The 143,457-nt window shown below is 48.3% G+C and overlaps 4 protein-coding genes across 5 annotated transcripts; 1 reads left to right on the forward strand and 3 right to left on the reverse strand.

Moving 5' to 3' along the window:
* Positions 1 to 9,742: 9,742 nt before the first annotated feature.
* On the reverse strand, positions 9,743 to 63,062 carry LOC144179756 (AP-3 complex subunit mu-2-like). 2 transcript variants are annotated; one of them, XM_077708198.1, is made up of 12 exons: positions 62,875 to 63,062; positions 52,657 to 52,841; positions 44,822 to 44,934; positions 41,062 to 41,183; positions 31,300 to 31,459; positions 30,979 to 31,092; positions 29,067 to 29,140; positions 23,283 to 23,388; positions 21,416 to 21,574; positions 16,491 to 16,541; positions 11,012 to 11,080; positions 9,743 to 10,161 (listed from the first exon to the last, which is right to left on the reverse strand). In XM_077708198.1, exons 1-12 carry the CDS (start codon positions 62,907 to 62,909, stop codon positions 10,096 to 10,098), a joined length of 1,254 nt encoding a protein of 417 aa, XP_077564324.1. In that variant the 5' UTR covers positions 62,910 to 63,062; the 3' UTR covers positions 9,743 to 10,095. The 2 variants fall into 2 exon arrangements, with proteins under 2 accessions (XP_077564324.1, XP_077564331.1); XM_077708205.1 differs by lacking the exon at positions 62,875 to 63,062 and adding an exon at positions 62,789 to 62,813.
* A 140-nt stretch (positions 63,063 to 63,202) lies between these two features.
* On the forward strand, positions 63,203 to 93,997 carry LOC144179774 (DNA repair protein SWI5 homolog). The gene is made up of 6 exons (XM_077708215.1): positions 63,203 to 63,572; positions 66,735 to 66,783; positions 69,542 to 69,648; positions 70,616 to 70,710; positions 87,876 to 88,007; positions 93,831 to 93,997. The coding sequence occupies exons 1-5, from the start codon at positions 63,514 to 63,516 to the stop codon at positions 87,965 to 87,967; spliced, it is 402 nt and encodes a 133-aa protein (XP_077564341.1). The 5' UTR covers positions 63,203 to 63,513; the 3' UTR covers positions 87,968 to 88,007; positions 93,831 to 93,997.
* A 21,637-nt stretch (positions 93,998 to 115,634) lies between these two features.
* LOC144179795 (uncharacterized) lies at positions 115,635 to 117,118 on the reverse strand. Its single transcript, XM_077708233.1, has 4 exons — positions 116,995 to 117,118; positions 116,730 to 116,873; positions 116,482 to 116,616; positions 115,635 to 116,215 (listed from the first exon to the last, which is right to left on the reverse strand). The coding sequence occupies exons 1-4, from the start codon at positions 117,092 to 117,094 to the stop codon at positions 115,668 to 115,670; spliced, it is 927 nt and encodes a 308-aa protein (XP_077564359.1). The 5' UTR covers positions 117,095 to 117,118; the 3' UTR covers positions 115,635 to 115,667.
* A 14,413-nt stretch (positions 117,119 to 131,531) lies between these two features.
* Positions 131,532 to 134,834, reverse strand: LOC144179804 (sulfotransferase 1E1-like). The gene is made up of 2 exons (XM_077708240.1): positions 134,695 to 134,834; positions 131,532 to 132,575 (listed from the first exon to the last, which is right to left on the reverse strand). Exon 2 carries the CDS (start codon positions 132,525 to 132,527, stop codon positions 131,613 to 131,615), a length of 915 nt encoding a protein of 304 aa, XP_077564366.1. The 5' UTR covers positions 132,528 to 132,575; positions 134,695 to 134,834; the 3' UTR covers positions 131,532 to 131,612.
* Between the last annotated feature and the right edge of the window lie 8,623 nt (positions 134,835 to 143,457).

Below are 143,457 nucleotides of genomic sequence, written 5' to 3' on the forward strand. Positions count from 1 at the left end.
TTTCGATGGTTGAGCAGGAGGATTTGTCATTTTTCCAAGCGACGCAGTTTCCCCTCCAAAAACTGCTCCTAGTTTTCTGGGTTGTTTTCATGGAGTGGAGAAGCCGGGCGAAGGGGCGATGCAGATCGACGGTGAGGGGAAGGCGAACGGCGTCTGAAAGAGGTCGAGTTGCGCTGTTGGTCCAACGAGTCCGGCGGCGGGGAAAAGGAGCGGCGTGGAGCATACGGGAAAGACTGCTGGTAAGGGTCGTAAAATTGGCATCGGTCGTCACGAGAAAAATCAAGGTAGGCGCGGCGTTCATCCTGCTGGCATCTCCGACAAAAACAAGATATATGGCCTCGAATGCCACAGTAATAACACGAGGGACGAGGCTGATGCCAGGCCGAGAAGTAGAGGGACTGCGGAGGAGCTGTAGACAATGGAGCCACGTGTGGATGGCAAGGCTGCGGGAAGGACGGAGCAAGAGGAACCGCAGGAGCACTGGGTGGCGGGCGGCGCTGAGGCAATGTCTCGCTTCGGGGGAAGGCCGCACGTGACGGAGGCGAGCTCTTTGCGAATGACCCCACGCAACCCAGGAACGGGTGACTGAGAGTGAACACCCGCATACTCAGATGACGGCTGTCCGTAAAGTTCCTCACGGATTGTTGTATCCTGACGTTGCGAACTTGCAGGCTTGGTATCGTGACGTCAGTACCTCACGTGGTTTTTTTTCCTTTCCTTGAGCCACCGCTATAAAAAGGCGAGGCTCACAAAATAAAGCGTTCACTATCACGGCGATCTGCGTGCTGTGTTGTTATCGTCCTGAACCCTCAGTCCCCGCCGGCCCAGGCGGGACAGCACGGATGATGGACCGAATAAGCGCCCGTAGGTCGGAGTCATGGTGAGAGGTAGTGTCCAACTTGGTCTGTTGCAAACACAACGACTGTAGATCGTCAAGGCGCTGACAGGTTGTGATGATCTGACGAACACTGGAGGGGTTTTGCATGGCGAGCGCGTTGAACGCAAATGCGTTAATTCCTTTGAGGATGTGGCGAAAAAGGTCTTCCTCCGCCATGTCTTTGTTGGCGCGTCAACAGAGGGCCAAAACATCCTCAATGTATGACGTATATGGCTCGCCTGGTTGTTTAATGCGGTCTTGCAATTTCTTTTTGGCCGCTTCTGAACGTCGGGAGGCAGTCCCAAAAATCCCAGTCCGTCAAATCTGCTTTGTTCTTGTAAAACTAAGTTTCTGCCACCTTGGTCAGGGACCACGACACGTTCTGGAGCTTGGAGGAGTCGTTCCATCGATTGAAGGCACTCGCACGGTTGTAGCTGTCAAGCCAGTCTTCTACGTCGTCTCCGGGGAGTCCAGTGAAAAACGGGGGGTCACGCTGCCGGCATGTGACAGTCCAGCAAGAGGTTGGAGTGCTAGCCGTCGTCGCATTAGCCATAGTCATTGTGGCAAGTCGCCGACCCGAACGGAGCTCCAGGAAAGTACCGGAAGTGGCCTAAGTACGAGAGATCGATGTTGGCAACCTCCACCACTTGCGAGACGTCGACCAGGGGTCCTGGTGAAGCGTTTATTGCAAGGGAACGGTGCAACCGGCCTTGGTGTGAGACCAGCCAAGATGGAGCCCGAAACGAACGCCCCCGTCGGCAAGGCGATCATGGTAATGGGAGGGTTCCTGGCTGGTGCAAGTTGTGGTGAGATTGACCAGTGCAGGACACGATATCCGATAAGACTGAGAGACTGTGCTCACAATAATAATAATAATTGCACTCATTTCATCATGTGGGGCGCAAAAATATATTTGCCATGGGCGCCGTCCTATCTAGTTTTGCCACTGCTGGTTCGTCAAGGTTGAGGAGCATTTGCCAAGTGATACCATCCTCGCCTGGAGCACTGCGCACGTTTGGCAGCATGCAGGGCCAGGGTCACCTCTTGCAGAGTGAATGGTGCCTCAGCTCCCAGGTCACTGGCTGGTTTCCTTGGTTCATAAGTGCGTGGGTCTGCTGGGATGGCCGGTTGTGGGAAGAATGCCTCAGCGGCGGCCACCTCGAATTCTTCTGGCATCAGGTCTAAGGCCATTTGTATGTTGAGTGCCAAGTTTTGTGTCCTATGCTTGCCGGACATGGTTCGGTGGGTTTGTCATAACTTGCGAGTGCTGGTGTTCAAAGGTTTCGCAGTATTCAAACCACCTCGAACGGGCAAGCTGCTTGGCATATCGGCGAGCCTGAGCAGTTTTGTTGCACACTCGGAGGAGATCCCTGTATTGCCGGTCATTGGCCAAGTAGACCTTGTGAAGGCTCTCCCGTGTGGTCCATGGGTTCAGTAAGTGATTATCCGGGGTAGAACCTGACTCGTCTACCATCAGATGACGTGTGGCCTCCTGTGCTGATCTAAGGAGCTGTCGGGTTACCGGGGCCCTCTTGTCATGTTCTGCCACTGCTTTCCGGAACGCATCCCAATCTATTGCTTTGGACCGGCGAGGGTGGCCTGTGCAGCCACCCACAGACAGCTCTTGCCAGAGTGGGTTGTGGTCCGAGCCCATTGGGTCCGCCCCGCATTCCATTCCGTCACTAGGCCCTTGTCAGCCCAGGTGAGGTCTGGGGTGGTGTCCCGCTGGTCCGCTCGGGGGCTGCAGCGTGTCGGGTAATCTGTGTCATTGGCCAGTATTAAGCGTGCCGTCTTGGTTGCTTGCTTGATCTGCAGGCCCCTGGCGTCTATTTTCTGGGAACCCCACTCCTGGTGTTGCACATTAAAGTTGCCTGCTAATGTAGTCCTTTGGGTAGTGCTGCCGGAGGTGTGCCATCCATTGAAAATTCACTCTGCCATGCAGCCACGCCTGGAACAGCTGGGCTCAGGCCGTCCATAGTACGAGACCATGAGAAGTCTGCGTTCGCCAAGAGTGCAGCGGACAGCCACAACTTCCTGCACTCGGCTGTGGTAGGCCGACCTGTCGATCTGTACCTGCGGGATGTCACGCCGTATGAAAACTGAGGCCTGAGCTTCGATAACCTTCTTTTGCTGCCCCCTGTTATTCCTGGCGTGCTCAATGGTAGGCGGAAAGTACCCATTGTAGCCGGTCACGCCCGGCTCAGTGCCCCTGGTCTCCTGCAGAAGAAGTGCAGCTGGCTGCCCCGGGAGGCGGAAGAGCTCGTTGAGCTCGGTCGCGCTCTGTCGCAGCACGTGGCACTTCCACTGCAAGACGTCAGGGGGTCGCTCAGGCGGAGAAGGCAGTGTGCTGCTGTTCCGGGCCATGTTCACCGCGACTAGGAGGTCTCTCTGTGCTAGGCTGCATGGCCGTCTGCATGAGCTGCTGCATTAGTTGTTGCAGTTGAATGTGCTGTTGCAGCAGTCGCTCTTGTAGTAGCTGGTCCTGAAAGGATTCCAGCCACGTTGGCTCTTGGGTGGTGCTCTGCCGTGCTAGTGGACTTTGGGGGTCAGGGGGATGCTGTGCTGTTGGGGTTTGGTCGGGCCGTTTGCTGTGCTGTTGTGTTGAGTCTGAGGTGTGGAAGTCGTGCAGCGCTGGTTTCTTATCCTCCCTGCCGGGAGAAGGCCGTTGTCCCACACTCTGCTCCGGCAACTTGTGCCTGCTTTGTTTCATGCCAGCGATATGTTAGCACTGAGCATTTTCACACGCTCCTCGCATGCTTTTCGTTTCAGCGCGTATTTTTTCTTGGTGTCTTTTACCACTTTTTGTAGGCTGTTGATCTGCTGTTGGAGGCGCTGCATATCTTGCTTGTAAGCCTCGTGCTCCTGTTCCATTTTGCTCTGAATGCTGGTTAGCTCAGCCTCGGGTGTTATAGCAGTCACCGTGCTCACATGTCACACCCGGTGCGGCAGTGCTTGTTGGGCTGGGTGCAATTGCTTGCATGGTAGTTGTGGGCGTGCCTAGTGTCGTCTCCGCCTGCATCAGTTTCCACGGCGCCTGTGGTTATTAGATTGCAGCTGGCGTGTAGAGGTGGCACGTTTTTTGTTGGCTTTCTCTTCAAAAGCAACATGGGCAGGGCAAGTTGGTTCTATGGCCATGTGGCCATCTTGCCTGCAACGGACGCAGTATTTGCGCTCCCCATTGGGCCAATCGCCGGGCGAGTGAGCAGATCGGCTGCAAGTGCTGCACACTGGATTCTCGGCCGGGCACACGCACGTCTTATGTCTGCAGGGTTGTGGCAGCGAGGACACACCAGCGAGCGCTGCTCGTAGGACTCCACCCTTCGCAGAAAGCCCCATGTAGAGTACGTTCCTAGGCGGTTGTGGCGATGCAAAGTGTAGGAGCACCGTGCCCCGGGAGACCATGGGACGCGCCGCCAGAGTTTCCACGCCATCGGCGTAGAGGGCCTCCACGAGTTTTTGCTTCGGCTCATTCGTCCTGCAACGGTAGATGACGCCTCACGACATGCCCTCGTTGGGTACTTGGTGCACCCGTACCGGGATTGGGTTTATTGTTTGCAGCGGGAGCTCCGTTATCTTGCGAATGCGGCCCGCTTGAATCGGGTCGCACGTATAGTTGGACAGCTTACTTACTCTCAGTATCTGGTGTCGCAGTAGCGCAGCGTCCGCAGAAAACGAGCTAACCGCTCGGTTCAAGTCCTCAGGGTCGACGGTAGTCATGCCGCAGCGCACTGTGGGTTGGACGCGCAGTACGTAGGTGCCGAGCTCCGTCCGTTGTCTTTGGCTCGTGGGAGAAGCTGGTTCACCGTCGGCCTTCCTATGCTGCTCAGCGTTGTGTTCGGGAAATTGAGTTCTCCCAACTTGTCCCCCTTGTCAGACGCGCTGGGGTCGCGTGATGACCAACTCGCTTGAAGGTCGCCGGTGACCTGCTGGCGCCATCTCAATATATGGCGCCAGCAGGTCAAGCTGGGCTCTCAGTACAACCGGCTGACTGCTTTTAGTTTTTCGTCGTATTTGAGAGTCCCTTGCACCGATACCACCTGTACCTCACTCGCCGATTTGTAGACGGGCCCCATGTTGCTGCTAATACTAGTTATGTAGCCGGATCACCTTTATTTAACCTAAAAGAAGCTATCGTACATGCGTCGCTCTGTGTGTTTCGCTTGCTGCTCGAGACCGTGTTTCGCTTGCTGCTTGAGCTGTCAGAAATTAGAATCGTGTGGATTTCACTTGTTGCAACCTCATTAGAGAGTTTTAGCTAACCGTTTTCAACGGTCCGCTCCGGTATTAGCGGCACGGTCAGTGCGACCGGAGCCAATGCCGTTCGCGGCCAAGCGCGCCACGCCTGCGCAATGGCGCTTCCGCTTGCTATCGGAGCGGAGCGGAGCGTGAAAAACGGTCAGCTAAAACTCTCTATTTTTCTTAAACGATCTTATATTTGCAATCCGTTCGACTAGGCGTGAGCGAAGCGTAAGTCTACCAAACTCTTCCAAAGCGGCCGTCCGCTCTGGAACGACGAACACGGTACGTCTCGGTATGTCAGCCAAGCCGCTCCGGTTTACAGTAGGGTGTTGCGCATGCACAGTGGCGTCCAGACGGTAGACGTTACCGTACCGGAACCGTTTTTCCGATCTCCTATAACTCAGTTCAGAACGCTAGCAGTCACGCTGTCCAATAGTGCTGCCAGTTGTGCTCCCGCGCGGTCCCGAGCCGTACTTCTACGTAGGCCTAACGGTAGGTCTGTGGCGGCAGGGTCGGTCCGAGTCGTATCAGCGACAAAATTAAAGGCGGGCTGCGAAAAGCGTTGCGAAATGTTCCCGCTTTACTTGCGCTCGATTAACTCAAAACAGCACAAGTCACAGACCTAGTGAAAAGCTGACTACGATGCGCGGGGCCACGGCCGGCGAACAGCTCTCCTGCATAGAGAACTGTCATCTGTTATAATACCCTGATAGTAACAGATGGAGGACCGAAAGAAGGGCTCACTAGGGAGACGCAGCTCTTCCACCCTCGGGTCGCCACTCGTTTGGAACGGGGCCCTTGACCAGAATAGGACGTGCGGGCAGGCCCGGCCTACCTCACTGGCGGCCCACATGTAGCCTCAGCCACCGCCGCCTGTTTGAGGTTGGGCAATGAGGTAATGGCGGTGTAGGTACACTCATTTTACGGTACACTCATTTTACGTATGGTGTAGTTCTTGGTCCTGTCGTGGCAATCAATATGCACTGTACCCCTCGGACAATAAACCTACTGGTTCGTCCTGGCCCTTTGGAACCTGCCGCCTGTTTGTCAGCTAGTCGAACCCTTCGCGGCGTCTCCAAACTCGTTGGGGAATTTTGCGGGTGTAGTTTTGAAGCACTCTTATCCCACAAGTCCAGGCTAAAAAACGACAGAAGCAAAGTTTTGTGAAAATCGGTACACAGTGAATGCTCCAAACGAAGACCATGTGGCCGTGATGGTATTGCAGAGTGCTGTAAAGCTTGGGAATTCGGAGAAAAATTGTTAAGTGCCGCCGCGGGAACCTTTACTGCAAGGTAATGGGATTATAGTATATATGGTGCTGTGTGACACTTTAATGATGGCAACATAGGTAGATACAGCAGATATTCTGGGGGCAGGAGGCATCAAACCTGGCCACCAGACTCCTGTAGCATGTTGTACCAGTGACCAGTACCGCATGAAGAAGGGTAAGTGTGAATCAATGGGTGAGACAAAATATCTACACAAGGGACCAATTGACCTACCTGCTTCACAAAACTTACAAAACTTAATTTGAAACAAAATATTTGTCAATTTAGTACGTGCCAAGTGACACCTGAACGTGATGGCACGGGAGTACAATAGGTGGACAACAGCCGTGCAGAACTCTTTATTGTAGGGTGGTTGTGGTGTGTGCCAGTCTGCTTGCCGACGTAACAGACGCAAATCCGCTGTAGCAAAAAAGAAGCCAGTGGAAGCCATTCGCACAAAAAGGCAAAGAAACGAAAACAAAGAAAAAGACACATACAGCCAAACCCAGTATTAGCGAACTCACAAAAAAAAAAACACCTATCAGTTTAATTTGCAGCATAATTCAATACAAGCATGCCAAGGAATTGGACATCATAAAAGCATATACCATGTATAAAAACACTTTATTGATGAAACTGCCTTACTTTTGCATGAAATAGTCCTGTATCTTCTTCTGCTTGAACAACATCGCCGCCTGCAACAGTACGCACTTCTTCACATTGTCTAGAGTCAGAGCAGCTGAGGCCGCAACCTTTCACATTCGCGAAGAAGCACCAGACTAGCGCGAGTGCACCAATCACCTCAGAGGTTGAGGCCAAAGAATCGTCGTTACTTTCCTCATTGCGCCTGCTTTCACTTGCACTCGGTACAATGTCGGCAATGTAGTTTTACAAACTCCCCCATGGTCAAGACACCATCATCCACACACACAAACTCACCGACCGTTGATCCAGCAACGACGTCCGAAAATTCTGACAGCTCGCTCCACCCTTCGGCAACACCGGTGCTGACTTCACTGCACTCTTCAGGATTTTCAAAGTTATCACCGGCATGCACAAGCCAGCAGATTTGAAGCAATTCCAGGCGGTTTCTTGAGTGACATCTGCCCAGAACCTAGTTCGAGAAGGTTAATCTAAGCTCCCTGCTGATTGTGCTATTGGGAATCTTGTGCGCCACGAGGCCGTCTGACTTCTCACCGCGTTCCACTCATTTTACGAATGCCAGCTTAAAGACCCCTTACACACCAGGGACACGCCTTAGCAGCATGGGACGCCAGAACACTACCAGTACTTCTCGATTACCCACTCCCCATTGCACGCTGGCGGCGACCAGCACTTGACACTTCTACGCACAGCAAACCTATTGAGCGTAGTAATGCATCATTGCGACAGGGGCGAATCCGACGCCTCCAAAGGGATCGCCTTCAGAAACATTTTCACGGACACAAGCGTAAACCATCATGGCGCGGGCCTCACTTGGACATGCCCCGAGGCCGCGGTTCTCTCAGGGTACACCACCATACTTGGCAGAGAACTTTCAGCCTTGATGCGGAGCTGTATGTTATTAACCACGTACTAGTGTCAGCTATCATCTTTGATTGTGACCCACCTCTACTGCCCTCCATACGCATACTCGCAGATTCTTACGAGGCCCTCACAGCTTTGCAATCGTATGACTCCGCCCACCCTGTCTTCCACGAAATTCTGTTTCAAATTCGACTCCTCCAACGAAACAACACCAACATCTGCATCGACTGGGTACCTGGCCACGAACCATTTTCTTCCATCTGTCAGATCATCACAACCATCGACTGGGTACCTGGCCACGAACCAGGTGGCCCATGAGGCCGCTCAGGAGAGTCCCCCCCCCATCCTCCACTGGTGCCTGGGGTAAGGCCATTGCGGTCCACCTCGCCCTCCCCAGTGACGCGCATCCACCAGCACAAGAAGGATCGACGCGCCAGTCTAAAAGCGCAAACTCCAGCTGGCAACCTCAGCCTCCTAATCCCCGCTCAGGCGAAATCTTTTTTAACAAATATATTGCAAATTCAGCCTACACACCCAAAACACTTCGCAAGTGGTATACCCCTCACCTGCCCCCTCGATGTACTTACTGCCAAACCACCACTCCATCAGACCTCACACACCAAGGTTGGTGGTGCCCAGCTTTCGCCAGGCACCGTAAATTCAAATCACCCCAACCATATCCCGATCCACAACCAACTGATGCACAACTATTATATGAAATAGCAGTTTATTCAATTAAAAGCGGTCTAGCACGGGTTGCTTGAGTGGGTCCTCCCCCGAACGAACCGGCAAACCTGCACAAACTCTTGACTCTATTGCGATCCCTATTGCGATCACCATGAACTGGCCCAGTTATTGACTCTACTGAGAACGACCAGCATTTGTTTATTTTCTATTACTCTCCCTCCCCATTCCTTTCGTCCATCAAGACCAGTGGTCATCCTTTTATAATAAAGGTCTCTCTCTCTCTCTCTCTCTCTCTCTCTCTCTCTCTCTCTCTCTCTCTCTCTCTCTCTCTCTCTCTCTCTCTCTCATGGTGAAAGGCAAATTCAGCTGCTTTGCGCTAGCTGGAGCCGTCAAATAAGCCCTTACTTAGTGACAATAGCGCTGCCCCTCCCCAGCTACACTTCAGAAGAAAGCCCACAAAGTGCGAATGACACAAACACAACAAAAGAAAAAAAGCATGGCAGGTGGACCAGGATCATTTTTTTAATGGGGGGGTGCCGATGGCTCGCCCTACACGGCGCGGTGGTGCAGTCACGATAGGGGGAGCAAGGGGTGAGGGGGGGAGAGCTGCCCGCTACCCACGAGCCATGAGCAGCTAGGCTTAACCACTTCTAGGAGTTGCCGGCGGAATTTCTCCTGAGCCCTGAGGGGAAGCCAACTAGGGGGAACACTTAGGTGGCATTTGGCGTTCGAGATATCGGGAGTAGCTGGTATTTGTGTTCGATATAGGCGCAATTTTTGCTATATATTCTCATTGCAAATATACCGTGACCAGAAATAGCTCGATACATGAGATAATTTGATGTAAACGAATCTGATATAGTCGGGTAACGGCCGTACACAAGGTAGGGGGTGAAGAGTAGTTAATAAGTATTGCCAAGCTTTTGCCTTCAAAGCACCGAGGAATTTTGCCCAGGCCAAGTGCTTCCCCACAGTGCTGATGGGGGTGGGCACACAGCGGCACAGCGTGTGTGAATTGTCGGAGAAGGGTCAAGCGGTAGTGCTCGTTTGCAAAGCCTAAGCTTGCGCTTGGGAAGCTATGCCAGAAGTAGCAGCGCTTCGAGCGTTGCCAGTGAACGCTTTCGCTGGGCAAGCAGCCGCCAAGAAAACAGCCGAGCAGAACTTTATTGTTACCAGTGAGCCGAGGCATTGCACGCTCAAAGCACTGCCCCCAATATTCCTCCACACTGCCCCAATTCCACACCAGCCCGCACAAGAAGTAAGTCTGGTCCCAGGCCAGGCACACATGTGGATGCTCCCCACGGCGCCCGTCCACTCCACGTGCTGCTCTCCCAGGGAGGGGACCCCCTGCCTCGCTCGGAAGGCGCGCAGTGCACTTGGGCACCGCCTTTGCCGCAGCCAGGGGGCATCCCCGGCGGCTCCTGTTGGGCCCGAGACACAGTGGGCTCTGGGAAGAGGCTTGCCCGCACCCGACACTGGGCTCTGACGAGGCGAAGCTCACGTCCGGACTTGAAAGCGGCCAGCCTTGGTGACATACTTGACCCCCTTGAAAGGCTTGTACTTCTGCAGGGAACAGAGGCATCTGCTGCAGAGGACAGCACCGAGTCCGGCACGGTGCTCACAAGACTGGGCTTGAGGGCTCCCCCGAGGGGCCCTGCTGTTGCGACCTTTGCACCTTGCAGGTACCGCTCACAGAAAGGGTATTGTTGCCTCCCGCGCACAGCTTTTCTTTTTTGTTAGTTTTCTGCATGTGCTACCTTGCACACAGTAGACATTGTCTTCCTGTGCAAAAAGTTAGAACCTCAGTGGCTGGGCTTTTCTTTTGTTGTTGTTATTTTGACGTTGCCACAGTCTGCGCAATCTTTGAAGCTTTGCTCGCGTGAATGTGCAATTATGGGTGCTCTGCTATGTCAATACAATAAGCAACCCCTAGTACTGTTTTGGCTGGTACTGTAGTCTAATGCGCACATTTTCCGGGAAAAGGTGTGCGCAAGAATTAAGTAACTATGGTACTTTCGTACCACCAAATCAGGCACAAAAATAAGGGTAATGTAAACTGGTATTGTTTGTACACACTGGGTACAAGTTTCTGATTGAATAAAACTTCAATGTGAGAAGCCTATCTCGTAGACTGTTATATTAAGGTTCAACAATGCCTACTGAAATGGCAGACAAGCATCTTGAAAAATGTCAGTTTGAAACAATTGTCCCACATTTGGCTAATGAATATGCAAAGCATTGGATGCAACTGAAATCACTGCAGGGACAATTGCATTCAAAATGAGGTTTCACCATTTAACTTGGTCCAAATTTGGAGTGGCCATTAGAGAACAGGCCCAGCATTTGGAGCCCGTCATGGAGCCATTCATGAACAGCCCTGGCAAGCCAGGCGGGGCTAAAGAAGCCTGCTCACCTCCCCGTACATGTCCAGCCGGTTCACCTTGAGGCCAGACACCGCCAGCGGGTTGATGGTGAAGCGTACCTGCAGGGAGAATCATTTCAAGACTTATCAACTGCTGCGGTGCGGGCTCTCCAAAATTGCACATGCATCTTTAAGATTTGTCAGTGTTTGGTGCAGGAAAAACAGAAGCCACAGCAGAAAAAACTTGAACTCGTCCACAACGCAATCTTTTACACTCTTTTCTTTCGTGCGTTACCCTGATCACTGACAATGACAAAGGCACAGCATTTTGGGTGAGACAACTCGCGGTGCAGTGGCAGATACCTCCAAAGGTGCCCCAAGAGAAAGGGCAGTTATAGTCATACAAAATGTGCAAACTTAATTATTGATCAATTGATCAGCGGGGCTTCTACAAAACCACACTGTAACGGGTATTGTGCTTCAGGCACCTCAAGGGGGCGCCATGGCTCTTCGAAACATTGTTTTATATATGTTAATAAAACTACGCACCAGTGCTGAACATTTATGTTCTGATTCAAAATATGCCATTACTTTTATGGCATACCAATTACAACACAAGATGATTAGAAAATATCATGGTATCGTTTGCTGTCATCGACAAAAATACTGCTGATAAAAAAATTTTATATTAGCAAATAAAAAACTTTTATATTAGCAGATAACAGGGGTGGATGCAGGCTTGAGTCTGTTGGAGCAGCTCAGGGAGCAGGATTAATGCTGTTTTGGAGCAGCTTTGGAGCACTAAAAAGGCGTTTTTGGGGCACCTTTGGAGCACCAAAGGGCGAATTTTGGATCAGCTTAATTAAGTTTGTTGGGGAGCAGATTTCTAGAGCCAAACTTTATTTATTTGCAGTTTTTCGTTTCCGGTAAACACAAACAAAAAATTCAAAAGGCTTTTACTCAACATTCGACCAATACCGAGCAGACCACTTTTTCGACAAGTTAGAAAAATATACGCTCCCAGAACTAAAGCATCACAGCTCACAAAGCAATTACCAAGAAAAAAAACAGAGATAAGCGACGCTTTAAACAGCTGCAGCTAAGCAGACTCCAAACAAGTGAAAAATAACACCATTAGAGCCATGAGATACAACCAAGAGAAGACCAGAGCTAGGCGAAATGGTCCGTCTTGCACCTAAGATAGAAAGTTTACCTTCATTCTACACGTAACGAGACTAGAGACAAACAAAAAACCCTGAGACAGGAAGAGATTAAGAGGAAAAGAAACTAAGAGGAAACTAGAGATAATCTAAACTAAACCTGGCTACATTTTGGAGAAAGTAAAAATAATTAAATGTTCACATTCACAAAACAAAACAAAGCAAAAAAAAAAAATATCCAGTGTATTGCACTCGGGAGTGGAAAAGCTAAAGAATCCATGGTATTCTTCGCATTATTGACCAAGTAATATACATGCTTCTAACTAAGCAAAAATATTGTGTAAATGCATTGTGTTTATTTAAGTAACGAACGTACCAGTGTTTATCATCTTGCTTTTTAGAGCGCAAACAGCAAGCCTCCCAGAGGGAGAATGGGGGAGAGGATGCGCCTCCCTCCAGTAACCCCACTCCTCCCACCACCCCGCACAAGACACCTACGGAGCTGATTACGTGCAGCTAGTTGTTAGCTTAACAGAATCTCCCCTCTTGCTTATGCCAGAGCTTCTCCTGTCATCTCATCCTATTCGACACGACACGGTGGCACCTAACCTTTGAAATGGCAAGCACACTCTTGAATGAACAGTAAAAAATACTTTGATTTTTGCTTTTTCCACTAAGCGGAAAGATTGCAATGACGGCTGGTGCCAATGCATGCATCACGGCGCAGCACACTGAGCGGTGAAGTTGCATTTCAGGCAAAAGTTCGCGCCCCACTCGCACCCCAAGGTCACTCCCGAGTCCCGTGAAACCGCACCGCCATTTGGAGACCGGGAATTGTTACGAATGCCTCCAAGCTCCGAGCGTCCTTTAAGAAGTTCACCGGAGCATGCTACGTGGTGAATGACAGCTGAACGAATGAGTGCCTAAAGCTCCATGCTCAACGCAACTGGCATTGAACGTCACCTCATAGTTGCCTCACATCTTGCGGGGCCGCTTTGGAGCAGTTTCGGCGGAATTCTGACTTTTGGAGCATGATGGAGGAAGAAAAGCGGATCGGAGCAATGTGGAGCAAATAGAGCAGCACTTCCACCCCTAAGATAAGTGCAGAATACAATTTACAGTCGGCCGCAAAATTGCATTGCTGCGCCATCTGCCGCCACAGACCGCTGGGTCGAGGATCATGAAACTCGCATGCCAGGCGCGCTTTGCGCGTGCCTGTCCTTCCTTTGTTATCAGGAATCTCTGGTCACTCGCTTCCCTGTGACGTGCTTTTGATACCTGAGGCAGCCGCTTTGGCGTCGTGTGACCATCGCCGCAGGTCTGCCTTCACTGGTGCAACGCAAGGCGTAGCCCGCACCCACCTTTTGTGCGGGGATCACCGTTGTCTGAATATGTGCTATCTACCAAGTGGTGTGCTGGTCGAACATTGAAGTTATCGAGCTGCTGTAGGCTATGTTCTGACGAAAACTGCGTGCGTTGACAGTGGGTGCAGAAAAAAGTCGTGTCGACAAAATTCATTACTGCGGCAAAGCCAAGCTTCTCGTGAATGCTCTGTGGCTCTCAATTGAGTGTAGGTATCTTGGAAAAAAATTTATGCTAAAATTGGCCGCACGGGTGACTCTGTCATCACGCCGAGTTTCATCAACTTGTCATAACTTGTTGGTTCAGTGAAGTTGTAAACGTTGTAGAGTTACTCTTTGCTGTCAATGCATGGCCGTATATGGAGGGTGCATGGTTCCAGAAAATGGCTGTAACACTTGTTTTGTAGAGACTACCCAAAAACAAATGATACCACATTTATCTGCAAAAATGAATGGAACATTACGCAAAGTCTTATTTATAGTTATGTAGTTCACAGTGACAATTAACCGTTAAGACGACTCGAGCGTTCTGCCGAGTTTCATTGACTTTTTATACAACTATGCAGTTCACAGTGTAGTTGTAAACATCGTGCGATTCCCGTCTGCTGTCAATGCACGGGCTTCTCTGGAAGGGAAATAAATGGACAGCCTCATGTTTGTCTGTTAGAATAAAACTCTAGTCCATTCAAATCTTGTTCCGGTAGTCATCCAGGAAATTGCAATTGAAAAACGTGTTTGCTTTGGGCACTTCTTGGGCTGCGCCCAGCTCCGCTGGTCATCTTTTTTCACAGTGGGTAAGGGCACCGAGCTTTTTTTATTTATATTGAACTAAGCTCGAATGCGCGTTCCTCCATTTAGAACCGGTGCACCTTGTCGTCAACGGAAAAACCTTGCATCAAACTCGAATATTTGATATGCATGTAAAAGTTCCCAGTTGAGAGGCTGGCACAAGTGGTCTGCAGTGATTTGAGTCTAATTTATTGCCATTTGGTCGTCCTAGCGGCCAATTTTAGTACGATTTTTTCCCCAAGATATCTGCATTTGATTGAGAGCCACAGAGCATTTACCAGAAAGTTGGCTTTGCCGCAATGATGAATTTTCTCGACGCGACTTTTTTCTGCACACCCCGTTGATACACACAGCTTTCGTCAGAACTTAGCTTATAACAGCTCTATAACTTTTATGCTCAACCATCTCATCACTTGGTAGATAGCATATATTTTGACAACATTGATCCCCAGGCAAAGGGCGGCTGCGAGCTATGCGATGTGTTGCACCAGTGAGGGCAGACCTGAGGCGATGGTCATGTGGCACCCCAGCAGCTGCCGCGGGTATTGAAAGCACGTCACAGGGAAGCAAGTGACTAGAAATGCCTGATAACAAAGGAAGGACAGGCACGCGCAAAGCGTGCCTGGCATGCGAGTTTCGTGAGCCTCGACCCAGCGGTCTGTGGCGGCAGATGGTGCAGCAATGCAGTTTTGCGCCGCTCCGCCATGCACTGCGAAGGAGAGTTTGACATCCACCTGAATGCAGCCATACGGCTGCATACACGGCTGCACGGCTGCATCCTGGACCAGGACGAATTTTTCTTCAACTGAGAAGTTTCTGAGGAAGCTGTATAGCTTTCCTTTGTAGCCGTATGGCTGCATTCCGGTGGATGTCAAACTTTCCTTCACAGAAACTTGCTCCACCTTGGGGATTTCCCCTAAACCGGGTCGATTTCGCCATGCACTCTGCATCCTGCAAACTTTTGCAGCCGACTGTACAAGGAGTGCGATGCCAAAAAAAGATTTTAAGACACCCCAATGTTACAGACTGTAAAGCCAATTAAGTTCAGCGTCTGCACCGATGGCAACTAAGCAAAAAGAAAAAAAAAATCTTTTGGAGTAAAGGAGTACTGACATGAAATTTCAAAGCTGAGATAACTATGCAAAAAGCTCCCTTTGCATGTGGAAATAGTATCTCCCAGGAAGTTTCAACTGCAGCAATTCAGTATACCATATTTAAAATTAATTTTAATCTTTGCACGCACGAGGAAGCTCAGAACGGACACCCTTTCGACTTGGGCATCAGCACGACGCATTGAGCGGCCCGCCCCGAACTGCAGACGTCCGGGCTCCCACGACGTTGCCAAGGCGCTGGCTGCTGTTGGCACGTGCTGCTCTGCTTTGTGCCTCACCCCACAGTTTGGGGACTGACTGATACCATGCTGCCCAGACGCATGCGACCACGGCCAGTCTGGACGCAACCGCTCGACCAGCCGTGGTGCGGCAAGAACCGCGATGTCAAGAGCGCCCTCCCGTCACGGCAGCCGCCTCAGCATTTGTTTCGTCGAAACTGAAACTGACACGAATAAACGAGGCTGTGAATACTTATTTACACTGCAATCAAGAATCTAATGTGCCATCCTATGATAACTGGACTGGTAGGCACTCGTAGCAGCAAAAAACCTTCGTGTCAGTACTTCTTTAAAATAAAAAAATCTGCTCGCGGGGTTGCTCGCCTTGGACGCTGAGCTTTATTTCTCCAAAAGAAAAAAAAAAAAAAGAGTAACCCTGGTCGTCCTAGGTACCACAATAATTGCGTAGAAAACATGTAAGGTGGCCAAAATGCTGTTCTGAGAAAATGAGAAAAGCGGTTTAGGGGTGGAGGCAAAAATGATCACTTGAAGGACTTTGGATTTCGACAAGTGCGACTTTCGACCTTCAACGATATTCACGATGGGGCTGTAGCGTTTTGCAATTCTTGGGAACCTGCAGATTATAAATAAATATGCCGGTAGGTAAAAATGAACTGGTGGCCCCCAAAAGCACGCATCACATTCAGTTGGTGCCTCCTACACTGGAGAGAGGCAGGGTAGCAATAAAACTTCAAGGGATGCTCATCCTCCACCCAGGTGGAAGCTTATCGTGCCAGGCCCGACTGAACGGCCTGAGCTATGGCTGGCATCCATTCTCTCGCATCCCCGAACGTTGTTGGCCCCCCTGCGTGCAGGGGCGGCGTGCTCACCGTGATGGTGGGGTTGGCATCAGGTGGCGGGGCGCCTGCTTGCAGAGCCATCTGTGGGGGGGAGGGAGCAGAAGCAGAAGCACTTCGCTCATACACACAGCACTACGCACGTGTTCGTCAGCAGCAGCAGCAACTGAGAGCATTTCTCTGCTGAGGCCACTTGGGCGATTCCTCACGCTGCTGAAACGCAGTGAGCATGCACAGAGGCAAGCAAAGATGGGCACCAACAGCCAAGAACGAGGCTCTTTGCTTGCCTACCACTATCACGCCCTTACACAAGTGAACTCTCTCCTGCCCTCATGTTGCGTCTGAAGAGAAAAACAAAAAAATGCACTGCGCAAATAAGCTACACAAGGCTTCCTAAAAGTTTGTTTGCAGCCACAAGTGAGAGCTTGCACCTTTTTGAATAAAAAAACAAACAAACAAATGCAGCCAAGCTCATTTACCGAGTTGATTACTTGTTAGCTACTAGGCTGTCAGAAGCTCCCCTCTCGCTTCCTTAGAACGGCAAGCACGCTTGCGATTAAAATAAGGTGATGCCGTGTTCCAGTCTCAACAGTAAAACTTCCCTTTTGTACTTTGCTTTTGGCAATAAGCCGGATAGAATAGAAGAGGAAGAACATTGCATGCATCACAGCATGGTGCACTATGCAGTGAGCCTGCACTTCTGGGAAAGACCCACACCCCAATTTTACTCTCAAGATTTGTCAACTATTGGTGTGGGACTATTTTTAGGAATTTTCTTTGGAGCGGGGCTGGGCAGCATTGTGGTAAAAAGGCATCATAATAGTGTTGTAAAGGAGACAGTATTGAGTACCTGCACTTTCGTACCGCAGCACGTTTGCAAAACGCACCTCTGTCTCTGTAGTGGGATATTTTCCTAATGTATAGAATTATACTGCGATATTTTCCCAGACAAAAGCACCTCGTTACATTTACTGACTGATGGTGCATTTTTACCATGTGGATCTGATGCGCCCTACTACAGTGGGGTACTTGTGATGGGAAGGGTCTTCGGTTCTTCCCTTTTCATGCCTCGGTGGTCTTTTATCCCCTTCACCATCCGATGAAGGTATCGTCGCAATCCAGGACTTTTGAACAATGAAGGTGGCACTCGTTCGGCACAACACAAACGTACGCTCATGAACACCAGTAGGGAGAATTTGCTTGCTCATGCGCCTTGCGAGCCCAGCTGGGACCCTTTCAAGAAGGTGGTGTTGCTAAGTGCAGCTGATGTCGCTAACCGATATTGCGTTTTCACTTCTTGTTAATCGAGCCGTACTTTTTTCTGGCAACACATAACCTGTCGCTGACATTATGGAGCTGATAAATATACCATGCCCAGAGAACAAACAAGCATTTGAATATCCGTATTCTTGTACAGACAAATCACCAGGCAAAACATGCAGAAAAGGTGGAAACTAACAGAACGCTACACTCACAACTGAAGTGTAATCACTAAAAACATACACCAGTGTACAGGCAGGGACACAGTATTTCGGACCACGCGAGTGTGTGGCAAAAACCACCGCTGCACACTCAGGAGGTAAGGGTGCCTGCTGCTGAGACTAATGCAGCGTGCACGTGCATCCCTGTGTAGTCATAGGCAGGCAAGTTTTTTCGCTTTCGTAGATCACCAATCTGTGGCCAGACGGGCCAATTTGCCGGCTTTTGCTTCGATGTTATTCATTTTCTGCATAATGTCCCTTGGAGAAGCGTTTTGTTATTGTTTTGATACAGTCAGCAGGCTAAGCCCATGTTGTTTGAATGATAAAGAAAAAAAAAAACAGAAAACATCACAGAAACCACTTCGAGTAACGATAAATTGGCACGCCAAGAACACACCTGCAAACAGCTGCGTAATCGGCACGTATACTCAATGCTGCAGATGTGGTGAGCACGGAATGCTACGAAACCATTGCCCCGTGGCACTTTACCAAGGAGGAGGAGGAGGAGGTAAACCCTTTGTTGAACATGGTCAGGGTTCGCACAGGCTTCAAAAGCAAAAATTAAGGGTTTTCAAGGACTTTCAAGGACCAGAAAACACGTTTTCAAGGTTCCCATCTAATGTTTTATCTGGGATTATTTATAACCTTTCCAACACAATGCAAAAGTTTGTTATTGCACAATACCTAAGCACATTAGTGCACATTTAGATAGGTGCTAACGGGTTCGTAAATGCTCCCCCAGCTTTATTTTTTTTATTTCATGGCTGGTATTTACAGGTTTTTCTTTTTTCTTTGTGTTTTTCTGGGGCTGTTTGATTTCAAAACTTAGTTCACGTTGCCTGCATCTCCTGTTTTGTCAGCAAGAGCATCAGCTGGAGCAAGTGTTGCTTCAAGGCAGGATGAACTATGTGCACGTCCACCATTTGCACGTAAAAGCAAACGTAGATGGAGCGTATGAGGCACAGACCATAGAGTTTCATACAAATAACTAGAGGGAAAACTGGCGCTAGTGTCAACGCGAACATGGCAGCGGCGCTTACGCTTCAATGGGAATGATGGGTAGTCGTGGAACCGGATTGCGTAGGATCAAAACGGGCTTATGGCTGCGCAAATTGTGTTTTTTGACAAAAAAGCTCTTATTGCCCGGTTCTCCGTTTATAAATTACATGGCAAACAAGAAAGTTAGTGACAAAAAACTTGTTTTTTACGAAATAAAACGGCGCGTTTAAATAAAACGCAGACGCGGAGTCGAGAAGGTTTGTGGAGCAGGTTAGCCATTTTCTGCCAACTACAGCGGGACGCGGACATCTTTAAAAACTACTTGTAAATGTTTCGGTGCTGGTGGTTTGTAATAGTAAGAGAAGTTTTGTGCTCATAAGAAAAAAGAAACCGATTACCTTTGGAGAAGTTGTATAGTGCCATACATAAAGCTGCGTTCCTATCAGCTGCCGGCGCTGCTGTTTTACGCCGTAGGAGCCGGCGTTCGCACGAAAGGTGTGGCTGTTCCAAGTGATTCGCAACCGTCGTCAGCTTTGACCAGCTTTGACAATGCATTGCTCTGCCGAATGAGCAGCGCCGCAACTCCTAATTAGCAGACAACTTCGCCGCACAGAGCGCCGTCATTTGTGTTTTCATGCTCGCTGTGCGGCAATGCATTAACCCACCCAATTCGCAACTCTGGTTATAAAACATTCCACTCAGGGCGGCGTCAGTGCACGCGAGGCATGCAGTTCAAGGAGAAACGTATTTTTGATCACTCCTCCCAACACCCCGCCTAGGCAAATGCGTTCATGTAAATCCAAAACGAAAACAAAACTGCCTGCAATCCATAGTAAGTTCCGCGAGCCATCGAGCGCCAATCCGAATCCACAACTACCCATCACGCCCATTGAGGCGTACGATCGCAGCGCCAGTCTCCCCTCTAGTTATATTGTAAGAAACTCTATGGCACAGACTAGATGGAAGATGCAAGATAGAGAACAGAAGCTGGCTTTCACTGGATTGTATCATGATATGGATTGGATTGACAAGTGCCTGCTCCCAATGTTGCCTTGTAATAATGAAAATCCATCAAACTCGTAATTTCACGCAATACACTGAAACTTGATTCTTACAACGTTTCTTTACAGTTGTTAACACCTAAAATCCGTGACAAACACTTTAAATTCTTGTGAAAAGGCAGGGCCATTGATTCTCTCGGAAAAATCAAGGGTATTCAAGGACCCTGTAAAAATTCCAGGACTTTCCAGGCCTTGAAAGTGACACTTCTAAATTCAAGGGTTTTTAATGTTTTCAAGGACCTGTGCGAACCCTGGAGGTGTTCCACAGCAGCACACGTTACTGAGAATTGGAGCAGAAGCCGTGCCTAGAGAGAGCGCTGCGGTGGTCTTTGCCACACGCTTGCTCATGGGGTCCCGAACAGTGCGTCCCCACCTGTGCACACATCCTCTCCGCGAGAAGGTAGCGTCCTACATAAAGGCATGGGCAAAGCAGAGGCGCAGCTGTCAACGAGTGTTTTTTTTTTTCTTTCATTACCACATTTATGCGGCCTCACAGAGTTCTTCAGGCAGGCTGCACACGACCTTGCACCTTGCAGGAAACATATCTGCATAGACCACAAACTTAACTACCTCCTGCGCGCTTTTCTTTCGTTTTTTTTTCTTCCCATGGGATACTGAGCACTTTGTGTCGTTGTTCTGCACAAAAATATAATCCCCAGGATCAAGGGCGCAGGGCAATCTCTAAGACGTTGTGGGTGTTTGAGAGGTAGAGTAATTACGGCAATAATTTCACACAGGCATATCATGCTCCTTTGACAGAAGTGCCATAAAGTATGTGACCCTTACTGGTCAGCTGCACAACATCGCTAAACATCTGGCAGTCCGTTTGAGCCGCATAGCAACAGTGTCTTCACCCCAAGCTGTCGAAATCCTTTAGATAACGGTGCCGTGCTTATAAGTTACTCGTGGAAACATCACTAACCACAAAGCATGGTGGGCTGAGATGCAGTTTTGCCTCGATATGGCTCGGCTGTAACTGGACAGCAAGTGAGCGCTTCTTCACAAGTGGCCCTCAGCTATGTTGCCCTTGCCATCACACTACGGGGAGACCCTGACTACCATAAAAGTGAAGTGTGTTGCCGTTACTTCGGGAGCTGTTCTAGCGGGGGAAAAAAAAAAGGCAATGACATCACAACAATTCTACAACTGTATTCTTTCGAGTTTTAGTTTCAAATAATATACAGAAAATGCAAATCTTTCCCTCAGAAAAATTGCGGCCAAGTGAAACGGTCTCGAGAAGGTTGCTCGTTGACCAGGGAACTTTTGAGCATCACCTGATACCGGCAATTGATGGGGCATGGGAAGTGAGTTATTATAGGGGAAATTTCTCTCTCGAATAATTTTGCGCGAAGCGTGTGGTTGTGCCAAGGAGAAGTGAAAGTTGCAGCACTTCCGTTACAGAATGCCGAGCACCCACCGATCCGCGGAGGCTGGGCAGCCTGCCCGGCTCGATGCGCCCTACTTCCCAGACCAGGTGCTTGGAGACCGGGTCGAAGCTGTGCTTGCCCTGGCTGGCTGTCAGGCTCACGTTCAGCACCGACTTGCAGAGCGGCACCTCCAGCACCACCTCGTCCACCTGCATGAGCCACCTCTTGTCTCACCCACGGCACTTGGCACGCCACAATGACTCCACAAAACCCGAGCCTAGGCGTCATTGTCCGCATGGAGCAGATTGGGACCAACTAGGGCCAGAGTCCACCTGTGCAAGTTCTCACGTTTAAAGTTTGCAACTTCAGAGAAGCTTTGTGTTGGGCGAGTGGGTATAGCACTGTCGGCGTGTTACAGAGACAGTCCGAGAGATTGGGCCCATTTGTTAGTTTGGAAATTTGGTTGAACGCTCTCTTCACCCTGTACATTTTCCAAGAAAACACATGGCATGTTTTCCAGAAAACCCGTGTGTTTTCGTGGACACAAGGTGCAGCAGCACACCCGTAGCGATGCACAAACACCCCACCACACAATGTGCGTTGCAGTAGCATGCTGCAATTATTTCGTTCATGTTTTGTTGCCAGTGCCATGCTCTAAAGAGTTTTCTTTCCACATGCATGTTTGTTAGGCCACACCCAGCAATCTTGTTTTACACTCATCCAGACTGTTCTTGTTTGATCGACAATCGACAGAACACTAGCCCAAAATTAGAATATGCAGCCGCTATCTGGGATCCCCACCAAAAGTACCTTGTTCAGGCATTGGAAGCAGTACAAAATCGTGTAGTCAGGTTTACATTTTCAGATTATTCATCTTTTACGAGCGTAACCGAGCTAAAACAGCGTGCTTTTCTTCCACTTCTAAGTCACCGCCGAAAGCTTGCCCGACTAGCACTCTTTCATAAATATTATTACACACTGTCACCTAACGAATACGTCATACGTCGCGCAAGTTTTTCGAGCCGAAGCAAAAACACATTCCAAGTATCATATACACGGCCAAAAACCGTTACATTTGCACACTCTGTTTTCATTCGCACAGCCAAAGATTGGAACGATCTCCCGCAGGAACTGGCGCAGATTAGAGATTCAGTACAGTTCAGGCAATCGCTATTAAAAATGCCAGCCGATTGACTTCGCTTAGTTTGCGTGCATTTCTTTCTTCCCGATAGCACATTTTCAATCATCTGCATGTCTTTAAAAATTGCTTTGACCCTTCTTATGGAGTCTTCAACTCTTTTTAATTGCTTCCGCTCTTTATTTTTCCCCTTGCGACCCGCCACCCTACTTTTTTAAATCAATTGCTTGTCAAGTTCGTTCATGTCTCGCGTGATTTTTCACCTGTTAATTTATTGTGTGTATGCCATAAACTTTTTACCACTCCTTCTGCCTTTTTATTTTCTCCACTTGTGACCCGCCCTCCCCTGCAGTTTTTCAAATCAATTGTTTGTCAAATGCTTTGTTAATATCTCGCGTGGTTTTTTGCCAGTGATTTTTCTTTTGAGCTCACCCCTCATGTAATGCCTGCCAACCAGGCCTTTGAGGTACTAAAATAAATAAAGAAATGTTCTCAAACCAAACCCATCGCTTTGTTGAGTGCTTCTTCGAGGTCTGTGCTCATCTTACAGTTCGTTATGGGGCACGACTTTGCTCCGGTGACGCTCAGTTACCATGAGAACTTCCGAATTAAATGCCAATATGACGGTGCAGCTGCCTGCTTTCACGCCCTAGCGATGCCGCTATCCAATCCACATGCAAGCTGCCCTCACACGGCCACTCACTCAGCAAGGGCATGCTTTCTTATCAGAGCTTTCTCGCAGACTGCACAAACCGAGCGTGCAGGGAAAGTAGCTGTACCGTTTTGCCCATGGTCTGCTTGGGTCCGATGCTGATGTCCAGGCGACCACCGGCCGCTTCCCGGAAGCTGATCTGGTGCCGCACGTACACCGGGACAGCCACCACACTGCGCAAGGCCAACTCTCAGGGCACTGGAAAGGGTGACCAGTGCTTGCGCATACACCGAATGAGCCGGCATTGTCAAGGATGCCTTGACAAACAGGTGCTCGGTGAAACATATAACCGGCCACTCCAGTCGAACGCCACCGAAACAAATCATGTTCTAATCCTCTGCATCTGCACAAATGTGTGAACACCACCTGCGCTCCTCTCTTACTCTCCACTGGGCCCATTTCACGTTAGAAGTAATTCATGCTTCAAAGTTCCAACTTCGATGCATGAAATTATGCCTTGCTGAAAATGACAGTTGCCCCACTAAACGCACATAAAAACTGTACTCTTCACTAGGAGTTTGAACTAGTTGGGCATCAGATGTACCACGTACCACACTTTGGGCGCCTGCAATCGACCATTGCAAACACGCAGCGGCAGGCTTTCCCGCAGTGCACTAGTTACAGGCAGATAAATGGCACCTCTCATCTCCTTGGCATTGGGCCAATTCCACCCTTGTAGTCACGCTCACAAGTTGTTCCAGTCTCTCTGGATAAGAGAGCTGTGGTGTTGTTCCTGTAAACACTCTCTAGATAAGAAAGCCCAGCTGCACACGGGCATGGACCCCAAGTCCCTAGCCTTCCGATTTCTTTTAACCCTTTCCCTTTTTTCTACATAGTACAAAGAAAACTTTATGAAGTTATCCAACTCCGCACTCCTAGACACTGGGGTAAATTTTCTCGACAAGAATGCATTGGCACACAGCACCTGTTTGTTACTACCTACTTGCGTCACTTTTGGTCTTACATCATTTTATACATTTTTATATTCAACATAAATATTCTTTTTTTTAATATACTAATTCATGCTTGTTAGTACCGGTAAAAACTAGTTCTGGACACTTCATCGAACGCCAGTTCATTAAAACGCCGTTTCGTAGAAGCCATTTCATCGAAAGCCGTTTCATGGAACATCATTTTATCGAATATTTTACTCCATCTCACCCTAGACCACCAGAGAACACAGTGGTAACATTCGCGACATAGAAAGGCTTTCAAGATACCACAAATACAAAGTACTGTACGATGCCAGCATGTGCGGTGCAAGACCGGGCGGGGGGTCATAAGTAGGGGTGTGCGAATACTTAATTTTTGAATACGAATCGAATATGAATAAGGCAAAAAACTGTCTTTCAATATTGAACCGAATATCAAATATATGTGCAGTCTTAAAAAGATACGAAACAAGAGGGAACAATACTATTTTATACACTGCAGCAGGTTAAATATAGTCTTGTAGAAATGCGCTAATCACAAACTATTGTGCACAATAATGTTCAAAAAGTATGGACCCCCTATGCATCATAGACATGTTCAAAAAGTATGGACCCCTGTGCATCATAAAATGCATCCTTCAAAATTAAAAAGCAGAAAAGCTTTCACAATACAGCTGACAAAAGTGGTAACAGCAATGAAGAAAGAGGTTGATTGATTGATTGTAGCGTTTAACACGCCGACGCAACGCAGGCGATGAGGCGCGCCATAGTGGAGGGCTCCGGATTAATTTTGACCAACTGGGGATTTTTATCGTGCGCCGAAATCTCGTACACATGGGCGTTTTTGCTTTTCGCCTCCATCAGAAAAGCGGCCGCTGCGGCCGGGAATCGAACCCGCGACCGCGTGCTCAGCAGCGCAACGCCTTAGCCACTGAGCCACCGCGGCGGGTGAGAAGCCTATGTGTGCATAGAGCAGAAGTTTCTAATAGTGGCCGGACTAGTCAGCAAGGTTATGCACACGTGCTGGAGCAGCCGAGTACCAATGGCCAGCGCCATGAGTGCCGATAATCAGTGGCTGAAGATGCGACAGTGATTCGCATACTGCTGCTCTGTGCATAGGCTGGCACCTACGTCTCCACTGTTGTTAACACTTCTAACGACTGTACAAGTCATTTATGGATGCAAGAAACTCATTTATTATCGCACAAAGAAGGCCCCTCACACGTTGAAACATCCTGTACGGTCGCGTTTATATGGCTGCGGCAGAAGCACAGCGAACCCAGTTTCTGTTGCGTGGACATTGCGAAACGTGCTCAGAAGTCACGGTGAAGCCACGGAGCCTGCAGGACTGGACGCGCCATCCCGCCACTGTGCTATCTTGCTGCGATGCGCTTATGTGCAGCCATTGCAAACCGTAAGGAAAACTCGAGCCACCAAAACTCAAAAGAAAAACACAAAAAATGTTCAGTGAGAGGCTGCTGCGGAACTGCACGTCAATCCTTCTAGCTGTGGAAAGTAACACGGGCAAAGTGGCACACTGCACAGTACTACCTCCGCTTTTCTTGTCTCCTTGGTTGGGGCGAAGCAGGGGCTCTTGCTATCTGCATGAACCTCTATTTTTTATGGCCACAAGAAGCACTCGCAAGGCCCGGGAAGCCTTGACATCGGCTGCACACAACTTTTGCGCCTTGCAGATAACATGCCCGCACCCACCGAAACGATCTTTTGTTGCGCATCCTTTTTGTTGGTGCGTGCGTGTGTCTTGAAGTTGCTGGAGTGTTTAATACATTGCATCCAGTAGGTGCCTACGTTTCGCTTGAAAAGATAACCTCCAGTTGCATTCCCCCCCCTTTTTTGTACGTTCAGATCAGCAGCAGACCACTAACGCTTTGCTCGCACCGTTTACGCAAATGTGCAATCATGGTTGCCAGCGCTGTTTCAGCTGAGATATTGGCGTGCTTTCCCGAAAAAAAAGAGGGGGGGGGGGGGGGGGGGAGTGTGTTATATTAGAGTAGTTACGCAGGTGCTATACACAACACATAGCACTCGAATTATCTGTTCCAGAATATTCAGACATGACCAAACATTCTTAAACGTTTGAACATGCATTCTCTGAAACGAATACACTTTTAATAAGAATATTCGATTCGCATTTGAATATTCCCACTCGACTAGTCATAGGTAACTGCACTTGTTTGCAGTGGAGGACATTCCACTGATTGTTCTGTGGATGGTGATTTCGCACGAATCTGGTCATTTAAATATAATGGCTTTTTTTGCCGCCCTCCCAACCCCCCCAAGAATTCATATGCGTAGGCAGTGGAGTACAGGGCCACTTTTCATAAAAAACTGAAGGTCTACTAGGAAGGCTATGCCTACATTAGTGACAAGTTTACCGGAAGATTTGTCGGAAGTGTGAGCTTTGCGGGGTCTGCAGGGGACGCGTTGCAACTTGGTACGAGGCGAGAGACTTGGAAGAATATGGCTAAAAGCAGCCGGATAGCTTTTGTATGTTTGTTTTATGCCATAAAAAATTTTTGGACACTTTTGAACAAACTTTTTATTTTTCTACATAGTATGGAGCAAAACTGCAAATTTCAGTTTTCTAATTGGAAATAGCTAAATATTTTCTATTCGCAACTAATCAAACAGTCATTATTTGCTTTGTATTCACTTTGAGAAAAGAGAAAGGCACTACTCACATACCCCCAGATATTTCCTTTATGACTTGCACAAGCAAACATGCATAGTAGATTCCCAGCATGTTTTTGCATTAACACAGAACGCAGATTCTTCCCCATGGCGTTCTGCACTGTATAATTGCGTATTTTTATATGTTTTTGCACCTGCATGCGACCTTTTATATCTTTGCAATAGTAGTTAAGAGGAGACAATTTATAACCAAACCAGCTACAGCGCAAGACTATTTTTGCAACTTGGAACACAGTGGCCCAAAGCCCTGTACCGGACATTCCTCGTGGGAGCTCGCTGATAGACTGGACCAGCTGGCATTGTCATTTCAGGGTCACAATTGACATGGCCCCTCTAACTTGACAGAGGAAAAGAAATGCCCTTTTGTGCACGGCCGCCTTTCCCAACGAATGGAGTAGAAAAGCCACACAAGGCCTGCGCTCTGACCAAGGAATGACAGGTCCTCAGAACATTGGGGAAAACGGCGCAGCCGATGAGAGGAATACACACTGCGCCTGCGCTTGAGCAACGGCAAAGTGCTCATTAAAGGGATCCTGCAACACTTACCATCGACTACTCAGAATGTATTTTGGGGTAAAGTTTATTGTCCCAGCAATCTCCTCCCGCAAGAATTATGAAAATCCGTTCACTATCACCGAAACTACGCTCGATGAGAAATCGCGCATAAATGTTCCCTCTCAACTCAGCCGCCGACAACACGACGAAAGCTGCACGCTCTCTCCCGGAGAAGGGGGGCGGCGTGCGGCGTTCTGTTCGGCGGCCTTCGATATGCCACATGCCGGTGAGTTTCGTCCTTTTCCCCGCAACGTGGACGGGTCTATTTCCGGTCTGGTGCCACAAAAAAGCTGACATGGTGGCCTGCTCGCAAGCAAGCTCTCAGGCTGGTAGGGCGTTTTTGGAGCAATAAATGTTTGTTTTCGAGTGGGCTCGTTGAAAGTGGAATATTTAGTTCGTCACTCAAACTCCGCGTGCACTCAAAACAAAAGAAACACTAAAAGCATGTGGACAGGTTGAGACATAGAAGAGGTTCATACAACAGCTGATCGTCACAGGAAATGCCAGAATTTAGCCGCGAAGTTGACCAGCGACAGCCAATAGGACAGCCAGGACAGCCATGGCCCGATTGACGTCGCAGAGGCCATGCCAGGGGTGCATAATGACGAGAATTGAAGAGAGAGCGGTTGGTTTTTCCGCGTCTTTCACGGCGATTTGCGCGCTTACCGCTTCACGTGCACGTGTAATATTTGGCTCGGGTGTTCCTGGAAGTCTAATCTAAACGTCTCGCAGGTTTACTTGCACTGCACAAAGAGTGTTGCAGGGTCCCTTTAAAGGAGCCACGAAGACAAAATACAAGTTGGGTTTATTAGAAAGACTGCTTAGTCCCGATAACAATGATACCAATATCATCGCAATCTTCGAACAAATAACGGAGATATTTAAAGAAAACGTGTGAAGCAGTCGCGACCCCCTAGCCAATTTCCCGCAACTTTTCTATGACGTCACGGAACCTTGTTTGCGCGATTGGCGGCCGCCTAACTGACCTGTCGCAACGACACATGACTGGACGTCTGTAATGGGGTCTCTAGTTCCATTTGACCGCATCATTTGAATGCTAACGTGCAGTTAACGCACTGAAAATTGTTTTATTGTTGGCCCGTGTGACGTCATTCTTGCTTATAACACGTCACTGTGACGCAAAATTTGAAAGTTTTTAAATACTTCTTGCTTTTTTTTCGTTAAAAAACATCTTTTGGGGCTGTAATGGAGCTGAGTGAGATACTGAATCCTAGGTCTTTCAAATTAAACGAAGTTGTATTTTCTCTTCATGGCTCCTTTAAGGGCAGTGGGGTTACAGTTACAGTGAGGAACACGTGTGTTGTCCAGCTGGCCTCCCATAATTCGCTCTTTTCACGTTTATGCAGCCAATCAATTCGTCCATTGTCCCGGGAAATGGGATACAAAAATGACGCGCATGTTAGTACCTGCCGAAAGCACGCTCCGATACGGGCAACTGTAGTGCGGGCACATCAGTGCAAGCAAGGCGCCCAAGCTGCACACGGCAATGCATGCAGTGAAAGGCGGACCTCGTCACCTGTGGCAGCAGGCCATACGCGAGGATCATAGCAAACCTGCACGCAGCCTGTGCGAGGGCTGCCAGCACTTCCAGGCCCTCATGTGAGGACCCATCTTCTGGGAGAAGGGCCTACCTCTGGGATCCGATGTGGTAGGACATGAGCCGGAAGTTCCCGTCCGGAGGCACAAAGGACAGCACCCGTTCAGACTGCACAAGAGAGCAAGGCACGGGTGTGCACATCTCCAATGCGCAGAAGGTCTCACATTATGGGTCCTGAAGAGAAACCCCGCACTTGGCTGTGTGGGCAATTTTTGAGCAATTTCATAGCGCAAACGGTAATGCTGAATGCTTTCTCAGCTCTGCAAATCAGAACTAAAGCCGGCAGGAAATCTTAAAAATCATTTTATAGTGAAACATCTCTCACACCCTCTAATAATGCATGAGTGTTGGCTGTATGAATAGTACCAAATTTTTGACTGCAAATCAAATAGAGACAATCAAAGGTCCACCAGAGGCACTGCACAACTGTCTTTGTCTTCAGGGGGAGATTTCTAATGTGATTCTGTGGAATTGTAGTTGTTGTGCGGTAAAGAAAATGGCTGCCACTGTAAAGAGTAAAATAAACAACAGGCTATGTCAGGGGTCGGCAAACTTTTGAGGTGGAGGGTCGAGTTGCATGAAGCCAACAGCAAAACGTGGAGGGGAAGGGGGCTTTGCAGGCCAATTCAGAAAATTGACAATAACTGACAATGGTCCGTCTAAGTGTAAAATGAAGGTCAATGCCAACTGGAAGCGATCAATTCTCTGTTCTCGTCGAACCCCATTTGAGTTCAAAACTGGCGTGTCGGCCTTCAGATAGGAAGTGACAAGGGGGTGGGGGTTCTGACAACATGCTGGGGACCACGTAATATGCAATCAAATAGAATTTGAACCCGGGTCTGAGCAGTAGCAGCCACGTTAAGAGCAGTGGAACAAAAGTTGATGTTGTTCCTTTGTTTGTGTCACTTGGGGGATTGGCCACGAATTGAGAGCTTTGAGGATCAATGTGCGTACTTCACCAGAATAAGAAACATAAAAGCTGTAGAACAGTGCTCGCCGCAAGACACCGGAATGTGATGACATGCAAGTAGGGTAGGTGCACAAACCCTGATCTAAGGGAAGCTGGGGAGTGCACCAGTCTGCCTGCTCATATAACTTGCGCCGTAGGACAAAGAAAGTGAAGTACCGTAATTACCCGATTCTAACGCGCACCCGATTTTCCCGGCAAAAAACCGAAAAAACTTGCACCTCCGTTTGTAACGCGCAAGAAACTTTGTGAGCAAGAAAAACGAATGCGAGAGAAACGGGCGACTTATTCCCCGAAGTAATCTCACTCATATCACTCCTCGTCGCTCTCCGAGAGCTCCTTGTCGCCTTCCGCTGACCGCAACATCTCGTCATTGGTGCCGTCAAGTGCGTTCGCGATGCCACACTTATGAACGAACGTTCAACCATGGTCGATGGGATCGTGTCCCACGCCTCGCATGCCCATCCCGCGAGCTTCTCCAGAGGCATACGCTTCAGCCAACCGCTCGTTGTGAACGCGTGGGAGCCGCTCGTAAGCCGCGGAAGCGGCGCACCTTCGTTGCCGCTGCTGCCATTGCTGTTATCAAGCACGCAAGTGGAATAATTTGACGATTTATGTGAACGCCGAAAGAAAAGCCTAGGCGCCTAGATCCGAAAAATTGTTGCTAAAAGCTTTCGCGCAATCTTGAGATGGCGATGGCGATGGGTGGAACGAAATTTCAGCTGTTTCGGCAGTTTCGGTTTCGTATCCGATTCTAACGCGCATGCGATTTTTAGGCCTATTTTTGCGGAAAAAAAGTGCGCGTTAGAATCGGGTAAGTACGGTAAGCACCGAGTAGCAAAAAAGAAGCCAGTCAAAGCGCTAATACGAGCCAAAAGACAGAGAGACAAAAGCAAGAAAAGGGACGATATAGCAGCAAAGAGGGCTTGCAAAGCTGTAAGCAGAGTTCTTGGGAGGGCGGCTCCCAGAGAGTGCTCACCTCCCAGCGACGAAAGCGGACGCAGGGGTGGAAGCTGACATCGTCGAAGAGCCGGGGATTGACGAAGGTCAGGCTGAGGTCTGGCATGCCACTCAGCTTGATGCAGCAGTCCACCTGCACACACACACACACACACCCCTGCTTCAGCCTCCTGCACCGAAGAAGAGGACAGCCCTCCCTGGCCACTTCTCTCCACCCCCACCCCACCAGTGCTCGGGAGAAATCCACCTGGGACAAACAACATCTGCACAGCCAGGAATAGCTCAGGAGGGCCAAAACGGGCTTCCAAGTAAGGAAGGAGGCCAGGCAGCCACAACGCACATAGCCCTGGATTTCAGCCGAGATGACCGAGCCGCTCTTGTCGATGATGGCGTCCACCTCTTCGACGACGTCAAAGTAGGCCTCGTTGTTGGCGTACTTGACTCCCGTCCGTCGCCACGGCACGTTGGACAGCTGGCCTGTTGGCAGGGTGCTGCTCAGGCTGCACGAGAACAGACCACACGAGCTGACGACACGCCTCCGATACCAAGACAGCGTGCCAAATTTTAGGGGCACATCACGCGGTGTAAAGTGTCCTAGTCATTTGTCCGCCAATCATCGCGCTTCAATGATGGGAACCGCAAGGCATCCACGCATCCAAAGCTCGCAGGGTTTAGACCACCCCCCTTCCAGCTGTTTAACAGAGCTGCTTTTGTCTCCTACACCAGTTGCTCTCAAACGGGGGTCCGCGAGAGCATTGGAGGGGTCTGTGAAGCCCCCTGCAAAACGTTTCCCCCGCCATTCTTTGCTTGATTTCGCCAGCACTTGCTCGCAATGCAAAAACCTGGCTTGGCCGCATTATGTGCACGTTTAGTTTCTCCACGTTACACATATTTTAACGGGTGCTCTTTGCCCAACACGCCAGCTACGAGAAGGAAAAACGGACACAGAGAAGGCAGGATGCGGGTGTTCAGAAGACTTCTGGATTCAAGAGAAAATTGTTTGACATGACGACAGCATCGTCATTAACGTCGAGCAGAAGAGGCGGGCACTCGATAAGTGTGTGGGCGACGTAAGCTGCAAGTGCAAATTGTTCGACATTATGACACCGACCAACATATGCTCCACCGTGGAAGTACCCCATAACTTTTGGAAGCCCAAAAGAAGTCCCCAGGGCAGTCATGGCTGAGAACCGCTGTCCTACACTATACGCGTCGCTCTGAGCCAATAGCCATACATCCATCCTGCGCACGGAAGCTTTCTTGGAAACTAGTGCAAATATTCAAAACACTGAAGTGAATAATACGATGTATACGTATTCTGAAACTTGGAATAGTATTTCCAAGTTTGAAGATGTGAACAGACCACTGTATCAATGAACTCGGGTACACAAAATTACGCCTCGTGGAAAATGAGGAACGCTCCATTCAAGACACACGAAAAATATACCCTTTGCATTGAGTTCGGCTGAGTTAAAGCCCATACTTGGCCGGCCACGCAAGTGGCAAAAGTGAGCGATGCGACTGGCGTGACCGCCACACTTGCACGCAGCACACGTGATGGTGGTGACATTCGTTTGCCTTTTTTTTTTTAAAGTGAAGCTGTACCTATTGTTCTCACTGATAACGTGAAAACTCTGAAGTTAAAAAAAAAGAAGACGCCTCTGGCGGCTGGAATTGAACCTGGGTCCCTCAAGGTATGAAGCCGGTGTCTATCTGATCGCTCCATTTCGACGTGGTTGGGTTTGGAAAACTTAGGAGACGACAACCAAAGAATCCGCCAAAAGAAGGAAGCTTCGCTTTCAACCATTATAGTCGTTTGACGCAGGGGTGCACGATTTTTCTCTCACTGCTCCGCTTCGCAGATAGAACGCAACTTTACAGCAGCTTTGGTTCCAAGTGTGACGAAGCTTTGCTGTTGTCTTCTCGAGACCTCCCTTCAACTAGGGTGCTGTCAGTGATGTGCCTCGTTTGGAGCTTTGCTCGGTTTCTCCTCGTGGTGCCTGCCCACAAGCGTGCCACCGAACAGCCCTGGAACGACGCCTCACAAAAGCACTGGCAATTCTTCTCCCAAGATGGTGTCGCTGCACCCTAGCCCAACAGAATTGTCCATTCATCACCTCACAACACAGAAGGGCACTCATCTGCAGTCATTTTGTCAGAATAGCAGCAATGAAACGCCAGAGGCAACCCAACGTGCAGCAAACCCTTTTGCTTTTCCTCGGCATTCCCTTCACCTGGAGGTGCAACGCATCCAGGGGCTTTGCTGGGATGTGTGGCAGCCGAAAAAAATGCGACATCAGCCTCCCTGTTCTGCTGCAAGATGGTAGAGCGGTGACTATGATGGGTGATGACCAGGAGTGTGCGAATGGTGACCATTGGCTTCAAAGCGAATAGGAAGTGAATAATAATTTTGTTTGAATAGTTGCGAATCGAAGCAAATATTTTCGAACTGAAGCGAATATTTAGCTGTTTAGAATGAGAAAACTGAAATTTACAATTTCTCAAGCATGCTTCCGCGAGCCTGTGCTAGCACAGCAGCTGCGCTGGTCGACCGGGCGCAGGTGACCATGACATCGTACGGGATCCACTAAACGAGGAACCACTTCCAACGGGCCACAAGACCTCCTTTAGATGCTCAATAAATAAGTTCTCTCTCTCTCTCTCCCCCAGCGCAGCAGCCTGGGAGTGAGTGACGAGGCATTCCCGGTCCTTGCACTGTGAGCTGGCCCGCTCGTGCTCCCACTGATCAGGGGAACGAAGAGGGAGGGAGGGTGGTGCCTAGGGGCACGCCCACACGAGGTGGCAGGTGGTGCTTGGAGTGCAGCAAAAAGGGGCAGCTGCAGGGGGAAAGGGAAGGGGAGTTGAACCTCGTAATAACAAAATTGAAGAGGCGCTGCCATTTGCTCGTTTTATGACCAATATTTCGCTATAGCCGTAGCGGGTATTTACTGAAAATATTGCGCACTGAACTTACCCTAAACAAATAGTGGGCAAAATTGGATCTCGCCGCATGGCAGTACACCGCAAATAACCCCATTCCGGAGCTAAAAAGGAAAAGTCACACACCTACTTATTGCAGTTCAAAAAACCTAACTCTTATTTCAAGCAGACTTTGCTGCAGTGAAGTCCATAACTGAACGTGGATGTATCATTCTGATGCGAGCGATGGCTCGCTCAGCTTCGTGTCCAACGAAACGGCTCTTATCACAGCCGCTATCTGGCCTAGCATTATGGTCTTTCACTTTCGCTTCCTGCCTAGCGCATTCATGCTCCTCCAATCCCACGTGCAGCATGATAAAAGATGAGGTTAAAGCACAAAAAAAAAAAAAAAAAGAAAAGAAAGACAGAATTTTACCAATGCGGCTACCGCGGCGCATGTGGGCGAGTGACAACAGTTTCAGGCAAGCGCGCCGCAGCCATGGGTGCTGCATCACGCATGCATTGGCTGCATGCTGTGTGCAGCGAGATGAAGGTGGAAACGGCTTCGCGAGCGCAGCGGACGCATGGCGCACCATCTGGCTTCGTGCACATTGCTGGAGGTTGCATGGCGGGAGTTTTTGAACTGCTAAATACTAGGGGTATGCGAATATCAGTTTTTTAATTTCGAAGCGAATTCGAATAATAAAAACAAAGTTCGAATCGAATCGAATATTTTTCGAATACAAATACTTATGTTTTTTGTAAAATTAAAGTTTTCACCATCTAGAGACACAAAAACTGCAACTTTATTGCACAACCAATCATACAAAGTAAAATTAGAAATTACACAATACCATTGCACTCAACAGGTTAAGGTCTGCACTCACTTATATGTTAACATGGAGAAAGGTTAACTGCTCGACATGTTCGGGGAGCAGTGACAACCTCCTGCTCGTCACGACTCCACCAGATACCGAAAGCAGCCGCTCACTTGAGACACTAGTGGCTGGCATGCCCGAGCCCGTGCACATTGCCGCGCGCTGATACAGTAAAATCTCGATGATACTAATCTTGCGGGACCGCGAAAAATATTCGTATCATCCGAAATTTGTATGAACCAACACAGACCAAAAAATTGAGCGCTGAAAAAAGTTTTCGTTTATTTCTCCTCTTACTTTCGTATGAAGAAATTCGTGATTTTTTCTGCTTTTTTTAACCCCCATGTCGCAAAGCAGTCCTTTCTGGAGCACGTGAAGCTCCGCGCTCGTCTTCTCACTCGCTGTGCCCAAGCTCGCTACACGCCGCAACAGTCAAGCGTGAACCGCATGGTGCGTTTTTGCAGGCGATTCGCTCGCCTCGGCTCTGCGAGCGCTGTATTTTCACGCCCGCATCGACGATTTCGCACCCGCGGTAGCGCCTACCTCGGTCAGAAAATGACGCACGACGCGCGCGGCAGAATGGAGGAGCCTGACTACTTGCGATGAGATCGAGGCAGCCGGCTTGGCTCCGCCGGAGATGGTTAGGCTTAGCACCCCGGCAAATATTTTACGGGCGCTTTCTAGCGGCGCGGATGATGTTTTATAGTACCGTTTTCGCATGCATTATCAGCTCCTTTACCGCACAAGCAACTTCGTGTCTCCCTTGAGCCGCATTTTAAAGAACGGTTAGAAACGGTCGCTCGAGCGCCCGCGCCACTTCGCGTCTGGAGCCGACGCCATGTTGACGCCGCTGGCCGCGCCGCGCGCAGCGTGGGGGTGGTTTCCCGGCGGTGTCAGCGCGCGTTGGGCATGCGCAGAGCGTTTTCGCGAGCAGAAAACAACAACACCGATACAGTCTGCGAAAGCACGTACCGTTCGCCGTGTATATGCTTCTCCACTTTGCTGCTGAGACACGCTCTGAATTTTTTTTTTTTTTTTTAGTTTTGGGTGGTTCGAATATTTCGAACCATAAAAGTGTCGTTCGAATCGAATCGAATACCAAAAAAGTCGAATCGAATATTCGAAGTTTCGAATATTCGCACACCCCTACTAAATACAGTTGTTGCCTTGCTTACCGACGTGAAATTGGCCCAAAATATTATTTCCTAACAAAATTTGTTCGTTATATCCTGCAACAGGCAAATTTTACCTTGTTAAAACAAAGTCTTAGATAAACTGGCTTCTGAGGGCACATTCAAAGGGGGATTACGATTTGCTCGTTACACCCATTATTTTGTTATAGCCCGTCTCGTTATAACGGGGTTTAATTGTATGTGTTGGGCTGTAGTTGGCACCAAATGCGAGCTGCTTGTGTGCTGAGGGATGGGTGAGAAGGCGGGTATTGATGCCAGAGTTTGCGGTAACGATACAAGATTTCAGTGTACCGGGAAGGGACAGGGGGATAGGTGGAGGGTGCAAAAGCCGCCTTGTTTCCCTCGAGAGAAGAATGGCCTGGGGACAACAAAATCTCAATGCGTGGGAGGGGTCCTTAACTGAGGTCAGAATCTTAAGTGCTGAGGGTGAGATGTGACCTATACGGTAGAGTCCGCAACAGGCTTGCTGCAACTACTGTATAGGCTGCAACTATGTAGTTGGAGGAAGCCGTGGTTGCTGCCAGAGCAATGGCTGTCTCTTCAGCCGTTGTGGTGCGTGCGTGGAGAAGGGCGAGGGAGGTAATGGTAGCCAATTTGGAGTCAACAACAACCAGTGCATGGGCGGGACAAACTGTGCTCGAAGCGATGTCCGTCTATCGGGTGTCCAGTTTGTGGTGCTATTCTGCTTGGAGCTGGGTGATGCAGGCCCGTCTTCGGCCTTGATTGAAGGAAGGGCGCATGTGCTTGGGGATGGGAGGCATACAGATGCGAGTGCGGAGTGAGACGGGGGGGGGGGGGGGGGGGGGGGGGGGGGGGGGGTGGGGGGGGGGGGGGGCGTTGAAAGGCAGAGGAGATGGGTTTGTGCAGTCCCGTGCGGCCCCTACGGGTGATGGCAAGGCGAGTGAGTTGGTGGACCGTTGGTCTTTGGGGATCTCAGAAAGGGATTGTGAATACCTAATTTGAGAAGGTGGTGCGCCCCATGACGTGAGCATGTATAAGCTGAGGCTTGCAGGAGGTTGGCAAAAGCTTTATTTGCTGCATCTGGATCCAAGCGGAGGACAACTCCCCAGCTTCATGTATAGCATGACTTGGTATTACACTCTGCCGATTTGCACAGATGTAATCTTGCTCAGCGTGATGGCATAACTGGCATTGGGCGTGCTTGCGACGACTACATTTTGGGACGTCTCCCTTTGAATAACGATGGTGCTGTAAAATTCCTGCTGGGGAATCGCGCTTGCCGTCATGAAGCTTTGAAAGAGGGTGCGGGGAGGCCAGGACGCAAGGTTGAGGCCCAAGCGGGGTCGATGAAACACGGTGTAATTGTCTTTCAGCAACCGTGGTTGCGGTGTGTGGCGGGTGTTGGCACTAGCGGTAGGTGAAACCAGTGGCACACTGCGCTTCGGCAGTAAGGCTGACGTGGCATTGCACTGTGGCTTGGAAGAGTCATTCTTGAGGTGCCTTGGAAGACGCATTCTGAGTAGATGACATGGGCCCAGAGGTTCTCTGGTGAAATACCCACAGCAACTCTCAGGCGAGCACTCTGTAGGCCTAACATTTGGGTTTGGGGTGTACGGCACGAATCGGCACCTGCTGCTTGGCGTTCGCTTGGACTGTGTCGAAATGGAGCAATCGGATAGACGCCGGCTTCATAACACGAGGGACCCAGGCTAGATTCTGGCTACAGGAAGCGTTTTTTTAGGCTTGTGCGAATTTTCGGGGGCTTCGAATATTCGAAAGAATATTACACTATTCGAATTCGCTTCGACTCGAATTTAAAATTTACAATATTTCGAAGTATTCGAGGTGAACGATTATCAAAACTGCGTTCAAGTTTCGGTTTCGTTAGGCAAGCCGCAGTGCCATTGACATAAGACCTACATCTTGACTAGATGTGGAGCCAAGACAAGCTAAGCCACATTCGGAACGTTGTCATAGCGTGACTCACATGGCGCGTTTTTGCACGCGATTCGGGCGCGTCGGCGTTGCGCGTGCGATTTTTTGACGCCTCGCTCAGAAAATAGAGAGTTTTAGCATAGCGGGTACCGTCCGCTAACACTACGGCAGCGGGTAGCGGGGCCCAACTGGGAAGGTGAAAATTCGTTCCGGTGGGGGGAATTAGTTCCGCGGGCCGGCCTACGCCATGCCCGTGCATTCTTCCCAGTCGGGCCCCGCTACCCGCTGCCGTAGCGTTAGCGGACGGTACCCGCTATGCTAAAACTCTCTAATAACGCGCGTCGCGCGCGGCAGTGAGAGGAGCTTGACGACTTGCGCCAATCAGGAGGCGCGCGCCTCATGGCGGCAGTTTCAAAGTGCTCGAGACAGCCGTCTGGCTCCGCCAGACATGTTTAGGCTTACCACCCCGGCAGGTATTGCATGGGCGCTTTTACTAGCGGGGCGGATGATGTTTTATAGTACCGTTTTCGCCCACATTATAAGCTCCTTTACCGCACAAGCAACTTCGTGCGTGCCTTGAGCGGCATTTTAGAGAGCACTTAGAAGCGGTCGCTCGAGCTCCCGACACCACTTCGCGGCCAACGCCGCCGCCGGCTGCACCGCGCGCAGCGTGCGGGTGGTTCCCCGGCAGCGTCAGCGCGCCTGTGAAGTGCACGGCACGTTTTCACGAGCAGAAAACAACAGCCCGGCCGTTCTTGGAGAAAGAGCGACAAGAGGGGAGAGAGAGAGCCCGTACGTCGCCATCGCTTGCTTGCTCGGCGGTCGGGCGCCTCGCTGGCTCGGTCATATCATCCCTGAGCCGCGCAGATCCATTTGTAAGAGCCGAAATTTTTCCCATTGGAAACAATCCAAATTCCCCGGCACTTATCAGAAATTTAATTCCGACATTAGTATCACCCAAAAACGTATCATCAAGATTCCACTGTATAGAACTTTTTTATGAAGGTCCCGCCAGGCCTGGAAGCTCAGTGTTTCAGTGACAGGAAGCTCAGTGACACCTGACAGCTATTCGAATTCACTTCGAAAGAATTTGACCCCAAGGACTATTCGCTTCGAATTCACTTCGAACTAAAATATCACTATTCACACAAGCCTAGTTTTTTTCTTTCGCTTCACCACGATCGATTATTCATCATCATCGTCAGAGAAAGTTGGCTTTCCTGCAGGGCATATTGGCATACAACGGCATGAGTGAGGACACTAAAGGTTTGCTTTGAAAGCACTTGCACCTCCAGTGTCCCTGCCCACATGCACAAGAATCTGAAAGTGTATAGATACGAGTTGTGGCGAAAATTGAAAAAAAAAAAAAAAGAAATAAATAAAAAAAAGTAGTGAGTGTTACGGTTCCAATGCCTTGTCAAGAAAGCTTACTCTAGGAGCACAAAGGTAGACAAGTTTGCGCTCTCTGTGTCCTATGTAGAAGAAGAAAAGGAACATTGCCAGTTTAAAAAAAGATTAGCTGTGAGCACCATTTGGTCAGAAAATCGAGGACTCTGGGATTGTGCCCGTACACAGCTGGGCTTTCTTATCTCTTCCTTACACTCTTAGTATTGACCTGAGCAGCTTGAGCAGCGCAGAAGCATGAGGGCAGAGTTGGTTAATGCCAAGAAGATGATGATGGTCGGTGTTTAATGGGCCAAGGCAAACTAGGGCAAAGAGCACCAAAAAAAAGTTATTTAATGACAGTTGTGCAAACGTAAACACTAAAATATGTCAGTTAAAAAAAAAGTGAAATGAAACAAAAGGCAATGAAGATGGCTGGTGCAGAGGGCAAGGTTGTAACTATACACGACAAGAAATGAGGTGTAAAAATTTCAGTTAAAAACTTAAAAACATGCTTCATGGAAAACATGGTATTGCGGGCTTTCTGAAAAGTATATTGGGTGCAGTGGAATATGTTTTCTGTAAATTTCGGGGAAATGTTTGCATCGTGTTGTGTCGAGTGCTTTGCATTGGAAGGGGATGTGGATTATGGATAGCCCTTTCCACACCTGCTACATAGGAGTCTCGAAGGTCCGGTGAACAGGTGGGAGTGTCGTGCGAGTCAGTTGTGTATCGTCCCAAGTGTGGTTTTACTATGTGCAGTTTGTTGTCTGCTCCAGTGTGCTTGCTGTGTTTTACGAAGCTGTTGCCCGATGTGTGGGTTGAGGTGTGTGTGAGGTAGTGTCACATCTGCTGTGTTTCGTAGGGCAGCAACGGCGGCCATTTCATCCGCCACCTTATTTCTGGCAATCCCAAAGCACGGTTAGTCTTCCACCACTAAATCCGTCAAATGTCTCTTCCGAGTCATTCCTAACCACTGTCTTTTAGGGAAATTTGAAATGTCAAGAACTATTGCGAGTGGGGCCTTATTTGAGCATGAGCAGACGCCGTATTTGACGGTAGTAGGCGCCACCCATTTTTCACCACAAAACAACGGGACACAGCCATGGCCAGCCCAGGAGGGCCAAAGAAAATGAGAGACGGCAAACCCCCGAGGCTTCGACCCTTTAGGACATTCAGTGTGCTGCCAGGACTTTCCTGGAGCACACTGTTTCAGGGCTATTTCTGTCCTCACTGACTCTGGTCTACTGAAGCCGAAAGACACACCAGCAACAGGCCTTCCGTCGGTAACTTGCAAGTAAACCTGAGCCCTTTCGAGCCAGTACCAAAGACGTTTTTTGCTCGGCTAATGGGCCCCACCCCTGAAAACCTTTGCAGCGTAAACTGTCCCCACGTCAATACACTCGCCCCACCGTCCTATCCCTTCTTTCTGGACAAAAGCTGCACCACTAGAGCTAACAAATGCAGACGACAGGAGGCAAGACAAGAAAAGCTCCCCAAAGCCGTAAACGCCTGGCCCTCATCCATTTTCGCAGGTCCTGACTTGGATTTGTGGGGGCCCACTTGCGCCCCTGGTCAGGCCTGCATTCTGCTCTGCTCGTCCTCTGCCTCTCTGCTCTTCATCTCGTCCCCAGCGCCGTCAAACACGACTCGAACCCCATTCGGACACTGTCGGCACCACAGAAGAGCAGCAGGCTCCCACGCGGCCACTCATGAGCACACGTCCAGGAGTTGCTGCTCCACACCGTCGCCATGGCAAAGAGCGAGAATTGCGGGGCTCCCTCAGTGAGGGTCTACACAAAGCACAGTCCCTTCAGGAGCCTCTGCACTTACTTGGTGCGCCCCGTGACTGTGTTGGCCAGTGTGCGAAGGATGTTGGGAGGTTTGATGAGCTCCTTCAGGATGTTGGACTCCGTTGCCAGCGGGAAGCCATTGTCCAGCATTTCGTCGAGGAGCTGCACAACACAACCGCCTGCTGAGCTTCACAGCCAGAAGGCAGAGGTCACTTGAGAAAGTGCTTCGTTGGCCGAGTTGGTTCATGGCTTCAAAAAAATTAAAGAGAGTGTAAAGGACGTAGACTGGACGAGCGCTCATCCAGTCTACTTGCGCTCCTTTGTCCATGTCCTTCGCACTCTGTTTGTTATTTTTTGAAGCAGTAGGCAGAGACTGCACTAGTGATGCCGGCTCAATGTGGCCTCTGGTTTACAAAACAGCGAGTCTCACCCAACCAGGCAAGGAAACAAACAACACTTCCCTCTTTCTTGCATCATACTTTGCCACCAAGCCAAATTGAAATTCTTGGAATGCTACCTCGTGTTTAATGGCAGGTGTCTGACCTTTCTTCTTCTAGGTGGTAGCAAAAATGTCAAAGGTCACGAGTTCACCGAGACTGCCACTTCTCGCATTTTCTGATATTTGACCAATATTTATTCATAGTTGCCCGCAGTGCCTTCTTGGTGCTGCAGGAAACTGTGCATAAAGAAATAAATATGATACCGGGAACATGAGCACGGTCATCGAACAAAGTTGGCCACATATTTTTGTGTATGTATTTCCTCATGACTGGGATACGTGATACCACAAACATTTATCCCCCCCCCCCCTTCAAAAAAAACAACAACTTTGAGCAGGAAAATTTATACGTGTGACCGAAGCGGACAACTGCCCTGCAGTTTTGGCCCACTTTGAAGAGCCATAAACTGAGCGAATACTTTCATCACTGCTAATCGACCAAATTGCAACATGCACTCAAGTAATAATACTACGCTGCTTTCTTACAGCACATGTTTCCCCCTAAAAATTGCTGAACTTTCCCCGGGAAGTGCCTTTTTGTACACTGAGAAGCCTTCAACTTGGAAAATGCGTGACCTACAGCTGTCATACTTTGAGAATCTGCAATTAAGGAAACTGCGATGCACAGTTCAAAACCAGGTCAATCTGCAAACACATGAATGTCCACTGAGAATACTGGGCCTTCATAATTCACAAACTGTGCACAGCACTCTGCACACTTAGGGCGGTCCCCTTTGCACCCGCGCAGGCCCACTGCTGAGAAGCCAGCTACACAGCGTCCCACAGGTACATGGGGGCCCACTTGGGCCTCTAGGAAAACTGCACACAACATAATATCGGCAACGTTGGTACAACAATACAGAAATGGGAGGACCATTCTTTGTCACTGCTTGTTTGGGTTTAAAAAATAGTAAGCTCACAAATAAAAGACATTTACAGTATTAGGTACCTGCACGGCCACTATTTGACTAAAATTGCATCCTTAAGGCATGCGTCCTTAATCAACCAAAATAATTTTCTGGAACGGGTCCCTCAATGTGTCCGCAAGAATTTTTTCCCACCTGTGGCCCACTTCCTTACTGCCTGTGGCCGCAGGCATTGGCAGCTGGTGCTGGACCCTTCAGCACCGCAGTTGCCACATTCATTTTGGCTCGCCTCCACCACGTCAAGCAGGCAAAACCCCTTTGGCATGCTTCATGAGGTGCTCTCTCATTTGGGCTGGACAATGTACCCGCCAATTTGCAACCATTCTTCTGGATGGCATTGGGGGCTAAACTGCCGGGCTTGGTGTGTTGAAAAAAGAATATGGCGCTAAGCAGATGACAACGGAGAAGGTCACAAGCGACATTTACAAGTGCCAACTTCCAACAGTGTCTTCATGAAAAACCACGCCGATTTATACACGGCACCCAAGTACAGATAATGCAACATGAAGAGCAAAAAGTGCTAACACGAGCGCAAAAATAAAGTGAAACACTAGCATAGATAAACAAATCATAGCAGAGACGTGTACTAGACTGACAGTGCAAGCACACACACACGTTACTGCCGCACACCAACATGGAACCATCAGGTCTACAGCACGTTCGAAACTGGCAGCCATTTTTTATGAAAGAAATCTCCTCGTCACTTAGTACTAGTGATGGTCTGCTAACACACTTATCCCCTGCTCTTTCAATACTTCCCCTTTCCGTTTGGTTTGTTCCTTCCTTCAAGAGAAAGGTCCAGGTGTGGCACGCAGCCGCACGGCTCACAGTGATCTGCCAAGTGCCAAGTACTGCCGCTGACAGCCAGCCAGTGCGCCCTTCTCGCACGATCATTGAAACACCCGGCCACAGCATCAGGAGATACTGTATATTGTATATGACACCGCCAGCACAACCTGCTTCTTGCAGCATGCAAGCTTATTCGGGGCCATGTTAGCACTGCTCTTCACACTGCATTATGTGCACTCGGGTTCCGTGTATTAATAGGCATGGTTTTTTCATGAATAGTACACTGCTTGAAGTTGGCACCCATAAATGTAGCTTGTGTCTCTCTGTCCTCATCTGCTTACAGTGCCATATTCTTTTTTAACACAGTCACGAACCAACTAGCTTAAGAGCAAGTTTTGACAATGGCTTTGGTGCTTGTTTGACAAGGCCCACGGGCTTGCACAGCACATCCAATACAAGAGAAATACGGCGGACGACAAATTCTTGCAGACAGATTTGTTTTGGGTTTACTAGACACAAAAGCCACCTAAAATGACAAATGTAAACCCGGCACAGTTGGCACAACTAAACTGGTGAAACAAAAAACTCCAGTGCCCTTCCATTCTGTAAAGCAAGATGACCAGCAAAGCTGGGTGCAGTGCAGGGACATTGGTGCTGTTCCACCTGTACCACCCCTGCCCGCCGCTGCCGTATTAGCTCACTGCTGCGAGAATCTTTTGCACTCCCTCCAATGCGTCATTCCCACTTAGCTGAGAGAGTGCAACTAAGTGTAACCCAGTGTAACCCAATGTAACGCAGCAAATTTCTCCTCTCCAGCCTGGTTTTTTCATGCACGTGTGTGGGGTTACACTGGAGGAGTTTTCTGAATACACGGGACCATTGGATTTTCCTTTTGTCACTGCACAATTCAACATTTTAAACACACAGCTGAAATTAATGCTACCCTATGCATGGGTCTTGGTCAGCAACAGTGTCAATTTTTCATGCTCTAATAACAAGGCTACTGTAATGGTAACCCCTTGGATGTCCTGTGAACCCTCTGTACATATACCTCCCGTTGGGTGCTGTAGACTGCCAGTTACAGTGTCATGTTTTGATGTTTAAGTTGGGTTATCATCATTACCACCATCCATACCTGCCGTGATGCATTACTCCTGTTCCTCACCTTGTTTTCTGTTTGCCGCCATCCAGAGTAGCCCACCCTGCTGTTAGTGGGCTGCCCTCTTCAGCTTTCATTGACTTAGCTTTCACCCCCCCCCCCTTTTCTTTTTCCCTCCCTCCCTCCCTCTCTCCCCCCCCCCCCCCCCCCCCCCCCTCTCTCTCTCTCTCTCTCTCTCTCTCTCTCTCTCTCTCTCTCTCTCTCTCTCTCTCTCTCTCTTCGAATTCCCAAAAACAGCCTCTCCCACCTCACTCGCTGCCTTGTCGGCCTAGAGACCATGACTTGGGAAATGGCCTTAGATTTGACCTTTGCCTTCATATCGAAAAATAAAAGAGCATGAAATTGAGATTTTGCTCGAGTTTTGTTGCACACCAATTCAGTTGAAGTGGAATGGGTGGGGGGAAAAGAAAAAAACGGAGAGACCCACCTCGTACACAACCACGTAGTGCTCCTTGATGAGGAACTCGCTGCAGTCGCTGAAGTAGTCGACAAACGTGTCCACCACTCGGTGCAGGAACTCGACCACAAACAGCGGCGGCACTGCACGCACCAAGCACCCCGTCACTGTGTGCCCCGACCAAGGGCTGGCCTGTCCAGCTCCTCTGGTGTCAGATGGATAGCATGAACGACCCCATTCATGTGAAGCCATGAAGAGGCTCAAATTGGGAGACAAGAGGACACGTAAGGCAGAGCGCTGGGATGATATCGCCTCACTAGGCAGGGCTCAAGGCACTGCAATGAAGGACGTCCTGTGCCTTCACGAAAAAAAACAGCTGCCATGGCCAAACCTGCAACCTCAAGCTCTGAGGTGCTCACATTTGTAATGCACATGTTTCAAGCTGGCCTTATGGTACTTAAAAGTCACAAAATACGAATAAAATGGTATGGCTGTGATAAGTCACCCACTCAAATGAGCAAATCTACTCTGAAACCTTACGTAATTGTTGTTTTGCAAATATCACTAGGGAAACAGCCACTCCCACAGTTTTTACTGCAGCAACAAAGCACCCACCCCTCTTCTGGTACGTAGTATAGTTCAAGCAGCACAAGGGCACCGAAGCCCAAATACAAGTGCCAAAACAAAAAACTTTAATTTATGACCTCTGTTACATTGGCAATTTCAAAAGTGTACATGGATGAATACAGCCTGTTGACTGAAAGATAAAGATGGTCCTGATGGTAAGTTGGCAATGACTAGAGACCCAAGCTTTAGGCAAGATGCGTATATTTTCCCTGAAGTCCGTATCAAGCCTATTTAACATTTAAGCAAGAACTAAGAAAATGGAAACATTTCCACCACCATTTATCGTGCCTACAAGACTCGTGCCTGGCACCTAAAAATACCTTTCTTGGCTATTGGATTTTTTTTACGCCTTTTTGGATTGTTCGAGTCCTCGTTTTGATTATTCTGGTCACGCTTCAGAAGCCCACAACTCAGCATTTTCTGCTCGCTGTTTGTGAGTAAAATCCGTGCGCCACGCCAAACACGCTGAAACGCAGAAACCCATGCTCAAGCCGCTGCCACCACCTCAACCTGATGTAACCCCAAAAATTAGGCCGCCGGAGGCCTGAATGGAGCAAGACCACAGATAATGTCACTGCCGGATGAGCTTGACATCACCCCTATCCGCAAGAACTCTTTCGTGTTATGCTCTTCTTTTGCGCTGTGTTCGCATGTCAATGGCGAAAACTTTTGCAAACATGCCCCTTCCATTGCGGACACAATAAAAAAAACACGAGAAGACAAGACTCAATGCGACACAGCCGCGCACTTGCCGCTCAAAGTAAACGTCAGCTCCTGAGAGAAAAGCACATGAACCTCTCGCACACAAAAGTTTCAAGGCGACCCCCAGAACAAGTCCCCAGCTAGCCACCATTCACGCGGAAACTGCCGGCTGTCAAAATACAGCCCATGTAGCATGAAGAAGGAAGAGGAGACTGAGGTTATGGACCAAGCATCTGGGCGCTTTGTGAAGTAATCTGGTCGCAGCAGCGTCATTTGCCGTGTCAAGGGCACTTGCAATCTAGCTGTCATAGTTGCAAAGAATCTTGCTTGCTGTGTAATGTTAACCAGTACACAGTTGAACCCCTTTACAAGAGACACGTATCAGGAAGCAGTTTCTGTCTATCATATGAGAGGTCTCTTATAAGCAGAGTACCATTTTTTCACTTACTGATCATCCTCTAGGTCAATGAAGTGCCCTAAGACTAAAATAAGCACAAAAATTGCTACAGCATGTTGAAAAAGGTTTATTATAATTTATTTTGCCCCAGAATCTATCAAATAAGTCGGCATCTTTCTTTGCTTCATGACTTTATTTACACCGTTCTTTACAGCAGCTTTTTCCAGCTTTTTTTTTTCTTACACTGTCTGAAGAAGAAGCATTGTAGATGTTGAGTCTGCAAGCCTGATGAATAGCCAGAGTGCACAGCTTCTTCCGATGTGAGCTCTGGCTATTCATCAAGCTTGCAGGACTCAGCATCTACGGCGCTTCTTGATCGAGAGCTACGCGAGCGGGAGAGCCCATCGCGCCCTTCAGGTATTCTTGGCACGCGCAAAACCCAGCATGCACGGTCACGTTAGTACGCATGACGGTACATTGCATTTATATTGCCGGAGCTCCTCATCGTCGTTTCACAGCTGACTGAATCACTCTGCATTTGCTAAAGTTACAAATACCGACTGCACGCATCTGTCGTTCCCTTTGATTCCACAATGGACACAACTGCAGTTAGCGACTGGTGGCACCACATCTAAAGTTAAAATGTCTGTTGCAAGTGAGCTTGTTTATCAAAATTCAAGGATAAGATATAACCAATTATCTTCTACATCCAATGCCTGTCTTAAACCAGGTCAAAGTAATGGGAAAGATAGGGCAGCCATCCATGTGGGTGAATAGTGTCTCTTAAACCTGATTGTCTCTTACATCCATGCCTCTAATAACAAGGTTCAACTGTATAGTGCATAACTGCTGAATGTTATGTGTCAGTAGTAGCCATAGTATGCAAGAGCTGAGAAGTTCGTTCTGTTTTGTCAATGAATCAGTCAAGAAAGCGGCTTTACAGGCCCATTCGTTCTTCAAGGAGCAGTTACCAATTGTGCTTCTTCCACCAGAGCCCACTGTTACCCCTGAGGAACTCAGCTAAGGGCGGAAAACTACTGCAACAAACACTTTGGTGATTAACAGCTTCGCAGCCGACAAGAGACTATTCTACAGCACGCTACACATGAACTAAAGCTGGCGAATTCGTGCGCTTGTCTTAGCAGAAAGTGTTCAGCAACTGGACAACTGGGTGCCACTCTGACTCAAAATGTTGAGCTCATTTCGGAGGTCCACTCTCCCTGAGGGACCAGTTGCTGACAGAGCCATTACGAAGCTTAAATCTGTCTTGTACGAAAACAGCGGGATTGCCAGCAATACAATAGCTGGCAAAGGTTTTGACTGGCAAACATTCTGACATTCCAGTTGGAATGATATTGTGATGTGGCAGCATAGGGGATGTGCTTAGCAAACATACAAACTGCATTTACAAGCATAAACGGGAAAGCAGTGGCAGCTAAGGCAGCTCTGATGTCCTCGGAACAGCACGCGCACGGACACCACCGAGCGCCTTCCTCTTTCTCTCCCAGCCTATGGGCCGGCTCAGCACAGATGTGCATACCCGTTACAGAGCAGGGGGTTGGCCACAGCAGCTTGAACGGCCAAAGGAGCCAAGGGGAAGAGTCCGTGACAACACCATCGGGCGTTCCAAAGTACAAGCATGCTCTGCCAACTTCCGTCAATGTTAAGCATTCTTTTTTTCTGCCGCAAATATCGACTGAAGGGAGGCGGAACTTCAAGCTGTAAAACATCGAGATGGTGCTAGTTTGTCAGAGAAGTGGTTTGGGCGAGTTGGCACATGGCAAAGTTTTAAAGCGCAGCACAAGGTGAGGGACAACACGAAGAAGACGCATACTAGTAGCGCACTGTGCGTCTCCTGTGTTCTTGTCCCTCGTCTTGTGCGGCACTTTATAAGTTTGTCACGGCTTTTATAGCCTTTGTCTCAGTGTTGAACCGCCCTACCCACGGATATCTGTTGAAATGGCGATACTTTTTTTAACGGTAAATTTTGCGCACTTGATACGGGGACACAGAAAAAGGTGACACGAACACAAGCGCAGACTAACAACTGAATTTTATTAAGAACATATCACATTAATACCCTCAACGTCCTTCCTATGAACACTGCGCATGGTCAGAATGGTGCCCACATTGTCTAATCACTAAAAACACTTTATTGAACAATCTACTTCATGCTGTTTAGCAAGTAAATCTCTTTGTGACAAGGCGATAGACGGATTGCTTACACACCCTTTCGTTATTTTACACATGTGCCATGCTTCCATAATCTCCCTGGTAGTCCGATTTGGGTGAACGAACAAAATGGTCGTCTTATAGAACATCACTTCGCACTTTCCTGAAGTACATTTCGCACAATGCATTGCCAAATGTGTATATGGGCGTCCTTTTAGGCTTGACAAATGCTCCCTCAGCCTGATGTTAACGCATCGGCTCGTCTGCCCGATATAGTGCTGCCCACACGTGAAAGGGATTTTGTACACAACATTCTTTTTACATTCTACAAACTTCTTCGTGTGGCTCATAGAACACTTTTTTGTTTTCCTGCTTACCCCTTCTTCATATAATTTATTCACCGCCGGGAAAACACGTCCCACTTTGTTTCTTGCCTAAAAAACGACATTCACATCGTACAGAGTTGCGGCTTTTTTGAGTTTGTGGGAGAAGAAGGGGTAAGCAGGAAAACAAAAAGTGTTCTATGAGCCACACGATGAAGTTTGTAGAATGTGAAAAGAATGTTGTGTACAAAATCCCTTTCACGTGTGGGCAGCACTATATCGGGCAGACGAGCCGATGCGTTAACATCAGGCTGAGGGAGCATTTGTCAAGCCTAAAAGGACGCCCATATACACATTTGGCAATGCATTGTGCGAAATGTACTTCAGGAAAGTGCGAAGTGATGTTCTATAAGACGACCATTTTGTTCGTTCACCCAAATCGGACTACCAGGGAGATTATGGAAGCATGGCACATGTGTAAAATAACGGAAAGGTGCGTAAGCAATCCGTCTATCATAGCCTTGTCACAAAAAGAGATTGACTTGCTAAACAGCATGAAGTAGATTGTTCAATAAAGTGTTTTTAGTGATTAGACAATGTGGGCACCATTCTGACCATGCGCAGTGTTCATAGGAAGGACGTTGAGGGTATAAATGTGATATGTTCTTAATAAAATTTAGTTGTTAGTCTGCGCTTGTGTTCGTGTCACCTTTTTCTGTGTCCCCGTATTGAGTGCGCAAAAGTTACCGTTAAGATGTCAAACCAACTAGCCCGCCTCTCCGTGTTATGGCGATACTTGTCTCGCTCCTTTCCACAAAGAAAATTAAATTACTTTCCCACAGCACAGGATTTGTCAGCTGTCTTCCTTGCAAGTCAAAAATTTGTCCTAAAATAAGCTGCTGAAAAGAGTATCAAATGAACCTATAAATGCCTAAAGAGTAGTATTTGACACCTGCATGTGTCTAGATGACAGTTTTCAGTGCCTATTATAGACACATAAAACCTTAATTTTTCGTGCCTGACAATGACAGTGGTATTGCGTGAAATGTGCCAGGAATCTGGAAAACGTGGTGCTTGCTTCAACAAGGGCAATGATGTTTCCGGCACATAAGAGAGAACCCGCACTACCAATCTTATCTCTGAGAGGTCCGAGGCTACATGCAATATGAGACGAGTTGCAGAAACCCTGTTTGGTCAAGGTAAGCTATTTCCGTCTGGAGGTACTTTGTTTCAGCTTACCTTGACCAAACAGGGTACCTCACCCAAACCTCATGAAATCTCAAGAAACAACACTTAGACTCCTACAAACCAACACCTTCCCGCATCCAATTAGGCTTCACCGGATATCCCCCACCCAGTATCCAGCAGAATGCAAATACTGCCAAGAACCTGGTACACTACGACATATCATCCTAGAGTGTCGAAAAAACATGCACCTACCACCCCTTCCCCGCATTTCAAATCCCCCAGAGCAGTGGGAGACACTGCTGTCCAGCCCCTGCCTCTCGGACCAGCTCCTGCTTATCGAGAGGGCAGCCGCTGCTAAGACAGCTCATGGATTCCTGTGAAGAGGGAGCCACTCCTACAAGAACACCGTAAATGCTCTCACAATAAACGTTTTCTCTCTCTCTCTCTCTCTCAAGGTAAGCTCAAAGATGTTTCGCTAAAAACATCAGCTAGTTCACATGCTAAAAACAATGAATGGTGCATTGGAATTCTATAGGTGTGAAGTTATATAAAACTCCCAGGCCACAAGACGTAAGAAGTGAAGGACAAAGGACAGAGAGCAACTGCCCTTGTTCTTCACGGCCAACATCCAAAATTTTTCATGCTTACAGGTGTTTGGCCAAGGAGTACCAACTGGCTCAAACCCACTTGTTCAGAAGAACATTAGTGGATTGTCCTGTCCGGAAGCCTAACTGGCAGCGCAGCTCTCAAGAAGTATCGCCTTCTCAAAAAGCATGTTCAGGCCATTCGTCAGTGAGATCGCAAAATAACTTGAGATTGGAGACACCCTTCTCCCGCTTCCATAGAGACTTACTTTCAGACAATATTTTGTGTTGCATAAGTGCGCGTGTAGTGTAAAAAACTGGGCTTGTGTGCTGCAAGTGTGCATTAGGTCAGGTCGCCAATGATGTCGTCGACATTTCCGTATTCCTGTCCATATTTTGTGTGCAGCCGTGTATGAACTCGCTTGATGTCAAGAGAGTGTGCCAACTGCCTCGAACTTTGCCTCGCAGCCACCCCCCCTTTCTGCTTCTGCTTCAAAGACGAGAACACTAATACTAGGCACATTTTGATCCTGAACTACGGACAAAAATTGAGAAGGAGTATATAGTGAGACTGGTCATTTTGATGAAGGGGCATACAGGTCAGATCACGATGACCAAAAGATCGTTTTGCTGAAAAAAATTTTCGCATTGCACATTTTCGATTCTATGCATTTCCAAAGTTTTTTCACCGAAGAAGTCGCAAAGCGCCATAGAAGAATAATTATGCCCGCTGTGGTGATAAAATACCTGCCCAAGGTAACGAAAAAAATGGCAATTTTAGGAGCACTGCAGCTCCCAAATGGCAGTGCAGAATGCTGCCACCTTGGTGACAAGGCCAGTCCCATTTCCTGCCTGCCTGCCTTCCCCACCCGCTGTGGTACTGCACCACCTGCCAATCACTCTTGGACCAATTTTCCTCGATGCGTGATGCCACTGCAAACCAGTTAGCCAATCACGGCCACAGAATCTACTGACGAAGTGCATTCACTGCAAGCCAAACACTAGTTTGGCTTCCAGCATTGCATACGGTAGCCTGCATATGGTAGCCTGCCAACTTTCATCACTTTACGCCCCTATCTTATTTTTGGCTCCATTGTGTACTTTAAATGATGTAATCTATAATTTAACTCTTTAGCACAAATATAGAGCACCTGTAATGGGCAGCAGAAGAGAAAACTGGTTGTGGTGGCCCGCACCAACTACCAAGCTGTTTTGCAATGCGTTTTCATGCTAACTTCGCTTGGGGATTTTCGGTTTCCACCCATCTCATTACTACTGTACACATCCCGTTTGACGACACACAGATTGCACAGAAATTGAGCCCCGCGCACAGAGAAGTATGCCGTCACGGTCAACGTAAGGAAATCAGTGGGAAAATGGTGCAAGAGAAGTGGCACTTTCAAAGGCACTTCTTTCGGCGAAAATTTTGCACAAATTGGCTGGGGTAACTCGAGCATGGCTTACATATTTTAGGATTTGATCCGATCAGGTAATTAGGCAATGTTTACACCTCAAAAGTGCACCTTCCATCCACACAACATTTTCTCGTTAAAGTAAATTCTTACTGCATGTCTGCTTGCACTGCCAGAAAGCAGGAAGATTAGATCATCGATGAAAGGCACAGGCCAACACTACTGCTGTCACATTTCTTACGAACGAGAGATAAAGCTTTTACAAAAGGTTCCAGAACAAATTGAACATCAATCTCAAGAAAGCAAAGTGTGCCTTCTACGAAAGTTGCTTTTTGTCAACAATGACGCAAAAAAAAAAAAAAAAATTCTTGCCCAATTTGAGTGACAATAAAATGGGACTGTGTCCCACTTTGTGGTCACCCAGATGTCCCTGACCCCCCGTGATGCGCGTGCCTCTCACCCTCGGACATGGCCACTGCCAGGAAGAACATCTTGTTGCGGTAAATGTTGATGAGGTAGTGGTGCGGGGCCGAGATGACGGGCGGGATGTCCTCGGGGCTGGCCGCCTTCTTCTGCACGTCAAAGAAGTAGTCGCACACCGAGCGGTGGATGACGCTCTTCCAGTGCTTCTCCATGAACACATCCCTGCACGCAAAACGAGCCCCTGCTCCTGACCTTCCTCCAGCCGACCTCCGCAGTGTTCACGAGGGCACTGAGGTTTGCACGAGAAGATTGAGGCTCCAAATACATTGCCTGCTGCTGGGGGGGGGGCATAACCACACACGGCATACACACAACTGTGCGTCCGCACAACTTTTTCCAAGTGGGGGCACACGTCCATAGAAAGGGCCCTGGGAGGGGGTTTGAAGGTGGAGCAACCACTGATTTCCTATCACAGTGAAAGCTTGAGTGTGCGCCTAATTCTAGTCCTCAATCACCGATTCCAGGGTCTTGACAAGTTGAGCAACTTTTGAGCAGCGCATGGTCAAACAAAAAAACAAAAAAACAGGCCCGAAATTCCAAGGCGGGGGGTGCAATCGCACCCCTTGCCCCACCCCCCTTTGGATGCCCATTTTCTTGCCCCTATTTTCCTAATAGTAAATAGAAACACATGCCTTCAAAACCAGTATGCAAAAAGTAATTTCTGAATATTTGATTACTAATACGGTAAACGTTACATATTCTAAGGCTTGATGTTGGGATAGCTGGGTACACATTATTGACATTATAAAAAGCGCAAAGACGAGGACGGAAGAAGTCGCAAACTAGAGCGCTGCAGTTTGTCACTTCTTTCGTCCTCGTCTTTAGTGCCGTTTTATAGTCACATATTCTATCACAAATAGTGGCTCCCTGGCCTGAAAACTTCCCCGCAGTAATGGCATTTGTGTATAGCTTTCTCCTACAATCTAGTGGCAGGTTGAAATAAATCCTCCTGTATATGCAGAGATACCCTTCCGCTCCTTCAACTGACATTAATTGTAGCTCAATTCTGGCTAAAAGGCAAGGAACAATTTATTAAAGTGAAGCTTTAGTGCCCCCACTGATGCCATTGTACGCCAATACGCCCTGCAGGAAAGCCAACTGTCTCTGACAATGATGATGAATGATCGATCGTGCATAAAATGAAAGAAAAAAAACGCTTCCTGTAGCCGGAATCGAACCTGGGTCCCTCGCGTTATGAAGCCAGCGACTATCCGATTGCTCCATTTCGACACAGTCCAAGCGAACGCCAAGCAGCAGGTACGATTCACGCCGCACACCCCAAACGCAAGCGTGAGGCCTACGGAGTGTACACCTGAGAGTTGCTGTGGGTATTCTAGAAAAGTGGTGCGCACCTCCAGGGTAGCACATACCCAAAGAATTATCACGAGAAAGCTACGCGTTCAACCATCGTCGTCGTCAAACGGAGGGGTGCATGATTTTTTTAATTTTTATTTGTAGATATTGCAGCCTCATAAAACTTTTGCAGGGTGGGCACAAGGTACACTGCATACAAACAAGGCAAAGCAAACAATAAAGAATAGAAAATATACGACATACAGACTACACCCTGAGATGCAAAATGGGGACACAGGCTGTTGCTACAGCACTGAAACCCCGGCTAGCTAGCTATGGTAGGCAACCGCATCCCCCAAGAGTTGGTGGTGTCACCGACCAAGCGATGACTGGCTCTAAAGGGCCAGGACAAGCCAGGGGCTTTATTAGCCAAGGGGTACAGTGCATAATGAATGCGACCACAGGGCCACGAACTGTAACATACCGATGCGAGGCTCAGCGACCAGCTCCTTAAGAGCAGGGATGGCTGAGGCTACACATGGATCACGAGTGAGGTAAGCCTAAGAGGCCCACCCGCAGTGTTCGATCACAGGGCCAAAGGCGGCAGTGAATGGGCCTTTTTCCAGTAGCGTAGCCCTCTTGCGGCAGCCGCCCGGACCATACCTGGGGGACTACAGAAGAACACGCCCCCTTTTTTTCTGCCTACCTTGCGCAGTCGAGGAAGCTGTCCCAGGCGCCATCATGGTTTTGGTGGCACAGAAATTTTTTGATCGCAGCTGTAGCACCTACCTGTCGGCCGCTTTCAAGGCTCAGAAAACGGAGCAGCACTTAGCTGGCTCGGTGTTCGCAACTGGCTAATCCAATATGGCGCCGTTATGTTTCCGTTTTGCCCCCCAATAATGGTAGATCGGTCGCTGGGAGCGAGAGTAGCGCATGCGCAGAGCACTACTGGAAAAAGGTCCATTCTAGTTCACTGTAGTGGCGAAGTTGTTGACCATCAGCGTCTCCCCTCATGATCTCCACTCTCCCCCCCAAAATTGCATGCGCCGCACTTAAACGGAGCAAGAAAAAGGGCAAAGGTTCCTGGGAGAGGAGGCGCGACGGCAGCAGTGAGGCAGTTATCACCCGCCGGCACACAAGACGACTTAGCGATGCGACATAGCTTGCGGAGACAAACGCATGCGCTGCTGCCACCGCAGAAGTAAAAGGGGTCTAAAGGATCCCCACAAGTTAACAGTCCTAAAGATATAAACACAAAGAATATAGCTTACTACAAGTGCTTTTCAAATTCAGATATTGATTACCACGTAACTGCTTTTCCAGTAATATAATTCCACTCAACAATAGTACGAAAGAAGAAAAAATTTGGAGGAAATATTTCGAGGGTTTAACAGGGTTACCAACAACCCATGGTGGCACCCGCTGTTACAACCCTGCAGAAAAATACGACCGGTTTGGGTGTCCTTTACTTAATGAAAGAATAACTTCAGGCGACAGATGCAGCTTCTTTGCGAGATTTGCAACATTCCACTTTGGTGAAGAGGGTTGATATCGAGATGCGACCATGCCAATCTATGCCTACAACCCGGAGCAAGAACAAGACAGGAGTGGAAACGAAGCTTCCTAACGCGGCCAGATAACGTCAAGCGCTTAAGCTAGCAGCACCTGTAACGAATGGCATTTCATCGTGCAGCTCCGGAATGAATTGTGGCCGCTATCATTCCATCCATCAAGTGCCGCAAAGCTTCTCCTTTGCCATTGTAGCAGCTATAATACAAAGCTTTGAAGGCCGCTTCCGTTTTCATTGTCACTTTTCCGGTTGCTCGCCTGAGCCTGTCGCAATGGGCCGTTTTGCCTCCTACCTGTGCTTTCGCTCTGTGACCTACAAAAAGAAGTGCCGACACCCTGACCGACTGACTGAATGATCGATCAATCAATGCCACGCCAGAACTGCTAGACCTAGGGACTTGAAACTTCGGGAGTACATTTCGGGCATGGTGTAGCAGGGGATTTTCGGAAATCTCACTCCTCACAAAGGGAAAGGCAAAAATTGCATTTCGGCAAATCCCTGATCATCTCGCTCATTCTCGCCCCCCAAGAAAGAAACAGGCGGCGTTGGGCAAGGCCCACCTACAGAGCTGACTTACAGATAGCTGCAAGATTAACAGAATCTCCCCTTTCGCTTGTGACAGGGCATACCCTGCTATGACTCTGTTCAACAATCGGTGGCATCAAACTTTCGGAATGGCAAGCGCATTCACCACAAAATAAAATGGCGAGGGTCCGATTGAACAATAAAACAATTTTACTTTTCGCTTTTCACACTAAGCGGAAAGATTGCAATGACAGCTGGTGATGACGCATGCATCACGGCACAGCAGGCTGTGCGGTGAAGCTACATTTCGGGGCAAAGTTCGTGCACCACCCGCACCCCAAGGTGACTCCCAAGTCCCGTGAAACTGAAAAATTGTAACCAGTGGCTCCGAGCATTAGTCCTTAGTGAGTTTGCCGGAGCGCGCCAGGTCGTGAATCCAGCCACCTTATCCCTACTGCTCCCTGCTCAATGCGACGGCATTGAACATCACATCACAGTTGCCTCACTTATTGCGGCGCCGCTTTGGGGCAGTTTCAGCGCAATACTGCCTTTTGTAGCAGGATGGCGCAGGAAAAGTGGATTGGCGCAGCATGGCGCAGCACTTCCACCACTGAGCTGCGGCACATTGAGACCAGCCCACATTCGAATGTGTGCAGTGATCCGGGTCCACATTCAAAACCCCAATCTGGTCAAATATTCATGGAGGCCACCCACTACGCAATGCTTCATACAAATCTGCGGTTTCTGCACATAATGTACTCAGATTAAATTTAATCCATTATTCATTGTCTAAATATTGAATCCCAAGGCCAGAACCTGGTCGACTGGCTGGGAAAATAGAAGTGGCGGTGGTGGTGCCATGGACCGGCGCATACCCACTCAGGGGGATTGGCCAAGAATATTTTTTTTTGTCAGAACTGCCCAATATAGGTACCGATTAAGTGCTTCCACGCGCGCGGCATTTTTTATACGCAGGTTGTTGATGATGATGATGGTTAATGGCGCACCGGCTGCTAGGCCAAAGAGCGCCAGACAATGTATGTTGTGCCTCATGTGAGTTGGATGCGCAGTGTTTTGGTTAAAAGGTGATTACCTAAAATTTGCGTGTAGGGTCAATGATTAGTAAGCAAAAAGAAAATATAGAGCAGTTCGGAGAAAATACATGTTTTTCCCCCTGGTTTTACGTACAGGTTTGATTCTAGCCAGCCTCCAGTCATCAGGTTAGGGACCTTCACTTAGAGGCCTCATGAAAAAACATAAGTACTTTGCCCCCCGTACCGCATATTTTTAAAGGAAGGGATTTAGGATATCGTCTGGCCCCCAGGATGTTCTAATATCAAGGTTTAAAAACAAATTGCGAATTCCACCAGAAAGAGGGTGAAGATACAATAAAAATTGACTGGCGATTACGATACTCCCTGATGCGATATTTGTGCGCAGCTGTTTAGCTGCTTTGACTGTGTAAAATATGTTGAGGCAAAGAATTTCAGACGGACATATTTTTATGGGCACAGAAAACTTGTATTTGCACTGGCTGACGAAGCACTTGCATTGGTTGCCTCGCTCATTGTTCAGCACTCACTCGGGGTTCTGGCGTAGGCGGTGCTGGGCCTCCGCTCTGGCAGCTGCTTTAGCTGCAGCGGCTGACGAAGCGCACGACCGGTTGTCTCACCCGCAGTTCAGCACTCACTCGTGGGTTGATTGATTGATTGTGGGGTTTAACGCGCCGACGCAACGCAGGCGATGAGGCGCGCCGTAGTGGAGGGCTCCGGATTAATTTTGACCACCTGGGGATCTTTATCGTGCGCCGAAATCTCGTACACACGGGCGTTTTTGCTTTTCGCCTCCATCAGAAAAACGGCCGCCGCGGCCGGGAATCGAACCCGCGACCTCGTGCTCAGCAGCGCAACGCCTTAGCCACTGAGCCACCGCGGCGGGTAGCACTCACTCGTGGGTTCTCTCGACGGCAGCTATGGTGAACCTCTGCGTCGGCGGCGCGAAGTGCGTCTCGGGAAGGGACCGCGAACCGCGTCTTAAAGCGAACGCACGTCATCGTCGCACGCACGTCCCCCTCACGTATCCACCAAGCGTCACACAGTCGAGCCCCTCGTGCCGGCACAGCATACTGCCCCCCCCCCCCCCCCCTCTCCCCGCACACTTTCGAAGTCTCACGCCGCCACGGCGAACCGCCCTCGCCTCCCAATTTTGCGACAGCCTCCTCCTTTGCTTTCCTTTCACTCTTCTGTCTTGCCATCCTTCTCTCGGTAACAACGACAGTGACGTGGCTCAGCTCACGGATGGGTGCCAAAGGGCTGTGCCCTAAACCGCGCGGTGCAATCTCCCCTGAGTCATCCAAGTATTGCAGTTTTTGGATAAATTTCAGGCACAAAGCGTTCTATGCAATGTTCACTCACAGAGAACGCATTGCATTGGCGAAATTGATGCAACACGAGCAAAACACATAAACCCCAGACTCATCATTGGCGCGAGTCCTATTTGGGTCCATTTAATTGTATTTAGATCTGCATGGACATTGCTAAATTTAACACCACAGCTGGGTGATCAGATATACATGATGCTAACAAAAATAAATTAAGAATGGTCCATTCTGAGTTTTCTTGCAGTCATTTACAACCTCAGTTACGTGAAAGCAATATCCAGCATATCTTCACTTTCTGAATCAGACGAAAAAAACTGTCCAATCCACACAACGCAAGTTAAAGTCAAAGGCAATTACCAATTTATCAGCAGGTTTTGCATGTTTGACGAGATGTTCTACTAAGTTGTCAAAAACAAGAACAGAGCACTTGGGTGGTTCATACTTTACAGAGGATACTTTGTGTGCCCAAAACATTTGGAATGCTTCAAAGTCCAGCATAACTTTCAAACAGAATGGCTACTTACGGAACACCCTACAGTCTGCAGGCACAAATACAATGTCTGTATGTGTGTGTTTGTTTTATGGTGCAACGGCACCGACAGCCAAAGAGCACCAATACAATGGTTAAGTTAATTTGAGTGGTGTTTTACTAAAATGGTGTTATAAATGTGATGGGTTAGAGACTGGTTAGTGTGGGGATGTATACAGCGCCTCATTCAAAATACAAACGTGGAAATTAGACAAATGGTGATGGGGGGTGCTGAAGTGTGAGGAATGAAGGAACACCCAGAGCTTTTCCACCCACTGAGGGGTCCTGCGACCATACGTGGTGTGAAATGTGGTTTAAAGGCACGTACCCGTAATTAAACGTTGATCTCCTAAAAACAACGAAAAATGAAGTGGCATCATGCGAGTGTAGAGTTCCAGAAAGTACTTCTTTCTTTCCCTCGGAATGTACTCACACTCGACTGAAATGTATGCGACAGAAAGGCGATGTCGCACCTGTCGCATCGTGGCGGTGGTGCTCCGTTTAAGAGGTACGAGTGTGTAGCATATGTATGGCCTATCCGCAATCTGCACATGTATGCTTCCGTTGTTCTGTTGTGTTTTTCTGTGTAACAGCTGCCCATTTGCGGTTTTGTACTGCGGAGTTTTATTGTCTGTCCACGTGTCCCACTGTTGCTGCCAGCATTGTCGGAGTGCCTTTCAAATGGGTTTTAGGGCCGCTGTGGAACATTGACGCCACAGCCAAGTGCTGCCGCAGCAGTGCGCTGGACAGCCAGTTCGGTGCCAGGAATGCCGCTGTGTCCAGGCACCCAATGCACAACTATGGTCAGTTTCAAAGCACAGGCTGACATTATCTCTTTAACTAACTTGTTCAAACACAATGTTCCAACTTGATCTGCCTGATCGTACCGCCGTCACAATTGTGAAGGAGTCGGTGAATATAACAGATTTTTCTCTCTTTATTCATGTTATGTGTTCTACTGTAATTAATATAGCATGTGCCTCAGCCATAAATATACTTGTGTTTCTGTTTAATGTCCTTGTGGTGGCAAAATGGGGACCATACGCAGCCCATGCTACAGCAGTGGAAGACTTGGAGGCATCCATGTAAAAAGCAGTGTATGGGTACATATGTTGTAAGCGTAGAAAGTGTTGTTGTAATGGGTTCTTTCGGTGCATGTTTTTTGTCAATTTCCTTGAACATGTTGCAGGTGACAGGGAGCAGATGCCAAGGCAGAATAAACACTGTGACGTCAGTTTTGTAGGATTCAGATAAGATTGCACCAAGTTCCCCCGCGTCCTCTCTTACTCAGAAAAAGGCAGAGGGCAGCTGGTGGACTTCCAGAGGACGTGTTCCGAATAGCATTATCAAATGGGTGATTTCTTATCAAAGTTGCCTAAACGCAATACAAAAGTGCTATGTACGCATGCTGGTGCTCTAAGCACCACCTGATCAGTTTCAACCAGGGTGTCAAACCGGAACCGAACCCACACTTCTGCCCGGAACTGAACCCGTATTTTTCTGCCACTTTGGAACCTAACCCAAACCAGAGCAATCGAAGGAACTGCTCCAAACCAGTTCTGGGAATGGTTAGTGAAACCGTCCTCGTAACGGTTTCACTAACCGAATCGCGAACAGTTAGAAAAGAATACGGACGGGACAAACACTAGCATTTGTCCCATCCGTATTTTTCGCTAACCGTTAGTGCAACAGTTCCCGTAGTGAAGTTACCATGTTTTCTGCACTAGAAAACATGTCCCAGTATCCCAGTTCCAACTTGCCCAACTTTCCGCACTCGTTCACAATGCTTCGGCAGTTGAAAATGAAAACAGTGAGTACTTGTCTAAGCTCATTTGGTCACTTGTTCTCCCAAATTTTACACCATAGACGAATTTTATATCCTCTTTGTCACTTCCTTCGTCCCACGCAATCATTGTTTTGTCAATGTCGAGTTTGCTAGAAAAACATCCCAGCTCTAGCCCCAGCAGTTTTTCGAGGACTCAAGCTTTGCCATAACTTCTAATTTACCGCATCCATTTGCAAAATCTTCTGAAACTGATAAAGTGGTTTGTTTCAATTTGCTGTGCACACTTAATATGTTTGCTTTTTCATTATAGTCAATAAACTTGATGACAACCGGGTGGCTTTTTTATTTGCCGGGGGGGGGGGGGGGGGGGAGGGGGGGCTGGCTTAGTCTGTGACATCATCCTGGGCACACTTGGACAGCCACTCCCGGTTTTCCATGGCGTCTCTTGTCTTATCCGTTAGTTGTCTGAGTGACGCCTCTCCCTGCTTGTCTATCCCATACGGCTGCTTCTTACAATGGGGAGCCAAAGGTTCACAGCAGGCTGTGGAGAGCACCTTGTTCTGCAGGGCGCTTTCACAAGAGCTGCCCACCCGGGAAAAAGTACATTCAAGGGGCACTGAGGGAACAAGCTTACCCACGCAATCAACATCATGAATACTCTGTAACCTCGGCTTCCCTCCAATGGCTGTAAGCAGGGAAAAAGCACTATGCACCAGTCACAGCTGTCGCACCCACTACCCTATGCACAAAAAATTGTGGGCTACGAGGCCTATAGACTCCCTGGGGGTCTTTCTTGACACACAGGTGTTCTCGCTTTTTGCTTCCATATGAAGCCTACCGTAGTGCTGTCAAACTTGTTTGCACATGCTAGTGTGCCCTCCAACATTTCGATTTTCACCCATTCCAATGTTAGTGCTTTGTTCGTTCAGACAGGCAGGGCAAACCGGATAGCAGGTCACTAAACTGGGTACTGCGCACTTGCCAGGGCAGCCAACATCAGCAGGGGAGGACGGTGTGCGGGAAATACCTTTCCCACTCAAACTGCTGATTTTATGCGCCCAAGTTGCACCTTCACGGTAGGAATGGCTCTTTCAGATGCTTGTTTCAGATACGGCTGGAAAAACATGGAACATAGCAGGCTACGTTTTCCGGGCTGAACAGAGAGCTCTCTAGCTTAATCTGGTAAGCTAATTAGGCGACGTTGACAACTATTTCAAGGCCACTTCAAATGAAAGGTGCCAGTCACAAGTTTCTTCACGTCTTTCTATTCAACTAATTGCTCCCTACCAACTAGCCCAACTTTCTGCCATAGCTTCTTCTAAGGCGATCGCTCAATTTATTATATTTCTACGCATTATATTTCGAAGCAGAAGGGGAGCGCCACATTCTAGCTTGCTTCAGCGCAGGGCACATCAAGCACTAGTCTACACTTAGGAACCCCAGTTTTTCAAGGTAACCAACATTTATACACACTGTTTTTATAGGCTGGTACGGAGTGGTACTTTTTAGTTTCGGTGCATAAAAACGCTGTTCAAATTTTAAGTACCCACCAAGCCATGCGTATTGCGGACAAGGTGCACGACAGTACACGGCGTCGTGCGTACAGCCTCAAAGATGCCTTAAAAAACGAAAAAGCAACTTAAAAAATGTGACAGTTTGGGCTGGCTGAAGCACATCCTGGCTTGGGATCAATACAAACAGCGTTATCCCCGTAAAAGAGTGCCATCAGTTGAGAAGAAATTCTGAACTCCTCAAGAACAGTTAAATCTGTAGCGCTGCCAGACGAAGGTCTTTCCAACCACTCTGTGAATGCGAGTAGTGAGGCGAGTGCAAAGGTGGACGCAAGGCTCAATGGAAACCCCACACAGAGTGACGAGACGGAAGTGAAAATGCACGGACGAGGCTCTTCGACGCCCACATCTTTGTGAAGCATTTGTACGCGCATGCACACACAACGCGCGCCCAGCCTAGCCAGCAAACAGCTAGCCGAGCACAGCTGTTTGCTTGCCTGACTGAGAAAACCCACTTCGCAATGCTTGTAGCGAGTCTGCGTGAAGGGAAATCACGGCCCCTCTTCACTCCATAGACGCTGGCAAGGAAAACACCTCTCACCCGGAGCCGTTTATGACGAACACGCTGTGAATCATACTTGCACCACGGGGCCACCCTTACTGTCTCGGCTGGCACGCTAGCCTGACGGCACTGACGGCACTGCTGCAATCGCGACGCTAAAACAAACACACCACCGCGCTATCACCACTATCACACACACCCTACTACTACCACGTTGCTCAGCCCTTTAACTGTTTTCTTTCTTTTTTTTTTTTCAAACCACTTTTTTCTCCCCGGCGAGACCTATGCCCTCTGTCGAGAGGCAAAACTTCGCCTTGTAAATATTTTCATTTTAATAAACACTTTCTCTGTCACGGTTGCCGCCCGATACAAAGGGCTGGCCACATCCATATCCGCATCCATCAGCGGCAACGGCGCGTTGCTCGTATTGGCGCTCAGCTGGCGCGTAGTTTTTTTCCCCTTTGCTCCCTCATCCTTGATACACCAACGTAATAGGGTGAAAAAAAAAGATGATACGTGCACCCTAAGTTTGCACCGGTAACCATACAGCGGCGAACGGCTGTAGCGAGTGGCCGAGAAAGCATTCTTCCGTGTGGTCGCCTGCACGCGTGCGAGCGGTTGTTTTAAACGCTCCCAAAGCAGCGTCGTGCCTGCTGTGGCTGTGTAATCCTGACCAATATGTCTGAAACACCCAAGTCTTCGGAGACGACGCGCAACAAACTAAAGATGACGTCCAGGTAAGTGCACAGGCGCCGCACAGGAGCTGCGGCCGAGCCTTTTACCTTGGCCGAGCCGCGTAGGAGCGCCGTGTAGCTGCACCGGCGGTAAACGAAAGGAGCAGAACACGCATGCGCGCCGTGCCACGGTGATAGCCCATCTATACCATGGAGCTTCTTATGATCTATACTTCTCAACCCGCAGCTTCTAGCATTATTCGCAGCATACTGGACTCAGCGATGGCGCTGATAGCGGAGGCGGTATCTGGCAGCGTCGCTCACACACTTTCAGCGCACGCGAGCTGCTAGAGAAGCGTCGCAATCACAAGGATCTAAAGTGACAAGTTTTCTTTTCTAATATTATTAGGTGGGTCTGCTATCAGCACCAACACTGAGACCAGTATGCCGCGAACAACGCTGGAAGCCGCGTTAAAAGAAATGGGTTGAGATTCATAGAGGGGCTATCTGCGTCGGCAGGCACGCATGCGTGTTCTGCACCTGTAGTTTACCGCCGGTGCAGCTACGCGGCGCTCCTATGCGGTTCGGCCACAGTTCCCGTGCTACAATTACTTCTGACGGCACCTGTACAACCGTGCGGTGCTGCGTGGGTGTGTATGAAAGTTGCGTCATTTGTGCGTTGCCCAAGCGTGTCAGCCACACCTGACCACATCGTCTAGCAGGACAGAGCTAGCAGTGAATGCTTTTACCACCACCACTATCACCCCCACCAAGCAACTGAGCTTACGGTGGGCTCATTGGGCCTTATTGGCGATGAGTGGTGCCGCCTAACTAACGGTGACGCGTGGTGTCGTCTGTGGCTGCAGTTTCGGGGTTCTAACCCAACCAACTGTATCGAAGAGCAATTTCATTCAGTTTTATTATGAGCTTGTCAAATCTATAAATACCCCAGACCCGGAACAAATTATAAAAACAGCACCTTGCCTTTGCTAGCTTACGTGCGAAGTCCAATGCTCAGAACTGCAGTGTCTCAACTGCGTCGACTTTGCAAAGCTGTCAGTAAAACTCGAAAGGCAAGCCTCTAATTTGCGCAAACGGTCCCATATGCTCAGAAGGAAATAAAACATGTTTTCTGTTGCGTTGTTGGTTTGCTGTTCCGAACACTTATTTTTTATCTATCACCATCAGAGTTGCAGCTACAAGCTTAGGGACGTTTTGGAGGCTCACAGGGATTTCTTACGCTGCGTAGTATTCATTTTTGTTTTCTTATTTTATTCCTGTTTTAAAGCAAAGCTCTCTGCCTATGCCAGCCAACGGTTTCATTGTGGTGTGCGCGACAAGAAACTCCCAACCAGGCTAAATAAGACTACTGGCACCGCCAGGGATTGAATGTGGGCCTGAAGAGAAGCAGCCCGTCGTCTTAGCGACTAAGCTGGCACGCACGTGTGGGGTGTGGGTACCGACACTAGTTTTCATTCAGTGGCTGGGGAGGGTGAGGGCGCTTTAGAGGCGACACATGAAACGGGCGTGACGAGGAGGCAGTCAGAGGGATGACGCAGTAGCCGCCCTCCTCCTCACCCCTCGAAAGATGCTTTTGCCTGTTTTCTCTCTGCCGACGCATGGCCAAGCTAGAGCGGCGGCATTCGAAACGCCTCCCCCACGAATCCCAGGTAACGGCTGCCAGAATGTCTGGTTTCACTCTTTGTGAATTAAAGTGACATTGCTTGGGAAATCGTTGTGGGTGTCGTTTACAGCTTTGCTTTCCAACCACCTTCACAGCCTGGACTGAAGCCAATTTTTTTTACATTTAAATTTATAGCTGAAGTGTGTACAGTCAAACCCGATTATAACGAACTCGGATAGAGCGAATTGTTTAAGAGGTGACACAGGTAACAGTGGTGCGTATTTATTCACGTCACATTCGTTTAAAAAATCATGCTCTTTCTTTGACAAGGCCACAGAGGCAGTGCTAATGCACTGGTTTTCCGAACAAAGAAAGATCAGTTACGAAAATACACGCGAAACATATTCCTTATAACAAAGTTCACATCTGATATATCGAACTTGGCGTGCCTAAAGTTGCCACCAAAATGTATGGTCTCGGAGCGGCGATTGATATGTTGATTGGCTGCGATGGAGATGTTGAGCCTCCCATAGAGCGACATGACTCCCGGCACTTTCCGTAACTGTTTCCGACACGCCTGACTCGCGATTAAACCCTCTCAGTCAGCGAGTCCGTACCAAGATGGCAGCATCGATGAACTGTGAGAAGAGCTCACCAATGTTCCAAATGTTGCCTGAGTGTCGAAGACGACGTTGCCTTCACTGTGAGCCCCTCGGACGCCGACACCGTCGCCGATGTCATGGCTGCTGGCGCGCTGCTGGAGGCATCGAAGAGGCGGAGGATGTTGCGAGTGAAAGCCGTCCGATGCTTAAGGAAGTGCTTTCGGCAGTCAGTGTGCTCTACCAATATTGCTTCGATATTGAAGGACACAGACTGCAACTGATACAAATAATGTCTCATGTAGAGAATGCTGTGCTAGTTGACGCCGCCAAAGCGGAAGTGAGAACAAGAACCACTGCTTTTTGGGTAAGTAGGTAAGCGGAAAGTAGCTTTATTGCTTGCAATAAATAGATAGTTTTGTGTATGGTAATGGCATACTTTTTTATGTTCGTTTCTGCATGCAGGGATGGCATGAGGACGGGGGTTGGGGTGGTGGGGGGGGGTCCCGTGTATTGTGAACTTGTAACAAAAAACTCGTTATAGGCGGGTTCGGCTATTTCGAACTATTGGATATATCGAACTAATCGTGGCGCATATTGCAGTTCGCTATAACCGGGTTTGACTGTAAAAGCATGGACGGCAAAAGGCTGAAAAGAGAAGGTGGGATGCGCCGCTTATAAAATTTCGGGGGGGGTTCAGACATGTACCCCCTGGCTATGCCCTTGGAGAGGAGGATACACGTCTGAAACGTGCGGTTTATACACTTGCAAATGCATAGCTAAAGTCCATGCAATATCCGTGATGGGATTGACAGCCATCAGTAAACATGATTTTAGTGGTGGTTCTGTTTGATTGCTGCACTGTTTAGCGGGAGGTGTGGGTAGCCTTTCTCCTTTGTGTGTGCGTGGCAAGAATGGGGCCGAGGTCAGAGTCAAACGAAACACTGTGGAGCCAGTCGTGTGGTGCTCTGTGCATGCCGATGACTGCTTTCTCCTGCGCAGGCGGTCCAGGCCGAGCCTCTCCGCTGCTCACCGGCCATTCAGCTCACCGGTGAGGCCGTCCTGGGAACCAGGAGGAATGCCTTGGCGAGCAGGTCGCCCGTCTGCACACGGGAAATGCGGCTGCGTTTCACTTGCTCACCCTGACTTGTACCAACACACCTAACCATCCGAGCACTGTGCTATTGAGAGCGACATCATTCTTCACGAGGAGGAAAGAGGGGGGGGGGAGGAGGAACGGAAGGTGATTCTCAAAAAGTGCAGCCTAATGTGGGGCATTATAAGTACCTTTCTAAGCAGCGCTCGCAAAGTGTCTGCCCCCCGCAGGATCCCTTGGGTTGCACAGACCTCTGAGCATTGATGGCACTAGTTCGCCATGGGGCACCTCTTTTCCTAGTTTTCGGTTAGCCCCGATGTGCGGCCGAGTAGTGTGGCAGCTCTGTCGCACACTGAACTGTTTCACTGTGGTTGGCATTTGTCCCATTGCCTTAACTGCACAGGTAACGGTGGTGGAGCATTCTGGGGCCGAATTCCCTAAAGCAGGGGTGGAAGGGCTGCTCCATTTGCTCGACGCCGCTCCAATCCGATTTTCACGCTCCATCCTGCTCCAAAAAGCAGAATTGCTCCAAAACTGCTCCAAAGCTGTGCCGCAAGATAGGAGGCAACTGTGGTGTAATGTTCAGTGCCAGTCACGTTGAGCATGGAGCAGTAGTGGGCACTCGTTTGTTCACTTGTCATTCACGACGTTGTGTGCTCTGGTGAAGTTCCTAAAGAACGCTCGGAGCTTGGAGTTACTCGTCACGATTTCCCAGCCTCCAAATGGCGGCGCAGTTTCACGGGACTTGGGAGTGACCTTTGGGTGTGGGTGATGCGCAAACTTTGGCCCGAAATGCAACTTCACTGCGCTGCGCTGTGATGCATGCGTCGGCACCAGCCGTTATTGCAATCTTAAAAAAAATAAAAATTACGGTAGTTCTTATTGTTCGATCGGACCCTCACCATTTTATCTTATCAAGAGTGCGCTTGCCATTCCAAAGGCTAGATGCCACGGTGCCCTGTCCACCAGGATGACATAACAGGTGATGCCCTGGCACAAGCGAGGGGAGATTCTCTTCAGCTAGCAACTATCTGCAAGTAATCAGATGCGTAGGTGTCTTGCCAAACACCGCCTGTTTCTTCCTTGGGGGTGACTGGGGGTAGGCACATCCTCTGCCCCATTCTTCTTCTAGGAAGCCTGCTGTTTACAGTTGAAAAACTAAGTTGATAAACATTGATTCGTTTGTTATTAAGATAAACACCATGGACTTGCGCAGTATTTTTGCTTAGTTAAAAGCATGTATATTATTTGGGCAGCAATGCGAATAATACGCTAGGATATTTGTTCCTTTGTTTTGTGGATGTGAACATTTAATTACCTATTGTAAGTTTCGCTGGAATCTAGTCAGGATTAGTTTAGATTATCTCTAGTTTCGTCTTAGCTTCTTTTCCTCTTAATTTCTTCCTGTCTCAGGGTTTTTTTGTTTGTCTGTAGTCTCGTTAGGTGTACAATAAAGGTAAACTTTCTATCTTAGGAGCAAGACAGCATTTCACTCTGGTCTTCTCTTGGTTGTTTCTCATGGCTGTAATTGTGTAATTTTTCACTTGTCGTAAGTCTAGGTAGGTGCGCCTATTTAAAGCGTCGCTTATCTCTAGTTTTTTCTTGGTGATTGCTCTGTCAGGTGTGATGCTTTAATTCTGGGAAGTATATTTTTGTGTACTTATCGAAAAAGTGGCCTGCTCAGCACTGATTGAATGCTGAGTAAAAGTCGTTTGAATTTTGTTTTGTGCTTTCCACAAATGAAAAACTGCAAATAAATGACATTTGGCTATAGAAATGTGCTCCCAAACAGACTTGAACTGCTCCAAAATTTGCCTTTTGGTGATCCAAAGCTGCTCCAAAGTGCTCTTTTACTGCTCCGAGGCTACTTCAAAACAGCAACATTCCTACTCCCTGAGCTGCCCCAAAAGGCTCCAGCCCCGCTTCCACCCCTGCTAAAGCAACAGCCATCGTTTTGAAGCGACGCGGTGTTCGCATCCAAATGCATGCATTTTGGGGTTGGAGTGTCGCTTGGGAAAAACTGTAGAAAACACGTGGGGATTCCCTCGGTTGCACCTTGTGTTCCTGGTCCAAACCGACATGCAACAGTGAGCGTCGCTTTGCTTGTCGTTTTGGACCAGGCCCATAAGGTGCACCGAGGGAATCCCCACGTGTTTTCTACAGTTTCTCCCAAGCGACACTCCAACCCTAGAAAAAATTCCAGGGAAGCTTGCGCTCATGCGCAGGACTGGAATCGGGAAGCTATTTTAGGTGAGATTTGACGGACATTGTTTTAGTACCACGCCCTGACTTTTGGATCATGGCCTCTTCCTCGGCCATGCCAACTATCCGCGGCCGGGCCATGCCGAGAACTGCAAAGACGCTGCACGCGAGGTCTCTTGTACGATACTGACTGCATGCGCATGACGACGCAAGCTCCCTTGCGAAGGGCTCTGCTACGATACTGTGCGCATGCACACCCTCATCTTGAGTGTTGCGGCGGCCGCTATCACTTGTCTTTTCGATGCCGAGTGGGTATTGCAACATCTGCGCGACGCCGCCGTGATAGCGTTCCTCGTGGGCAGTTTTCGGCGCGCACGAACTCCAAACTTGCGGTCAGTAAACACAGCTCCGCTGTTGATACGTGCATTTGCATGCCAGCAGCACCACTTTAGCGAGTGGGGCCCCTGGTGTCAAGTTGGGAGGGTGCCAGTGTGTGCCCTCTGTGTTGCAGATGAAGGCCGTGCTTGGGAGCAGCGGGGGTGACCTGCAGTGCAGGCTGGCTGAGCTGCGCCACAGGAGCCGCCAACTGGACGAGGAGATTCGTCAGCTCAGGGACCAGTGAGTGTGCTCCCACACGAGGCAGATGTCGCCTGGTGCATTTTGTGCATTGTGCATTTTGCACATTGTGTTCAGTGCAGTTGGGAAAGCGTTGCCAGCGCAGGGAATTCAGGAGTCTAGTAGAGCACACACACCAAGCATGTACGAGCACAGTCATCCTTTCATCCTTCTTTGCACGAAGAGGGCATTACAAAGGAGGGGACACTGTCTCTGTCAGATTATTCGGGGGGGGGGGGGGGGGGGGGAACAGGCTCAGAAGGCTCAATTGGGAGCAGTCAGGAATGCGAGTGCATGGGGATGGGGACACTGCCACCGTGTTCAGCGAGTCTAGAGAAGTCCTGCTAGGAAGAGTTCAGGAGGGGCATTTGTACAGCTTAGTCAACTGTTTAAAATGAACATTGCTGGCCAGCTGCGTTAAACGACCATACAGTGAGGCTGCTCTTGAGCCTGAGTAATGAAAGACAGGGTGGTTTAATTTTCTCTGATTGGAAGCGGCCCCTTTTTTCCGAACCTTTGATGCTTGGAGAGGTGCTAAGGTCAGACTGAAACACCTTTAACAGTTGCACTTTTTTTGGAGCCTTCTTCTTGCTATAGTGGGTAGAAGGCTCAGACTCAGAGAGCCTGAGGTAATTTGTCAGTGTTAATCCTGGTTGCGAGAAAGAAATCGGGCATGGGTTTTCAAGCGCAACCAGCAGCACCAGCTACCAGAAAAGCAGTGATTCACTCCAGACCGCATTTTATTTGCTGACCTTGGTTAGTGCAGCAGTGTGTGGAACACAATCACCACCTCCAGGGAGGGAGGTGGGCGTTGCTGCTTCTGGAGCTGGTCCTGTAGCCATGGTCAGCCATCAAAGCAGGCGCTCCCAACCTGTCACCCTTTCGGTTCCACTGTCCAGGGTCGGTCTCCAGAGGCCCATTCAGAGCCCCGTGTGAGTGTGGTGCACAGGAGTTTCTCGGTACGGTGCAGGGGCTGCCGGGTGGAGGATCTGGCGTGGCACATGAAGCGGCTGCACACGTACAACCACATCAAGGACATCGCCCACCAGGTGATCGGCACCCTGGGTGAGCTTCTTTGTGCATTTCAAAGCATGTGAGCAGTGAGCCTGGCGCACCGCTTTGCTGTGCACCATCACAGTCTCTCATCACTGGAGGGCCGGGGGGTGGCCAAAGACTGTAGGTCTCCAGCGACGGTGGAGGGGTGTTCGAGGCAGGGACTGTGTTGACGGGACCAACTGTGGCCAGTGGAGAGGGGAATGAAGAAGGATGGAGCACCGCAATAGGAGGGAGTGATTCTGTGTGGGCTCTCTTCGATGGGAAGGGGACCCTTTCATGACTGGGGCAATGCTTTCATGCTAGTTTGCTGCTCTTCACTGAGCATATGAACTTTGGGACTGTGGATTGAATACGAGTAGTAAATGCTGGCTGTGAATTGAATATTGCCAGGTATGAATACTAAAAACTGGCTGAAAATCAAATATTTTCGAATACGAATATCTTCGAACTGAATTAATGTCCGAAGTGGGGTCAGTTGGTTCATTCTGAACAGGAAAACAGTGTAAAAAAATGGGGGCTAATAGTCGAGAGATTACAAAGACAAGTAACGGTAAAGTCCTTGTTTTTGGCGCTGTCTTCCTATTTAGAATATCATTGCTTTTGGGTGTACAGTTGAACCTCGTTATAAGAGACATGGATGTAAGAGACAAATGGGTATAAGAGACACTATTCACCCACATGGTTGGCTGCCCTATCTTTCCCATTAAATTGACCTCTTCTATAACAGACATCGGATGTGGAAGACAGTTGGTTATAAGGGACAAGTCGTCCTTGAAGTTTAATCAATAATCTCGCTTGTGACAGACATTTTAACTTCAGATGCAGTGCCACCAGTCACTAATTGCAGTTGCTTCCATTGTGAAAACGCAGGTGTACGACAGACACCTGCAGTCGCTATTTATTATAACTTCAGCAAACACACACGGGTTCAGTCAGCTATGAAATGACGGCAAGAAGCCCTGCCCATGGAAATGCAACTTACAGAAGTGGTTGAAGCTTACTGCCGTCCATTGAATGGAGCATGATCGCACATGCAGGCTCTTCCACTCGCGTAGCTCCCAATCAAGAAGCATCGCAGATGTCGAGTCGTGCTAGCGTAATGAATAGCCTGAGCACACAGCGGAAGAAGCTGTGCGCTCTGGCTATTCATCAGGCTTGTGAACTCAACATCTACGATTCATATTCCACAAACAAGGAAAGGAAAAAAGCTTGTAGAATCTGTCGAAAAAAAAACAGTTTAAATACAGTCATGAAGCAAACAAAGATTCAGAACTGTTTCATAAATTCTGGGGGCCAAGCATAAATTAGAATGAATCTTTTGAAACATGCTGTAGCGTTCTTTTGAGCTTATTTTAGTCATACGGTGCCCACATTGAACTAGGGTCTGATAAGTAATTGAAAACATGGCTCCCTGCTTATAAGAGAAATCTCATATAAGAGACAGAAACTGCTCCCCGGTACGTGTCTCTTATAAAGGGGTTCAACTGTATAGAGCTTCTCTAAGATATATATAAAAAAACCTTAGGAAAAATACAAGTTTGTTTTATTCGAAAGATTTCTGGTTTTATGGAGCTCGTAGCACTTGTCCGGCAGCAAATTAGGCTGTATTCACTGAGAAATTAATCAATGCGTATTTATTCACGTCACATTCGTTTAAAAAATCATGCTCTTTCTTTGACAAGGCCACAGAGGCAGTGCTAATGCTCTGGTCTTCCGAATTCGCTATCAAATGAGCCTCCAATATCTCTCGCGTGAGTTGATTTTGGTGTTTGGCAACAATTTGCACATTTCTCGAACAGAGGTGCTTGCAACCATGTTGCTTGCAGTGTGGCGCCAGCTGTTCTTCGCCCATGCTGTTCTTCACATTATTGCTGTGCTTGTTTGTTGGGGAAGTGCCCATTGTGGCACCCAAAGTATGTTTTCCCGCAATCTAACTAAAGGCTGTACACGGCGCCATCTGCTCATGCTGTAAAGTGACTTGGTGCTTTTCGTGGCGCCGAGGCTTGGGAGACAGGCTAGGGTTTGTCAGTCTGCACAGCTTGCTTAGTCTGTTGGGTGCCGGAAACACAACCCTTATCCTCGTCGACTGTGCAGGTATCTTTTTCAAATTGTGGGAGAGTTTGTGTACGTATGGTATGACCACTATCTTTTGCCTTTCTTTCTGTGGGCGTTGTCTCAATCTCGACATTACCGCCTCTTTTCATTTCCTTAAGCACTGTTTCAGCAACGGAAACTAACAAATGTTAGGAATTGCCAGCTTCGGACAGACGCACACTTTGATTGTTGTACCTGTGGTTCATTAAACGGGGGACAATTTTTAAGGCATTCCTGAAGCCTAGTTTTACGATTTTTAGCTTTGAATGCGCCAAGTTGAAGGGTAGGAACGGCATATTTGCTCGTGATTCACAGCACCAGCAAATATTTTTATCATTAAATACAAGCAGGTATCCAAAAACTGGATTTACCCATTTTCAGGAAGCTTTTGTGTGAATTCAAGCACTGCGAAGTGCTGCTTAAAAATTGTTACTACATTACCAGCCTCTGTCTCAAGCATCTCACAGCTGCAGTTAAGAACAATTAAAGAATCATTGACGAACCTAAAGATCTTAACAAGTAGAGGAAGTTGCCTTGTCGAGTTTTGAAAGAAATAAATTGCCAAGAACGGGGGCAACACACGACGCTATGTGAATTCTCGACTTCTCAACACATTCTCAATTCTCGAATTCTCAACACATCTGAGTGTTTACTACTAGGGCTTGATGAAAAAAATGGTGCAAAAAAATATAATAAAAGATGATTACAAGATGGCGAAGCAGTGAAACAAAAATTTGGCGTACCTTGCCATGAAGAAATGTGGGTTCCTTCTCAACATGGTGTGAATACAGGGAGTACGCATTTGACTGCCTGCGGTCCCTCCAGTTATTAGGCTTTGCTAAGCATGATAGTGGCGAGTGTGACCTTTTGCAAGGCTTGCCAGCAAGTAATAGCTCTCAATTCCTCGCCTATGCCACTTTGGTGACAAGCAACCTATTTTCAGCTGATACATTTTTTACAGAAGTATCATGCCACTTCATGTGACGTGCACTTGCTCCATGCATGCTAGGCTTACACGTGGTAGGCTTTTTGCACAGCGTCGGTGTTGTGCGAGAGAGTCAACCCCCCCCCCCCCCCCCCCAAAAAAAAAAAAAAAATATGCCGCAAGGTGATGCTTGAAGGCTCGTTCACACTTGCGAAATGGAGTGACAAAAGTGAGCGATCCAACTGGAGTGACCGGAACCCATGGTGTTCACACTTTCACGTGACACAGGGGGTGGCGGCAATGTTTGTTTGCTTTTTGTTGGTATAATTGGAGAACAGCGCAAAGGAGTGAGACACAGAGCGCTGGCTCACAACTGAAACTTTACTGTTTCACACGCTGTAGAAATACCCATGTTATCCACGACAAGTACGGAAAGACGAAAATCCCATGAAAACAAAAAGCATGAACCCCGTGGTAACAAAATAGTCCGAACATGTCATGTGTAGGTCTGATTGCTTGCCCGTTGCGGCACGCATCTAGGAAATCCAGTTCATTTGGGGACAGTGCCTTCCATGTGTGAGTGCTGTGTCAGCGGCGCCAACCTCCTTTGGGGCTTATTTATCCCAAAACCACTCTAGCGTCTTCCTGCTCCGGCACTACCTGTGTGCGCTGCTCCATCCCATCTGGAGGGGAAGAGCCGCATGTGTCTGCTGTCCCCGTTTTTTGCACTCTGCAGTTTGGTTGAAAGGAATCACCAGCAAGCCCAAGCATCCGTCTTAGAAGCCTGGCCTCCACTTGGGCCTTTTGTGCTTGAGAGCTACTTTTCTGAAATTTTTCAGAAACCTGGCCGCGAGCAAGCACCGTAAAATCAGTAGGTTGTCATGATCCTGAAAATAATGAGTGACAGGGCACAGTGCAGATTCGCCGTCTACATGGCTGTTCACCGGCCACATTCCGTAGGAAGTTCATAGCCTTAACCTTCTGCAATCCGTTTCACCTTTTGCGGCTGTAGCGGGCCATTGTCGGGCTCCAGGTTAATTTTCGCGGTTTGTCTCACTGCGACGCGCCCGCATCCTTTTGTATACACGATGCGCCATCTCTTGAGGGATAAGTGAACTTTTTTGTTCAAGTTTTCTTCATTTTGCACTAGGGTGCAATACAATGTTCAGCATGGTCTTTCTGGATTCCAGAGCGTTTTCACGCGCGCACTGTTTGCTGAGAAGCACGGCCACTTTCTCATCGCATGCGTTCTTTGGGGGTGTACTTAGCGAAAGCGATGACGACTTCAGTGAGGAAGAGAACTGCATGCCTCCATCAGTTGGGGATGGTAGTGATTCGACATAAGCGAGTGACGAAGACCACGACGGCGGTGGAGACAGCACCGTGCAGATCCTTACTCGGTGGGCTATGCATTTTGTCAGAAGACAGCAAACTAATGGCGAAAGGTTTTTTTTCTGGCATCTAAAGGTTTTCATTATCCGTAGTTTTATTTAGAGGCACACGCAGCTGCAGAATCATGGCGAAAAAAAGCAGGGAAACCTGCAGTACCACTGAAACCTCATCCAACAGCTGGTGGAGGATCTAAGGGATCAAGCCACAAATCGAGGCCCGTCTGCACGTATTGAGTGCGAGTAACGGCTAGATGGGATGAGCCACTTCATCTACAAGCTCCCAGGGCAAAGCAACAAGGACTGTTCTGTTTGTAGTGACAGAAAAACAAAAGGGAGCAGGGGGGAAACTATGTTCTGCAAAACCTGCGGTCCGTTTGCGATCCATTTCACCTTCTGCGGCCTAAAGCTTTTGGGGCATTAACCTTTTGCGACCATAGCAGTCTGTTGTTGGGCTATGTCTGACAATGGACTGCTGGCCTGCACCCAGGATAATGCTTTGAGCATTTTCACACGCTGTTGAAATATTGGTGAAGGAGTTGCGAGCAGAATGCAAAAGAAAAGAGGAATATCCTGTGAAATTTTGTTGCACAGTTTGTGGTTCTCTTTGCGGCGCCAGAAACTAGCAAAATAGCGGCGGACCGGCCATGAATTGGGCAAGAGGTCCGCACTGCAAAGGGTTGAAAAGGCAGAATTCCTTTTCCACTGAAGGGGCCTTCTCGGCCACACAATGAGCCTCTGCCAGTGGCCCTTTTTAACTCTTTCGTTACCGCGGGAAATTGACCAATTTTGAAGGGTCTAACAAAACATTTTTTTTGTGCTATACATATTGGTTAGGCACACATTGCAGTGACATAAAATGCAGATTATTCCTTGCGCTTTCCAATGACGCCAATTTTAATAATGTTTTCCTAAATAATGATTGCGAAAAAAATTATCGAATTCGAAATTTTTGTCCACGCATCGAAGAAAATAAGAAAAAAGTAAGTTGTGTATAATAAACCGCCAGTAGTAGAAAAAATTTAGAATATACATTTTGTCGGTAGACATTTCAAAAACCTGTCCTAGAAAAAATATTCAGTTGCGCAGTATGATTTGTCAGATATAAAAGAAAATGTTAGCCCGCGTGGTGCCCGTGCCATGTGGTGAAGCCCAACCACTATTTCAAATTTTGCTATTTTGGATGGTTCTCTAGAAGAAATCTGGTGGTTTGACATTATTAAAGGCCCAAATTAGCCTCCACGTGATGTAAAAACACCTTGTCAATGATTATGACCGGCACAATATTGAAGGCAAGCAAGCGATGTGAAAAAATCCGCTTGGAGTTGAGAACCAAACTCTTTGGTGGATGCTTGTTGACGTTCTGATGATCACTTATCAGTCAGAACTTTCATTTGTGGTTTATTATCATGTTCTGACTCACTATGGTAGCCCTGCTTGCAGGAATAAGGTACGATGTGCTAGAATCATGCCCAGCAAGCTTTCACCAAGCCGCCGTCGGGCTGTGAAGCGAGTTCAGCACTACGAGCCTACTACATTGCAGCGCCACCTAACCATTTCGAAAAGAAACAAATACAAGGCTGTTGGAGACTTTGTCAGAATAGACAGTACTACTAAGAAGCGGCACTAGACCTCCGGAAATACCCTCGTATGAAACCAAACTGGTCGGTGAACAGCTGGTGGTGTTCAAGGCCAATTGGAAGCATTCTCCTCGTCTGAACTGATACCCGACGACTTGGTGTTATCGTTTGACTTTCAGCGGAATCTCTTATCGCAGAAGCAAGGCGTAGATAAAGTGGAAGCGCGAGCGGAATGCTTGTTTTGAGGAGAAGTAGCAGGCAACGGAGGCGCCACGGCAAACGAGCTTGTAGTTGGGTAACTGCGTAGTAGCGCCAAATATGAATTTCGCAATGCAAAAATGAAACCGAAACTGCTGGAAACTGGTTGAAAATGGCAGGCACACTTGCTAGACATGCGGGGGACCATCAGAAATAAGCTTTGGGAGAATAAAGCTGCCCTTTGTCCGAACCAAAGATCGTTAGTGAATAGCTGGGGCCATTTTCAAGTAATTATCACATCTCAACGCTGTCGGATCACAAAGCTGACTGCATTATTCGGTATACGACTTGCCAGGAGCCTTTTGACAAAAAAATATTGTGGTAATGCAGCTTAACCACGATCTGCATCGTTTTTTCTCAAGTGCAGCAGCCACGCCCCCTTCCACAAAACACACGCACCTGAGCTCGCAAGAAACGCTGTCAAAAATCTTAATGTCACCGGAGCGGGAAAATTTAAACTGATTCTAAAAGGGCAGTGCCTAGACTTACCACTGGTCGCATTAGGTGTACGAGAAACGACTAAAACATGTCAAAATAGGCAATATAAATCATCGATCACCGGTGATCGATTTGAATAGGCGTGGTAACGAGAGTTAAATAATGTCAGGCGGCCCTTGCAGGTACGTCGCAGATCCACCAGCAGTCCTGTTAGGCGCACTCTTGGCCTGGTCTTGGCCACACGAGTGGCTGTGCTAGCACTCAAACATCGCAAACAAAACAGCCTGAAGAGAAGCTTTCTCTTTCAGAAGGCTGCAGAGTGCGAACAGACGTTTTTTTTATAGCCACGTCAAGTCACAGAAGCAGCGACAGTAGTGTTGCACATGGCACGGAGATCTGTCTCAAACGCACGAGTTCAGCCGCTTATAATTTCAATAGTGTTAGCAAAATAATGCAACATGATTTTCAGCCTTGCGGAGTCTTGCTTCCTGAGTTTTGAAAAAAAAAAAAATCGGAAGCGGATTTTAAAAAATTTTTGATGATATGCATTTTCTGGGAAAAAAATGACGGCAGACAATCTTTTTTGCATATATTTAATTTTTTTCTAGACAAGAGATTTTTACAGATATGCCTAGAAATATCTGGCCGACATTACCTATCACTTGCAATTGGGCAACATTGCAGATACGGAGACAGGGGGCATCAAAGTAAACAATCCAGTGTTTGGTTCGATGTCACAATTTTCATTTCTAGTTTTTTGTTCAGTGCAGAATGCAAAGTTCGCTTTGCATCCTGACTGTCACTGTGGTGTAGCTTTTGGTTTCAAACAAATTTTAGACGGAACCTTGCCATGTGCAAAGCCCTAAGTTCGAAAAAACTGCAGCCATTGGAAACCGTGTGACACCCACATCGCCTTTACAATTTTTTTTCTCGCAAAGTACCATATTTACTTGCATAATGAACCCACCTTTTTGCAGAAAATTCGGCATGAATTTGGGGGGAGGGGTCATTTTGCGGGAAAAAATTGCAACAGATTTTGAAAAGTTGAAATTTCATACAATAAAGTTGCTAAGAGAAGTGCTGTCAGAGCCTTACCATTTTCGTAAAAACACGTGGTAATTATGTAATGAAATTTCTTTTTTATTCCCAACATGCTAGTGACCCCCCACTCGCCATGGAGCTGTCCTCCTCACTGAAGTCACTTGCTCGCTTCACATTTGTTGTCGGCCCACAGCACACTGTCTTCCATGCCGTCAAGGCACTCCAAAATTTCTTTTCTGACACCGGCAAAGTTCCCGTCGTTCCCGTCGTTAGGCCCACGAAACACATGACTACCCCTGTTCACCGCCCAAAAACCTCTCGTTTTCACCCGTACCGTACACACACTGGGTCAACAGTGAAGTGCCTCCCAGCTGTGCGGTTTCCATGTGCATCAACGCACGCTCCACCACCTTCAGTTTAAAACCGGCTGTGTAGCTCATGTACTGGCCCATCGTACGGTGCATTCCAGGAGCACGAAAAAAGGTCGGAAGACAGCTGAACAATAAAACCACGGAGCGTAATGACGAAGTCGTGAAACAGAAGCAGAGGAGTGTGGAGTACGTTTAGTGCTCTGTTCGCACGCCGCCTGAACCAGCCGGAACAGCAAAGACATAGCAAAGAGCAGGGAAGGAGGGCAGAGTTCCTTTTTTTGCTTTGTTCGCACGCTGCAACGTGTTATGGTGCAAGAAGGTTTGTTTTGCGTTCAGCAGGTGGCGCTTTGCTAACGCGCAATTTTTAAATTGTGGGTTACGGCATTCACGCTCATGTCTCCGGCTACTGTTGAGATTTCTTTTTGTTAGAATGCGTTTTTAGCATATACAGTAATCCCTCGTTATAACGAAGTCATCGGGCCGGCGAAAAATTTCGTTAGAAGCGGTATTTCGATAATATATGCGTCCAGCCAAGAAACACTGAAGCAGTTGAGCTCTAATTGCGCCATAACTGCGAGGAATAAAAACATAATGTATTCAGAGAAGCACAACTTTAATTCGAGTACAAAAAAAGGCAGCGAGCTTTGACTGTTTGAAGTTCTTGCCGTGCGCGAGCAACTCCTGCTCCATTTTGACGATGCCTTGCATGAGGCTGTGGTCGCCGTGATTGGGCACTGTGAAGAGCTGTGACTGGCGTCCGAACGCCTCGCAGACTGTAGAGCGAATGAGGAGGAAAGGTAGTGGCAACATTTATAGGGGCGCGCGGGCGTCACGGAACACTACGAGATTTGCGTTCTGGGAAAGGCCGCAAATGACGTGGCTTGAGTCTGATGGTGTGTTTGTGAGCTCAAAAAACGACTACCCACTCATTCTGGGCCAGAGCGCAATCATAAAAACCGACCGGTTTTGCAATAGGGACTTTGCATGATCACTGGACAATTTTTTTCCGAGGTGTGCAGCCGTGATCTTTGCAAAACAAGAGTTTTTTAGACTCCCCGTTGTCGACGACGCGGCTAATTCTGCGGTTCGAGTGCCGTTGTCCGCGCACCGTCGCGTCCACGCCATTGACCAGTGTCTAGGAACAAAATTCAATGACCCTACCACGCATTTGGACCGTTTGTCTAAAGTCAGATGGCGCGAATTGAGCATGACCGGTTCGAAAAAATCACCGGGGAAACACCGGCTTGCATTGACCCGACATGTTGACAGCCTGACTCGCCGCTGGGTCGCCGCCACTCGGAGATACCCTCGCTCGCCTCTTCGTAATAAGCGGGTCACTCTCTTCGTGCGCTTCGAGTAATGCGGTCCAAAATGCATGTGTTGGTGTTGGGACCAGAAGAAATTTCGAGTAAAGCGATTTCGTTATAATGCGGGATTACTGTATACGCATACTGTGGCGTAATATCATGTTACTGCGATCGTTTATGGCATCGGCAACCATGCTCAGATAAAAACATATTCCCAATGCGTTTTTTATTCGAAGTGGCAAAAAAGTAAATTCTCAAGAAAAAAAGTGGGGGGAGGGTTCACTACGTGAGTGGGTTCATTACGCGAGTAAATACGGTAGTCAAGTTATAAGAGCACGAACTTTACTTTCAGGTTATTGCCTGGCTTGCGCATAACTCATAAAAACGAAAAAAAAAAAATGCGCCTGTACACGCATATTTGATCTCGTGGAATTCAGCCTATACGCTTAAAATTACTACTTTGAAGGGACACCAAAGGGAATTTGTCAAAGTTTTGTGTTTGTTTGCATTGCATAGACTGGCTGAAATAAACACTTTTCTTATCGTTTATCTAGTTAGTTTATAAAGCCTGAAAGACCAAAAACACCATCATGCGACAATTTCGGCAGCCGCAACAACTAACAGCAGTGACGCGTATTCAAGGTGCATTGTGATTGGACGATGTCCAAGATTGGAATTCACACCGGTTTCGGTTTCAGTTCTGTCTATCTGGAGCTGTCTATCTAAATGGAGATCACAAGCATTCTTTTTGCAGGGCAGAAAGAATTGACGACAGAGGGACACACGTTGTGGACCATTTGTGATGCGGCATAACAACACGCTCAAATTGCAAACGAGAAAAACTCACCGCTCTTCCACTCTGGAGAAGGATGACCATCGAACGTGGGCACAGTCCAAGGAGTGCACGGAACAAAGCGTTTGTTTGTAATTTGTGTCTGAGCATGCTTCCTATTAGCGAGCTATGTGAAACTTGGAAGGACTCGAGTTTTATTCTAGCAGGCAAACATGAGGCGGTTCGTTGCTGTGGAAACCCACAAATTAACGGCAGACGGGAATTCCACAGCCTTTACAACTTCACCATAAACTACATAATAAAGAAAAGTAGATGAAATTCGGCGCATAGTGAGTCATCTTAGCGGCTAGTCATATAATTTGTTCTGGGATTTTTTCCCCGCACGGGGCACCTTGAGTAATCATGGTGACGGTGAGTGGCGACACCGTGTACCCCGAGCCCCCCATACTTAAGCTGTCACCTACCGTGGCTAGAAGTTGAAAGGTGAAGGGTTAGAAGCCGTGAACGGTGGCCGTCGGAGCCTTGGTCAAGCTCCGGCCGATGGGCTCCCTGTCTGTCTACCAGGCAGGGAGCTCCGGGACCTCTTTGACTACCAGGGTAAGGTCAAAGAAGAAAGTACCCCCGTCTCCCTGCTTTCCAATGTAACATATGGCATTTTCCAAACCCCCCCTCAAACGTGATCGGCCCCCCAAAAGGGGCCGCACCGAAGTTTCGTTCCCACCTCTTTCAACAACTGTCTTGTCAACAACCGTGAATAACTATGCTCGTTTTCTTGTGATTGAGTCAGCTGACTCAGCAAGACCTGTCGCTTCCATGTCCGTATTCTTGATCTCTAAATTTCTGCAAAGCACCATAGGTGGCAAATATCAAGCTAAAAAGCTCAGGACCGGAGAAATCCTTGTAGAACTGAATGCCGAACAACAAGCTCGCACTCTTCTTGCACAAACCCGCATCCATGATCTGGAGATCAGGGTCACGCCACACAGGAGCCTAAACAGCTCCCAGGCTGTGATTTCTGAGACAGACCTCCTGACGGAAACAGATGCCGACCTTCTCGAAGGTTTAAAGGATCAGGGCGTCACAGCTGTGCGGCGCATCACGATGCGCAGGGATGACAAGATAATCCCCACCAAACACATCATCCTGACCTTTGACCGCTCGGCACTTCCAACATATATAAATGCAGGCTTCATCCGATGCTCCATTCGTCCTTACATTCCGAACCCGCACCGCTGCTTCAAGTGCCAGCGGTTCGGGCACGGTACAAACTCTTGCCGTGGCCGAACGACTTGTGCAAAATGCGCCGCGTACGATCACCCCAGCGACAACTGCCCTTCCGACACCCTCACGTGTGTGAACTGCGGGGGGCCGCATGCAGCGTACTCCCGCAAATGTGAAAAATTTCAAACAGAGAAAAAGATCATCAACATCAAGATAACTGAGAACATCACCTTCCCAGAGGCGCGAAAGAGGTTCGCCTCTTTCCCCCTGGGGAGGTACGCCGACGCAGCTCGCCGGGGGGCGGAGCGGCGTCTGGTGTCCACAGGGACCCAGTTCAGCGAGTCTGACCTGGTCCCACCCCCGCCCCCCGCTGGGTTGCCTCACGCAGCCCAACCCGGCACCACGCCGCTTGCTGAGGCAGCAGCGGTTGTGGTGCAAACCACTTCTGTTGGGACCGGTGCCGCTCCCGCCTCCGCCTCCCCGTCCTCCAGTGCGTTGGAGGTTACCGAGGTGATGGACACCACGGGCCCCGCATCGGCTCCCACCGCCACCGCACCGCCCATGCCACTTTTGGCGTCCCCGACGCCTGCGGAGGTGGCGGCTCAAACGAAGGGCTCCCGAAGGGGGGCCAAGTCCCGGGGGGCCCGGTCCGTCGGGCACCCCTCAGACATCCGACGACGAGATGGATGTCGGGCCGTTCCTGCCTGCAACGCAGCGCAAGGAGCGGCCTCCGACGCCCAAGCCAGCAGCAGAAAGGCCCAAAAAGCCAAATCCTAGAGTAACAGCCCCAAAAGACACATGAACACACATACACACAGACTTCAGTAGCTTCTAAATCTCCATAATGGGAAGAGAAAATGTTACTCAATAGAACTGTAGAGGCCTCATTAAAAATCTTGATGATGTCCATGAGATATTGCATTCGAACCAGCCAAGTGTGATGTGTCTTCAGGAGACGCATTTGAATCCCAATCACACAAATTTCTTAAATAGGTACATGGTATTCAGAAAGGATAGGGTTGGCTGCACACACTCTTCGGGCGGTGTAGCCATAATAGCCCGGAAATCCCTAGCATGCCACCCTATCACTCTCAACATCGTCCTTGAGGCTGCAGCAATATGCACAATAATTTTTAATAGGTTGATAACGGTATGCTCAATTTACATTCGTCCTGATTATGCACTTTCCAGCTCTGACTTCGAGGCGCTGGTCGACCAGCTGCCCGAGCCATACATCATAACAGGCGACCTTAATGCACACAACCCTCTTTGGGGCTCCTCTTGAACGGATGCCCGAGGTCGCCTGATAGAGAAGTTTCTTACATCTTCAGGAGCATGCCTTTTCAACAAAAAACAGCCTACATACCATAACTTAGGACACAATACATACTCGCATCTTGACTTGGCTATTGGTTCCGCAGTTCTCTTTCCATGTCTTGAGTGGGGTGTGGGCACGGACCCATATGGTAGTGACCATTTCCCCACTTCCCTAACATATATAGGTAAAGGCCCATGCAGTCCATCTTCCCATAACAGGTTTAATGAATCAAAAGCAAACTGGAGTATATTCACAGAAACATCTAAACTACACCACACAACCATAGAACACCTACACGTGGAGGAAGCATCCCAACTCATCACGACACACATCCGCGACGCTGCCGAAAAGTCCATTCCCCACGCCTCCAGTGCTCCGCGCAACCAAAGGAGGCCGTGGTGGAATGAGGACTGTAGGCGGGCGCGAGAGGCCCAGAACAAGGCGTGGGGTGTCCTTCGCCGGTACCCCACATCAGATAATCTCATTTCGTTTAAACGGGCCAAGGCTTTTGGGAAGCGAGTGCGCCGTGAGGCGAAAAGGGAGAGTTGGCGCACCTTCCTCACTTCCATCAACTCATACACTGACACGCGAAAAGTATGGACACGAATACATAAACTAAAAGGACAACAGACACACAGCCTGCCCCTGGTTAGTACAACAGGGGACACACTGGAAGACCAGGCTAACACACTCGCACAACACTTCCAACATGTGTCCACTTCCAACATGTGTCCACTACACCAACACTTTCATAAAACACAAAACATCCTGTGAGAAGAAGTCCTTACGAGACAGTAATAGGTCGACCTCATCTGATAACACCCCCTTCTCACTGCATGAGCTGAAGATCGCACTTAGTACTTGTAAACCTTCAGCTCCAGGCGCAGACAACATTACATACAGTATGATTCAACACTTGCACACAGACACACTTGAAACCCTCCTTCACCTCTACAACAAAATATTTCTTTCGGGGCACCTCCCAGGGTCATGGAGGGAGGCCATCGTAGTGGCCTTTCTGAAAGAAGGGAAGGACCCTTCCTCTCCCGCAAGTTATCGTCCCATCGCCCTCACAAGCTGCCTGTGTAAGCTGTTCGAGAAGATGATCAATAGGAGACTCATGTACTTCTTAGAGTACAATGGTCTTCTCGACAGCTGCCAGGCTGGCTTCAGGGCTGGGAGATCCACCAATGATCAACTGGTTGCATTGGAAACATATATAAAAGATGCCTTCATTCATAACCAGTATTGTATAACAGTCTTCTTCGATATGGAGAAGGCCTATGACACGGCCTGGCGGTACGGCATCTTGTGTGACCTCAAGTCGTTTGGTGTTTCCGGCAACATGCTGAACACGCTCAGTAGCTACATGTCGGAAAGGACCTTTCGAGTGAGGGTTGGCAGTGCCCTTTCGAATGTATACGTGCAGGAAAATGGCGTCCCTCAAGGCGGTGTCTTGAGCTGCACACTGTTTATTGTTAAGATGAACTCACTTCGGAAGGCATTGCCACCAACCATTTCCTGTTCTATATATGTAGATGACATTCAAATATCTTTTAAGTCCTGTAACTTTTCAGTTTGTGAACACCAAGTCCAGCTTGGGGTGAACCAACTTGCTGGCTGGGCGGACACAAACGGTTTTAAACTGAACCCTGGAAAGAGTACTTGTGTTGTGTTCTCCCGCAGGTGCGGGATTAAGGCAGACCCGGAGATCACCCTTCATCGAGCTTCTATCCCTGTAAAAAAGGAGCACAAGTTTTTAGGTGTCATATTTGATGAAAAACTCACGTTCATTCCACACATCAAACAACTTAAACATAAATGCCTGAAAACACTAAACATTCTCAAAGTCCTCTCCCACCAGTCCTATGGTGCAGACAAAGAACTCCTTCGCGTTTTTACCGCCTTAGTCGGGTCTCGGCTAGACTACGGTAGTGTTGTGTATGGGTCGGCATCAAAAAAAGCACTAAAAATGCTTGACCCAGTTCTCCATTTGGGCCTGCGCCTTGCGTGTGGTGCTTTCCGCACTAGCCCGGCCCAGAGTCTGTACGCTGAAAATAACAAATGGTGCCTGGAACATCAACGAATGTACATAGATTTATTATATGCTTTTAAGGTCTCATCATTCAATAACCATCCTTTTAAACCTGTCCTCAACGATGCATCTACAACCCAGCTATTCTCAAATTGTCCATCTGTTCCTTTGCCCTACTCTCTGAGGGTGAGAGAGGAAGCTTCAGGTATTTCCGTTGGGTTTTTAGATGTCTGTACATCATCATCATTTTCTGACGTTATACCACCATGGCAACTGCAGCCTGTTTGTTGTGATGTTTCTTTTATGAAAATAGATAAAAACAGGGTTCCGAGAGCTGCGATTCTGCAGCATTTCTTGTCGCTTCAGGATAAATATAAATGTGCCGAATTCTATAGCGATGCCTCGAAAACTTCAACTACAGTGTCGTGCGCCGCTCATGGTCCCAACTTTATTGCTTGCAGAACCATGAGTGTACACACCACTATCTTCTCTGCAGAAGCATATGGCGTTTTACTCATCGTTCAGCACATTCTTAAAAAACAAATTCCTAAGTCCGTCATCTTCACAGACTCTTTGAGCGTTGTGCGTCCATTGTCTTCACACAGACCCAGGAAAAACCACATTGTCAATCTTGTCTTTAATTTCATAATGTCTAAATATGCAAATAATTTTCAACTAATCCTGTGCTGGGTTCCAGGCCATGCTGGAATCGCGGGGAATGAGACCGCAGATGAAATGGCCGCCACTGCTGCACTTGCAAACACAGTGGACATAACAACAATACCCTACACTGACCTCAAGCCACACATCCGACAACACCTTCGCAAAACATGGCAAGCCGACTGGAATACACAGACAGACAACAAGTTACACATAGTAAAGCCACACTTAGGACAATACACTAGTGACTCACACAACAGATTCATCGAAGTTGCCCTAGCTAGATTACGGATAGGCCACACACACGCGACACACTCCCATCTGCTCACTGGATCTCCAAGACCCCTGTGTAGCAGGTGTGGGGAGGGCCTATCCGTACTTCACATCCTCATTACATGCAAAGCACTCCAGACAACAAGACGCAAGCACTTCCCTCAACTCTACAGACAACACATTCCACTACACCCAGCACTCTTTCTAGCAGATGATCCCGTGATTCCTGTGCAACGCACTTTTATGTTTCTCATTGACATCAAGTTTTTACATCTCATTTCCTACCACGCGTAGTTTTTTAAAGCCTTATTTCATGCCATGCACCATCACAACCTGGCCCTTTACACCAGCCATCCTCACTGTCTTTTATTGATTTTACTTTTGTTCTTGCTTACTGATTTCAGTGTCTACGTTCTCACCTCTCATATTTAACCACTGTTTTGGCGCTCTTTGCCCCAGTTGGCCTTGCGCCATTAACATCCAACCATCATCATCATCATCATGTTCTGGAATTTTTCGTGCTATGCTGATTTGTCCGCGTATGCTATATGGGGAGACAGATACGACTTTGCTGTAAACTGCGCGTTAGAGACTAGCAGTGAAGAAGCGATGGCCGCACATCTCGTCTTTTCCTGCCTGCATCCTGTCTTGATCATGGTCCCATCAATTGCGTGCAGTGTTTTCTCTCAAAATGCAACACCGACCAGCCCAGCAAGTCAGTGTTCTGAGCATGTCCAGGCGGCGTGACTGCTTTTAAAGCCTTTGCGAGTGTTTCCTTACACTGGCACGCTCATAAGGGGCGCTGAAGTGAATTTGTTGAAGGCCTATTTGTGGCTGCATTGTGTAATCTCTTACTGGACTGTTTAGCGGAAGTGCAGAGCCTAGGCTTATCTGAGTGCGTGGCTTCCATGCCGGCCACCATACTGACGACACCCTGCTTTGCAACGAAAATTGTCACCCACGTCATATGTTTGTTCAGGTGCTAGTAGTCTACTAAATGGGACCCTGCGGGCTTGCCAGTGTGCCAGCAAATGGGCGGCTAGGATGGGGTGTAGAAACGGCGCTTTTAGGTGCACTTTAAGGCCCACCTCATGTTGGGGTGCTTGCGATGCTCCTGCATGGCCACAATGCCATCTTTGAAGGGAGGTCCTTCTGTGTTGGCATCACGCGCGATTCTCCTCGCAACGTGCAGCATACCGGAGCATAGGAACAGCTGTCCCATCTCTCCTGCAACTTGGGGGGAGAAGTGGTTGCTGCAAGGGACAGCGCAGAACAGCTCTGTCATTGGTTGGCTGCCACTGTGTGTGCCAGAAAAACAACATCCAGTCTCTGTGCCGCCGGTGGTGGTTTTTTTGGTACGCACTTGCGGGTGCCTAGGGAGTGTGAGCCATATTTGTTTGTGGGGGGAGCATGCATGTCGTGGGTGCTTGGCTGGGTGAGCCAGAGCCAGCCGCTCGCCTCCTCTTGCCCAGCGACCCTGGAGGGAGTCACCATCCGGGACAAGCAGGCCCACTACGGACTGCCCATGGCCGAGCCTAGCCCGAGCGGACCTCCGCGGGACTGATCACCACTGCCGGGGCTTCAGGGCCCTCCGTCCTGCTTGGGTATGTAGCAAGGGCAGATGGAGGGCTGGGCCCCTTCAGGGCAGCTCTCCTAGTCCTGGGCATGGAAATGAAATAGCAAACTCATACCAAACAAGGCAAACGTTTTTGCTCACTAATGTGCCTGGGCCCATGCTGCCCTCGAAAAGGACCGAGGCTCGAATGGCTCCTCATTGTGGGCGACTGGAACTGCAATGGGTGCCTCCATCTCTGCCACAATGGCAAACCTGGTCATGGAAGGGAAAGCACTGGGCTCCTCCTCACTGCGACCAATTGTTTTTGTGTGTGGAAGACAGTGGACAACTTGAGGCAACACCTGTATTCTATTCACCCCATCGTACACTTACTGGTGCAACTTCTCTTCCTTAACACCTGCCCACGCCTATTCAAATCAGTCGTATGCTATCGACAATCTCAAGTTAAAATTTTGATGTTTTCACATTTGAATTTGGCGCTTTCCGAGTGCGCCCTGCGAGCTGGCGCCATCTATTGAGTGATGAAGACACATCTTGTTTATTTTTTTCTTTGCGCCACGATTTCTTAAAGCCTCGCCGGTGTCATGTGACGGGTGCTCAGGTATGATTCCAAGAAGGTGTTGACATCGCACCCGACAGCGCCGCAGAAACACCGCATTTTTAGTGATCTGGATGATTCTGCACACAACTTTTTGCGGATGGCATTAGCAGTACTGACTCCGAGGACAACTTTTCGTCATTGAATTTCAGCACCGAATGCGACAGTGTGCCAGACCGGGCCAGAATGTGATACAGTTGAACCCCTTTATAAGAGACACATACCCGGGAGCAGTTTCTGTCTCTTATACGAGATGTCTCTTATAAGCAGGGTACCATGTTTTCACAGAGTAATCAGACCCTGGTTCAATGTGGGCACCGTATGACTAAAATGAGCTCAAAAAAACACTACAGCATGTTGCAAAAGATTCATTCAAATTTATGTTTTGCCCCCAGAATTTATAAAACTTTGTTTGCTTCATGACTGTATTTGCACTGTTTTTTACAACCAATTCTACAAGCTTTTTTTCCTTTCCTTGTTTGTGGAAGATGAATCATAGATGTTGAGTTCACAAGCCTGATGAATAGCCAGAGCGCACAGCTTCTTCCACTGTGTGCTCAGGCTATTCATTACGCTTGCAGGACTCAACATCTGCAGTGCTTCTTGATTGGGAGCTACGCGAGTGGGAGAGCCCGCATGTGCGATCGCGCTCCATCCAATGGATTGCAGTAAGCTTCAACCACTTCTGTCAGTTGCATTTCCATTGGCAGGGCTTCTCATCGTCATTTCATAGCTGACTGAACCACTTTGTGTTTGCTGAAATTATAATAAACAGCGACTGCAGGTGTCTGTCGTCCACCTGTGTTTCCACAATGGAAGCAACTGCAATTAGAGACTGGTGGCTCTGCATCTGAAGTTAAAATGTCTGTTACAAGCGAGTTTATTGATTAAACTTCAAGGACGACTTGTCCCTTATAACCAATCTTCTACATCCAATGTCTGTTATAAAAGAGGTCGATTTAATGGGAAAGATAGGGCAGCCAACCATGTGGGTGAATAGTGTCTCTTATAACGAGGTTCAACTGTACCCGTGTTTACAAGCCCCCCAAAATACAAAAGTATCGAAACTGTGAATTGTGCTACAAACAGAAAAGAGTGGAGCACTGCATGTGTGGCCGACCTAGGTATGTTTTAGAGGAACAGCTTTGCGCAGGGGCACGAAACCCATAGTGCTAGTATTTTTTTCGTAAGTTCAGAAATTGGAGTTAGGTACTTGATATTTGCAAGAGCTTTGCACTGGTAGTATATGTGCAAAATGCATATCTGAAATTTTTTGTTCTTTGTGGAGCTGCACCGATGTTTTTGCTTATTTTTTTCTGTTTGTCCCAAAACTTTTTCATACAACTTTTTTTTTTTTTTTTCAAGTAAAAATTTCAAAGGAAATTTACCCTTCCACAATTCGATGCCATACACTTATATGTTGCATATGTTTGAAAAGCTTAGAATGGCTAATCACCTTTTGTAACCTACGGACAAAAACGCTTTGCAAACGTTTCCTGTTTGGAGACGTGCACGCTCCCCAAAGAGCTTCTCTCCGCAACAAAAATAGTAAAAAATCCCGCACCATTTGCTTTGATCGACACCAAAATCTCAGTCAGTTCAAAGGTAACTGTTAAAGTTTTTCCGCCGACCCCCGCGCCCCCCCATCCCTCCTTCCCCCTTCTCCTACCTCTCCTTATAATATTCCCGAATATGGGCCCCAGAAATTTAGTATGATCAAACAGGATGAGCTCTGGCACACTCGTAGAAACTCTTTATTCATTCGGATACACAGCTGATACTTGAATCTTTTATGGTCAGGAGGAAGAAGCAAAAAATCCAAGCCCCTTTCTTAAAAGAAAGATGGTTAAATCATGAAGCTTTCTCCCATGCAATCTAAGCCAAAGCCAAAGTCCACTTCAACTCGGCCAAAGTCCAAAGCCAACGTCCAACCCCACACCACCGAAGTTCAAAGCCAAATTCGAAGCGTAAGGTATTCCATCATTGTCATCGCTAGCCGTGTGTACTGCCAAACTATATTTTGCGTATTACGAGAGGTGTGCGAAGTCATCGCATTGTTGCATTATGGGTCGTGTGATTTCTGTACCCTTTGTGTAAAGTTGACTTTCTTTCCTGCGGCGTGTTTTACTCGGATGTCAATGCCATCAGTGAGGCATAGGAAGCTTCGCTCGAAAGAAGAAAACAAATATGTCCCAGGGCCACTAGTGGACGGGACGCGGGAAAACAGAAAACGGGTAGTATACTGTTAGGTGTGAGGGAGGCGCGAGAAGTCCTTTGGGACGGATGAACGCACCCGAGTAGAACTGAAAACGGGGAGTACAGTCGGCAAAAGGCTTGTCTATAACGCTCGATTGGTGTGCTCCGCGCTGCGTGGGAGCCATCTAGTGATAATGCCTGGTTTGAGACCGGTAGAATGTGAGCATGCGCGGCCCATATCAGCGCGATGGCGGTGCCCGTCCCCGTGGCTTCCGTACCTTCTTTCGCCGCGAGATGCGCTGCCTGCGGAACCGGGCCGGGAAACAAAAGCGGAGATTACCCGTTTTAACGCGCGCTGCGGAAGTTTCCTGTCAGCACTAGCTTTGGCGCACAGCCGTTGAATGCTGCATCGTTCTGCCAATGCTTCGTACGCCCTCCAACCACCTACCACTTCACAACTGAGACGGCACGAGTTTCCGGCCTTTTATCGACGCTCCTAATTGCGGGGAACAACGTTGCTGCAACCCCTTTTCAAGCCACATTATAACTCTCAGCAACGGAAATGGGAATGCAGTCTGTCGTCTTTTGAGAAACAGGTTTGTAGAACATGAACAGGTCATTTGTATATTTTTTATTCCAGTTTCTCAGTGAGTTTCAAAATACAATTACGAGAGAATAATTTTTTTTCTGTATGCGAAAAACGAACAAACATCGCCGAAAGCCGATAGGTAATGATGTTCTCGAGTGACTAGATATCGGTCGATGTCCACTTGAACAGAGCATTGGGTTTTCTGGCGTCGGCCCGTCGGCAGTGACGGGCAAACATGGGCGCAGAAACCGTTTTGTGGTAAACAAGATACCCTTGCAGCGTATTGAGAACGATGAAGCAATGAACAGTGGTGCGTCAAAGCTAGTGCTGACGGGAAACTCGCGCACCGCGCGCTAAAGCGGGTAATCTCCACTTTTGTTTCCCGGCCCGGCTCCGCAGGCAGCGCATCTCACGGCGAAAGAAGGTACGGAAGCCACGGGGACGGGCACGGCCATCGCGCTGATATGGGCCGTGCATGCTCACATTCTACCGGTCTCAAACCAGGCATTATCACTAGATGGCTCCCACGCAGTGCGGAGCACGCCGCTCGCGCGTTATAGACAAGCCTTCTGCCGACTGTACTGTGAGGTGTGAGGGAGGCGCGGGAAGTCCTTTGCGACGGATGAATGCACCCGAGTAGAACTTTGTACACAGCACTAGTTTGGCAGTCCACATATCTGTCCGTGCTCATGCTTCTAGCCACACCCCAATTTGGCAACCCTTTCTGTCGACGTAGCCTTTCTGTGAATGGCTTTGCACATTCCCTCCAGTTTATGTGGGGTGTAAAAGACCACTGTGACGCCATACTGACTGGCAACATTCTTCAAACCGTACGCCGTACAGTGCACGTAGGAGGAAAGAAAAATTTTTCTTCCTCCATTAGAATCACGGCCAGTTTATTTCCTTCTGGTTTTTTCCATTGCCTATCGGGGCCCCCACAAGACTTCACACATCTGATAAACCTAATACCGCAACTGCATAGAGCTACTCTAGGGCAACCTGCCACGTCTAGCCTCTTTAACTGACCCTGAAAGACTCATCAACAGCAGGACTGGGTTAAGGCTGCGCATAACATGGAGAAACTCACTCCATCCTTCACCTACTTTGAATGTCTTGAACAGCAACTGAGGAGGGGTTTCTCAGAGAGGCAAGTATAACCAGCACACATGGCCTTCCTCAAATCTTACATGCAGGTCCAGGAACTGGAGCTCCTGTTTTTTTTTTTTACAGCTCAACCGTAAGCTTCCATCCGAAACCACTCCCACAGAACACTTTCAAAATGTCAAAACAGTGCGTGGGAATTCTTCAGAGTTCACAAAGGCAAGGTAATCATCAACACAACGAAAAATAATGCTTGCCAGACCACACAAGTTTCGCCTAATGGCACGGCCAACCCTTCTAAGAAAAATATCCTTACGGGCGCAACACAGGTCCCAATACAAAAACCGGATCTCTGCACAAACAACGACCAACCCAAATCTACAAAAGTAGACTGCAGGTGAAAAGGGAGCAATTCCAAAAAAGTCTACTGAAACGCCTCAGTGGCTCATGAAGACCTGTTCATCATTATCTTCGACGATACACATCTTGACACTTCATTAGCTCGGCATGTGGCAAGGTATAAATAAAAGTCTTCTACATCAACACTGAGCGCTCGACAGTCCCTTGAATTGTCTAGCTTCAAAAAATTTACAATTCTACGAAAATAGGGCACCCGAAAAAGGTCAATAATTGCTAGGCCAGACGCATTGTAATCGTTTTGTTATTATTTTAAAGGACTAAATTAACAGAACAGTTTGTAAATGCGGTATACATATGACAGGACATTTGCACCACAGTCAACCCACAGCTAACCGACACTCCCAGACGCACTGCGTCGGTATGGCTCACTGCAGTGCAAATGTTTTGTTGTATGTATACCGCATTCACGAACTGTTTTGATAAATTATTCTTTTAAGATAATAATAGAACCATTACAATGTGCCTTTGTGAGGTAGTGCAAAAGTTGCTAGTATTTTGTAGCAGCTGGCTTAGCCCGTCACAATCACAGACGATAATGTTCTGCTAAACTTCCAGGTACAAAAGCAAACAGCTAGAAACATTAGAAAATGCACTTTATTTTACTGCAACTGTTTTTATTTTCTATATGTGTAAATAAACAATTTTATAGTTGATTTTGCTGCACTTGACGTATATTTCCACATCCGCTAAAACGTTGCAAGCTAAACGTGAGGAAGCAAAGTGGAAAACTATGCTCCCATAATTCCCATGGCTACATGCTTTTGGAGCACCAGTTTCCTCTCTGGTATATTTTGTAAGAAACTGTATGTATGGGGCAGAGCGTTTGACTGGAGATGGAATCCAGGTGCCCCCTCAGGCCCATTAGTGGAGATAGTTTTCGTTTCCTATGCCTCCTGTCGCCGTTCACGTCATTCCGTCCATTTTGTACTTCTCTCTGCATGCTGCAGAAACGGGCGGTCCTGCATTTACTTCCTGTCCTTGGACCGCCTCTACTGGAGGCCTGGGCTTTGAACGGTCAAGTCAACGGCCTACCCACCGAGCAGCCCGAACGATTCTGTTCAGCCTTGTGATGGAATCGGCACCACTCAGGCACTCTATTAAAATAACTTTATCCCCCCCATCGATGCATGTGTCATGTCTGCAAAGCACTGCGTGGAGCCCGCCAAGGTGCGTCTCCCTCTCTCAATCTCTTACACTCCCGCACTTTTGTATTCCATGACATATAATATTAACATTTTCAACCACGCACCTCTTTACGGAGGCCCATGTTGAACGTATATTCCTCCGACATGTCGTCCGACAGAAAACTGGCTGAATTAATGACCTAGAAGTCTGGGCACTCCAAGGATTCACCGTCCGGCGTCCAACTCGCGAATGCCAATACCTTTACCCCTGCAGAAATAACCAGGAAACGAGAAAAAAATATATTGGAGCTTTTGTTACGGCATAAATGCACAGCTCCTGGTTCGTAATCTTGTATCTTAGAATGTCACCCAACTGACTCGCACTTGTACCATTTACATTCGGTATCAAATGCTTGTCTGTTTAATGAAATGGAAAGCATCGTCGGATTACCATTGGGGGTCCTCAGGCACCCACCGGAGCTGAACGACTACAAAGCCCGATATGCTACTTTCCAGTTCTCAGCCCAGATCAGCGCTCAGTCATTGACGATCCCGTACGAATATGACGATCACCAGACCCTACTCGTCAGCTTTGTGCCTGCATCCGTATCAGTCCCAGTTATGGCGCGGTGCAGAGGGAAGAATTCCAGCAGCACGACCCCCTTTCCGCTTCACGACCCGATCGGGGTGCTGCATGTTTGCCGAGTGAGGGCAGCGCTGATTTTATCGGGAAGCGGCGGCCTTGGCTTTTCCCAGGCGTTAGAGGGGTTCCCGCCGCACATTATACGTGCTGGGTTGAGGGGCTCGGGCAGCCAGCGGCCACTTTGTTCGCATTCGTGGGGAGGAGGTTGCCGGGTCCTGCGGGTGGTACGGGCCGGAGGGTGTCTGGTTCGATTTGGGGCGGCTGGAAAGCCGTTCACTGGGCGCTCCCCGCAGGCGTTTTGTGATATCGAAGGCAGTAAAACTGAAAGCCAAGGTTAACCTTCAATATTGTTGCGTGGTCGACTGCAATAACAGTGACCAGAAGGCGAAAGACAAGAATCCACCCATGAAATTTAGATTCCCCGAAAAGGCTCACCAAAGGGATAGACTGCAAGCAAGGATCACTGCGGTTTGAAAGGTGAAATTAGAATGGCAACTACGTGCGAAATCTTGTTACTAATACTTCCAAATATGACTCCAAGATTTTTAATGCACAGACGATTTCAATGGTGGGATTCCCAATATTTGAAGGGAGTCATTAATAGTTAGGATTCAAATTTTGCTTCTGAAAAGCACAGCCTTTAGTTTTGGTGGTGTTGATATCCAATGCATTTGATTTGCTCCATGTATTTAGTTTATCCAGAACAAAGTTAGCCAGACCAATTAGATGTGTAGTATTATTGGATGTAAAAAACAGGGTAGTGTCATCTGCATACATAGCATATTCGGGAGCGTCGTCAATGTCCCTATTTTTAAGTGCGTGTAAAGATATAGTTTTTTTTTTATTAACTTCAACGCTGCAATTGTTATCTAAGGTTTTCGCGCTTTTTTAGTGTTGATAGACTTGCGTTGAAATGTGCAAGTATACGCCTCGCGATCGCTGCGCCGCCTGCCGCCACTTCCCCGCGGCGCTTACGGGAGGAGCGCTCTTTCGCTTCTTTTTGCCTTTCCGCGCTCTAATCTTGTTACGGTGATGTCTGTAAGCGAATAGTACGTTTGGGCATTTCAAGAAGCAGTTGCGTCTTGGACGCGGTTCTGCGCGCTTCTAGAACGCTCTTTACAGGCGTCGGCGATGGCAGCAGCATATCGCCAGTGTCACATTTGAATACGTCAGGCACAAGTGAATTCTACTTTCGCCTCGTTTAGACTATCGTCACTAAATAAGCTACGCTTAAGAGTACCGCTATGGTCCCTAGAAGTTTTAGAGTGGCCCGACCGGCCGCCCGGAGAGGTGCTCATTTCGCGCAGAAAATAGCGGCGGCTGGCCGCGCGCACGGCCGCGCGCGGGCCAGGGAACGCTGCTGCTTTACGCGCGGAGCGCTCGAAATTTGTTCTGCGGGTAGTCCAATTGTTTAAATATACTGTAGGTACAGTGGATTGTGGGTAACGAAATGAAAATTAAACGCTGCAGCTCATTTTGCGTTAGTTTTGCCTTTCCCGCTCGACAACAACAACGAAAATTACGTATTTTCCTTTGCAGCATTCGTAGCGGATTGTAAATAAAGTAATTGCAGCGACATTTTCGCTTTTTCAATTTCCCATAAAAAGGTATTTTGCGTGAAATTGCCTGGTATGATCCAGTTCATGATTGCTTTATGATTGTGTCCTTATTGTGCTTCTTGATGGACATATTTGGTCGACGCAAAGGACATGAAAAAATATATGAGGACTGGGATGATAGCTTCTCAGATGAATTTTTTATTTATTGTGTTGCAATTTACGCTCGGACTGCAGTTATGTGGGTTAATATCATAAGTTGCGTTTGTTTTTTATTGCGGGAGTTGTTATTATAGCAGTATTTAAGCAGTGGCCCACTCGGGATAATTATGGGTCACCATGGTGGCCGATCAGAAAATGACACGCGCAAGCGAGGTATCCTAGCTTCTCAGATGATTTTTTTATTTATTGTGTTGCAATTTACGCTCGGACTGCAGTTATGTGGGTTAATATCATTAGTTGCGTTTGTTTTTTATTGCGTGAGTTGTTATTATAGCAGTATTTAAGCAGTGGCCCGCTTGGGGTAATTACGGGTCACCGTGGTGGCCGATCAGAAAATGACACGCGCAAGCGAGGTATCCTTTTAACTAAAAAGGGGTTAGCCCAGCGGTTAGCTCAGTTGTCCCAATGACCGTCTTCCATAGAACTATTCCCGCAACGTTCTATTAATCGCACCACCTTTCACCTGATTAGGTCAAGAAAGGAGTTGAATCAAATTAACACAAATTTAATTCACAAGTATGCTGATGGTACAATTACACGCACATAAAACAAATGCAAAACATAGATCAGAAAATATATTGACCGCGACAACAATGAACTCCCTGATGGCGCGTGACAACAGCGTTCTTGACAACAACAATGACAACAGGGTTCTTGAACCTCTATAGGTTCACGAACGCTAACATGGAGGTTCAAATAAACGGAACTGGAACAAAATACACATTTTGTTTTCATTTTCGATAGCCCAGAAAATGAAATGTAACGTGGGAAATCATGCACAAAGTCTATACACAGGTAAAGGTTTAGGAATAACGCTAACATGGAGGTTTAAATTGACATTTTTCGCCAACGCATTTTCATAACTCGCCCTCGATCATTAGCGACGGCTAAGTTTAAGGTGTTGCTCCCACCTTCGCATGTAATCACGGAACTTGATTAAACCTTTTATATAGAAATGAATCCGTGCCACAATTAATGTATACAGAACCCAACCAAATTTGCTGTCAAGGACGTGCTGGTCGCAACCAACGCCGTTAAGGTGTTTGCTGTGAATAAGGGCTGCGGCACATCCATAGCTGTCATGGTGGAGCTCCTTGTTGCTGAAGCAACCGGTAAAAACGTCCTAGAAATCGCTAATAAACTTTCAAAAATGCACGGAAGGATTCAGAAGCCCCTCCCCCCCCTCCCTCCTTGTCCTCCCCCCCAAAATACAATTAAGAGGTAGTAAACACAGCGGCATCTTCCCATGGCATGCAGGATTGGTCATGCAGACTTGGCACTTCGTTTTCAGTACACACTTCCTTACCAAGTGCCTGCAATATGCGACATAGCAGGTTAAAATAATTAAGAAAGCCCACTAACGACAGTACAAGCATCAACGGCAGGGGAAGCCCAGAAGAAGGCTCTTGGTATTTTTGTTCCAAATGAGAACGTAAAAAAACGTAAAAAAAGACAGCCTATATAGAATGTGCGCCCGCCGCTTTTGCTTCATGCGCAGAGTCAGGAAGGGGAAGGGAAAAGCATTCCTGGTGCTTGTCCGTCAAATTAATCCCTCGTTAACTCGAACTCTGCTATCTCAAAATATCTTGAAACTTTTTCTCACCGTGTGTTTACCTCCCATAGGCGCTAAGCATTAGCCCGCTTTATCTCGAAACGTTTTTTCGGAGGACCACGGATGTCTCGAAATACTGGCAGAGAGGACACGAGGCAAAGTCCGCTGCAGGCAGCTGATAAGGTCCCCGTTCGAATGATTACTCCCGCCGAACGCGGTCGTGAAGTGCAAGTTTACGCGGACTACGCGTCCCCGTTACCGGAATGCTGTCTGGCGCGTACATCATTGCTGTGGACGACGCAGCTGATCATGCGGACGAGGAGGAGCCTCCAGAAGTGCGTGCGTACAACGCCAGAAATAACATGCATGCTGCGTCTGCTTTGTAACAAGGTAGAATGTAGCGGTGGCGACCACCAATTCACGCGATGCATTGAGAAGCTGGGGTACTCTTTTCTGGGGTGCAGATGCGAACGCGAAACAGCCGAGCGCAACACAGTTCTTTCTTCTGCAATGATAAAAGTTTCTTTTTCCTGCGAATTATTTTGCCTTCATTACGAAATCTCCCCTGTGCAATAGTGCTTTTGTTAGCACCGCTAGCTGTTATTTCAGGGACCTGGCTACAAATTTTCTGCATTTGACTTGACTCGAAATTCTGCGCTTATCTCAAAATTTTCAGCTAATTTTACGACTTTGAGTTAACGAGAGGTTACTGTATATCAACAATTAACGTTTTCAGAAAACGCATAAAAAATGAGAAAGTATCGTTCAAGCGGAGTCATAACGTTTCTGCGTCTACTTTCTAAATCAGCTGACCGAAGGTGCAGGTTCGATTCCCGGCGGCGGCGGTGCAGCTTTTGTGGTGGAGGATAAAAGCGAAAAACGCGCGTGTCTTCGAGATTTCGGCGCACGTTAAAGATCCCCAGGTGGTTAAAATTAATCCGAAGCCCCGCAGTACCGCGCGCTTACCTCATCGCCTGTGTAACGCCGGCGCGTCAAACTTCATAATCCAAAATAAATCAGCTTCGCAAGCGCAAAACACCGCCGCGAGCAACGCAAATTTTGCCGCGCGCAGGCTTGGAGCTGGTGCTGGGGAGCGCCGGCTGTTCAGTTGTCGACGACAGCAGCGCCGCCGCTACACCGGTTTTATTTTCTGCGCGAAAGTCGACCCGGCGGTATAGTGCCTAGAAGGCACGATACCGGCGGAGCAATGGGAGAGGCCACCGCTCGGGCCACTCTACAACTTCTAGTACACTCTACCTGGAGGCTGGAAGCGTCTGGGGGCCATTTTGTTTCTGGCTTGCAGTGTTGCCATCTCTCCCAACGAAACCGCCACCAGTTGTGACCGGCCCACCGTGGACCGGCCGCTCTCTAGCGTCCGCACAGCAGAGAGAGAGGAGAGACGGCCAGAAACAGAATGGCTGCGCCCATATGTAAACAAATATCACGTGCTGCCGACCGACCAATGAAAATCCCGGCGGCACATAACAATTAGAGAAAAGATAGCCGATACTTTAAAAGCCTTTATTTAGTGACGCTAGTTTAGACCTGATACTGGCGCAGTGAGAGGTTGGTTTCGTTTTGCAGCGCGGACAACGACTCCGGAATCGTTTCGAGTTTTTACAGCGTAGAGAGAGAGAGAGAGAGAAAGCTTTATTGTCTAAACAGCCCTAGTCCGGGCTTTCGTGCCATAGTCTGTTCATTAGGAGACCCGTCTGGTCCGTAGAACTCCCAGAGGTCCTCACTAACACAAAAGCAGAGGGCCGCCAGGAGTTCTTGCGTTGACTTGACACCCACGCCGGGACCCGGGCACCCGGGTTCAACGAATCCTTCAAGGAAGCGATGCCGGAACGTAGGTGGGGTGGTAGGTCTGGCGGATGGCACCCAAGATCGCGTACGTACATAAACATGCAGGGTGGCAGGAAACGAGAGAAATGGGTGGAGGTTCGTAAACAGCTAGAAGAGGAAGATACCCGGGTATATGCCATGACGGAACCAGGAAGAACCTCCGGTATTCTGAGAGAGTATGTATGGGAAGTTTGCAATAGGACGGCTGGATCGAGAAAAGGCGGAGGAAGGTGTAGGTATGCTTATATATATGACAAGGGGCAAATTGGAAAAAAAGTGGAAGTAGACTAAAGAACATATGTGTGGGTGAAAGGGGTTGTCGTACCTGTGGACGGATAAGGAGAGTAAGGAACGAATTGAATAATTGGTGGCCTGCCTAAAAATGGACACCGAGGATCTGAAACTATCCGGGGAGGTACTATCGGTAGGGGACATAGGTCTAGTCGGGTACACAGACTGCAACGGAAATCTAATGGCTGGGTGAGGAACAGAACCTGATCAAATAAGGAACAAAAATGCGAGGGTCAAACCACGTGGGAATGTGGTAGGAGACAGTCGAGTATCGGGTACTGCATGACTCCTCGAGGGATTTTATGAATGAACGTAGATGAAGAAGGGGGTCACAGTCTGAGCAGTGACCAAAAACGCTGAATTTTGGGAAATTGGAGGGGCGTGAAACCGAGCCGAGCGGGGCAGTACATCAAGTTAACTATTTCGTTACCGCGGGAAAATTGGCCCTTTTTTTGGGGTCCATGAAAACATTTTTTCTTCTGCTAAAAATTTGGTTAGGCACTAATTACAGGAACACAAAATGGAGATTATTTAACAACCTTTCCAATAACACCAGTTTTTAAAATGTTTTCATACATCACAGTTGCGAAAAAAATATCAAAATCACAATTTTTGTCAACTTGTCGAAGCAAATGATAATTGTGTATAACAAACCGTTAATAGTAGAAAAAATTTGGAATATACATTTTGTAGGGAAACATTTCAAAAACACCTCCCAGAAAAAATGTTGACTTGCACGGAACATTTTGCCAGAAAAAAAAAATGTTAGCACGTACGGTGCACGCGCGCCATGCTGTGAAGCCCAACCTTCATTTCAAAATGTGCAATTTTGGGTGGTTCCCTGGAAGAAATCTAGCGGTTTAACATTATCAGAGGCACCAATTCGTCCCCACGTGACGTGAAAACATCTTGTCAACGAGTGACTTTGCATTTATGGCCAGCGCAGTTTTCGGGACTAGCATGCGATGCGCAAAAACTTGAAGTTGAAAACGAAACTCCATGGTTGATGCTTGTTGACGTTCACTGTCAGTTATCTCTCAAAACATAAACTTCCGGTTTATTGTCATCTTCTTTTCACTATTGTAGCCTTGCCTGCAGGAATGAGGCTAGAATCGTGCCCTGCAAACTTTGGCCGAGTAGCTGTTGCGCGATTAAAAATGGGGCGGTATTCTCGTGTTTTGTCCCTTTCAAAAGTGTCCCTCCTTCTTAGGTGGTTCGGGTGAAAAGGAAAAGGAAGTGCACTGGGGATATTATTGAGCCCAACTGGGGGCTCACCTGCATACAACCCAGTGCGGTGGGGAGGGGGAGGAGGGGGATATAAAGATTAGAGAGGAGAAAGGGGGTGATAAAGAGATAGTATGGTCCCTAGAAATACTTGCTAGTCTGCCGTCCGGCGGCCGCGAAGGGGGCTCCTCCGTGATGCATGCAGCGGCGGCGCTGCACGCAGTCGGAGCGCGGCCGGCCAGTGTCGGCGTGGGGAGCAGTGCAGCGGACGGCGCTTCGCTGTGCTGCATTCGTAGGTATGGGCGCTTTCAGCCGATTTTAAGGGCGCATTTTCGTCCTCTACAAAACAGATTAGCCAAATAAATTGGTTCCTACGAATACGAAGAGTTTGTTACCGAAGCATCAATTAATGCCAGTACGTTTTTTGCGAATTAAGAAAGATCGAGCCGCCAAACCATGGAATCGTGTCACTGCGCTCTATCCTCGATATCCTCTTCAAGGGAAAAGGTTTCGACACATTCTGGGGGGCATCGGAAACACTGTCGGCACGGAATCTTTTGCTAGCTGGGGCACATCACGCGGTATTTCGACTAAGTTACTTAACAAAGAAGCGTTTTTGTGTATGCCCCCACCGTACACTGCCGTGGATATATAATTGATTGATTGTAGGGTTTAACGCGCGGACGCAACGCAGGCGATGAGGCGCGCCGCAGTGGAGGGCTCCGGATTAATTTTTACCACCTGGGGATCTTTAATATGCACCGAAATCACGTACACACGGGCGTTTTTGCTTTTCGCCTCCATCAGAAAAGCGGCCGCCACGGCCCAGAATCGAACCCGCGACCTCATGGATATATAGCGCGTGAAAATATTTGTATTGTGTGTGGGCGCTTCATATTTTTTTTTTTTGAGGCGCTTTGGAACCATCCTCACTTCTCTTTGCTTGGGAGTCAAATACAGTATTCCCTCGTTATAACGAGATCGCTTTATTCGAAATATCGCTTTATTCGAAATTTCTTCTGGTCCCAACCCAAACGCATGCTTTTTAGGCCGCATTATTCGAAGCGCTCGAAGAGCCTGACCCGCTTAGAGCGAAGTGTCGAGCGGAGGCGTCGCCCATTGGCGGCGACCCATCGGCAAGTCAGGAGGTCAACATGGCCGGTCAACGCAAGCTGGTCTTTCCCCGGACGATTTTCTGGAGTCAGTTCATGCTCGATTTGCGTCAACCGAATTTAGACAAATGGTCCAACTGCGTGGTACGGTCCTTAAATTTTGTTCCTAGACATTGGTGTGGGCGCGACGGTGTGCGAACACCGACACTCGAACCGTAGAATTAGCAGTGTCGTTGACGAGGGAACGCCGAAAAGCGCTTGTTTTGCAAACTTCACGGCTGCACACCGCGAGGAAAATTTGCCCAGTGATCATGCTAAGCCTCTAGAGCGAAAACCGTCAGTTTTCGTGATTGCGCTGTGTACCCAGAGTGAGCGGGTAATCGTTTTTTGAGCGCAACAAGCACAACCCTAGACTCTATAGCCACGGCATTTGCGGCGGTTTCCAGCGCGAAATTCGCGTATCATTCCGTGACGCCCGCACGCCTCCCTATAAATTGGCCACAGCCACTGACACTTTTATGGGCGACGACCACGGCCTCATGCATTGCTGGTCAAATCGGAGGTGGGGTTGCTCGTGCCCGACAAAAACTTGCAACAGCCAAAACTCACTTCGCTTTTTGCACCCGAATAAAATTGTTCTTCTCTGAATACATTCTGTTGGTTCCTTGCAGTTGTGGTGCAATTAAAGCTCAATTGCTCAAGCTCTTTTCGAGCGGTTGCTTATATCGAAATATCGCTTATAACAAATTTTTCCGCCGTCCTGCTGACTTCGTTATAACGAGGGATTACTTATATGCTTTGAAGCTTGAACGGAATCTGACCAATTTGCATCGTTCATTAACTAGGCCCCATCGCACGTCGAACGCTGCCTCCTCAGTTGGGAATATCTGTTAAATGCAAATGCCGAATAAAAGTAATAGGAATGTACGCACGCATATGATGTTTTTGGCACTTTCAATCAACAGACAGAAACTGTGGTACTAGCTTCTATTTTGCGCGCCTGTAATTTTTGTGAATTCCACGATTTGGAAAATTCGCTACCTTGAAGAGTGCGGGAAACTTTTTCATAGAATCAGGCTGCCAAACAGTAACTGCGCTTGCATTCTTCATTACACAGGGCTTTCTTTTTTTCTTTTTTTATCGCCCGCATACTCGGAGTGAATCACGAGACGCACGCAGGGAAAGCAACAAGGGAGAACATCTGTGTTATGGCCAATCAGTTTACTTGCGGCTGTTTGAAATGAAAAACATAAGCTCTTAAGGCTTATTTATTTCAATGACCATATGCCTTGGGGAAGTAGGAGGGCTCGGCCAGAAGTATTTAGGAATGGGTTTTTTGGTAAAGCATTTCACTGCAGCTTTTTTTTTTTTTTCTCGAGTCAGCCAGGACGGGTACATGCAGACTTCCTTCAATACATGACGTTCGGGGATAACTACGTAGTTTTCACAATTAGCACAAACACTGCGTGTGGCGCCGCCGGGCTCTCCTGGAACGGATCTCACTGTCTCAACAATGCGCGAAATAATGGTTCCAGCGGTGGTAGCGAAACGGCTAATCTCGTTGCTGCGGTTTCATCCTTCTGTCTCACTCGCGAAGGTAAGCGTCCGTAAATAGCCTAGGCCGCAGCCCGATTCGCGAAAAATTTGGGCCGCCGAAATTAAAAGGTCCTATAGTAGTTCTCGCAGCTTCAATTGTGAGCTGATGTACCCCGAGCCGCTGAATTTCACCGCTCTAACTGGCCGTCAAAGCCCCATGCGCGCCCGCTCTACGCAGCAGTAGCGCGCGGCACAGGCCGGCCGGCGGCCGCTCTCGCTCCCGCCGCTCGGGCGCTCCGACTGCTGGCAGCGCCCTCTGCGCAGCTCTGCGCGTGCATCAGCGGCGCGGACACGCCTCCCCATAGAGAAGGCGCGCGGACGGCAGACTAGCAAGATTTCTAGGGACCCTAGAGATAGGTAGGCGAGTAACAAGAGCGAGGAGCCTCGACGTGGATCTTCGTGAAGCAGCAGCAATGGCAATGGCGCGTCCAGCAGACTATCTTTCGAGCGAGTCCTGATTGGTCCTGATATCCCGGTCGGTTTCACTACCCGAGAGAACGACTTTACTCGCTCCACCATCATCATGGGGAACTCTGCCTTTCGGCCCTGACTTATCAGGCCTCGGCCTGAACTCTTTTTGGCCGTCTTTCGGCCCTTGCGCACCTCGACGTGCGACGAACTCGTCGGCTAGCTGAGCTGCCTGATCCACAGTATTTACCCCTGGCCTATCTTGCACCCAGAGTCTCAAGTTTTCTGGTAGACGGCGGTAAAACTGCTCAAGACCGAAGCACTCAACTACCTTGTCGTGCTCTCCGAAAGCCTTTGCCTCTTTCAGCCACTCCTCCATGTTAGCCCTCAGCTTGTAGGCGAACGCCGAGTACGACTCGCCCTTAGCTTTCTCGGCTTCACGGAACTTCTGGCGAAACGCCTCTGCTGACAGCCTGTACTTACGCAGGAGGCTCGACTTGACTTTCTCGTAGTCCTCCGGCTTCTCCTTTGGCAAGCGGGCCATCACGTCAGATGCCTCACCTGGCAAAAGCGTAAGCAGCTTTTGCGGCCATGAGTCTCGGCTAAACTGGGCCCTCTCGCACGTACGCTCGAAGTTGACCAAAAAAGACCGATGTCTTCTCCTACCTTGTAGGGTCGCATTAGGTCACACATTCGCAACGTAGGTCGCTCAGTCGCCGCAGACTGCACGCTTGGCACGCTGCTGTCACTCTCACGCCTAGATCGAGATGCCTCGATGTCTAGACGCTTCATTTCCAGCTCATGCTGTCGCTCCTGTTCTCGCCTTTTATCCTCGCGTTCCTGTTTCTGCTTCTCGAGCTCCTGTTCTCGCTTTTTTAAAGACGATAGTCTTTCTTGGGCTACTTAAACCCAGAAATTTTGGTCTGTCTGTATGTTTGTTCTCGCTTTCTATCCTCGCGTTCCTGTTCTCCTTTCTTTCCTCGCGTTCCTCGCAAACGCTGAGGCAGAGTAATTACGAGTGGCACGCAGTCTTCTTTGGTAGCAGTGACACGCGATGACCACGCCTCTTTTGCACACCCAGGTGAGGCAAAGGCGTGTCAAAAATCACGTTATTGTTGCAAAAATGAAAACAAAACTGATTTTGAAAGGGCATTTTGTGAGCTCACTCCAAATAGCTTTACTTATTCCAGAAACGCCTCGAACGCGATGAAAAGGAGCTCCCGAGGTATCTCTCAAATGTAACGATTTTGAATAGGTACGGTAACGAAAGAGTTAAGCAGTAAACAAATTGCGGCTATAGTCAAAATATAGACGCTGACATAGAAAGTAATCCTGGATAAATATGAAGATATGATAGGTTCACCAAAACTATGCAGGAATAAATCGGCAAGGCAGAAAGGGTCAATCAGTGGAAGGAAAGAAAACGCCAAGCTGGTGGAACGCAATCAAGGAGGTATACAGATGCGTAAACACCTAGGCGTCTAGAGAGCACAGGCAGGCCAAGAGGGCAGGGAGGCCGCAGGAAGAGGTGGACCTAACATCGGAGCAATATCAGCAAAGACAAGTGGAAGTGCAACTGTCCGTGAAGGTGAAGATAAAGTGAAACAGCGAGCTATGAGGGCCGCAAATACAAGGGAAGAGTAGAGACGCGCCGAAAAAGTTTTGGAACCATGTGCGGACATTAGGGAAACGCACGGGGCCTGCAAAAGGTGGTGCTATAGAAAACGAAGCGCAGATGCTCAAGGGAGTCCATGCATTGACCCAACTTTGGGAAATTATCGCTGAGAAATTCCGTAAGGTGGATAGAGTGGCTCCGCAGTGCCACAGCAATGCCACGACAGGGAGGCCTAAAGGTCTGGAGATAGGGTCGGGGACAAGCTCAAGTGGGAAAAATCAGAGGGAAAGGTACCCAAAAATACCACAGTTGGCACGGATGGGATACCGATAGAGTTGATCAGCCAATTAGGGACAAATAGCATGGGAAAGCTACTACAAGCCATCACCACGGGGATAGAAAAGAAGGCAATACGTACGTGGCACGTAGCATACTAGCAGGATGAGCTTAATCTATAAGAGAAAAGGAGACAAGACCAAGCCAAGCTCGTATGGCTAGTCACCGTCACGCCCGTGCTATACAAGTTGGTAATTGCAGGCAGTGAAATTTGAACTAGACCAGTGGGTAGATGAGAATAAGGTGCTCGGGGACTTCATAATGGGTTTCGTATGGACAGAAGACTAGATGACAACCTATTTGTAGTAAGCCAATGCATAGAGGTGGCGAATATGCAAAACCGACCTTTAGCGAGCAGCTATGGAATATCCTGGAGGACGAGTGAGTGGGCACATAATTTATTAATTCACTCAGGAAACTATACAGGGAGAACCGGTTGCAAATTGTTTGGGAGAGGGTAGCCTGCAAGAGGCCGTTACGCACCTACGAGGGCTGGAAATAAGGATCCCCTCTCTATCCACTGCTGTTCATGATCTACATGGCGTGTTTGGAAAGGAAACTAGAGAGAAGTAGGCTAGAATTCGATTTATCAGACATTAAAAACGGACAGGGGGTGAAACAACGAGTTCCAGGATTAATCTATGCAGACGACATATTGTTGATGGCGGGCAACAGGATAGGTATGCAGGGCCTGATGGATATATTCGGAGAAGAAGCGACGCACATATCCGTTAGCACAGAAAAATCGGGGATCATGGTCTTTAACGACGACAAGGAGCACAAATCTGTATCAGTTCAACTGCTAGAAATACCACGGGTAAAAGAACATACATATTTAGGAGCGTGGCTTAACGACAGCGCAGATTACACGCATGCGCATGAGGCCCACCTTAAAACAAAAGGAAGACGGAACACGGCTATAATGAAATATAAATCACTGTGGGGCTACAACAAATACGAAGTGGTAACGGGAGTCTGGAAAGGGGTCATGGTGGGTCACGGTACCAGGATTTACGTTCGGAAATTCGGTTCTGTGCATGAAATCAGAGACCCAAGTGGGCTTGGAGGCAAATCAGAGGGCGGTAGGCAGGCTGAGCACAGGTCGGCAAAACAGAAAGCACTCACTCAAACTCAATCACGATTTTTTTCATTCATGCTGTACTCAAACTCAGACTCAAAAAGCTCGTCTGTTCTCACCATCACTCATACTCACTCATCACATACTCATTTGTACTCACTTGTACTCAAACTCATTTGTCCTCACCAGTATTCGTACTCAATCAGTACTCATGAGTACTGAATCTGTACTCATGAGTACTGAATCTGTACTAATGAGTACTCATGAGTACTTAATCTGTATTCATGAGTACTCCATTTGTATTACCCACGAATACTCAACTCAATACTCATTACCCCCACGCACAATCTGTTCCTATTTGTATTCGTAACGTCTGTTCGTATTCAGATCACTTTCCGTGTATTCGCAGTTGCTCGATGCTGGCGTTTGTTTTTTGTTGTTCCGGATACTAGAAACTTCGTTACAGCGCGTTTGTCTCGATGAGGTTCGATGAATATCCAATCTGCTTGTTTTTTTTTTTTTTTCTGTGTGTGCCGTGGCATTCCCTTCGTCGGACCTGAACTTGACAGCGTTTACGGCGTTGCGTTAGTCGCGTCGCTTCCGTCGGCGATCGTGCTACTGTAGCTCGTTACGTGCTTGATGCATGTGGGAGCGTAGACGTCGGTTTTGTCCGCTGGCGAGCTGCGGTGTGCAGGGATGGCATAGTTCGGCGCGTTGAGGATGTTGCGCTGCGTATGGTGCAGGAGCCGGTTGGCTTTTCGTTTTGCATGCGGTGGCGTGGCGTTGTCGTAGGGTGGCGTAACGGATCGGTCAAAATCGTTGCGGCTCCGATCTCGCTTTTGCCGTGATTGCTTCTGAAGTGAAACCGTTGTGGTGGGGAAGCGGGCGTAGTTCGTCTCGTCCGTTCGGCCCACATTCCTTGGCGTCGTAAGGGTCACTTCATCGGTAGGGCGTTCGACGCCTTCGTCTGGATAAGGCTCATTTGTTGGCGTTCTTGCCGTGTCCGTGTCGTTGCTCAAGCTCTTGTTTTTTGCCCGTTGTTTCGAGAATGCTAAAATCGCTATCTCTCCCGTACAAGCAGGCTCAAAAGCGTTCCGTTCGTGCCGAGTCCGCTTGCTCGCGGTTGCGTCCTCTTGTACGAAATGGGGTTTGTCGTGTGAGTCTCGATCGGAGCAGCGGGTGCCGGTGATCTTGTTACGTTCCGGCTAGGACGTGCAGCAAGCACTGGCCGTGTCGTTGCTCGATGAGGGACCCACCTGCACGAGTGTATACATGTCGTTCGTTCGCTGGACTAGGGTTGGAGCAGCGGGTGCAGGAGAGCTCGTACGTTCCGGTAGGGTTGAACCGCGTGCGCTGGGGTATGTGTTGCTTGTGGCAAGGTTGATTTCTGCGGTTGCGACATATAGCAGCACCGGGAGCAAAGGATGTCGAAAATAGCGGTTTCCTGATGTGTGCTGGCTGTCGCGTGTGCGCTTTTCATTTCGTTCGCCGTGGTCAGCTCCACCGGTCCAAGTGTCGTTCGTCAACTCTGGTGCGTTTCATGCGCTGTGCGTCTCGGTTTTCCTAAACACCCCTTGGTGTGCTGTCATTCGCCACGTATGGTGCGTTCCGTGTGCCGTGCGTCTCGCTCGTCGTGGCCTATCCAGCAATCCGGATGCGATGTCGTTGGTTGCGCGGACGGGGGCCGGGACAGCACGTCCGGAAAATGTACGTACTGGCTCCGTTGCGTTCCGCGCTCTCAGTATTTCGTTCGTGTACGTCTGGACCGGAAGAGCGGGTGCCAGGCACGTGGTGCTTTCTGGGTCGTACGCGCTGCGTATACGTTGTGCGCATCGTTGCTCGTTTCTGGAATGACCTGCGCGCGGGCGATGTAGTTCGTCGATTGGCCCGGTGTCAGAGCAGCGTGTGTTCGGGATCTCGCCAGAAATGCACTGATTTTCGCTTACGTTTTTGTAATCGTAGTGATTACCTGGGAGAGATCCGGTGAGCAGGCAATCACAGTTTTGCATGCGTCGTCTCGTTCGTGTGCGTACCGTCGTGCATGCTGCCTGTATCCGGATCTCGTGCAGTCCAGGCACCGTGGGAAACCTGCGGGCCACTGTCGCCAGTTGTCTCAGAAAACTTTCTCGTTCTTCACGCTGCATCCTCCTCACAACCAGCGCCGCTTGCAATTTCCTCTGCCATTTGTCGCCGTAAGCAGCCTGAAGTATCGTTTGCACATTCGTTCATTTGGAGAGCTGGCGACGTTGCTCGTTGTCCACTAGAAGACGTGAGACGATGTCGTCCATACGGCCAGAGCAAGACAGCCCTCGGAATCATTTTGCGTTCATGAACTGCGGTTTCTTTAGAGAACATAGGACCTAGCGTTCCGTTGAAGTCAGCTGTGGGTCGACCACCGTTGACGTGGAGTCCGTCGGTGCCCCAATTCTGCGTGCCGCACTCTCGTAGTCGCGATGCGGTTCGTCCGCGGCGGTCGTCCGTTCGTCCTCCCGTGGCCTCGAATCCTGATCCTGTCTACTGCGCCATGTTAGCTAGGTCGTGGCTCGAATGAAAGGCTAAACAGGAAAAATTTGAAATGTTTAAATAATTAGAAATACTGAGGTTACATATACATAAGGACAAAAAAGCACGGGAACAAAACGTGTTACACGGTGCAGTGTCCTAGGGCTACTCACTGCGCGAAGACTAGTACACGGGGGAGAGTGAAAGGAACGTAAGGACTCGCGTTGCGTCTGGCGTCTCCTCGTGTTTTCAGGAATAAAGCACCGGAGTCTGGGGTGCGTCGTGCTCTCGTGGGACTCGGGGCTTCTCGGCGCTGCCGCAGCCGTAAATTGCGCTTTTCTGCTTGTCTTCTCTGGCAGCAGCTTTTCTCACCCGTTTTCGTTTCTCGGTGCGCTGAAATTCTCCGAATCATCGGAGCTTACTGATAGTATTCACTTCTACTCAGTCTGTACTCGCCTGTATTTCCTTGTACATAATCTGCACTAACGTTTGATCGTATTCAACAATGTTTCTACTAATTTGGTCAAGGAATCAACCACTTGCATGCGCTGAACTCCACCAATGGAGTCCACCAAGTAAAAAAAGTGCAGAGGCGCACTCACTGCCCTAAAAAGTGGAATAAGGTGGGGTGGATTGCGGTGCGCTTTAATGTGGTTGTAAACGTGCATTATCGATCTAAAATGCAAATCTAGCATAATTTAGACCTCATAAGTTTAACAATCGTGAACTTTTCCTCCACCAAAAATTTTTCTGAAGGGAAACGATAGTAGACGAGCCGAGACACGCTCCGAAGCAGCGCCGGCTCCAACTGCACAGTGTCAGTGTCAATAAATCACCCGCCGTCGTGGGTCGTTACCCGGCGTCGATTTCGACCGCTTCGTAGACAAGTTCCTCGTCACAAAATAAAATTTATATTTCGTCCGTACTGCGAAAAACAACTGAATATCAATTCAAAACGGCACTAGTAGCAAACATTTTACTTAAAGACATAAAAGACAAATCTCTCGTGCCTCGACAAACCTCAAGCTTCCAGCACTTGGAGCCGTATCGTTAGGGTAGCGCTCCTATCATTTATTTTCGGTCGAACGCCACAAGAGTTTACCACAAGCATTCAACACACATCAGCAACGATTACCGCACAAAACGTGTGCGTGCGTGCGTCTGTGTGTGTGTGTGTTACTGGCACAGAGTCACCACCAAAGTTGGACGGCGTACAAAACATGATTTTAACCTAAAGCTTATTCGCCTCACCAAATGGATACGTATCTTGAGTAGATTGGTTAGCGATAGGCACCATTTGCAAGATCAAAACAAACTTGGACCTTACACAAGCCTCATCACTGCGATACCCATTCACAGTAGATTAGTTATGAAGAAGCGTCTTTTTCGAAATCCGTGGCGTAAAAATAAAAATGTGCGCGTTTATGTACGTGCTTCCTTGTGTATGGGCTACTAATATCTAGGTAACTGTCAGTCAGATTCTTTGCTCAAAACGGATGTCTGCCGCAGTCTTCACAGCGACCATGTCGCAAAAGGGCTGCGCTTTGCTAGCCACTGAAGTTCGCATACAAATCATGACGATGTGTTTCATGCGAGAAATGATGCTTTGGAGGAGCAGGTGCGGCAAAATTTTCGCGAATTATCCATATCTTACGCGCAGAAGCATAATCGTCAGGGCCATCGATAAGGCCCACTAAGTATTGACTTATGTAAACAGAGATGCTTTCAGCCATGCATGGAAGCGTTTTTGCCGCGCGAAACACCACCTCCTTTGAAAACATTTTTAGAAACATTCAATACATGCATTTTAAATGTGCTGTGGGATGTTGCGTGCTCCCTCACTCACTTAGCTCGTACTGTTGTCCTCGTGTGTACGCACTACACCTGTACCTATGTAATCTTAGTCCCAGCGCACGTGTGGAGTGCAGTCGCATGCACGTACCAGCCCGCCCGATGAAACGGGGCCGCGGGCCATTCGCAGCCGTAACTGTGCTTTTACAAGCCTCATCTGCTACAAGATCACGATGTTTGTTAAGGGGTAACAACAGCAACTCATTGAAAACGTGGGCGGGGGCTACGGGCCCGATAAACTTAACCTGGCAGTCTGGAGTGGGAAGTACGAGTGGCGGGTATGGGGAAAGAGTTTGGAGGGGGCGACACGTATTCGCTCCTTCATTTCTGTGCTACGTTCGCATGGCGCCTCCGAGTATATTATATAAATTCGTCCCAGCTTCCAATTATGCAAGGTGGTCAATATCATCGTTACACAAATATCATCGTCATCATCTTTAAATATCATCGTCACAAATATCGTTACCGTCTGGTGCAGTGCACAATAACTCCACCAATGCTTAGTTAGACAACGGTAGCCTTGAACAGGGGACCAAAGTTGGCAAATATTTTGGCGCTCTCGAGGCACATCGTGTGGCTCAACTTTCGTTACCATGTGCTTCTTTCTCCGATTGTCATTGTTTGCATTCGATTTCAATATCGTGTAGAAACTTCCTCAGTGAGAATAAGTTTTCATCTGTCTTGCGAGGTCAAACCAAGCCTGGATGCACCCTGTAGGGAATAAGTTTAGTAGGGCCCGATGTTCCGTCGAGCCGTATCGGTTACATACAACCAATAGCCTCAGTTACGGGTAACGCAATGTTGCATCATGCGAAGTGGTACAGCTGACGCAAAGTTGCATCATGCAATCTTGTGTCATCCTCGGTAGCTCTTCGCAACACGTGCTAGGCAAGTAGTCCTTCCGAGTGACTGACTGGTGAGCACTCTTTTTGCGACTTCAAAATTACTCCACTGACACCCTCTAGAACATGACCACTGTCATTCAATGACATTATTGAAGCCGAAAAACGAAAGTGATCATTGTGCGATTAACGTGGTCCTGTGTTCTATTTGGTGTTTTTATTTGAGCGGGAAGAGGAGACAGAACAAATTTTCGGAGGAGGAGTTGGAAAAGGCCCAAAATTCGAGGTATGCGTAGTATGCGGATACGGACCGTGGAGGTCAGTGAAAAGGTGTTGCGAGTGACGAGTGTTTGTAATAGCATCCTCGATAAACCGCACCGGTGCGCACCGGTGTGCACCGGTGCGCCTTTTCATCCTCGATAAACCGCACCGGTGTGCACCATCTGTCCTCGATAAACCGGGGCGCACCGTCGCGGGGCAATTTTTGGTTGCACAGCCGCGCACCGTGAAAGTCGACGGTGCGCCGGCGTGCAATCCCATGAGCCATCATGGTTTTCGGTCGTAAACATTGGATTCCCCGTCTCAAGTCTGCTTGTTGTCGTTCTTCGCCATGGAGGAAAACGAAGCTAGTCTAGCGATGGAGCCTTTGCGGAAGCGTAGGCGATTTGCTGCTGTGATAGAAGAGTTTCTGGCGAGCTCCTCGGACAGCGAAGACGACGAGTTGGTGGCTGCAGTAGCAGAAAACCAACGTGACGATGTGCCGAAGGTCACAGAGTTTATTGACGGAGTCGTGAGGCGCTTCGACGACTTTCAGGTAAGGCACGCATATAGCAGATCCCTTTGAAAGTATTTGTGGCAGTAAATATACAGTAGCTTTCACGTTCTGTAAGGCGTTTTTTTGTTGTTGTCGTTCTGTGCAGTTCCGGAAGCACTTCAGAGTGCCTCGAAAGGTGTGCTGCAGCGTAATAGCAGAATATGAGAGTTCCAGATTTTATTATAAGGCCACTGGGCGCGGACCTTACACGCAAAAAACTGCAGAAGAGCACGTGCTGTCGTTCCTATGGTAAGTGCCTCATATGGTGCCTGGTGACGTGTATACAAGAATTCAATTTTGGTCTTTAGGTTTGCCGCGAACAAAACCAGCGAAAGGGTGGTCGCGGTCTTATTTGGCATGGCCGAAAGCACCCTTCACGGCATCATCGGCAGGGTGGCAAGTTTCCTGGAAAGCATCAGCGAGAGGATTATACGTTTCCCCGACAGTAACGAGGAGAAGTCCCAATGTAGTGCCAAGTTCGAAAAGGTAAGCTATGTTATTTTTTTAGTTATACACGTCTTCTTGACAACGTGCTTTTTTTTCTAATACATGTTTTTGCTAGCAGATAAACATTCACATTAACTAAATTACCGTGTTCAGTTGGTTTTCTTTCGGAACTTTGGTGTAATAATGCACAAGTAATGCTCATTGTTTATCCTTGTAATGCATCTTTCAAGTACACAGTCATGAAGTGATGAATTTGAATGAATTTTTAGATTGCAGGTTTCCCTCAAGTGCTTGGATGCGTTGATGGAACGTATGTGGAAACCAGGTGCCCTGCACACAAGATTGCTTCAACATACACCAACAGGCACGACAAAAAAGCCTATGGCTTGCAGGCCATATCCGACAGCGACAGAAAATTTCAGGATGTATTCCTTGGACACACTGGCAAAACACATGATGCCCAAGTGTTCAAGCGTGCTTTTGTGTTGGACAAGCTTCCTGTTATTTGCGAGGGAAACAAGTTTCATCTTCTTGGTGATGCTGCCTACCCAGTCAGAGAGTATTTGCTAACTCCATTCAGAGATTATGGCAAGCTCACGCCTGAGGAAGTGCGTTACAACTTTAAGCTCAGCCAAACACGTGTAAGAATAGAGAACGCGTTTGGCTTGCTCAAAGGGCGTTTCAGGCAGCTCCTTTATTTGGAGTTTTGGACTGTTGACCGGGCAACTCAATTCATCCTTGCGTGCTGTGTCTTGCACAATCTGTGCATAGATGCTGGGGACCTCGAATCTGGTGCAGATTTTGAAAATGAGGGCTCAGATGTAAAGCCAGATGAGGCGTTACCGGCTGAGAGGACGAAGAGGGAGAGCCTGCTCCGACAGATCGGGGAACAGAAAAGAAAAAGCATTGTGCAGTTGTTGCAGTAAATTGCTGCCACCTACCGTGCTGCTGGGCCTTCCCATTGCGGTGTGCATTTGCTAGCTCAGCAGTGCCGCAAAAAAATGTCTGTGGGCTTGTGAAATATGCTTGCTTACCATCTGTGGCCCATGTTGACAAGCAACTGAGCCGCTATGAAGCACTAACTACAAAAATTCTACCAAAGTTCTTGAGTAATATTTGGGGGGGGGGGGGGATGTTTAATGTGCCGAAGCTGCGTTTGAACTCCAGCGGCACCAAGTTTTAGGTTATCGTTGGAATGTGTGTACAAGTAGCAAATCTGCATGGCTCCCCCCTCACCCCATCCATAGGCAGAATGGATACCCTTTGCTGCAATACCTTGTCACCACTGAGCATATAGTACGCCCAGATCTCTGTAGTAACGAAAAATGTTTGCCTTGTTTTGGTATGCCCCCTCAGTCCTCGATGCACAGCATTGAAATGCTTTCCTACTGTACCTTGTGTTCGAGTATGTAGTACTTTTTGAACCTCTGAACAAATTCCTTGCCAGCCACTTGCGAACAGTAGCAGAGATTCTTTTCTGCAATGCCTTCGTTGTTACTTGCAAGAGCAAGGAGCTCTTTTGACAAGTCAACCACGTGAACCACCATCTATAATGGTCATATTTGTGAAGGGCTAGTGCCCTACCATCCTTTGTCACGTCTTAAAGATATTACGTAATAAATATACAGCTAGCTCCAGGTTATGCTAGTGCTTAAATAAATGACGTTAACACAATGTTGAAGTCATGCATACATTTATTACATCCAAACTGCAAAGTTCAGCTCTTTCATGCGAGCTCGTCCTCTGCACCAAGGTAGCGGCGCAGAAGTTCCATTTTTTCTTTGTGCCGGCGCTCGCGTTGCTCCTCGCGGTCAACGTGGATCTTCCACAGAGTTTCCGCAACGGAACACCTCTGTTTCTTTGCTGGCGGCGGCGTGTCGCTGTCTGTGCTGGCCGGACTAGTTGGCGCCTTCAATTCGACGCGGCCAGGACCCCTCATGAGCTCCGGCTCCATGCTGTCGTCGATGGCGGCAATTTTTTGGAGTTCGGCATCATATTCTACAGGGACGGGCTGCACGCCCGACTGCTTGTTGTGGGTGCGGCTGTCGGTGCGGCGTCCTTTTACAGTCTTCAGTCTGTTCATACACTGCTCGGGCGTCCTTCTTACTCCCAGCTTGGTGTAGATTTCGGCAGCAATCTGTTGCCACATGGCCTTTTTGTGGCGGAATCGCTTAATGGGACCCACCATGTCCAGGTACAAAGCATATCGATCAAGGAGCAGCAGGGTCTCCCCTTCGCCCCACTCATTCATGCTTGCTTTTGTTGGTATTTCATCTGCAAGTAGAATGTAAATTTCGGTGAACACAAAAATATGCAAAATAAAAGAAGTCTTTACCATGCCCCATTTGGACTATCGCATATGCTTTTTTTTTATTAGTCTGTCAGGGTGCAAATAGGTCAAATGCGAAGTCGAAAAAGAAATTGAGGAGTTGCGTTCCAAGCGAGCTTGTTATCACACGGAACCATTTCAGGCTTGCTTCGTGCGCATTGTGCGCTTATCACGCATTAAAGAAACCCCATTTCAGAACCATGACACGCACCGAGGGCGACTCGTGGAGGCTCATTGGTGCTTGCTTGCGGCGTGGTGTCCGGGCTGACGAATGCCGAATCAAAAGCGGCGCCGACCGGCCCACGGCTTCCGCCGGCAACCGACGATAGAGCTGCGCTCGTTTGGTCTGTAGAAAAATAAAATGGAAGCCCATCACCAGTAAGGCACAATTTTTAGCCAACGAGTTAATCTCTGCCGAGTGCACAGGAGATTACGATGGCAGCAAAAGCTCGTACGCACCTTCCAGGACTGCCGTACGAGACTCTGGGATTGGGGTTGGGGGGCAGCTTGGGGTGCCGATGACAAACGAAGGCCCCGTGCCAGCATCAGATGATTTCAGGTTTCCGGCAACGCTTGCGACGAAAGCCGCCAGCTTTGATTTATCTGTTATAAGGGAAAAAAACTAGCTAGTGTCACACACTAGGCAGGACAAAGACCATCACGCAATGAAAACAGGCGAAGCCTTCACTTCTTTCGCCGTGGTAATTGCCATTCAAAAACTCACCGGAAGCCAGAAGGTTGAACTGCGCTTGCGGCAAAACAAGACGATGCGTCTTGCCATCGCAAACAACGTCCACGCCTATGCTGCCACTGCTACCACTCATCGTAATGCGTACTACGCGCGACGAGCAGACACCCCAAATGAAATGGCGCGCCCTGAAACAGGAAACGCTAGGTGGCACTCGTGCTTCGGCACACCGTCTGTCCTCGATCAACGCACCGTGCCGGTGCGCACCGTCGCGGGGCACTGAGCACAGCGCCGGTTTTGGGGGCAACCCCGGTGCATGTTTATCGAGGACGCTATAAGCCCAGCTATGGCTGCCTGCAGCACGCACTCAGCACGCCTGCAGCACGCACTCAGCGGACGGCCTAGTGATAGCGCAATGTTTTAATGTGCCAGAGAGTTTGAAGGACCACTATGATTACATCGGCACTAGCAAGGATTTTTGCAGCGTGACCTATCGCTGCAAGTAATGCAAGAAAAACGTGCGGGACAAAGCTGCCATGTATAGACCGTTCCAACGAGGGCGCCGCCGTCTTGCGTGCGCAGCGCCCTCTCGTAGCTGGCCGATTTGCTGGCTTGGGCGTGTTACGAATCGGCCAACGCCACGTGTTTTCCCGCATCAGCGACCACGTGGGAATCGACCATGTGCGCCCGCGTGTCGGTGAATCGTACTTTCGTGTCTCGACATGCCGGGTCAGTCACCTCGCTTTGCAAAGCACCTCCGGCGGCTGTCAGCTTCCACGTGCAAAGCCACGACGTTCGCCACACCCTTCAAGCACCTGCGCGTCGGAGAGTCACGCCCCGACATACCCGGCTCAGGCGTTTCGCTATCGGCACGATCAACCTTTAGATAGCGCGACCCCGGCACCTTTCAAGGACACTCTCTCCCCTCTCTCGGACGCCACGAGGGGCGAAGCCATGACTCGCGAACTATGGAAAGAGTGTGTGTGTGTGTGTGTGTTTGTGATGTTCGTGGCGTGTTACTCTTGGGGGCGTTTTTTTGGGTATAAATAGAAGCAGCACAAACGCTGAAGATCATTCCTGTCTGAGCAGCGAATCCATGCGGTCGCTCTGCTCGTGTCCTGTATTGTAACCTCGCCCGTCAGGGCATTGTATGTTTTTTTGACTTCGGCCCACCTCTCGCTATGAAGTAAACAGTTACGTTATCCTACTGCTCTGGACTTCTTCACGGCTGCAACAGCGGCTGGCCGCTCGCATCATACACGCTACCCATCGTATGTTGGAGGCCACGGAGAACGGATCGGGCGCCCCCGCCCGGTCGCAACAGGCGTTTGCTCCGCGACGCATGGGCGCCAGCGGCGGTTCGGGGAATTTTGCGTTGTAGCGCGTTGTATGTTCATGTCCTTAATATACTTTAAATTGGAAAGTTGTTGCATAGGACCACTTTAAACGATCTGGCTTAAATTGGCGGCTTTTTTGGACGCGGGGGAGCTGAAATTCGCCTCGAGGTAGCGTGGTCTGCGGTGGGTAAACGATGCCGTGTCGAACATATGTTTGCAATACTTCGTCACAATTTTGTTTTTGCGTGTGGGTGTACGGGATCGCGTATAGCGGGTATTTTGATCGCATTCCTGCAAAAACTGATGTTTGTTAAAACGATCTAACCGTGATACGCTCGGTGCCATGGCCAACAAGCAAAAGCGCGTGTCAGTGTAACAGGCTTTAGGCTACATATCCCTGCAGAGGTTAATACAGGCAGTTTTGGGTGAACTTCGTAAGTATTTGGCACATTACATAGTTTGTATTAAATCTTATCGATATATAAACACCTCACTCTCAGCCACCACTGCCGCCAACTATAAACAAAATTTCCTCTCTGGAATTTCGAGCTGCTCTGCAGCACTATTTAGCCGTGGAACTAATGTACAACATAAATAAAATAAACGACACAGCTCCTGGAGAGCGTCATATAAGGATTTATTAAGCGTCCGCCGTTGGTCAACCAGACAAGCGTTCGCTTGTGTGTTGCTTAGTTTGATGTTACCGACAAAGAGACATCACATTGGGTAATAGACTGAACTCTTGGCTGGAGTAAGTGAGTGAACAACTTCATTTGGCTCGAATCGGGGATGGGGGAAGAAGGGAGGTAGAATCCCCTTTAGTATCCCCCCTTCCCTTAAGATATTCTCGGGGAAAGGGACAACCTAGGGAGGTGGTAGTCACTGTGAAAATCCCCAAGGCCAGCCCACGTAATACTTGGAGCTGGGTTTGCCGCAATGTGACCGCAGGAAACGGTGGAGATGGCACTAATACCATCTGCGGCAGAGGCAAATTTCAGTGACCTATTTTAGTTTGGAAAGAAGGTAGAAGAATATTCTGCAACTACTCCAAAGTAGGTGTACAGAAAGAGCTCAGCAGAACAAAATTGCCAAAAATCTTGCGTGTTAAAGCACACAAGCAGCTCAAAAGCTCCTAGTCTGTCTCATTCATTAACATTTCAATAAAATAATGCCTAAATTAGTGGCAAACCCGCACGCGCGATGCCTACCGAGCGTAGTCAAGGCAAAGAAGCAGCCGCGCCAGGCCCGCCGTGGTCGGCGCGCACACCAACGCGTTGCGCACACTCCAGAGAGGGGGAAAGGCGGCCTGCGCCCCGTGACCCCTGCGTGCGAGAGTACGTTTCCCCCTCGCCCGATGGAACGGTCTATGGAGCCGGGCGTGATATAAGTTGCAATAATAAATTATCTTTATGACAGACAGACAAATAGGCCAACATTGTCACGCTCGAGTAGCCAAAGAATGACTACCGTCTTTGAAATTAGCTGTAAAGAGACGCTGACGCCACTGTTCCGCATGCTGCAGACATTGCGCAACCGTACCCTCGCCGCCGCCGCCAGCCTGCAAATAAGAGATAAACACAAATACAAAAACCGGCTACGGCGCGAGAAGCCCAAGAAGGAGGTCCCGCCGCGAGAAAGGGACAGGAGAGGGGCGCTACGGTCGTTATGCTTATTTCCGTAACAAACGCACACGGGTCTGACTTTAACTACTCATTTTTGTATGCGTGTGTGTGTTGTGCCAGAGCGCCCGACAAAAATTCGCTGCACCTGGCGACGTGCCGACGGCAGGGTTGATCCGCGCCTAGGGCAAACCGTGGAGCGGGTATCGGTCGCAGTCGAGGGCCGCAGTGCACTCATTGCTGTCGGTTCTTGGCAGCCGTTACAGCACTGTCCAACTTCTCTGCCATGCTTTGTGAACGCGAAAAGAAAGTTTGCAGACGCATTTTTTGGAGGCGTGATAGCTTGCACTGACGTTACTGTATTGCCGAGTTGGTGCGTTGGTTGCACAGTGGAAATCTGCAGCTCTTCTCTCGAGCAGCGCCTATGAAGCTGATAGCTATCTATCAAAAAGTGCGGTGGCGTCGTTATGGGCAAGCAACACGTTTTACGAGACGTTCCAAGACGCGAGCTTAAACGTCTGTCGTTGGCGTTCATCATATAAAAACGGCTCTTCACGAGGCCTTCCACAGTGCTAGCTCAAACTCGGCAGTAGTTGCTAGCCAGTAAACAGCAGATGAAGGTAGGGGAAGAACAACCACCGAAATTCACCGTCGTCGTCAGCTTCCTCTTACACGGTGGCATAAACGAGAAGCGGTGCATCGGGTTGCCATTCGAAAGCAAAACACTCCTCCAGCGGCAAGATGCCAGAGCTCTTCAACAAAATATGCGAGGCGAAACAAGGCGTCGCACACGTTCAAGTGGGTATTATGATGTCCGATTAGCAACCCACAAACGTTCTTCGGTGTACTTGGATATTGTATTTCTATTGCAGGCGCAAATTTCACCGCCGCGCCTGAACGACGAGGCTATACGCTCACTTGTAAATGGACCGCACGAGACCCTAGTCCTACTGAACCTGAGCAAGAAGTTTCAAAACGGGAGCCTAAATCAGCCAAATTATCGCTTGAATGCGCACAGCGGCATGGTGCGGACAATTTCGGTGACACAAACCATGGAGTCGATTTGACGCAAATCACGTTAATTAACTACAACTGTTAGAATGAGCAGTTCGGCTCACGAAACGACTACACAGCGTGACATGCGTCTACGGAAACTGCTGAAGACCGCAAAAGAGCGACTTCGGTGCGCGCAGTGCATGCATTGTTAGCAGCCCCCACCGCCTCCCCTAAAGCAACTTGAACGGAGCAAGCGGAACGAAGCAGCTACGCGTCCCCAGGCCGCGTATTTGTAAACAAAAATAACTGCGCCGATAAGCACGTGCCGTAAAAAAATTAGCGCCAATCCACCCCGTGAATGTGGTTGGAAAGCAAACCTGTAAACGGCACCCATAGCGATTACCCATGCGACGTCACTTAAATTCACTCACATCGCTCTACAAATAGCAAAACCAGAGAGAAGTGAAATGCACCCAACCAAACCCTTTATGACTTCAAAGAGATATTCTTGGTAAGGTTAAATCAATGCATGATGCATGAACGGTGTTTGGTTGAGATGTATTGGTGTAGCACAAGAGTGGAAACTTTTTTTATAAAATTAAAGTAAGCTCCAACCTGGTATTAGACGATATGACTTCTCCGTCTCTGCGCCGCGGACGGAGGCGACGAGATTTACGGCAGAGAAGGAGGAGGAGGAGGAAGAAATACTTCTGTTCAGATTTCTGAACGGCCCAGAGTGTAGCCCTGGGGAGTGATTCCTTCTTCTGTGGGACCCATATGCAGTCCGCGCGGCCTGTGGTCTGTCCACCCGCTGAAGCTGGGTAGGTAGAGAGGGCCTGGACAGCAGTATCTCCCATTGCTCTTGTTGGGTAGTTGATGGAAAGAGAGGAGGGTGCTCAGGGCTAAAGTCGTACACCCCGATTACGGGGCGGAGTGTTCCTACTTCTGAGCAAAATTTACATTCAGCGTCGTAGTGATTCGGATGGATTAAGTAAATACGCGTAGGCTGTGGCAAGGAGCCCGAATTGTATGAGCCGTAGGGTAGTTTGTTGTTCTCTGGAAAGGTCAGGGTAAGGCGAAGGTACAGTCTGTCTCAGAAGGCGATAATGCTGGGTTATCTCCCTGAACGTGACAAGCGGGTGACTGTCCTCGTGCAGCTCCATGGCACGGGAGGTAAAAGCGCAGGCTTGTTGGGTGGGCGTATTTGTTGCCCCCAATTGAAGCGTGAGGGGGTGTCCAGATGAGCTGAATGGAACCATTTGGGGAGTGGTTTTTTAGCACGCGCAGTGCAGGTCAGGACACCCAACCCGACTGGTAATTCCAGTAGGCTTGCTGGGAATCGGTGACTACCCTCCGAACTCCTGGTTGAGTGAGAGCTAAGATAATGGCTGCCTCTTCTGCTGCTGTCATTTCTTGGGTCCTAAGTGAGGTACACGCAAGGAGGCTGGTTCTGGAGGTAGCCACGATGATGGCGTATTGCTGCCCTCGCTGTTTGGAGGCGTCTGTGTAGATAACTGCATGATCCCCACCGAGGGTGGTGTTTAGCGCTTGAGCACCTGCTTTTCAGTGACCCTCGTCATGTGAGGGGTTCATATTTCTAAGCAAAAGGAGCATCTTTAGTTTTAGTCGCCAAGAGTCTGGGAGTATGTCAAGCGGAGTGACATTCTGGGCTGCCCAGCCAATCTGGTGAGGCATGCGGTTACCCACCGCAGTTCTGAGTCGGACCTTCTGGTTAGGAAGATGGCCTTCTATCAGCTCTTCCACCGTGTTGTGGAGCCCCGTGCTAAGCAGCCTCTGTGTGGACGCACTCATGAGAAGACCAATGGCCTGCTCTACCGCCTTTCTAATCATTATATATAAAGCATCTCTATGTCTTCCTTGTCGACAAGATGATAGGGGGTTGACGTAAGTGACTCTCGAGAGGACAAAAGCTTCAATTAATCGAAAGGTACTGGATTCTTCTCGCTTCTTGGTGGCAACTGGCCTGATCATGTGTATGATTTGATTAATGCTGTTTTTGAGGCGCTGCGCGGAGACGTCACTCTTGGTGTTAGCCTCGAGATGTAGGCCCAGGATCTTGATGCTGGGGCTTGGAGCGATGGCCTGGCCATCAAGGAGTATTTGAATGTACTCCTTGATTTGGCGTGAGGGCGGACGACAAGGAGCTGTGATTTTTTACGTGAACACTGGAGGCCAGAGGCTTTAGCACATTGGCGTACTAGAAGTGAGATGCCATGCATTGGTGTGAGCTTCCTTTAATTTTTGTAACTCCTAGCACATGAGCAAGGTGCGCACAGGGCCGTTAGACGGGCGTGAGTGGTCACGTGACGCTTTCACGTGGCATTCAGCGAGAACGCGGGGTGTAAACCTTTAGATGTGCTTGGTGAGTACACCACCTGTCTTCCCCGTCTTCGCATGGGCTCGTAGCTAAATCGGTGAGACAACGGGCTCTCGCTTTGTTAGTCTATTAGTTCCAGGTTCGATTCCCGGCGGTGCCAGTATATTTTTTATTTGTTCGCTGGAGTTTTCTGGTGACACCAACGGTCGCGAAAGAACCCTTGGGGGGTAGAGGTAAAAAGCTTTGCTTTAAAACCGAGCAACTGTGACCGCGCTTCCAGCCGGGACCTCACCCCCTTGTTTTTACCTTTTTACCGCGACCCATTTGCGAGCGACCGCCGAAGAATGCTAACAGCGCCAAACAGGGACAGGGAAAATAAGGAGGCGCAGTTTTCGTTGTGTGATTTTACCATCCTTGAGAGATGAATGTTTGCGACTCGTTCGCGACTAAATGTTCGCGACTAAATGTTTGCGACTCGTACACGCGCTTCCAGACTCGAGTTCGTGATAGAACTTGATTGCACTACTGCACTCACGAGTGCAAGCACTCGAAACAGTGTTCATGAGTATTGTACTCATGAGGACTATGTACTCATGAGTACTAAATACTCACGAGTACTGATACTCGTGAGTACTACTCATAAATATTTTGTACTAATGAGTACTGTATACTACGAGTACTCATACTCTTGAGTACTCTTGAGTACTCATGAGAAGTACTCATGAGTAGTATGTAGTATGAGTAGTACTCATACTCATGAATACTGTGTACTCATGAGTACTGTACTCATGAGTACTCATACTCATGAGTAGTATTCATGAGTACTACTCGTGTACTCATACTCATGAGTAGTATTCATGAGTACTACTCATGAGTACTCATACGCATGAATGCTGTACTCATGAAAACTCATACTCATGAGTAGTGTACTCATGAGTACTGTACTCACGAGTAGTGGACTTACCCCTGTACTCGTCATCGTACTCACTTTTTTAATCGGGTGTGTACTCACTCATCATCGTACTCACTCGTGAGTTTGAGTACAAATGAGTGTACTCACGAGTGAGTACGCCGACCTAAGGGCTGGCCCTCCATAGCAAAACCACGAATGAAGTGGTACAGGGGGATATGGGCTGGTATTCCTTTGAGGCAAGGGAGCCGCAGAGCAAGATAAAACTTGAGAAAGACTACGTGACATGGAGGACGAAAAATGGGCGGCGTGAATATTTAGGTACCTCTGTATGAGGAGCATGGACACGCGGTGGAGACAAAAATTTGGTAGGGAAAGCGGGGTGCACCCAACACAAAAAAATTCCGAGCCGTCTCTACTAACGTGAAACCTGGGAAGAGTCGAAGCATGCAGTGTATGAGTGTATTCTTGGCGCCTTGGCATTTTTGCCAACTTACATGAAACCGCTACGGGTAGATGTTTAGAGCTTTGCCCTCTCGTGTTTTTGAAGCACGAAGCATTATAGCGCGAGGCGTAAACGAGTGTCCCGATGTTTCTTTAGTACGCGTTGCGAAGCGTTCCAGGGCGAGGCGTGAAGGAGTGTCCCGGTGTTTTTTAGTACGCGTTACGTGCTAGCGCGAGGCGTAAACGAGTGTCCCGGTGATCTATACTCCGTTTCATACATCAAGTGCAACGATGTCAAAGCTAGCGCTCTTGTTTGCGCTGTGTGCTTCCGCGACCAAAAGTAGTTGGTTGCTTGCGGTGAGCCAGAAACGATAAATGCTTCGCCGGAAAACCTTAAAGCATAAATATTTATCAGCTTGACAAAAAACGCCCGTGTTGCCGGACAAACGATCGAAGTATGCGAGTTTGTATTTTATGTTTGTCGCTTTCGTATCAGGATTTCGCTCTCCGCGAAACCTTGAACGCCGTTTTTTGTTTACTCTTATAGGCAGCGTTGAAAAAAATGGCGTCCAGCTCTCGGGCTTCGACCACGTCTCCAGTACGCATTTTTTCGAGGGTTTGCACATCAAAGTTGTCAAAAAACGCCAAGCAAGTAATTGCAAATGTGTACGCCCGTACCAGGATGCGTTTCCCGGCGAAATCTGTGCAGGAACTACTCAGTAGGGAGTTTTAGTATAGCGTTTTAGCTGTAGCGTTAACGTTTTGCGGGCCGCAATCGCGAACGGATAGCGCCTCGTTATGCTACGGTTAGCGTGCCCGCTAACGCTATGGGCGCGCTAAAGTGGTGCTTTCCGCTATACTAAAACTCCCTAGTGTTGTGAGCGAGGACACCGGAGTATCTCCCCGTACCGTGGCTAAATTGAAGGCGGGGTGTCTGCGTGGGAATTTGGTGTCTCCAAAAAGAAGACCTCGCGACGTGATGATATCAAGCACGCGAACCGTCATGCATGACAGCTTCACAGTCCATGCCACCCGTCTGGAAGTGCAGAGCATGTACGCCAAGAGGGAGATCCCGACACTGGACAGTGTGCGAAAGGCTGTCAACGAAGACGACGACTTGCCGAACTTCACGAAAACCACCTTGTGGAGGTTAATGAAGGACATGGGCTTCAGCTATGATAAGAGAATACGGAATCTTGGCATCATTGTCTGGCGCCGCAGGTACCTGCGGGCGATCAAGGAATTCCGAAGACAGGGCAGGGGGGAATCGTTGATGAACTTCCCAGGAATGTGTGACCTGTCAGTGGCGGCTTTGTTCACGAGGGTCAACTGGCAGAGCTGGAGCGTGGACACCTTTCTATCCAGCCTTCTCGCGCTGCTTCAAGCTGAGCCGATTCCCCGAGAAGGCTTTGTTACCGCGACAAAGCAAACTGTGTTTCCTCGTCGTGTGGTTTTGTTTGTGGGGTTTAACGTCACCAAGTGACCCGTGCTATGAAAGACACTACGTTGCAGTGCTGTCCTGTTCGGTCGTGAAGTGTATACAGCCGGAACAGTTAAATAACTTCTGCAAAAACTGGGTGGAAGAAAGGAACGAAAGGAAGAAGTCGGAACCCACCAGGAAACCGACCAGAGGTACTCTCCTATAAATAAAGTTTGTTGTTTAAACCGCAAAAGTCAGCCTCCTCTTGCAATATTTGTATATGACACACAATCCGTATTGCCCCTGTATGCATTTATGTATGGCAACAAATATCCAACTCATGAGCTAATACTGTTTTTGTCACAGCATTAACCTATACCATAGGCATTTCCTTAACACAGAAAAACAGGCAATTTGAAGGTTTCGTATGTAAAAACAATGGACCTATCCATGATTCTCTTGCGAATAAGAGCCTAGCTTAAAGAGCTCTTTTTTCAGTTTCAGTTCAGTTTCAGTTTATTCTCGTTTTGAAAATACAGTGTGTAAAAATACATATACAGAAAGAAAATCACAAAAGAAAATATAACTCTTGCTTCCGGTGTGAAACACTGTAGTGAAGAAATAAATAAATCACGCACAAGAATTCACAAAAATGTTGCATATATTCGGACTGGAAAGGGGCGAATAACAAATGTAAAATGTGTATTATGCGTTTCTGTAGCAGAAATCAGTGTTGTAAGGTACAGAAGTCTGCTTTCTGGCCTTTCCCATGAATAACAAATGATACGTTATTCGCACCAAGTGCTTCGGGTTACTCCACAGTGCAGTGCCAAAGTCGGTTCCACACTGTTTCGGTAAAAAGTGAACCCGTTGCTCTGCTAGCGGCCCGGCATAATCAATAACATGCTGAGTGTTTTAAGAGAGGGCCAGAAAGAAGTGGATTATGAGGGCAACGGCGGAAACGAAAGTTGAAAGTGAACACCTGTTGGTAATTCACCCTGGTTGGAGCAGCTGTGCTAACTAATCAATGAATTAACGTGTTTTTCTTACACAAAGTTCTCGCTAGAATCAACGAGGTAAACTGACAATACTGCAGAATTGCGACAAAATCGCCGTTGCTGGTCAAACATCAGTGCGAGCTTGCTTCGGTCCGCACAAATGAGCATGGTATGCATCCAATGAACCCATACGTGCAGTTCATTTCCGCATTCGCGTAGTGTTTAAGTTACTGGGAACGGATTAAGATTTCTAATTGAACTCGCAGAATATGTGATAAAAAAAAAGAAACGTCGGAACGCGGTTTGTTTCGGCCCTCTCAAATAAGCACATTATGCATCCAATCAACCCATACGTGCAGTTCATTTCCGCATGCGCGTAGTGTTTAAGTTACTGGGAACGGATTAAGATTTAGAATTGAACTCGCAGAAGATGTGATAAAAAAGAAAGAAACGTCGGAACGCGGTTCCGAACCCATGCACTTCCAAATTCAGCGTCTTTTCTCCAGACCGACGCGTTAGACCACGCGGCTACAAATCCGCGCGGAGCGATACACCTTCTTTCTTTGCGGACTACTTGTGTAGCCTTCACAGCCTTGCACTTGATGTATGAAACGGAGTATAGTACCGTGACTACATGAGACCACGGCGACGGCATAGACGCCGACAGCCCGCGTCCTTTAGGCGCTCCGCCCCCCCCCACCCCCCAAAGAGGTAAAAGCAGCAGAGACGACGAATTGCGCACAGAGAATGGAAGTAAAAAAAAATTGGCTGGCGATCACGATACTCCCTAATGCGAGCAGTGTGCTGAGGCAGCACTCACTCGTGGGTTCTCTTGACGGCAGCGATGATGAGCCTCTGCGTCGGAGGCGCGAAGTGCGTCTCAGGAAGGATCGTCACGCGCACGCCCCGCTCACGTTTTCCCCGACCGTCGCGCCGTTGAGCGCCTCGTACGGGCACAGCATACTGCCCTCTCGCCGCCCCCAACACGGCGAACCGCCGTCCCCTCCCTATTTCATGGCACTCTCCTCCTTTGTTTTCTTTCATCGTTCGCTTTTTATTTCATTCGTCAGTCTTGCCATCGTTCACTCAGTAACGACTATGGCGACGCGGCCCAGGCCAGAGACGGGCGACAAAGGGCTGCGCCCTAAAAAACCCTGGAGACTTATAGAACAGAGAAACTATAAATCAGGAAGGAAAGTTTTATGGCAATACGCGAGGCATTGCATTGCTCTTTGATGCAAGGGCGGGGTGTCAGAAGACGGGCATACACGGATAACTACAGACAACATGATGAAACCTCTGTATGCTGCGGCAGGGATCGGGAAACCACAGAGCCTTTTGTCATAGACTACAGAGATACGACTGCGGCGGGAATATGTGGAAACGACGTTGACGGAGGCTTTGGTATTTAGGGTGAAGGGGTATAGAGATATAGTATTAAGGGGGGGACAAACCCACTAGGATAGTTAAGGGTAAGGCAATCGGTTGCTGACAACCGACGTCCCGATACAAAGGGAGGGCCTCTAATCATAATCATCGGCCGCTTGCACCGAGTCCCCCGAATGGCTTGGCGGAGCTTGGGCGGCTGGGTGTATTCGCTGCCTTAATTCCTCTTAACTGACCTGCGGGTGTTAGTTTTGTTGAATTTGTAGACTTGACAATGGGTCTTGAAGTCGGCTTGTCTTAAAAGCTTTGAAAAAAGGTATGTCAAGTATCAACGAAATTTTGACCAGTCTCAAGCATGGTACGAGGCGAGAATACCGAGTGGTGAGCAGTACTTTCTAGGGGTTATTTGTAAATTTGTAATGTGCAGTTATTTGTAGTTATGAACTAGCTTGTGACCTCATGGCAGCGTTGGCGTGGCTGTCGCTGGGAAAGCCCCATAGCGCAAGAAACTACGATCCAGGCAACTGCAACACAAAGTGAAATTTTAACCGCATGTGAAATGTTTCGCCGCATTGACGTGGTTTCTGTTTGACATGCAGATGCTTTGAGATCGCACAATTGTGAATAGAAGTGCTATGTATATCGAAAAAAAAAATTCAGCGCCGTTCCACTTAATGAAATATGAGAGAAGTGCATGAAACAAACACAATGTATGTAATTTACGATTAAGCATACTTCCGAGTTAATTAGCTGAATGAAAGTTGTACTGACTATTGTTTATTTTAGGAGACAAACGTAAAGCTGTCCGTTTCGCTTCCGTGGATATATTGACAGCAGACTTGAATACCACAATATTTATGGCTTCACTGTGAACTACCTAATTGGGAATTTCGGCTTGAGGCTGGAGTCGCCTCAGCGGCTAATTTTCATATAATTTGTTTCGGGGTAGTTTCGATAAAACCAAAGATACAGCTGTTTTTTTGTATCTATAGCCTCCCCGTGGACGGCCAACAGCAGATGGAAATTGTGCGACTTTTACAACTTCACTGTGAACTAATTATGGCAAGTAAATAAATCCTGGCGTAATCATAGAGTCGTCCTAGAGGCCGATTTATGTGTGATATTTTCAATATACCTAGATTAGATTAAAAGCTACTGAGCATTCACCGGAAAGCTGGCTTTGCCGCAAGACAAATTTTGTCAACGCGACTTTTTTCTACACACACTGTTGACGCACGCAGTTTTGGTTCCCGAGACACTTAAAGGAGCCATGAAGAGAAAACACAAGTTTGGTTCATTCAAAATATTGCCTCGTTAGAATCATACTGACACCACTTTTAACGTAAACTTCGGTCGAATAAGCCACATAATTAGGAAAAAAAGGAAATGGCCATGCGACCCACTAGCTCATTTCCCGCAACAGAACCTATGATGTCACACGAGACAGCTCTGCGATTGGCGGAGGGCGGCAAAAGCAAACGAAAATTAGGCAGAGTATAAGCCTGCCGAACGAGCTATTTGCCTTAAATTTAGGGCACATTCTTTTTAAAGCCGTAAGAATGGTGGTAAGTGTAAGTTACGAAAGCACATGTAAACATAGAAGTACCGCTGCGTACTGCTGCTGTTGGTACTGCGCGCACTATTCTTGTTTAGCTGCACAGGACTGCGGGGCTTTGGGGTTGTCTCAGACGACACTGGCCGATTGATTAACGCGACGGTGTCTTACGTGAACATATTTGTCGAGCGAGCAGTATGTTTCACGAAACGATTTTCTCCCAGAACGAAAAAAAGGCATACGAAAAAGGAATACGAACCTTGTATTTCAAGGTATGCGAACCTCAATGAGCAATAGGGGCGTCGTGGTTATATCACTTATGTTCAGTTGCTAGTCCAGTTGCTCAGTTGTTGGTCCAGCGTGTGTCGTCTCGTCTTTCCTGCGTGTTTGCGTTTTTCGGCTGGTTTTCCCATCCGTCAATATGTCACCTAGTTCGGCAATGTTTTAGTCATCAAAATGTGTATCATCTACGCGTCGTAACGGTTGCGGTGGTTTCGACAGGACGTGGTTCTAGCTGCAGCGAGCGCTTGTCTAATTGTTCGCCTTGAGGCATATTATTGTTGGTGTCCCCTCGCTTCTACTGAGGCCCACTTCCGTGAAAGACCATGTTTCACATCTCCTGCTAAACACCGTGCTTTGCTACTTCTGTAATTAGCACTCGTGTAGGCCTGAGTACTAGTAAATAACACGGCCTTCTAAGTCGAACGCTACGACACATTCACTGGCTAGCATCGGACGTGTTGCATAAGATGCGAGCTGGGCTCGCTATCCGAAGGCTGTGAATTCCATTTCCCGATCCAAATTCACCGTTCTTTCTTCAATTATATTATCTTTGCGCCATATCCCTTGATTGTAACCATATCTTGGTCACACTGACCCGGCACGCTGGATTTTCCGTAATAGGACATTTAATGCCTCCGCAGACATTGTAATGCGTATAATTACATGCAGATCCTAGACTCTTCCGGGCACATGTGGTTGGTAACTTTTCAGTGAGAACAGAAATGTCTAATCCTGAAACCAAACATGGAAGCTAACTGCCATATAGTTACCTCTCACTGTAAAGATCTTCCCCAAATCAGTAATGAAAAGTTCATGTGGTTTTGGTTTCGTGCCAATTACAGTAATTGCGAAAATTTCGTGTGGGCACGGAAATACGCAGACGAAAAAAATAAAACTGGGTACATCGAAGGTACGGTTTTTTTATTTGTTGCAGCTGAAATTGAAAATCACCAGGTCGTTCAGGAATTGTTCAAAACAATCCTCTTCCGACGTGTTTCATTCTTTTACGTCCAGCGAACATTGATTCGAAGGCCAGAATAGAGCCAGACCTCCCGTCGTGAAAACGTGGCGATCGCAGCCCACTGTCAACTACACAGGCTTGTCTTTGCAGAACTACATTAAGAACATAGGCCCGCATTAGAAATAATAAAACTTATTAGTGGGTTGAATTATTTGTCATTTGACACGGGAAGTTTCTCAACGGCGTTATTATTGGAAGGACATTGTCGGTTGTGCTGAAAGCGTAGTTGCCAACGTATGGTTGGCAATTCAGCAACTGATCCGGTAGTCTGCTTTCAAGACCAGATTTATATTTCGAGCAGGCTCAAAAGTGACAGTGCCAGCCCAGCAAAACGTGGCGCTCTGCTGATTACGAGTCCGTGGGTCGCTTCCAGAGGTCCATGATGTCTGACCCCTTGGTCTTTTCCTCAATCTTGGCGGCCATCTTCTGCAAGAGCTCCTGGTTGAAGTAGTGCTTCCAGTCGCCGACCTTGGCTTTGCGAACGAAGTTGAAAACCTTCACGTCCTGCTGCTTGCCGTCGGCGGATGTTTCGGTGGACTCAAACTCCATAATCTTCTTCATGAACTCGGGGCTACTCTTTTCCATGACCTGCTTGAAGACGTTCGGGTCGTTTTCCAACATCTTGCCATATTCTTCGCCGAGAAAGTACGCAAGCTTCCGTATGCTTCCGGGCGTGTCTTCTTTGAACTGCTCGTACGTGCTGAAAAAGACGTTTGGCTCTTTCCTCATTTCGTACCCGGCCATAATGTGGTCGAAGTAATCGCCGAAGCCAAAGTTGCCTTCAAGGAAGCAGTCTAGGAAGTCATCGAAACTTGCGTCTTCAAAGCGGAACTTGGCGATTCCTTTGACGTGGTGGTAAAAGGACACCGAGCAGTCCCACGGGTTTCGGGCCATGTAGACGTACTTGGCGTTCTTGTGGCACGAGTTGCGGCTCAATATGGGAAGGTTTGTTCGCATCATGCGTGGAGACGGCATCTTGTCCAGCAGTTCTTTGGTGCCATTCATCTCCATGAAGGCCGCCTTTTCGATGTGGTCGTAGTAGTCTGTCGCTGATTCGCCCTTGTTCAGAATGAGGAGTATAACTTGCTGCACCCAGTGTGAGCCCGACTTCGGGTACGCTACCAAGATTATGTCGCCGTCCCGAGGCTTGAAGTTGAGAGCGTTCCGCAAGGGCTCCGGCTCGCAGTACGGACCTCGGGGCACGCCATCAATTATGTTGTAGTAGGGAACTCGGCGCTTCTTCTGGACTTCCTTTCTGCTCATGTTGGAAAGTTTGGGGCCAACGTAGCGCTAGTGCTGCTGCTTGACTCCCTGCACGAAAGGACGGTTGGAAAATGAGTTGAAGCAGTGTTTTCAGCGCTCCCACTAATTCGATAGTGTTTTTAAGGATAACAGTGACAGTTTCGAGGTGGCGCACCAGATTTGGCACCAGTTAAAAATTTCGTCTGGTCTTCTGGGCTGTGACGAGCGGCGTAGTGGGGTACTTCAGGTTAATTTAGACACCCTGGGGATCTTAACGTTACCCGAAACCTCGACACACCTTGGTTTTCGGGTTTTTGCGTCCACCAAGAAAACGACGGCCGCTGATTCGTCAAACCCGCGCCTTTGCGATCAACAGCAGAACGCCTTAGTCACTGAGCCACTCTGGGCCGCCCTGGCGGGTGACGTTTGGCGCAGTTCCGTCCTTAAAGTTCGGACACTAAAGTGTAAAAGCAAGTAACCCTAAATTGGTAGATTAAAATGACTGGAATAGAAACATGTCAATCACCATGGCAGTAGTTGCTCGTTCAAGTGGAAAATAACCAGCGATGCTTTCAGAGGCGGCAGTCTTTCTTGGGCTACTTAAGCACAAAAAATTTGGTTTCTGTCTGTCTGTCTGTCTGTCTGTCTGTCTGTATGCCTGTCTGGCTGTCTGTATGCCGGTCTGGCTGTCTGTATGCCTGTCTGTCTGTCTGTCTGTCTGTCTGTCTGTCTGTCTGTCTGTCTGTCTGCCTGTCTGCCTGTCTGTCTGTCTGTCTGTCTGTCTGTCTGTCTGTGTCCGTCCGTTTGTCCGTCCGCCCCTCGATTCAGCCACCCGGTCGAAAGTTAGGTGGGGTCCTGAATGAGGCGTTTATATAAGCAAAACCTTTCCGAGTCGCTAAATCGTTTAGCATACTTCATACCTGTCAACATTGTTAAGCAAAAATAAAACGCTGCTGATATTCGAAGCAAGAAATAAATGCACAGCTGGAGCTGCCAGTGTTCTTCTAATTAAAAATAGACGGGGGCTTGATTTTAGCAGTAGCAAATGAAAACGCTTTAAAAACAATGTTTTGGCCAGAAATACAATAAGGGTTCACGCTCGAGCTTCGATCTCATGGCGGCACTCACTTCAAGCACAACAGTAACACAAGCTCCCAACAGACAGCGGGCGTGCGGTGCGACGCGGGAAAACAGAATGGACTTTAGAAAACCTCGATCGCATTTACCACGGGGGAAGAAAGAAGAAGAGCTTGGGAGGTGGACGGAGGAGAGTGGAGAGGCAGTTACGTGCAAGTCAGTGTGCAGAGGCAGTTACATCATCGCAATAATAGACATCGCCACTTTGAGTGTTTCGGTGTACACATGAACTCTGAGCGCACGGAATGGAAGACAAGTTACTTATTTCAATTCGGTCACTACCCGTTTTCAGAGGCCCGTAAGGCCGACCTAAGTGCAACAATGCAGGCCACACCCTAAATCGGCTGCTCTCCTAAGGAGCCCTGTACCTGCCTAAAAGACCGTAGAGGGCTTCTTAGTGTGGCCCCTTTAGGATACGAATCCTGGGGCAATTCCATCACATTATCGCTTACATACGATTCTGGCACAGGACATCAGATAGAGTAACGGTGAACAATAGGCAATACTAATTTAGGTAAATAACGACATTCAAGTTGGAGAATGTGTACCGTATCTGTGCGAGAAGGTCATCAAGTTCGCGAACATTGGAATCTGATGTTGGTGTTGATTCAAGATGAATAAACACCAGCTCGCCCAACTTTCCATCCTGTCGAATCTGATGACTTTCGATTGGAAATCGACAGGTTTGAAAACAATTCATACAAGACTCACGCTATTCCTCATGCAGTCACGCTTAAAGTAATGCTGTGGAGGCAAGCCGAGGAAAGAAATATCAGGAACAAAAACGCTCACGCATAAACCCAAGTCTCGTCACATGGGTGTTTTTTGATATCGCTGAGCGGAAAGCCCATGTTATTTCTGGTTGAGACGTGCGGGGCTTTGCGCACAGCGTAAGAAAACATAAGCGAACTTGGACGTGGTTTCGCACGTAGCATAATTAAAACATAATCGATTATCCATCAGAGCTGCTTGCGGTGAAAAAACAATGGGTAGCAAAAGCGATGCAAACGAACAAGGAGAAACAGCGGTCATTGTTTGACGGCCAGCTCACCTGCGGACTTCCTGTACCGTCTCGCTTCTCCGGCCTGTTTAGGGCGCTGTCTCTGGCTGCCTCGAAAATGAGTGGAGAAGAGCAGGGCGGAACTAATAAGTAGACACTGGACGGTCACCCTCTCCCCCTTATCTGATATTTAGCTTTATAGTGCAGCTGTTTGTCGCCCTCTGCTTGCGAGTACGTTGCCCTTTCTGAGCCAAGTCATTATGTTTATGCAGTTCACGTCTTAGACGCGGTTTATACGATATTACTGCGCCAAGTGGCCGCTATTCTAGAAAGGAGTGAAACAGGACAAAAGACAGAGCGGCCAGCGTCACCCTGCGTACTCACGGCTTTACTTTACAAGGGAGGGGGGTAGTAAACTTTACAGCCGGCTATCTGCCCCAATACCCAACCCTCGCCGGACATGGCGATAATGACGAACAAGCACGGAATTCAGTGTCGCGATTCGTGCGCGAGAGTGGTCAGGCCAACCGGAACGCGCCTTTTTTTTCTTTTGCAGCCTCTCTGCTAGTTTAAAAAATGAAGCGTTCAGGAACACACACAAAAAAGAGAGGTCGGTTAAGGTCTGGGATCAGCGCCGAAGTTTTCATTCAACGCGTTTGAAGTGCCCCGATAATCACTGTCTCTTTGGATTGCACGGCATGGAGGAGCTGAGTGTTTAATGGCGTGCAGGCATTAGGTGGGTCAGCGACAAGGAAGCCTGGGCACGTACTTCGAAAGTTGGTACCACATAAGCGCAGACGTGTGTTGAACTTCGTTTGTAAAGGTCATTAAGAACTGAATTATTCCAGTCCACCGACGACTCAATAAATAAACGAAGTACTACGAGGGTCGACCACAAGAATCTTTGCGCGTACTAAAGCCTAGCACGTAACCTAAGGATGTGCTTGACAACTATTTTAAGCACGAACTTATTTTGAGTCTTATGCCCACGTACGAAGAGAACCAGCAAGATGAATTTGTGCCCGCCAAATGACACAAATCTGGGCGCAGCGGCACCGCAAGCAACGTGGTCCCGCAGTTCATTTTTTGCTTTTTCTTCAAATATGGCGGGTCTTGCTTCTGTCGATCGCCAACATATCAGCTAAGCTTCCCAGCCCCAACAATGCTGCCGGAAATTCGACGGACCCTGAAGGCCTCAACAGATGCACCCCCTGCCTGGGAATCTAGACTCGAATCCAACGGCGGGGACTGGGCCGCCACCTGGGAGTTCGGCTACATACGGCTCATCGTGGAATGGCTCCTTCACTGGGTGCTGCCGCACCGCAGCAATGTTGTCACACAGTCCATTCTTGTTTTTCAGCAAGTGAGCAAACACTACTGCGCGTGCACTCGCTCCAGTGACCAATTTTTTGCTTGTGCTGCCGCGACCACGGCTATGTCATTTGATCTTTCAACCGTTCACGCTAAACGAACTATTATTGTTAAGCGGTGACATCGAGGCGAATCCTGGCCATGTGCTAATGATTAGTATCCAACGCGATCTCTCCCGAGAAGAGAGATACAAAGGTAAAACGACTCACTGACACTGAAACTAAACTATAGATACCTAATTGTCACTTGGAAGAAAGGTTGCCTCTTACTAGGGTCAGCTCGCGTCCGTGAGCCACACCACTCATGATATTAAAGGAATGGTTGATGCTTTGGAAAACCATAGCAGAATGCCCCAACTAATTCTTTGTGTTGTGCAGGAAGGCGACGACGAGGCTACAGACGTTCTTTGACGAGCGGGTATCAAGAACATTTTTGAGGAGATTTTTGAAATACGCGACATTCCAATTCAGCGATATTTTACAAAGTGTGTGCTTTTGCAGAAAAACGCCTTGGGACAGCGCTAGGTGAACTGCAAAAGAAGAGAGGTGGTAGCGTTGTCGTGCACTGGGCTGTAGATTAAAAAGAAAACTTAGGTTTGGGGCGGATATCAGAACGAAAGAGTGCCAAAAAATGACTTGCCAAGTCACTCGGCATATGCAGGCCGACACATGACGGAAGCACAACAACAAGCGTAATCGTCTTTTGAAATTCAGCAACGTGCAATACCTGCATTTGGTCTTTTAGAACTCGCGAATCAAATCAAGTGGTAATCTGAACTCGGCTGCTAAAAAAATCAATTCGGCTAAGAATGATGAATGTTAACGCCAGAAGTGGGGCCACTAAAGCCGATCAGCTTGAACAAGACTTTTCGTGCCACTTCGATTCGCTCCCTTCTAAAACCAAACGCACCTTCTTTTCGTCGACACTGCCAGCCCTCATTCGCAATAACCCTAAGCAATTCTGGAGGATCATTAACCCCAAACACACAAACCTTACAGTTTCCTTGCTTCACTCGGGAACTGCTACTCCTGACTGCCACGCTGCCGAGTCCCTAAACTCTACCTCCTGCTCAGCATTCACCCGCGAGCCGGATGATGGCCCTGCGTCCATTTCTACTGAATTGCACTCCATCATGCCCAGCATTACATTGCAACCACACGGCATCTCACGGCATCCCTGAAGCTATCCTCGGCCTCAGGCGTTGACGTCATCAATGGAAAACTTCATAAAAACACCAAACACCTCCCCAGCATCATTCTCAGCCATATTTTCCAGCAGTCCCTCTCAACAGGTTCCATTCTCCAAAGATTGGAAAATAGGAAAAGTTGTACCTGTCCCCAAGAGAGCATCAGATAACGCCTTCCGTCCAATCTCTCTTCCACGTCTTTGTTCTAAATAATGCAACATATCATTTGCCTGCAATGGCTATCTTTTTGAAATCTGTTAAATTCTATTACCCCAATCAAATGGCATCCAAAAAGGTTTTTCCTGCTACACTCAATTGTAACTCTTCCTAAGTGACATAAATTGTAATTTATATGTTAACGTCCCCGTCGATGCCATTTTCATAGATTTCGAGAAGGCCTTCGACAAAGTTTCTCACAAGCGCCAATTGCTATCAAACTTTCACATTTAAACCTTGATGAACATGTATTTGTATGGCTTTCAAACCTTCAAAATAACCGACAGTAGTTCGTCTACGCTAACAGCAGCTCTTCCTCCTTATCCCCTGTCATCTCTGGTATTCCTCAAGGGACAGTCCTCGGACCTTTACTTTTTCTCATATATATCAAAGATTTACCAGATGATATTTTCTAAAGCATTCGATTGTTCGCGGACGACTGTGTCATTTATAGCCGCATTGTTGATTCCACCGATAACTTAGCACTCCAGCAAGACCTAAGGAAGATAGATGAATGGTGCAACAAATGGCTCATGGTTCTAAACGTTCACAAAGCATCCATCATGTCATTCCACAAGCGTCACTCTTATTCCACGTACAAATATTTTGAAGTGGCTGCGCTATTTCTCCTGTCTCATTCACTAAATATCAACGTCTTCACATTTCTCATGACCTTACATGGTAATCCCACATAAATGACATTACCAGTGACGCAAACCGCGCGCTGGGCTTCCTACGACGTAACATAAACATGGCTCCATCAAATTACTGGCCTACGAAACGCTTGTTCGCCCTAAGCTGGAATTCTCGTGTGCAGTCTGGGACTTACCGCAAGCTAACTTATGTACCAACCTCGAATGCGTTCAGAACCGTGCGGCCAGATTCATCTTTCCCGATTACTCATACCACACAAGCGTATCCCATCTTAAATCTAAAGCTAAATTGCCCAGTCTTAAAACACGACGTACAGTAGCAAGATTTTGCCTCTTCCACAAATTCTACAACTCGTTATCATGCGACAGCCTCTCCATAAAAACTTCTCACCACCAATCGAATTGCACCAACCACTCAAAAGCAGTTTACCCACCTCACGCACGCACGACCGCCTATCTTCATTCATTTCCCCTTTTGACAGCCATTGATTGGAACGGCCTTCCTGAAAGCGTCGTAATTCCCACAAACCCGGCGCAGTTCAAAGCTGCCGTCAAAAAACTTTTGCACTAGCTATTTCTTGTCACCTATGCGCTTATTTTTAGTGGTGTTATCTATTTTGTTGGTTTGCACTATATGCCCTTTCTGAACATAGCGTGCTAGATACTCTTTGTATTAGTGATTGCTTGTTCGTTTTTTTTTTGTTTGTTGTTCGATTGTTCTGTAATTTTTGTGCTTCACTGCCCCTCCCGTAAAACACCTCACTCATTGGGTTCTTTGAGGCATCTGTAAATAAATAAATAAATAAATAAATAAATAAATAAATAAATAAATAAATAAATAAATAAATAAGCACGAAAATATTCGGGCGAAGGTCGTAAAGGACAGGGACATGCGCTACTTTCAACTGTATTTTATTTTCAAGACGACACATATACAGACAACTCCGGTAGACATATAGGCAACACATATATAGGCAACACAAAATACTAAACAATGTAGCCGCGCAGTGCACAGGCGTGAACTCGTTCCTCATGTCCTACGTCATTCACGCAAACAGGAAGGCCAGCTCTTTCGCGGTCAAAGATAAGGAGGTCATGCCGCCGCAGTCTCCGACCTCACACTACATTTCCGCTGCTTCCACAATCTCCCTTGCGCGCTGACTGGGGTCGCGGAACACAACAGTGCATTCTTCAAATAGTGGCGAACACTTGCAGTCGTGGCAATGACTGGCCAAGTTCCCACCTGTGCCCTTTTACACTCTGTTGGCACGTTCACGAAGGCGTTGGTTAAGGCACCGACCCGTTTGGCGAATGAGAGTCCTATCGCATGACACTGGGAGCTGATAAACTATTTCCTCAGTGCAGTCCACGTACTGATTTGGGTGTTTAAACCCCACAACGCCCAGTGTATCAAATTTGATACGCGGTGTTTGAGACGCCAGAAAGCGAAGATAAATCGCGTTAAGCTAAGACCAAAGCCCAGGGTATCGTTGTTGATACCGTGACGAAGTTATCTCGTGTGTAGTTAGAAAGGCGCTGCTGGGAGCCTGCTGGCAGCTCGAAAAAAATGACGGCACCCGGGAGCTCGCACGGGGGCATCCCACCGGCATAATTTTACTCTAAAAACAGTGAGTATCTTACTCTTTCATCCTAAATTTGGCCATTTTCTTCTTCAGAAAATGTTGCGAGATCAAAATATTCTCTTTGTTTTCATGTTTGAGGCCGCCTACTTTTTAGCGTTGCTTCACATTTTCGTGTATCATACTTGATACAGTGGGCCTTCGTTGATGGCACAATATTCGTATCGCTTTTGGTGCGCTTTACAATACAGCTTTCAGGCATAAACATTTTACCTGTTTGCTATTCTTTTGGTTTGTTTTAGAGCCTGAAGTTAGGCATATATTGGACCACATCATCACCGGCGAAGATGTCAGCGATGTTTGCGCCTTGTCGGAAGGGGACGGTGAAGATTACATTTTCCTAGTCGTCCCGAACCCCTCAGAGACCAGTGATGATGACCGTGCCAACAACAAATGGCGAAAGGAATTGCTCAAAAGCAGTCATACAAACAGACCATCCAACAGGTGAAACGCCATGACCGCAAGGCCAAAATAGACGTTGGCATCTCTTCCCCGGTAATTGCTCGTGTGTACAACAGTTTCATGAGGGGGATTGACCAGAGTAACTATCAGGTGTTACTGTCGAAGTACACAATTTTCTCCAGGTGCTGGTACATGTATCTCATAAACCATGCCATCTTCATCTGCGTCGTGAATGTGTGAAATGTCCACAGGCGCCACAGCCATCAGTTGAAGGAGCGGCCATTCAAGCTGAAGACATCCATTGCCAGCATATCAGAAAACCTGATCTCCACAGGAAAAGCGCCAAGAGGACGGGCGACCAGTCGTCCTTCTCCTTCTGCGAAGAAGACGAAGGCCTCGCCCAGTCATCCCAGAGATGACGTTCGAAGAGACGGGGTTGGGCATTTTTCACTTGTGACGAGCAGGCGACTTCGATGCTAGGAGGTGTGTACCCAGCACTAGCACGCTTAGTACTGTTGTGTGCGCAAAATGGGATGCCACTCTCCGTCTGAACATGCTACGCAACTGCTTCTTCGAATACCACAAGCCAAATTTCTGCAGCTTGCAAGAAGATCGCTGAATAGCCCACTGTATCATATATGATACGTTTATCAATTTTTGGCTAATTTGAGTGCTTTGAGCGCTTTGTGTGTCCTCTTGCTATCGTCCGTTGTCTCGTCGTTTGCGCTGTGGTTCAACTTAAAATTTCATTTTGGTTTTGCATGAATATAGTAACATCGGCTGTGTGTTCCTTGATTTAAAAAAAAAGCCTTTGATGTTGCTCCTCATTATTTATTAATTGAAAAGCTTTCCTGGTATGATATTCATAGCACTGTTATTCATTGGATTAAGGAGTATCTGTCGAACAGAAAGCAAATAGTTGTCCTGGATTGCGAAAAATCGCAAGATTTTGCGCCACCTATGTTACTACAGGGGTGCCTCAGGGCTCCGTTCTGGGCCCGTTGCTTTTTTTACTTATATGAATGATGTGATTACCGGCATTACTTCGTATATGCGACTCTTCGCTGATTGTGTTCTGTATAGGGTCGTTAAAAATCAACAGGACGGGGAACTGTTGCAACATGACCTAAATAATTTTCGGAATGGTGAATTCCGACAAAACATGATTTCGGACAAAACTGTTTGTATGCGTTTTACAAAGAAAAATACTCATGTCTATACCTATGCTACTAATGGAAACGATACTACGTTCGTAAATGAGCATAGATATCTTTTTTTTTACGTCTAACCTTTTGTGCAGTCATCAAATTAGACATGTCTGCGTTAAAGCATCACGCGGTTTTGGGTTTTTGCGGCGCAGTACTAAACATTTTCCGTTAGACACAATTAAAGCGACTGTTATGCAAGACTTACACCCGCCCTATACGCGTGTGCACAGTCTGGGACCTTTGGACGGTCACCGATATAGAGCGGATAGAAAGGATTCAAAATTTATCTGTTAGTTTTGTTAGCAATGACTATACTAGGAATTTGAGTGTGTACTGGGCAAAAAATTCTCTGGGACGGCAATCTCTGCATGACCGCAGAGAAAGGCTCGGACTGGAGCTTTTTCACAGCATATTTCACCCAAAAACTGGAATAAACCGCGAGCATTCCTTACGAAATCCAGATCACATATTGTCCAGAAGGTATCATTCACTTAAAGTAAAAGAAATTTCATGCAGACCAAATGTGCTTAAAATGTCCTTTTTTTCATGGTTTATATCCCAGTGGAGTAATCCAACTCATCGGGAGGTGTCTTTTACGTCGAGTGAAACTTTCGCCGCACGCCTGCAGATGGAGTGATTAATTTCTATATTGTATGCTGCCTTTGTTCGCCGTTGTACAGCAGTTTGGGTAACTTCGGTTGTTACTGTTTGATTTCGTTTTGCAGAAACGTTTAGTCAGTGTTTCGTAACACGAAAGTGTTTTATTCGTGGATATACAAAGATTTCACTCATGTCATATCCGTCACGGAAGTGACACCAGTACAACAAAGCAAGCGGCCTGTAAAGGGTGCACCCCTGTACACAGGGCCTTCTTGCGGGGAAGCAATCTTTAGTACTAACGAGTGCGTTATACTTAGGGTCTCATCTGCCCAACCCAAACTATGACGCACTGTTTAGTACTAAAGGTTGCTTCCCCGCAAGATGACCCTGTGTACAGGGGTGCACCCTTTACAGGCTGCTTGCTTCGTTGTACTGGCGTCACTTCCGTGACGCCAGATCAGATGAGATCAAGAAGTTTGCGGGGATAAATTGGTCGCAGTTAGCACAGGACCGGGGTAATTGGAGATTATTGGGAGATGCCTTGGCCCTGCAGTGGGCGTAGATAGGCTGGTGATGATGATGATGATGATGATACTTAGGGTGGTTTGAATCGGGTTTTATATTTTAACACGAAAGTGTTTTATGCCCGGATACACCAAGATTTCACTGACGTCATATCCGTCACGCAAATGACGCCAGTACACCTTTGCCAAAGCGCCAAGCACACCCTCAAGACATCCGCTGACCCGCAAATCATGCTCAGCTGCAGATTTCGATGCGGATTTTAGTTTCGTGTTTTACCGATTCCTATGACAGAGGAATGAAGCACAGTTTTCTTGTATGTTTCCCCCCATTACTGTAATGACATCATTGGCGCTGTGGGTATCGTGATAAATAAAATAAATAAATTAGCCCAAGGTGCACACATTTCTGGAACTTTTAATTGCCTGGAAGTATATTTTGGCTTTCGGGCGTTAAAAGCGTACTTCTTTATTCCTCTTGTAACCGGACAAGTATTTGCGCGTAGCCATGACAGTTTTTCAGGTGCAGACATGACGCCTTTAACTCCGACCCTTCCACCAAACCTTTTTAGGATTGTGTGAAACGCAACCCTAAAAAAGATTGTGTGAAAGGGTCGGTATGAAAGTAGTACAAGCAATACACTATTTCCACTATTAACCGCACACTAAAGTAGCACACTATTTACACGTTGTGCCGTCGAAATAGTGTACTGCTGCCGCCTTCTTAGGTTGGTGAGTCGCCTCTTCGCTTGCCCGATGCCAGCGTTTCTTTGCTTTATGCGAATTGCGTCAGCACCGCCACAATCATTTTTTGGGGAATAACGCGCCGACCTAAGGCGACACACTTGCAAATTGAAACCGCTGTTCATGCGGTGCTCACATTTTTTTTTTCTTTACCCGCCGCGGTAGCTCAGTGGCTAACAGTGTTGCGGAATGGGTATCCCCATTCCATTCCAATTCCATTCCGAGGAATTAGAACTTGTCGTGATTCCATTCTTTACAATTCCTTGGAATGAC

The sequence above is a fragment of the Haemaphysalis longicornis genome, unplaced genomic scaffold (assembly GCF_048455015.1).
Source record: "Haemaphysalis longicornis isolate Haplotype H1 unplaced genomic scaffold, Haemaphysalis longicornis Haplotype H1 scaffold_1, whole genome shotgun sequence".
NCBI lineage: Eukaryota > Metazoa > Arthropoda > Arachnida > Ixodida > Ixodidae > Haemaphysalis > Haemaphysalis longicornis.

What these genes read in the sequence shown, in the direction of transcription:
- LOC144179756 (XM_077708198.1), bottom strand. Translation starts at nt 62,909, where the DNA reads ATGATTCACAGCGTGTTCGTCATAAACGGCTCCGG. An exon ending in TTCGTCATAAACGGCTCCGG is followed by an intron (nt 52,842 to 62,874) that starts GTGAGAGGTGTT and finishes TTTTGCGTGCAG; the next exon opens with GGATGTGTTCATGGAGAAGC. An exon ending in AGCAGACCATGGGCAAAACG is followed by an intron (nt 21,575 to 23,282) that starts GTACAGCTACTT and finishes TGGCTCATGCAG; the next exon opens with GTGGACGAGGTGGTGCTGGA.
- LOC144179774 (XM_077708215.1), top strand. Translation starts at nt 63,514, where the DNA reads ATGTCTGAAACACCCAAGTCTTCGGAGACGACGCGCAACAAACTAAAG. An exon ending in ACCGGCCATTCAGCTCACCG is followed by an intron (nt 66,784 to 69,541) that starts GTGAGGCCGTCC and finishes TCTGTGTTGCAG; the next exon opens with ATGAAGGCCGTGCTTGGGAG. An exon ending in ATTCGTCAGCTCAGGGACCA is followed by an intron (nt 69,649 to 70,615) that starts GTGAGTGTGCTC and finishes GGTACGGTGCAG; the next exon opens with GGGCTGCCGGGTGGAGGATC.
- LOC144179795 (XM_077708233.1), bottom strand. Translation starts at nt 117,094, where the DNA reads ATGAGTGGTAGCAGTGGCAGCATAGGCGTGGACGTTGTTTGCGATGGC. An exon ending in TCGTACGGCAGTCCTGGAAG is followed by an intron (nt 116,617 to 116,729) that starts GTGCGTACGAGC and finishes ATTTTTCTACAG; the next exon opens with ACCAAACGAGCGCAGCTCTA. An exon ending in GCCTCCACGAGTCGCCCTCG is followed by an intron (nt 116,216 to 116,481) that starts GTGCGTGTCATG and finishes TTCTACTTGCAG; the next exon opens with ATGAAATACCAACAAAAGCA.
- LOC144179804 (XM_077708240.1), bottom strand. Translation starts at nt 132,527, where the DNA reads ATGAGCAGAAAGGAAGTCCAGAAGAAGCGCCGAGTTCCCTACTACAAC.